The 144179-nt window shown below is 37.2% G+C and overlaps 5 protein-coding genes across 26 annotated transcripts; 2 read left to right on the top strand and 3 right to left on the bottom strand.

Annotated features, from left to right (window-relative positions):
• Positions 1-48634: 48634 nt before the first annotated feature.
• madd (MAP-kinase activating death domain) lies at positions 48635-96691 on the bottom strand. 19 transcript variants are annotated; one of them, XM_041039405.1, is made up of 36 exons: positions 96262-96691; positions 89541-89763; positions 87545-88186; positions 84647-84950; positions 83311-83442; positions 83049-83162; positions 82774-82854; positions 80698-80754; positions 79757-79929; positions 79403-79638; positions 79132-79288; positions 78884-78987; positions 78592-78797; positions 78081-78334; positions 77691-77830; positions 76896-76997; positions 71037-71145; positions 70674-70860; positions 70306-70456; positions 69716-69919; positions 68219-68269; positions 66493-66596; positions 66310-66393; positions 64652-64810; positions 63927-64047; positions 62885-62947; positions 61654-61774; positions 61393-61498; positions 61163-61273; positions 60542-60649; positions 59485-59649; positions 59329-59401; positions 58613-58719; positions 55362-55431; positions 53009-53055; positions 48635-51484 (listed from the first exon to the last, which is right to left on the bottom strand). In XM_041039405.1, exons 2-36 carry the CDS (start codon positions 89597-89599, stop codon positions 51371-51373), a joined length of 5016 nt encoding a protein of 1671 aa, XP_040895339.1. In that variant the 5' UTR covers positions 89600-89763; positions 96262-96691; the 3' UTR covers positions 48635-51370. The 19 variants fall into 19 exon arrangements, with proteins under 19 accessions (XP_040895339.1, XP_040895342.1, XP_040895353.1 ...); XM_041039408.1 differs by having other exon boundaries at positions 66313-66393; XM_041039419.1 differs by having other exon boundaries at positions 78198-78334.
• A 3620-nt stretch (positions 96692-100311) lies between these two features.
• On the bottom strand, positions 100312-112553 carry nr1h3 (nuclear receptor subfamily 1, group H, member 3). 3 transcript variants are annotated; one of them, XM_041034966.1, is made up of 12 exons: positions 112360-112553; positions 109460-109672; positions 107201-107266; positions 106242-106324; positions 105708-105950; positions 104713-104979; positions 104357-104559; positions 103673-103852; positions 103318-103417; positions 103045-103158; positions 102729-102823; positions 100312-102446 (listed from the first exon to the last, which is right to left on the bottom strand). In XM_041034966.1, exons 4-12 carry the CDS (start codon positions 106282-106284, stop codon positions 102300-102302), a joined length of 1392 nt encoding a protein of 463 aa, XP_040890900.1. In that variant the 5' UTR covers positions 106285-106324; positions 107201-107266; positions 109460-109672; positions 112360-112553; the 3' UTR covers positions 100312-102299. The 3 variants fall into 3 exon arrangements, with proteins under 3 accessions (XP_040890900.1, XP_040890891.1, XP_040890882.1); XM_041034957.1 differs by lacking the exon at positions 107201-107266 and having other exon boundaries at positions 109455-109672; XM_041034948.1 differs by lacking the exon at positions 107201-107266 and having other exon boundaries at positions 112360-112552.
• Positions 112554-113303: 750 nt separating this feature from the next.
• On the top strand, positions 113304-117023 carry LOC121181332 (ADP-ribosylation factor-like 14 effector protein). Of its 2 annotated transcripts, XR_005894005.1 has the most exons (6): positions 113304-113477; positions 114254-114449; positions 114539-114667; positions 114988-115028; positions 115521-115823; positions 115911-117023. XR_005894005.1 is itself a non-coding variant. In XM_041037252.1 (5 exons), the coding sequence occupies exons 1-5, from the start codon at positions 113407-113409 to the stop codon at positions 115747-115749; spliced, it is 666 nt and encodes a 221-aa protein (XP_040893186.1). In that variant the 5' UTR covers positions 113304-113406; the 3' UTR covers positions 115750-117023. The 2 variants fall into 2 exon arrangements, 1 of the variants encoding a protein (XP_040893186.1); XM_041037252.1 differs by having other exon boundaries at positions 115521-117023.
• Positions 117024-120568: 3545 nt separating this feature from the next.
• On the bottom strand, positions 120569-121414 carry fshb (follicle stimulating hormone subunit beta). The gene is made up of 2 exons (XM_041042998.1): positions 121238-121414; positions 120569-120775 (listed from the first exon to the last, which is right to left on the bottom strand). The coding sequence occupies exons 1-2, from the start codon at positions 121397-121399 to the stop codon at positions 120569-120571; spliced, it is 369 nt and encodes a 122-aa protein (XP_040898932.1). The 5' UTR covers positions 121400-121414.
• A 10178-nt stretch (positions 121415-131592) lies between these two features.
• On the top strand, positions 131593-133647 carry kcna4 (potassium voltage-gated channel, shaker-related subfamily, member 4). Its single transcript, XM_041033935.1, has one exon. The coding sequence runs from the start codon at positions 131593-131595 to the stop codon at positions 133645-133647; it is 2055 nt and encodes a 684-aa protein (XP_040889869.1).
• Positions 133648-144179: the final 10532 nt, after the last annotated feature.

The raw sequence follows: 144179 nt of genomic DNA, 5'->3' as shown, positions 1-144179 counted from the left end.
TTTGACTTTTTTTCACCGATTTTGACGCCTTACTATACTATGACGTTTTTTATGACATTTTGAGGTCGAAAAAAATTTTGACTTTTTTTGGCCGAAAAAAACGCCTTACTATACTAAGACGTTTTTTATGACATTTTGAGGTCGAAAAAATTTTTGACTTTTTTTGGCCAAAAAAAACGCCTTACTATACTATGACGTTTTTTATGACATTTTGAGGTCAAAAAAAACTTTGACTTTTTTTTCACCGATTTTGACACCTTACTATACTATGACGTTTTTTATGACATTTTGAGGTTGAAAAAAATTTTGACTTTTTTTGTCCGAAAAAAATGTCATACTATACTATGACGTTTTTTATGACATTTTTAGGTCGAAAAAAATTTTGACTTTTTTTCACCGATTTTGACGCCTTACTATACTATGTCGTTTTTTATGACATTTTGAGGTCGAAAAAATTTTTGACTTTTTTTGGTCGAAAAAAACACCTTACTATACTATGACGTTTTTTATGACATTTTGAGGTCGAAAAAAATTTTGACTTTTTTTGGCCGAAAAAAACGCCTTACTATACTATGACGTTTTTTATGACATTTTGAGGTCGAAAAAATTTTTGACTTTTTTTGGCTGAAAAAAACGCCTTACTATACTATGACGTTTTTTATGACATTTTGAGGTCGAAAAAATTTTTGACTTTTTTTGGCTGAAAAAAAACGCCTTACTATACTATGACGTTTTTTATGACATTTTGAGGTCGAAAAAATTTTTTGACTTTTTTTCACCGATTTTGATGCCTTACTATACTATGACGTTTTTTATGACATTTTGAGGTCAAAAAAATTTTTGACTTTTTTTGGCCGATTTTGACGCCTTACTATACTATGACGTTTTTTATGACATTTTGAGGTCGAAAAAATTTTTGACTTTTTTTCACCGATTTTGACGCCTTACTATACTACGACGTTTTTTATGACATTTTGAGGTCGAAAAAAATTTTGACTTTTTTTCACCGATTTTGACGCCTTACTATACTATGTCGTTTTTTATGACATTTTGAGGTCGAAAAAATTTTGACTTTTTTTGGCCGAAAAAAACGCCTTACTATACTATGACGTTTTTTATGACATTTTGAGGTCGAAAAAAATTTTGACTTTTTTTGGCCGAAAAAAACGCCTTACTATACTAAGACGTTTTTTATGACATTTTGAGGTCGAAAAAATTTTTGACTTTTTTTGGCCAAAAAAAACGCCTTACTATACTATGACGTTTTTTATGACATTTTGAGGTCAAAAAAAACTTTGACTTTTTTTTCACCGATTTTGACGCCTTACTATACTATGACGTTTTTTATGACATTTTGAGGTCGAAAAAAATGTTGACTTTTTTTCACCGATTTTGACGCCTTACTATACTATGTCGTTTTTTATGACATTTTGAGGTCGAAAAAAATTTTGACTTTTTTTGGCCGAAAAAAACGCCTTACTATACTATGACGTTTTTTATGACATTTTGAGGTCGAAAAAAATTTTGACTTTTTTTGGCCGAAAAAAACGCCTTACTATACTATGACGTTTTTTATGACATTTTGAGGTCTAAAAAATTTTTGACTTTTTTTGGCTGAAAAAAACGCCTTACTATACTATGACGTTTTTTATGACATTTTGAGGTCGAAAAAATTTTTTGACTTTTTTTCACCGATTTTGAAGCCTTACTATACTATGACGTTTTTTATGACATTTTGAGGTCGAAAAAAATTTTGACTTTTTTTGGTCGAAAAAAACACCTTACTATACAATGACGTTTTTTATGACATTTTGAGGTCGAAAAATTTTTTGACTTTTTTTGGTCGAAAAAAACACCTTACTATACTATGACGTTTTTTATGACATTTTGAGGTCGAAAAAATTTTTGACTTTTTTTGCCCGAAAAAAACGCCTTACTATACTATGACGTTTTTTATGACATTTTGAGGTCGATAAAAATTTTGACTTTTTTTTCACCGATTTTGACGCCTTACTATACTATGACGTTTTTTATGACATTTTGAGGTCGAAAAAAATTTTGACTTTTTTTGTCCGAAAAAAATGTCATACTATACTACGACGTTTTTTATGACATTTTGAGGTCGAAAAAAATTTTGACTTTTTTTGGCCGAAAAAAACGCCTTACTATACTATGACATTTTTTATGACATTTTTAGGTCGAAAAAAATTTTGACTTTTTTTCACCGATTTTGACGCCTTACTATACTATGTCGTTTTTTATGACATTTTGAGGTCGAAAAAAATTTTGACTTTTTTTGGCCGAAAAAAACGCCTTACTATACTATGACGTTTTTTATGACATTTTGAGGTCGAAAAAAATTTTGACTTTTTTTCACCGATTTTGACGCCTTACTATACTATGACGTTTTTTATGACATTTTGAGGTCGAAAAAAATTTTGACTTTTTTTGGCCGAAAAAAACGCCTTACTATACTATGACGTTTTTTATGACATTTTGAGGTCGAAAAAAATTTTGACTTTTTTTGGCCGAAAAAAACGCCTTACTATACTATGACGTTTTTTATGACATTTTGAGGTCGAAAAAAATTTTGACTTTTTTTGGCCGAAAAAAACGCCTTACTATACTATGACGTTTTTTATGACATTTTGAGGTCGAAAAAAATTTTGACTTTTTTTGGTCGAAAAAAACGCCTTACTATACTATGACGTTTTTTATGACATTTTGAGGTCGAAAAAATTTTTTGACTTTTTTTCGCCGATTTTGATGCCTTACTATACTATGACGTTTTTTATGACATTTTGAGGTCGAAAAAAATTTTGACTTTTTTTGGCCGAAAAAAACGCCTTACTATACTATGACGTTTTTTATGACATTTTGAGGTCGAAAAAAATTTTGACTTTTTTTGGCCGAAAAAAACGCCTTACTATACTATGACGTTTTTTATGACATTTTGAGGTCGAAAAAAATTTCGACTTTTTTTGGCCGAAAAAAACGCCTTACTATACTATGACGTTTTTTATGACATTTTGAGGTCGAAAAAAATTTTGACTTTTTTTGGCCGAAAAAAACGCCTTACTATACTATGATGTTTTTATGACATTTTGAGGTCGAAAAAAATTTTGACTTTTTTTCACCGATTTTGACGCCTTACTATACTATGACGTTTTTTATGACATTTTGAGGTCGAAAAAATTTTTGACTTTTTTTGGCCGAAAAAAACGCCTTACTATACTATGACGTTTTTTATGACATTTTGAGGTCAAATAAAATTTTGACTTTTTTTCACCGATTTTGACGCCTTACTATACTATGACGTTTTTTATGACATTTTGAGGTCGAAAAAAATTTTGACTTTTTTTGGCCGAAAAAAACGCCTTACTATACTATGACGTTTTTTATGACATTTTGAGGTCGAAAAAAATTTTGACTTTTTTTGGCCGAAAAAAACGCCTTACTATACTATGACGTTTTTTATGACATTTTGAGGTCGAAAAAAATTTTGACTTTTTTTGGCCGAAAAAAACGCCTTACTATACTATGACGTTTTTTATGACATTTTGAGGTCGAAAAAAATTTTGACTTTTTTTGGTCGAAAAAAACGCCTTACTATACTATGACGTTTTTTATGACATTTTGAGGTCGAAAAAATTTTTTGACTTTTTTTCGCCGATTTTGACGCCTTACTATACTATGACGTTTTTTATGACATTTTGAGGTCGAAAAAAATTTTGACTTTTTTTGGCCGAAAAAAACGCCTTACTATACTATGACGTTTTTTATGACATTTTGAGGTCGAAAAAAATTTTGACTTTTTTTGGCCGAAAAAAACGCCTTACTATACAATGACGTTTTTTATGACATTTTGAGGTCGAAAAAATTTTTGACTTTTTTTCACCGATTTTGACGCCTTACTATACTATGACGTTTTTTATGACATTTTGAGGTCGAAAAAAATTTTGACTTTTTTTGGCCGAAAAAAACGCCTTACTATACTATGACGTTTTTTATGACATTTTGAGGTCGAAAAAAATTTTGACTTTTTTTGGCCGAAAAAAACGCCTTACTATACAATGACGTTTTTTATGACATTTTGAGGTCGAAAAAATTTTTGACTTTTTTTGGCTGAAAAAAACGCCTTACTATACTATGACGTTTTTTATGACATTTTGAGGTCGAAAAAATTTTTGACTTTTTTTGGCTGAAAAAAAACGCCTTACTATACTATGACGTTTTTTATGACATTTTGAGGTCGAAAAAATTTTTTGACTTTTTTTCACCGATTTTGATGCCTTACTATACTATGACGTTTTTTATGACATTTTGAGGTCGAAAAAATTTTTGACTTTTTTTGGCCGATTTTGACGCCTTACTATACTATGACGTTTTTTATGACATTTTGAGGTCGAAAAAATTTTTGACTTTTTTTCACCGATTTTGACGCCTTACTATACTACGACGTTTTTTATGACATTTTGAGGTCGAAAAAATTTTTGACTTTTTTTGGCTGAAAAAAACGCCTTACTATACTATGACGTTTTTTATGACATTTTGAGGTCGAAAAAATTTTTGACTTTTTTTGGCTGAAAAAAAACGCCTTACTATACTATGACGTTTTTTATGACATTTTGAGGTCGAAAAAATTTTTTGACTTTTTTTCACCGATTTTGATGCCTTACTATACTATGACGTTTTTTATGACATTTTGAGGTCAAAAAAATTTTTGACTTTTTTTGGCCGATTTTGACGCCTTACTATACTATGACGTTTTTTATGACATTTTGAGGTCGAAAAAATTTTTGACTTTTTTTCACCGATTTTGACGCCTTACTATACTACGACGTTTTTTATGACATTTTGAGGTCGAAAAAAATTTTGACTTTTTTTCACCGATTTTGACGCCTTACTATACTATGTCGTTTTTTATGACATTTTGAGGTCGAAAAAATTTTGACTTTTTTTGGCCGAAAAAAACGCCTTACTATACTATGACGTTTTTTATGACATTTTGAGGTCGAAAAAAATTTTGACTTTTTTTGGCCGAAAAAAACGCCTTACTATACTATGACGTTTTTTATGACATTTTGAGGTCGATAAAAATTTTGACTTTTTTTGGTCGAAAAAAACACCTTACTATACTATGACGTTTTTTATGACATTTTGAGGTCGAAAAAATTTTTGACTTTTTTTGGTCGAAAAAAACACCTTACTATACTATGACGTTTTTTATGACATTTTGAGGTCGAAAAAAATTTTGACTTTTTTTGGCCGAAAAAAACGCCTTACTATACTATGACGTTTTTTATGACATTTTGAGGTCGATAAAAATTTTGACTTTTTTTCACCGATTTTGACGCCTTACTATACTATGACGTTTTTTATGACATTTTGAGGTCGAAAAAAATTTTGACTTTTTTTCACCGATTTTGACGCCTTACTATACTATGACGTTTTTTATGACATTTTGAGGTCGAAAAAAATTTTGACTTTTTTTGGCCGAAAAAAACGCCTTACTATACTAAGACGTTTTTTATGACATTTTGAGGTCGAAAAAATTTTTGACTTTTTTTGGCCAAAAAAAACGCCTTACTATACTATGACGTTTTTTATGACATTTTGAGGTCAAAAAAAACTTTGACTTTTTTTTCACCGATTTTGACACCTTACTATACTATGACGTTTTTTATGACATTTTGAGGTTGAAAAAAATTTTGACTTTTTTTGTCCGAAAAAAATGTCATACTATACTATGACGTTTTTTATGACATTTTTAGGTCGAAAAAAATTTTGACTTTTTTTCACCGATTTTGACGCCTTACTATACTATGTCGTTTTTTATGACATTTTGAGGTCGAAAAAATTTTTGACTTTTTTTGGTCGAAAAAAACACCTTACTATACTATGACGTTTTTTATGACATTTTGAGGTCGAAAAAAATTTTGACTTTTTTTGGCCGAAAAAAACGCCTTACTATACTATGACGTTTTTTATGACATTTTGAGGTCGAAAAAATTTTTGACTTTTTTTGGCTGAAAAAAACGCCTTACTATACTATGACGTTTTTTATGACATTTTGAGGTCGAAAAAATTTTTGACTTTTTTTGGCTGAAAAAAAACGCCTTACTATACTATGACGTTTTTTATGACATTTTGAGGTCGAAAAAATTTTTTGACTTTTTTTCACCGATTTTGATGCCTTACTATACTATGACGTTTTTTATGACATTTTGAGGTCAAAAAAATTTTTGACTTTTTTTGGCCGATTTTGACGCCTTACTATACTATGACGTTTTTTATGACATTTTGAGGTCGAAAAAATTTTTGACTTTTTTTCACCGATTTTGACGCCTTACTATACTACGACGTTTTTTATGACATTTTGAGGTCGAAAAAAATTTTGACTTTTTTTCACCGATTTTGACGCCTTACTATACTATGTCGTTTTTTATGACATTTTGAGGTCGAAAAAATTTTGACTTTTTTTGGCCGAAAAAAACGCCTTACTATACTATGACGTTTTTTATGACATTTTGAGGTCGAAAAAAATTTTGACTTTTTTTGGCCGAAAAAAACGCCTTACTATACTAAGACGTTTTTTATGACATTTTGAGGTCGAAAAAATTTTTGACTTTTTTTGGCCAAAAAAAACGCCTTACTATACTATGACGTTTTTTATGACATTTTGAGGTCAAAAAAAACTTTGACTTTTTTTTCACCGATTTTGACGCCTTACTATACTATGACGTTTTTTATGACATTTTGAGGTCGAAAAAAATGTTGACTTTTTTTCACCGATTTTGACGCCTTACTATACTATGTCGTTTTTTATGACATTTTGAGGTCGAAAAAAATTTTGACTTTTTTTGGCCGAAAAAAACGCCTTACTATACTATGACGTTTTTTATGACATTTTGAGGTCGAAAAAAATTTTGACTTTTTTTGGCCGAAAAAAACGCCTTACTATACTATGACGTTTTTTATGACATTTTGAGGTCTAAAAAATTTTTGACTTTTTTTGGCTGAAAAAAACGCCTTACTATACTATGACGTTTTTTATGACATTTTGAGGTCGAAAAAATTTTTTGACTTTTTTTCACCGATTTTGAAGCCTTACTATACTATGACGTTTTTTATGACATTTTGAGGTCGAAAAAAATTTTGACTTTTTTTGGTCGAAAAAAACACCTTACTATACAATGACGTTTTTTATGACATTTTGAGGTCGAAAAATTTTTTGACTTTTTTTGGTCGAAAAAAACACCTTACTATACTATGACGTTTTTTATGACATTTTGAGGTCGAAAAAATTTTTGACTTTTTTTGCCCGAAAAAAACGCCTTACTATACTATGACGTTTTTTATGACATTTTGAGGTCGATAAAAATTTTGACTTTTTTTTCACCGATTTTGACGCCTTACTATACTATGACGTTTTTTATGACATTTTGAGGTCGAAAAAAATTTTGACTTTTTTTGTCCGAAAAAAATGTCATACTATACTACGACGTTTTTTATGACATTTTGAGGTCGAAAAAAATTTTGACTTTTTTTGGCCGAAAAAAACGCCTTACTATACTATGACATTTTTTATGACATTTTTAGGTCGAAAAAAATTTTGACTTTTTTTCACCGATTTTGACGCCTTACTATACTATGTCGTTTTTTATGACATTTTGAGGTCGAAAAAAATTTTGACTTTTTTTGGCCGAAAAAAACGCCTTACTATACTATGACGTTTTTTATGACATTTTGAGGTCGAAAAAAATTTTGACTTTTTTTCACCGATTTTGACGCCTTACTATACTATGACGTTTTTTATGACATTTTGAGGTCGAAAAAAATTTTGACTTTTTTTGGCCGAAAAAAACGCCTTACTATACTATGACGTTTTTTATGACATTTTGAGGTCGAAAAAAATTTTGACTTTTTTTGGCCGAAAAAAACGCCTTACTATACTATGACGTTTTTTATGACATTTTGAGGTCGAAAAAAATTTTGACTTTTTTTGGCCGAAAAAAACGCCTTACTATACTATGACGTTTTTTATGACATTTTGAGGTCGAAAAAAATTTTGACTTTTTTTGGTCGAAAAAAACGCCTTACTATACTATGACGTTTTTTATGACATTTTGAGGTCGAAAAAATTTTTTGACTTTTTTTCGCCGATTTTGATGCCTTACTATACTATGACGTTTTTTATGACATTTTGAGGTCGAAAAAAATTTTGACTTTTTTTGGCCGAAAAAAACGCCTTACTATACTATGACGTTTTTTATGACATTTTGAGGTCGAAAAAAATTTTGACTTTTTTTGGCCGAAAAAAACGCCTTACTATACAATGACGTTTTTTATGACATTTTGAGGTCGAAAAAATTTTTGACTTTTTTTCACCGATTTTGACGCCTTACTATACTATGACGTTTTTTATGACATTTTGAGGTCGAAAAAAATTTTGACTTTTTTTGGCCGAAAAAAACGCCTTACTATACTATGACGTTTTTTATGACATTTTGAGGTCGAAAAAAATTTTGACTTTTTTTGGCCGAAAAAAACGCCTTACTATACAATGACGTTTTTTATGACATTTTGAGGTCGAAAAAATTTTTGACTTTTTTTGGCTGAAAAAAACGCCTTACTATACTATGACGTTTTTTATGACATTTTGAGGTCGAAAAAATTTTTGACTTTTTTTGGCTGAAAAAAAACGCCTTACTATACTATGACGTTTTTTATGACATTTTGAGGTCGAAAAAATTTTTTGACTTTTTTTCACCGATTTTGACGCCTTACTATACTATGACGTTTTTTATGACATTTTGAGGTCAAAAAAATTTTTGACTTTTTTTGGCCGATTTTGACGCCTTACTATACTATGACGTTTTTTATGACATTTTGAGGTCGAAAAAATTTTTGACTTTTTTTCACCGATTTTGACGCCTTACTATACTACGACGTTTTTTATGACATTTTGAGGTCGAAAAAAATTTTGACTTTTTTTCACCGATTTTGACGCCTTACTATACTATGACGTTTTTTATGACATTTTGAGGTCGAAAAAATTTTGACTTTTTTTGGCCGAAAAAAACGCCTTACTATACTATGACGTTTTTTATGACATTTTGAGGTCGAAAAAAATTTTGACTTTTTTTGGCCGAAAAAAACGCCTTACTATACTAAGACGTTTTTTATGACATTTTGAGGTCGAAAAAATTTTTGACTTTTTTTGGCCAAAAAAAACGCCTTACTATACTATGACGTTTTTTATGACATTTTGAGGTCAAAAAAAACTTTGACTTTTTTTTCACCGATTTTGACGCCTTACTATACTATGACGTTTTTTATGACATTTTGAGGTCGAAAAAAATTTTGACTTTTTTTCACCGATTTTGACGCCTTACTATACTATGTCGTTTTTTATGACATTTTGAGGTCGAAAAAAATTTTGACTTTTTTTGGCCGAAAAAAACGCCTTACTATACTATGACGTTTTTTATGACATTTTGAGGTCGAAAAAAATTTTGACTTTTTTTGGCCGAAAAAAACGCCTTACTATACTATGACGTTTTTTATGACATTTTGAGGTCTAAAAAATTTTTGACTTTTTTTGGCTGAAAAAAACGCCTTACTATACTATGACGTTTTTTATGACATTTTGAGGTCGAAAAAATTTTTTGACTTTTTTTCACCGATTTTGAAGCCTTACTATACTATGACGTTTTTTATGACATTTTGAGGTCGAAAAAAATTTTGACTTTTTTTGGCCGAAAAAAACGCCTTACTATACTATGACGTTTTTTATGACATTTTGAGGTCGAAAAAAATTTCGACTTTTTTTGGCCGAAAAAAACGCCTTACTATACTATGACGTTTTTTATGACATTTTGAGGTCGAAAAAAATTTTGACTTTTTTTGGCCGAAAAAAACGCCTTACTATACTATGATGTTTTTATGACATTTTGAGGTCGAAAAAAATTTTGACTTTTTTTCACCGATTTTGACGCCTTACTATACTATGACGTTTTTTATGACATTTTGAGGTCGAAAAAATTTTTGACTTTTTTTGGCCGAAAAAAACGCCTTACTATACTATGACGTTTTTTATGACATTTTGAGGTCAAATAAAATTTTGACTTTTTTTCACCGATTTTGACGCCTTACTATACTATGACGTTTTTTATGACATTTTGAGGTCGAAAAAAATTTTGACTTTTTTTGGCCGAAAAAAACGCCTTACTATACTATGACGTTTTTTATGACATTTTGAGGTCGAAAAAAATTTTGACTTTTTTTGGCCGAAAAAAACGCCTTACTATACTATGACGTTTTTTATGACATTTTGAGGTCGAAAAAAATTTTGACTTTTTTTGGCCGAAAAAAACGCCTTACTATACTATGACGTTTTTTATGACATTTTGAGGTCGAAAAAAATTTTGACTTTTTTTGGTCGAAAAAAACGCCTTACTATACTATGACGTTTTTTATGACATTTTGAGGTCGAAAAAATTTTTTGACTTTTTTTCGCCGATTTTGATGCCTTACTATACTATGACGTTTTTTATGACATTTTGAGGTCGAAAAAAATTTTGACTTTTTTTGGCCGAAAAAAACGCCTTACTATACTATGACGTTTTTTATGACATTTTGAGGTCAAAAAAAACTTTGACTTTTTTTTCACCGATTTTGACACCTTACTATACTATGACGTTTTTTATGACATTTTGAGGTTGAAAAAAATTTTGACTTTTTTTGTCCGAAAAAAATGTCATACTATACTATGACGTTTTTTATGACATTTTTAGGTCGAAAAAAATTTTGACTTTTTTTCACCGATTTTGACGCCTTACTATACTATGTCGTTTTTTATGACATTTTGAGGTCGAAAAAATTTTTGACTTTTTTTGGTCGAAAAAAACACCTTACTATACTATGACGTTTTTTATGACATTTTGAGGTCGAAAAAAATTTTGACTTTTTTTGGCCGAAAAAAACGCCTTACTATACTATGACGTTTTTTATGACATTTTGAGGTCGAAAAAATTTTTGACTTTTTTTGGCTGAAAAAAACGCCTTACTATACTATGACGTTTTTTATGACATTTTGAGGTCGAAAAAATTTTTGACTTTTTTTGGCTGAAAAAAAACGCCTTACTATACTATGACGTTTTTTATGACATTTTGAGGTCGAAAAAATTTTTTGACTTTTTTTCACCGATTTTGATGCCTTACTATACTATGACGTTTTTTATGACATTTTGAGGTCAAAAAAATTTTTGACTTTTTTTGGCCGATTTTGACGCCTTACTATACTATGACGTTTTTTATGACATTTTGAGGTCGAAAAAATTTTTGACTTTTTTTCACCGATTTTGACGCCTTACTATACTACGACGTTTTTTATGACATTTTGAGGTCGAAAAAATTTTTGACTTTTTTTCACCGATTTTGACGCCTTACTATACTACGACGTTTTTTATGACATTTTGAGGTCGAAAAAATTTTTGACTTTTTTTGGCTGAAAAAAACGCCTTACTATACTATGACGTTTTTTATGACATTTTGAGGTCGAAAAAATTTTTGACTTTTTTTGGCTGAAAAAAAACGCCTTACTATACTATGACGTTTTTTATGACATTTTGAGGTCGAAAAAATTTTTTGACTTTTTTTCACCGATTTTGATGCCTTACTATACTATGACGTTTTTTATGACATTTTGAGGTCAAAAAAATTTTTGACTTTTTTTGGCCGATTTTGACGCCTTACTATACTATGACGTTTTTTATGACATTTTGAGGTCGAAAAAATTTTTGACTTTTTTTCACCGATTTTGACGCCTTACTATACTACGACGTTTTTTATGACATTTTGAGGTCGAAAAAAATTTTGACTTTTTTTCACCGATTTTGACGCCTTACTATACTATGTCGTTTTTTATGACATTTTGAGGTCGAAAAAATTTTGACTTTTTTTGGCCGAAAAAAACGCCTTACTATACTATGACGTTTTTTATGACATTTTGAGGTCGAAAAAAATTTTGACTTTTTTTGGCCGAAAAAAACGCCTTACTATACTATGACGTTTTTTATGACATTTTGAGGTCGATAAAAATTTTGACTTTTTTTGGTCGAAAAAAACACCTTACTATACTATGACGTTTTTTATGACATTTTGAGGTCGAAAAAATTTTTGACTTTTTTTGGTCGAAAAAAACACCTTACTATACTATGACGTTTTTTATGACATTTTGAGGTCGAAAAAAATTTTGACTTTTTTTGGCCGAAAAAAACGCCTTACTATACTATGACGTTTTTTATGACATTTTGAGGTCGATAAAAATTTTGACTTTTTTTCACCGATTTTGACGCCTTACTATACTATGACGTTTTTTATGACATTTTGAGGTCGAAAAAAATTTTGACTTTTTTTCACCGATTTTGACGCCTTACTATACTATGACGTTTTTTATGACATTTTGAGGTCGAAAAAAATTTTGACTTTTTTTGGCCGAAAAAAACGCCTTACTATACTAAGACGTTTTTTATGACATTTTGAGGTCGAAAAAATTTTTGACTTTTTTTGGCCAAAAAAAACGCCTTACTATACTATGACGTTTTTTATGACATTTTGAGGTCAAAAAAAACTTTGACTTTTTTTTCACCGATTTTGACACCTTACTATACTATGACGTTTTTTATGACATTTTGAGGTTGAAAAAAATTTTGACTTTTTTTGTCCGAAAAAAATGTCATACTATACTATGACGTTTTTTATGACATTTTTAGGTCGAAAAAAATTTTGACTTTTTTTCACCGATTTTGACGCCTTACTATACTATGTCGTTTTTTATGACATTTTGAGGTCGAAAAAATTTTTGACTTTTTTTGGTCGAAAAAAACACCTTACTATACTATGACGTTTTTTATGACATTTTGAGGTCGAAAAAAATTTTGACTTTTTTTGGCCGAAAAAAACGCCTTACTATACTATGACGTTTTTTATGACATTTTGAGGTCGAAAAAATTTTTGACTTTTTTTGGCTGAAAAAAACGCCTTACTATACTATGACGTTTTTTATGACATTTTGAGGTCGAAAAAATTTTTGACTTTTTTTGGCTGAAAAAAAACGCCTTACTATACTATGACGTTTTTTATGACATTTTGAGGTCGAAAAAATTTTTTGACTTTTTTTCACCGATTTTGATGCCTTACTATACTATGACGTTTTTTATGACATTTTGAGGTCAAAAAAATTTTTGACTTTTTTTGGCCGATTTTGACGCCTTACTATACTATGACGTTTTTTATGACATTTTGAGGTCGAAAAAATTTTTGACTTTTTTTCACCGATTTTGACGCCTTACTATACTACGACGTTTTTTATGACATTTTGAGGTCGAAAAAAATTTTGACTTTTTTTCACCGATTTTGACGCCTTACTATACTATGTCGTTTTTTATGACATTTTGAGGTCGAAAAAATTTTGACTTTTTTTGGCCGAAAAAAACGCCTTACTATACTATGACGTTTTTTATGACATTTTGAGGTCGAAAAAAATTTTGACTTTTTTTGGCCGAAAAAAACGCCTTACTATACTAAGACGTTTTTTATGACATTTTGAGGTCGAAAAAATTTTTGACTTTTTTTGGCCAAAAAAAACGCCTTACTATACTATGACGTTTTTTATGACATTTTGAGGTCAAAAAAAACTTTGACTTTTTTTTCACCGATTTTGACGCCTTACTATACTATGACGTTTTTTATGACATTTTGAGGTCGAAAAAAATGTTGACTTTTTTTCACCGATTTTGACGCCTTACTATACTATGTCGTTTTTTATGACATTTTGAGGTCGAAAAAAATTTTGACTTTTTTTGGCCGAAAAAAACGCCTTACTATACTATGACGTTTTTTATGACATTTTGAGGTCGAAAAAAATTTTGACTTTTTTTGGCCGAAAAAAACGCCTTACTATACTATGACGTTTTTTATGACATTTTGAGGTCTAAAAAATTTTTGACTTTTTTTGGCTGAAAAAAACGCCTTACTATACTATGACGTTTTTTATGACATTTTGAGGTCGAAAAAATTTTTTGACTTTTTTTCACCGATTTTGAAGCCTTACTATACTATGACGTTTTTTATGACATTTTGAGGTCGAAAAAAATTTTGACTTTTTTTGGTCGAAAAAAACACCTTACTATACAATGACGTTTTTTATGACATTTTGAGGTCGAAAAATTTTTTGACTTTTTTTGGTCGAAAAAAACACCTTACTATACTATGACGTTTTTTATGACATTTTGAGGTCGAAAAAATTTTTGACTTTTTTTGCCCGAAAAAAACGCCTTACTATACTATGACGTTTTTTATGACATTTTGAGGTCGATAAAAATTTTGACTTTTTTTTCACCGATTTTGACGCCTTACTATACTATGACGTTTTTTATGACATTTTGAGGTCGAAAAAAATTTTGACTTTTTTTGTCCGAAAAAAATGTCATACTATACTACGACGTTTTTTATGACATTTTGAGGTCGAAAAAAATTTTGACTTTTTTTGGCCGAAAAAAACGCCTTACTATACTATGACATTTTTTATGACATTTTTAGGTCGAAAAAAATTTTGACTTTTTTTCACCGATTTTGACGCCTTACTATACTATGTCGTTTTTTATGACATTTTGAGGTCGAAAAAAATTTTGACTTTTTTTGGCCGAAAAAAACGCCTTACTATACTATGACGTTTTTTATGACATTTTGAGGTCGAAAAAAATTTTGACTTTTTTTCACCGATTTTGACGCCTTACTATACTATGACGTTTTTTATGACATTTTGAGGTCGAAAAAAATTTTGACTTTTTTTGGCCGAAAAAAACGCCTTACTATACTATGACGTTTTTTATGACATTTTGAGGTCGAAAAAAATTTTGACTTTTTTTGGCCGAAAAAAACGCCTTACTATACTATGACGTTTTTTATGACATTTTGAGGTCGAAAAAAATTTTGACTTTTTTTGGCCGAAAAAAACGCCTTACTATACTATGACGTTTTTTATGACATTTTGAGGTCGAAAAAATTTTTTGACTTTTTTTCACCGATTTTGATGCCTTACTATACTATGACGTTTTTTATGACATTTTGAGGTCAAAAAAATTTTTGACTTTTTTTGGCCGATTTTGACGCCTTACTATACTATGACGTTTTTTATGACATTTTGAGGTCGAAAAAATTTTTGACTTTTTTTCACCGATTTTGACGCCTTACTATACTACGACGTTTTTTATGACATTTTGAGGTCGAAAAAAATTTTGACTTTTTTTCACCGATTTTGACGCCTTACTATACTATGTCGTTTTTTATGACATTTTGAGGTCGAAAAAATTTTGACTTTTTTTGGCCGAAAAAAACGCCTTACTATACTATGACGTTTTTTATGACATTTTGAGGTCGAAAAAAATTTTGACTTTTTTTGGCCGAAAAAAACGCCTTACTATACTATGACGTTTTTTATGACATTTTGAGGTCGATAAAAATTTTGACTTTTTTTGGTCGAAAAAAACACCTTACTATACTATGACGTTTTTTATGACATTTTGAGGTCGAAAAAATTTTTGACTTTTTTTGGTCGAAAAAAACACCTTACTATACTATGACGTTTTTTATGACATTTTGAGGTCGAAAAAAATTTTGACTTTTTTTGGCCGAAAAAAACGCCTTACTATACTATGACGTTTTTTATGACATTTTGAGGTCGATAAAAATTTTGACTTTTTTTCACCGATTTTGACGCCTTACTATACTATGACGTTTTTTATGACATTTTGAGGTCGAAAAAAATTTTGACTTTTTTTCACCGATTTTGACGCCTTACTATACTATGACGTTTTTTATGACATTTTGAGGTCGAAAAAAATTTTGACTTTTTTTGGCCGAAAAAAACGCCTTACTATACTAAGACGTTTTTTATGACATTTTGAGGTCGAAAAAATTTTTGACTTTTTTTGGCCAAAAAAAACGCCTTACTATACTATGACGTTTTTTATGACATTTTGAGGTCAAAAAAAACTTTGACTTTTTTTTCACCGATTTTGACACCTTACTATACTATGACGTTTTTTATGACATTTTGAGGTTGAAAAAAATTTTGACTTTTTTTGTCCGAAAAAAATGTCATACTATACTATGACGTTTTTTATGACATTTTTAGGTCGAAAAAAATTTTGACTTTTTTTCACCGATTTTGACGCCTTACTATACTATGTCGTTTTTTATGACATTTTGAGGTCGAAAAAATTTTTGACTTTTTTTGGTCGAAAAAAACACCTTACTATACTATGACGTTTTTTATGACATTTTGAGGTCGAAAAAAATTTTGACTTTTTTTGGCCGAAAAAAACGCCTTACTATACTATGACGTTTTTTATGACATTTTGAGGTCGAAAAAATTTTTGACTTTTTTTGGCTGAAAAAAACGCCTTACTATACTATGACGTTTTTTATGACATTTTGAGGTCGAAAAAATTTTTGACTTTTTTTGGCTGAAAAAAAAACGCCTTACTATACTATGACGTTTTTTATGACATTTTGAGGTCGAAAAAATTTTTTGACTTTTTTTCACCGATTTTGATGCCTTACTATACTATGACGTTTTTTATGACATTTTGAGGTCAAAAAATTTTTTGACTTTTTTTGGCCGATTTTGACGCCTTACTATACTATGACGTTTTTTATGACATTTTGAGGTCGAAAAAATTTTTGACTTTTTTTCACCGATTTTGACGCCTTACTATACTACGACGTTTTTTATGACATTTTGAGGTCGAAAAAAATTTTGACTTTTTTTCACCGATTTTGACGCCTTACTATACTATGTCGTTTTTTATGACATTTTGAGGTCGAAAAAATTTTGACTTTTTTTGGCCGAAAAAAACGCCTTACTATACTATGACGTTTTTTATGACATTTTGAGGTCGAAAAAAATTTTGACTTTTTTTGGCCGAAAAAAACGCCTTACTATACTAAGACGTTTTTTATGACATTTTGAGGTCGAAAAAATTTTTGACTTTTTTTGGCCAAAAAAAACGCCTTACTATACTATGACGTTTTTTATGACATTTTGAGGTCAAAAAAAACTTTGACTTTTTTTTCACCGATTTTGACGCCTTACTATACTATGACGTTTTTTATGACATTTTGAGGTCGAAAAAAATGTTGACTTTTTTTCACCGATTTTGACGCCTTACTATACTATGTCGTTTTTTATGACATTTTGAGGTCGAAAAAAATTTTGACTTTTTTTCACCGATTTTGACGCCTTACTATACTATGTCGTTTTTTATGACATTTTGAGGTCGAAAAAATTTTGACTTTTTTTGGCCGAAAAAAACGCCTTACTATACTATGACGTTTTTTATGACATTTTGAGGTCGAAAAAAATTTTGACTTTTTTTGGCCGAAAAAAACGCCTTACTATACTATGACGTTTTTTATGACATTTTGAGGTCGAAAAAAATTTTGACTTTTTTTCACCGATTTTGACGCCTTACTATACTATGACGTTTTTTATGACATTTTGAGGTCGAAAAAATTTTTGACTTTTTTTGGTCGAAAAAAACACCTTACTATACTATGACGTTTTTTATGACATTTTGAGGTCGAAAAAAATTTTGACTTTTTTTGGCCGAAAAAAACGCCTTACTATACTATGACGTTTTTTATGACATTTTGAGGTCGAAAAAATTTTTGACTTTTTTTGGCTGAAAAAAACGCCTTACTATACTATGACGTTTTTTATGACATTTTGAGGTCGAAAAAATTTTTGACTTTTTTTGGCTGAAAAAAAACGCCTTACTATACTATGACGTTTTTTATGACATTTTGAGGTCGAAAAAATATTTTGACTTTTTTTCACCGATTTTGACGCCTTACTATACTATGACGTTTTTTATGACATTTTGAGGTCAAAAAAATTTTTGACTTTTTTTGGCCGATTTTGACGCCTTACTATACTATGACGTTTTTTATGACATTTTGAGGTCGAAAAAATTTTTGACTTTTTTTCACCGATTTTGACGCCTTACTATACTACGACGTTTTTTATGACATTTTGAGGTCGAAAAAAATTTTGACTTTTTTTCACCGATTTTGACGCCTTACTATACTATGTCGTTTTTTATGACATTTTGAGGTCGAAAAAATTTTGACTTTTTTTGGCCGAAAAAAACGCCTTACTATACTATGACGTTTTTTATGACATTTTGAGGTCGAAAAAAATTTTGACTTTTTTTGGCCGAAAAAAACGCCTTACTATACTAAGACGTTTTTTATGACATTTTGAGGTCGAAAAAATTTTTGACTTTTTTTGGCCAAAAAAAACGCCTTACTATACTATGACGTTTTTTATGACATTTTGAGGTCAAAAAAAACTTTGACTTTTTTTTCACCGATTTTGACGCCTTACTATACTATGACGTTTTTTATGACATTTTGAGGTCGAAAAAAATTTTGACTTTTTTTCACCGATTTTGACGCCTTACTATACTATGTCGTTTTTTATGACATTTTGAGGTCGAAAAAAATTTTGACTTTTTTTGGCTGAAAAAAAACGCCTTACTATACTATGACGTTTTTTATGACATTTTGAGGTCGAAAAAATTTTTTGACTTTTTTTCACCGATTTTGATGCCTTACTATACTATGACGTTTTTTATGACATTTTGAGGTCAAAAAAATTTTTGACTTTTTTTGGCCGATTTTGACGCCTTACTATACTATGACGTTTTTTATGACATTTTGAGGTCGAAAAAATTTTTGACTTTTTTTCACCGATTTTGACGCCTTACTATACTACGACGTTTTTTATGACATTTTGAGGTCGAAAAAAATTTTGACTTTTTTTCACCGATTTTGACGCCTTACTATACTATGTCGTTTTTTATGACATTTTGAGGTCGAAAAAATTTTGACTTTTTTTGGCCGAAAAAAACGCCTTACTATACTATGACGTTTTTTATGACATTTTGAGGTCGAAAAAAATTTTGACTTTTTTTGGCCGAAAAAAACGCCTTACTATACTAAGACGTTTTTTATGACATTTTGAGGTCGAAAAAATTTTTGACTTTTTTTGGCCAAAAAAAACGCCTTACTATACTATGACGTTTTTTATGACATTTTGAGGTCAAAAAAAACTTTGACTTTTTTTTCACCGATTTTGACGCCTTACTATACTATGACGTTTTTTATGACATTTTGAGGTCGAAAAAAATGTTGACTTTTTTTCACCGATTTTGACGCCTTACTATACTATGTCGTTTTTTATGACATTTTGAGGTCGAAAAAAATTTTGACTTTTTTTGGCCGAAAAAAACGCCTTACTATACTATGACGTTTTTTATGACATTTTGAGGTCGAAAAAAATTTTGACTTTTTTTGGCCGAAAAAAACGCCTTACTATACTATGACGTTTTTTATGACATTTTGAGGTCTAAAAAATTTTTGACTTTTTTTGGCTGAAAAAAACGCCTTACTATACTATGACGTTTTTTATGACATTTTGAGGTCGAAAAAATTTTTTGACTTTTTTTCACCGATTTTGAAGCCTTACTATACTATGACGTTTTTTATGACATTTTGAGGTCGAAAAAAATTTTGACTTTTTTTGGTCGAAAAAAACACCTTACTATACAATGACGTTTTTTATGACATTTTGAGGTCGAAAAATTTTTTGACTTTTTTTGGTCGAAAAAAACACCTTACTATACTATGACGTTTTTTATGACATTTTGAGGTCGAAAAAATTTTTGACTTTTTTTGCCCGAAAAAAACGCCTTACTATACTATGACGTTTTTTATGACATTTTGAGGTCGATAAAAATTTTGACTTTTTTTTCACCGATTTTGACGCCTTACTATACTATGACGTTTTTTATGACATTTTGAGGTCGAAAAAAATTTTGACTTTTTTTGTCCGAAAAAAATGTCATACTATACTACGACGTTTTTTATGACATTTTGAGGTCGAAAAAAATTTTGACTTTTTTTGGCCGAAAAAAACGCCTTACTATACTATGACATTTTTTATGACATTTTTAGGTCGAAAAAAATTTTGACTTTTTTTCACCGATTTTGACGCCTTACTATACTATGTCGTTTTTTATGACATTTTGAGGTCGAAAAAAATTTTGACTTTTTTTGGCCGAAAAAAACGCCTTACTATACTATGACGTTTTTTATGACATTTTGAGGTCGAAAAAAATTTTGACTTTTTTTCACCGATTTTGACGCCTTACTATACTATGACGTTTTTTATGACATTTTGAGGTCGAAAAAAATTTTGACTTTTTTTGGCCGAAAAAAACGCCTTACTATACTATGACGTTTTTTATGACATTTTGAGGTCGAAAAAAATTTTGACTTTTTTTGGCCGAAAAAAACGCCTTACTATACTATGACGTTTTTTATGACATTTTGAGGTCGAAAAAAATTTTGACTTTTTTTGGCCGAAAAAAACGCCTTACTATACTATGACGTTTTTTATGACATTTTGAGGTCGAAAAAAATTTTGACTTTTTTTGGTCGAAAAAAACGCCTTACTATACTATGACGTTTTTTATGACATTTTGAGGTCGAAAAAATTTTTTGACTTTTTTTCGCCGATTTTGATGCCTTACTATACTATGACGTTTTTTATGACATTTTGAGGTCGAAAAAAATTTTGACTTTTTTTGGCCGAAAAAAACGCCTTACTATACTATGACGTTTTTTATGACATTTTGAGGTCGAAAAAAATTTTGACTTTTTTTGGCCGAAAAAAACGCCTTACTATACTATGACGTTTTTTATGACATTTTGAGGTCGAAAAAAATTTTGACTTTTTTTGGTCGAAAAAAACGCCTTACTATACTATGACGTTTTTTATGACATTTTGAGGTCGAAAAAATTTTTTGACTTTTTTTCGCCGATTTTGATGCCTTACTATACTATGACGTTTTTTATGACATTTTGAGGTCGAAAAAAATTTTGACTTTTTTTGGCCGAAAAAAACGCCTTACTATACTATGACGTTTTTTATGACATTTTGAGGTCGAAAAAAATTTTGACTTTTTTTGGTCGAAAAAAACGCCTTACTATACTATGACGTTTTTTATGACATTTTGAGGTCGAAAAAATTTTTTGACTTTTTTTCGCCGATTTTGATGCCTTACTATACTATGACGTTTTTTATGACATTTTGAGGTCGAAAAAAATTTTGACTTTTTTTGGCCGAAAAAAACGCCTTACTATACTATGACGTTTTTTATGACATTTTGAGGTCGAAAAAAATTTTGACTTTTTTTGGCCGAAAAAAACGCCTTACTATACAATGACGTTTTTTATGACATTTTGAGGTCGAAAAAATTTTTGACTTTTTTTCACCGATTTTGACGCCTTACTATACTATGACGTTTTTTATGACATTTTGAGGTCGAAAAAAATTTTGACTTTTTTTGGCCGAAAAAAACGCCTTACTATACTATGACGTTTTTTATGACATTTTGAGGTCGAAAAAAATTTTGACTTTTTTTGGCCGAAAAAAACGCCTTACTATACAATGACGTTTTTTATGACATTTTGAGGTCGAAAAAATTTTTGACTTTTTTTGGCTGAAAAAAACGCCTTACTATACTATGACGTTTTTTATGACATTTTGAGGTCGAAAAAATTTTTGACTTTTTTTGGCTGAAAAAAAACGCCTTACTATACTATGACGTTTTTTATGACATTTTGAGGTCGAAAAAATTTTTTGACTTTTTTTCACCGATTTTGACGCCTTACTATACTATGACGTTTTTTATGACATTTTGAGGTCAAAAAAATTTTTGACTTTTTTTGGCCGATTTTGACGCCTTACTATACTATGACGTTTTTTATGACATTTTGAGGTCGAAAAAATTTTTGACTTTTTTTCACCGATTTTGACGCCTTACTATACTACGACGTTTTTTATGACATTTTGAGGTCGAAAAAAATTTTGACTTTTTTTCACCGATTTTGACGCCTTACTATACTATGACGTTTTTTATGACATTTTGAGGTCGAAAAAATTTTGACTTTTTTTGGCCGAAAAAAACGCCTTACTATACTATGACGTTTTTTATGACATTTTGAGGTCGAAAAAAATTTTGACTTTTTTTGGCCGAAAAAAACGCCTTACTATACTAAGACGTTTTTTATGACATTTTGAGGTCGAAAAAATTTTTGACTTTTTTTGGCCAAAAAAAACGCCTTACTATACTATGACGTTTTTTATGACATTTTGAGGTCAAAAAAAACTTTGACTTTTTTTTCACCGATTTTGACGCCTTACTATACTATGACGTTTTTTATGACATTTTGAGGTCGAAAAAAATTTTGACTTTTTTTCACCGATTTTGACGCCTTACTATACTATGTCGTTTTTTATGACATTTTGAGGTCGAAAAAAATTTTGACTTTTTTTGGCCGAAAAAAACGCCTTACTATACTATGACGTTTTTTATGACATTTTGAGGTCGAAAAAAATTTTGACTTTTTTTGGCCGAAAAAAACGCCTTACTATACTATGACGTTTTTTATGACATTTTGAGGTCTAAAAAATTTTTGACTTTTTTTGGCTGAAAAAAACGCCTTACTATACTATGACGTTTTTTATGACATTTTGAGGTCGAAAAAATTTTTTGACTTTTTTTCACCGATTTTGAAGCCTTACTATACTATGACGTTTTTTATGACATTTTGAGGTCGAAAAAAATTTTGACTTTTTTTGGCCGAAAAAAACGCCTTACTATACTATGACGTTTTTTATGACATTTTGAGGTCGAAAAAAATTTCGACTTTTTTTGGCCGAAAAAAACGCCTTACTATACTATGACGTTTTTTATGACATTTTGAGGTCGAAAAAAATTTTGACTTTTTTTGGCCGAAAAAAACGCCTTACTATACTATGATGTTTTTATGACATTTTGAGGTCGAAAAAAATTTTGACTTTTTTTCACCGATTTTGACGCCTTACTATACTATGACGTTTTTTATGACATTTTGAGGTCGAAAAAATTTTTGACTTTTTTTGGCCGAAAAAAACGCCTTACTATACTATGACGTTTTTTATGACATTTTGAGGTCAAATAAAATTTTGACTTTTTTTCACCGATTTTGACGCCTTACTATACTATGACGTTTTTTATGACATTTTGAGGTCGAAAAAAATTTTGACTTTTTTTGGCCGAAAAAAACGCCTTACTATACTATGACGTTTTTTATGACATTTTGAGGTCGAAAAAAATTTTGACTTTTTTTGGCCGAAAAAAACGCCTTACTATACTATGACGTTTTTTATGACATTTTGAGGTCGAAAAAAATTTTGACTTTTTTTGGCCGAAAAAAACGCCTTACTATACTATGACGTTTTTTATGACATTTTGAGGTCGAAAAAAATTTTGACTTTTTTTGGTCGAAAAAAACGCCTTACTATACTATGACGTTTTTTATGACATTTTGAGGTCGAAAAAATTTTTTGACTTTTTTTCGCCGATTTTGATGCCTTACTATACTATGACGTTTTTTATGACATTTTGAGGTCGAAAAAAATTTTGACTTTTTTTGGCCGAAAAAAACGCCTTACTATACTATGACGTTTTTTATGACATTTTGAGGTCGAAAAAAATTTTGACTTTTTTTGGCCGAAAAAAACGCCTTACTATACAATGACGTTTTTTATGACATTTTGAGGTCGAAAAAATTTTTGACTTTTTTTCACCGATTTTGACGCCTTACTATACTATGACGTTTTTTATGACATTTTGAGGTCGAAAAAAATTTTGACTTTTTTTGGCCGAAAAAAACGCCTTACTATACTATGACGTTTTTTATGACATTTTGAGGTCGAAAAAAATTTTGACTTTTTTTGGCCGAAAAAAACGCCTTACTATACAATGACGTTTTTTATGACATTTTGAGGTCGAAAAAATTTTTGACTTTTTTTGGCTGAAAAAAACGCCTTACTATACTATGACGTTTTTTATGACATTTTGAGGTCGAAAAAATTTTTGACTTTTTTTGGCTGAAAAAAAACGCCTTACTATACTATGACGTTTTTTATGACATTTTGAGGTCGAAAAAATTTTTTGACTTTTTTTCACCGATTTTGATGCCTTACTATACTATGACGTTTTTTATGACATTTTGAGGTCGAAAAAATTTTTGACTTTTTTTGGCCGATTTTGACGCCTTACTATACTATGACGTTTTTTATGACATTTTGAGGTCGAAAAAATTTTTGACTTTTTTTCACCGATTTTGACGCCTTACTATACTACGACGTTTTTTATGACATTTTGAGGTCGAAAAAATTTTTGACTTTTTTTGGCTGAAAAAAACGCCTTACTATACTATGACGTTTTTTATGACATTTTGAGGTCGAAAAAATTTTTGACTTTTTTTGGCTGAAAAAAAACGCCTTACTATACTATGACGTTTTTTATGACATTTTGAGGTCGAAAAAATTTTTTGACTTTTTTTCACCGATTTTGATGCCTTACTATACTATGACGTTTTTTATGACATTTTGAGGTCAAAAAAATTTTTGACTTTTTTTGGCCGATTTTGACGCCTTACTATACTATGACGTTTTTTATGACATTTTGAGGTCGAAAAAATTTTTGACTTTTTTTCACCGATTTTGACGCCTTACTATACTACGACGTTTTTTATGACATTTTGAGGTCGAAAAAAATTTTGACTTTTTTTCACCGATTTTGACGCCTTACTATACTATGTCGTTTTTTATGACATTTTGAGGTCGAAAAAATTTTGACTTTTTTTGGCCGAAAAAAACGCCTTACTATACTATGACGTTTTTTATGACATTTTGAGGTCGAAAAAAATTTTGACTTTTTTTGGCCGAAAAAAACGCCTTACTATACTATGACGTTTTTTATGACATTTTGAGGTCGATAAAAATTTTGACTTTTTTTGGTCGAAAAAAACACCTTACTATACTATGACGTTTTTTATGACATTTTGAGGTCGAAAAAATTTTTGACTTTTTTTGGTCGAAAAAAACACCTTACTATACTATGACGTTTTTTATGACATTTTGAGGTCGAAAAAAATTTTGACTTTTTTTGGCCGAAAAAAACGCCTTACTATACTATGACGTTTTTTATGACATTTTGAGGTCGATAAAAATTTTGACTTTTTTTCACCGATTTTGACGCCTTACTATACTATGACGTTTTTTATGACATTTTGAGGTCGAAAAAAATTTTGACTTTTTTTCACCGATTTTGACGCCTTACTATACTATGACGTTTTTTATGACATTTTGAGGTCGAAAAAAATTTTGACTTTTTTTGGCCGAAAAAAACGCCTTACTATACTAAGACGTTTTTTATGACATTTTGAGGTCGAAAAAATTTTTGACTTTTTTTGGCCAAAAAAAACGCCTTACTATACTATGACGTTTTTTATGACATTTTGAGGTCAAAAAAAACTTTGACTTTTTTTTCACCGATTTTGACACCTTACTATACTATGACGTTTTTTATGACATTTTGAGGTTGAAAAAAATTTTGACTTTTTTTGTCCGAAAAAAATGTCATACTATACTATGACGTTTTTTATGACATTTTTAGGTCGAAAAAAATTTTGACTTTTTTTCACCGATTTTGACGCCTTACTATACTATGTCGTTTTTTATGACATTTTGAGGTCGAAAAAATTTTTGACTTTTTTTGGTCGAAAAAAACACCTTACTATACTATGACGTTTTTTATGACATTTTGAGGTCGAAAAAAATTTTGACTTTTTTTGGCCGAAAAAAACGCCTTACTATACTATGACGTTTTTTATGACATTTTGAGGTCGAAAAAATTTTTGACTTTTTTTGGCTGAAAAAAACGCCTTACTATACTATGACGTTTTTTATGACATTTTGAGGTCGAAAAAATTTTTGACTTTTTTTGGCTGAAAAAAAACGCCTTACTATACTATGACGTTTTTTATGACATTTTGAGGTCGAAAAAATTTTTTGACTTTTTTTCACCGATTTTGATGCCTTACTATACTATGACGTTTTTTATGACATTTTGAGGTCAAAAAAATTTTTGACTTTTTTTGGCCGATTTTGACGCCTTACTATACTATGACGTTTTTTATGACATTTTGAGGTCGAAAAAATTTTTGACTTTTTTTCACCGATTTTGACGCCTTACTATACTACGACGTTTTTTATGACATTTTGAGGTCGAAAAAAATTTTGACTTTTTTTCACCGATTTTGACGCCTTACTATACTATGTCGTTTTTTATGACATTTTGAGGTCGAAAAAATTTTGACTTTTTTTGGCCGAAAAAAACGCCTTACTATACTATGACGTTTTTTATGACATTTTGAGGTCGAAAAAAATTTTGACTTTTTTTGGCCGAAAAAAACGCCTTACTATACTAAGACGTTTTTTATGACATTTTGAGGTCGAAAAAATTTTTGACTTTTTTTGGCCAAAAAAAACGCCTTACTATACTATGACGTTTTTTATGACATTTTGAGGTCAAAAAAAACTTTGACTTTTTTTTCACCGATTTTGACGCCTTACTATACTATGACGTTTTTTATGACATTTTGAGGTCGAAAAAAATGTTGACTTTTTTTCACCGATTTTGACGCCTTACTATACTATGTCGTTTTTTATGACATTTTGAGGTCGAAAAAAATTTTGACTTTTTTTGGCCGAAAAAAACGCCTTACTATACTATGACGTTTTTTATGACATTTTGAGGTCGAAAAAAATTTTGACTTTTTTTGGCCGAAAAAAACGCCTTACTATACTATGACGTTTTTTATGACATTTTGAGGTCTAAAAAATTTTTGACTTTTTTTGGCTGAAAAAAACGCCTTACTATACTATGACGTTTTTTATGACATTTTGAGGTCGAAAAAATTTTTTGACTTTTTTTCACCGATTTTGAAGCCTTACTATACTATGACGTTTTTTATGACATTTTGAGGTCGAAAAAAATTTTGACTTTTTTTGGTCGAAAAAAACACCTTACTATACAATGACGTTTTTTATGACATTTTGAGGTCGAAAAATTTTTTGACTTTTTTTGGTCGAAAAAAACACCTTACTATACTATGACGTTTTTTATGACATTTTGAGGTCGAAAAAATTTTTGACTTTTTTTGCCCGAAAAAAACGCCTTACTATACTATGACGTTTTTTATGACATTTTGAGGTCGATAAAAATTTTGACTTTTTTTTCACCGATTTTGACGCCTTACTATACTATGACGTTTTTTATGACATTTTGAGGTCGAAAAAAATTTTGACTTTTTTTGTCCGAAAAAAATGTCATACTATACTACGACGTTTTTTATGACATTTTGAGGTCGAAAAAAATTTTGACTTTTTTTGGCCGAAAAAAACGCCTTACTATACTATGACATTTTTTATGACATTTTTAGGTCGAAAAAAATTTTGACTTTTTTTCACCGATTTTGACGCCTTACTATACTATGTCGTTTTTTATGACATTTTGAGGTCGAAAAAAATTTTGACTTTTTTTGGCCGAAAAAAACGCCTTACTATACTATGACGTTTTTTATGACATTTTGAGGTCGAAAAAAATTTTGACTTTTTTTGGTCGAAAAAAACGCCTTACTATACTATGACGTTTTTTATGACATTTTGAGGTCGAAAAAATTTTTTGACTTTTTTTCGCCGATTTTGATGCCTTACTATACTATGACGTTTTTTATGACATTTTGAGGTCGAAAAAAATTTTGACTTTTTTTGGCCGAAAAAAACGCCTTACTATACTATGACGTTTTTTATGACATTTTGAGGTCGAAAAAAATTTTGACTTTTTTTGGCCGAAAAAAACGCCTTACTATACAATGACGTTTTTTATGACATTTTGAGGTCGAAAAAATTTTTGACTTTTTTTCACCGATTTTGACGCCTTACTATACTATGACGTTTTTTATGACATTTTGAGGTCGAAAAAAATTTTGACTTTTTTTGGCCGAAAAAAACGCCTTACTATACTATGACGTTTTTTATGACATTTTGAGGTCGAAAAAAATTTTGACTTTTTTTGGCCGAAAAAAACGCCTTACTATACAATGACGTTTTTTATGACATTTTGAGGTCGAAAAAATTTTTGACTTTTTTTGGCTGAAAAAAACGCCTTACTATACTATGACGTTTTTTATGACATTTTGAGGTCGAAAAAATTTTTGACTTTTTTTGGCTGAAAAAAAACGCCTTACTATACTATGACGTTTTTTATGACATTTTGAGGTCGAAAAAATTTTTTGACTTTTTTTCACCGATTTTGACGCCTTACTATACTATGACGTTTTTTATGACATTTTGAGGTCAAAAAAATTTTTGACTTTTTTTGGCCGATTTTGACGCCTTACTATACTATGACGTTTTTTATGACATTTTGAGGTCGAAAAAATTTTTGACTTTTTTTCACCGATTTTGACGCCTTACTATACTACGACGTTTTTTATGACATTTTGAGGTCGAAAAAAATTTTGACTTTTTTTCACCGATTTTGACGCCTTACTATACTATGACGTTTTTTATGACATTTTGAGGTCGAAAAAATTTTGACTTTTTTTGGCCGAAAAAAACGCCTTACTATACTATGACGTTTTTTATGACATTTTGAGGTCGAAAAAAATTTTGACTTTTTTTGGCCGAAAAAAACGCCTTACTATACTAAGACGTTTTTTATGACATTTTGAGGTCGAAAAAATTTTTGACTTTTTTTGGCCAAAAAAAACGCCTTACTATACTATGACGTTTTTTATGACATTTTGAGGTCAAAAAAAACTTTGACTTTTTTTTCACCGATTTTGACGCCTTACTATACTATGACGTTTTTTATGACATTTTGAGGTCGAAAAAAATTTTGACTTTTTTTCACCGATTTTGACGCCTTACTATACTATGTCGTTTTTTATGACATTTTGAGGTCGAAAAAAATTTTGACTTTTTTTGGCCGAAAAAAACGCCTTACTATACTATGACGTTTTTTATGACATTTTGAGGTCGAAAAAAATTTTGACTTTTTTTGGCCGAAAAAAACGCCTTACTATACTATGACGTTTTTTATGACATTTTGAGGTCTAAAAAATTTTTGACTTTTTTTGGCTGAAAAAAACGCCTTACTATACTATGACGTTTTTTATGACATTTTGAGGTCGAAAAAATTTTTTGACTTTTTTTCACCGATTTTGAAGCCTTACTATACTATGACGTTTTTTATGACATTTTGAGGTCGAAAAAAATTTTGACTTTTTTTGGCCGAAAAAAACGCCTTACTATACTATGACGTTTTTTATGACATTTTGAGGTCGAAAAAAATTTCGACTTTTTTTGGCCGAAAAAAACGCCTTACTATACTATGACGTTTTTTATGACATTTTGAGGTCGAAAAAAATTTTGACTTTTTTTGGCCGAAAAAAACGCCTTACTATACTATGATGTTTTTATGACATTTTGAGGTCGAAAAAAATTTTGACTTTTTTTCACCGATTTTGACGCCTTACTATACTATGACGTTTTTTATGACATTTTGAGGTCGAAAAAATTTTTGACTTTTTTTGGCCGAAAAAAACGCCTTACTATACTATGACGTTTTTTATGACATTTTGAGGTCAAATAAAATTTTGACTTTTTTTCACCGATTTTGACGCCTTACTATACTATGACGTTTTTTATGACATTTTGAGGTCGAAAAAAATTTTGACTTTTTTTGGCCGAAAAAAACGCCTTACTATACTATGACGTTTTTTATGACATTTTGAGGTCGAAAAAAATTTTGACTTTTTTTGGCCGAAAAAAACGCCTTACTATACTATGACGTTTTTTATGACATTTTGAGGTCGAAAAAAATTTTGACTTTTTTTGGCCGAAAAAAACGCCTTACTATACTATGACGTTTTTTATGACATTTTGAGGTCGAAAAAAATTTTGACTTTTTTTGGTCGAAAAAAAACGCCTTACTATACTATGACGTTTTTTATGACATTTTGAGGTCGAAAAAATTTTTTGACTTTTTTTCGCCGATTTTGATGCCTTACTATACTATGACGTTTTTTATGACATTTTGAGGTCGAAAAAAATTTTGACTTTTTTTGGCCGATTTTGACGCCTTACTATACTATGACGTTTTTTATGACATTTTGAGGTCGAAAAAATTTTTGACTTTTTTTCACCGATTTTGACGCCTTACTATACTACGACGTTTTTTATGACATTTTGAGGTCGAAAAAATTTTTGACTTTTTTTGGCTGAAAAAAACGCCTTACTATACTATGACGTTTTTTATGACATTTTGAGGTCGAAAAAATTTTTGACTTTTTTTGGCTGAAAAAAAACGCCTTACTATACTATGACGTTTTTTATGACATTTTGAGGTCGAAAAAATTTTTTGACTTTTTTTCACCGATTTTGATGCCTTACTATACTATGACGTTTTTTATGACATTTTGAGGTCAAAAAAATTTTTGACTTTTTTTGGCCGATTTTGACGCCTTACTATACTATGACGTTTTTTATGACATTTTGAGGTCGAAAAAATTTTTGACTTTTTTTCACCGATTTTGACGCCTTACTATACTACGACGTTTTTTATGACATTTTGAGGTCGAAAAAAATTTTGACTTTTTTTCACCGATTTTGACGCCTTACTATACTATGTCGTTTTTTATGACATTTTGAGGTCGAAAAAATTTTGACTTTTTTTGGCCGAAAAAAACGCCTTACTATACTATGACGTTTTTTATGACATTTTGAGGTCGAAAAAAATTTTGACTTTTTTTGGCCGAAAAAAACGCCTTACTATACTATGACGTTTTTTATGACATTTTGAGGTCGATAAAAATTTTGACTTTTTTTGGTCGAAAAAAACACCTTACTATACTATGACGTTTTTTATGACATTTTGAGGTCGAAAAAATTTTTGACTTTTTTTGGTCGAAAAAAACACCTTACTATACTATGACGTTTTTTATGACATTTTGAGGTCGAAAAAAATTTTGACTTTTTTTGGCCGAAAAAAACGCCTTACTATACTATGACGTTTTTTATGACATTTTGAGGTCGATAAAAATTTTGACTTTTTTTCACCGATTTTGACGCCTTACTATACTATGACGTTTTTTATGACATTTTGAGGTCGAAAAAAATTTTGACTTTTTTTCACCGATTTTGACGCCTTACTATACTATGACGTTTTTTATGACATTTTGAGGTCGAAAAAAATTTTGACTTTTTTTGGCCGAAAAAAACGCCTTACTATACTAAGACGTTTTTTATGACATTTTGAGGTCGAAAAAATTTTTGACTTTTTTTGGCCAAAAAAAACGCCTTACTATACTATGACGTTTTTTATGACATTTTGAGGTCAAAAAAAACTTTGACTTTTTTTTCACCGATTTTGACACCTTACTATACTATGACGTTTTTTATGACATTTTGAGGTTGAAAAAAATTTTGACTTTTTTTGTCCGAAAAAAACGTCATACTATACTATGACGTTTTTTATGACATTTTTAGGTCGAAAAAAATTTTGACTTTTTTTCACCGATTTTGACGCCTTACTATACTATGTCGTTTTTTATGACATTTTGAGGTCGAAAAAATTTTTGACTTTTTTTGGTCGAAAAAAACACCTTACTATACTATGACGTTTTTTATGACATTTTGAGGTCGAAAAAAATTTTGACTTTTTTTGGCCGAAAAAAACGCCTTACTATACTATGACGTTTTTTATGACATTTTGAGGTCGAAAAAATTTTTGACTTTTTTTGGCTGAAAAAAACGCCTTACTATACTATGACGTTTTTTATGACATTTTGAGGTCGAAAAAATTTTTGACTTTTTTTGGCTGAAAAAAAACGCCTTACTATACTATGACGTTTTTTATGACATTTTGAGGTCGAAAAAATTTTTTGACTTTTTTTCACCGATTTTGATGCCTTACTATACTATGACGTTTTTTATGACATTTTGAGGTCAAAAAAATTTTTGACTTTTTTTGGCCGATTTTGACGCCTTACTATACTATGACGTTTTTTATGACATTTTGAGGTCGAAAAAATTTTTGACTTTTTTTCACCGATTTTGACGCCTTACTATACTACGACGTTTTTTATGACATTTTGAGGTCGAAAAAAATTTTGACTTTTTTTCACCGATTTTGACGCCTTACTATACTATGTCGTTTTTTATGACATTTTGAGGTCGAAAAAATTTTGACTTTTTTTGGCCGAAAAAAACGCCTTACTATACTATGACGTTTTTTATGACATTTTGAGGTCGAAAAAAATTTTGACTTTTTTTGGCCGAAAAAAACGCCTTACTATACTAAGACGTTTTTTATGACATTTTGAGGTCGAAAAAATTTTTGACTTTTTTTGGCCAAAAAAAACGCCTTACTATACTATGACGTTTTTTATGACATTTTGAGGTCAAAAAAAACTTTGACTTTTTTTTCACCGATTTTGACGCCTTACTATACTATGACGTTTTTTATGACATTTTGAGGTCGAAAAAAATGTTGACTTTTTTTCACCGATTTTGACGCCTTACTATACTATGTCGTTTTTTATGACATTTTGAGGTCGAAAAAAATTTTGACTTTTTTTGGCCGAAAAAAACGCCTTACTATACTATGACGTTTTTTATGACATTTTGAGGTCGAAAAAAATTTTGACTTTTTTTGGCCGAAAAAAACGCCTTACTATACTATGACGTTTTTTATGACATTTTGAGGTCTAAAAAATTTTTGACTTTTTTTGGCTGAAAAAAACGCCTTACTATACTATGACGTTTTTTATGACATTTTGAGGTCGAAAAAATTTTTTGACTTTTTTTCACCGATTTTGAAGCCTTACTATACTATGACGTTTTTTATGACATTTTGAGGTCGAAAAAAATTTTGACTTTTTTTGGTCGAAAAAAACACCTTACTATACAATGACGTTTTTTATGACATTTTGAGGTCGAAAAAAATTTTGACTTTTTTTGGCCGAAAAAAACGCCTTACTATACTAAGACGTTTTTTATGACATTTTGAGGTCGAAAAAATTTTTGACTTTTTTTGGCCAAAAAAAACGCCTTACTATACTATGACGTTTTTTATGACATTTTGAGGTCAAAAAAAACTTTGACTTTTTTTTCACCGATTTTGACGCCTTACTATACTATGACGTTTTTTATGACATTTTGAGGTCGAAAAAAATGTTGACTTTTTTTCACCGATTTTGACGCCTTACTATACTATGTCGTTTTTTATGACATTTTGAGGTCGAAAAAAATTTTGACTTTTTTTGGCCGAAAAAAACGCCTTACTATACTATGACGTTTTTTATGACATTTTGAGGTCGAAAAAAATTTTGACTTTTTTTGGCCGAAAAAAACGCCTTACTATACTATGACGTTTTTTATGACATTTTGAGGTCTAAAAAATTTTTGACTTTTTTTGGCTGAAAAAAACGCCTTACTATACTATGACGTTTTTTATGACATTTTGAGGTCGAAAAAATTTTTTGACTTTTTTTCACCGATTTTGAAGCCTTACTATACTATGACGTTTTTTATGACATTTTGAGGTCGAAAAAAATTTTGACTTTTTTTGGTCGAAAAAAACACCTTACTATACAATGACGTTTTTTATGACATTTTGAGGTCGAAAAATTTTTTGACTTTTTTTGGTCGAAAAAAACACCTTACTATACTATGACGTTTTTTATGACATTTTGAGGTCGAAAAAAATTTTGACTTTTTTTGGCCGAAAAAAACGCCTTACTATACTATGACGTTTTTTATGACATTTTGAGGTCGAAAAAATTTTTGACTTTTTTTGGCTGAAAAAAACGCCTTACTATACTATGACGTTTTTTATGACATTTTGAGGTCGAAAAAATTTTTGACTTTTTTTGGCTGAAAAAAAACGCCTTACTATACTATGACGTTTTTTATGACATTTTGAGGTCGAAAAAATATTTTGACTTTTTTTCACCGATTTTGACGCCTTACTATACTATGACGTTTTTTATGACATTTTGAGGTCAAAAAAATTTTTGACTTTTTTTGGCCGATTTTGACGCCTTACTATACTATGACGTTTTTTATGACATTTTGAGGTCGAAAAAATTTTTGACTTTTTTTCACCGATTTTGACGCCTTACTATACTACGACGTTTTTTATGACATTTTGAGGTCGAAAAAAATTTTGACTTTTTTTCACCGATTTTGACGCCTTACTATACTATGTCGTTTTTTATGACATTTTGAGGTCGAAAAAATTTTGACTTTTTTTGGCCGAAAAAAACGCCTTACTATACTATGACGTTTTTTATGACATTTTGAGGTCGAAAAAAATTTTGACTTTTTTTGGCCGAAAAAAACGCCTTACTATACTAAGACGTTTTTTATGACATTTTGAGGTCGAAAAAATTTTTGACTTTTTTTGGCCAAAAAAAACGCCTTACTATACTATGACGTTTTTTATGACATTTTGAGGTCAAAAAAAACTTTGACTTTTTTTTCACCGATTTTGACGCCTTACTATACTATGACGTTTTTTATGACATTTTGAGGTCGAAAAAAATTTTGACTTTTTTTCACCGATTTTGACGCCTTACTATACTATGTCGTTTTTTATGACATTTTGAGGTCGAAAAAAATTTTGACTTTTTTTGGCCGAAAAAAACGCCTTACTATACTATGACGTTTTTTATGACATTTTGAGGTCGAAAAAAATTTTGACTTTTTTTGGCCGAAAAAAACGCCTTACTATACTATGACGTTTTTTATGACATTTTGAGGTCTAAAAAATTTTTGACTTTTTTTGGCTGAAAAAAACGCCTTACTATACTATGACGTTTTTTATGACATTTTGAGGTCGAAAAAATTTTTTGACTTTTTTTCACCGATTTTGAAGCCTTACTATACTATGACGTTTTTTATGACATTTTGAGGTCGAAAAAAATTTTGACTTTTTTTGGCCGAAAAAAACGCCTTACTATACTATGACGTTTTTTATGACATTTTGAGGTCGAAAAAAATTTCGACTTTTTTTGGCCGAAAAAAACGCCTTACTATACTATGACGTTTTTTATGACATTTTGAGGTCGAAAAAAATTTTGACTTTTTTTGGCCGAAAAAAACGCCTTACTATACTATGATGTTTTTATGACATTTTGAGGTCGAAAAAAATTTTGACTTTTTTTCACCGATTTTGACGCCTTACTATACTATGACGTTTTTTATGACATTTTGAGGTCGAAAAAATTTTTGACTTTTTTTGGCCGAAAAAAACGCCTTACTATACTATGACGTTTTTTATGACATTTTGAGGTCAAATAAAATTTTGACTTTTTTTCACCGATTTTGACGCCTTACTATACTATGACGTTTTTTATGACATTTTGAGGTCGAAAAAAATTTTGACTTTTTTTGGCCGAAAAAAACGCCTTACTATACTATGACGTTTTTTATGACATTTTGAGGTCGAAAAAAATTTTGACTTTTTTTGGTCGAAAAAAACACCTTACTATACAATGACGTTTTTTATGACATTTTGAGGTCGAAAAAATTTTTGACTTTTTTTGGTCGAAAAAAACACCTTACTATACTATGACGTTTTTTATGACATTTTGAGGTCGAAAAAATTTTTGACTTTTTTTGCCCGAAAAAAACGCCTTACTATACTATGACGTTTTTTATGACATTTTGAGGTCGATAAAAATTTTGACTTTTTTTTCACCGATTTTGACGCCTTACTATACTATGACGTTTTTTATGACATTTTGAGGTCGAAAAAAATTTTGACTTTTTTTGTCCGAAAAAAATGTCATACTATACTACGACGTTTTTTATGACATTTTGAGGTCGAAAAAAATTTTGACTTTTTTTGGCCGAAAAAAACGCCTTACTATACTATGACATTTTTTATGACATTTTTAGGTCGAAAAAAATTTTGACTTTTTTTCACCGATTTTGACGCCTTACTATACTATGTCGTTTTTTATGACATTTTGAGGTCGAAAAAAATTTTGACTTTTTTTGGCCGAAAAAAACGCCTTACTATACTATGACGTTTTTTATGACATTTTGAGGTCGAAAAAAATTTTGACTTTTTTTGGCCGAAAAAAACGCCTTACTATACTATGACGTTTTTTATGACATTTTGAGGTCGATAAAAATTTTGACTTTTTTTGGTCGAAAAAAACACCTTACTATACTATGACGTTTTTTATGACATTTTGAGGTCGAAAAAATTTTTGACTTTTTTTGGTCGAAAAAAACACCTTACTATACTATGACGTTTTTTATGACATTTTGAGGTCGAAAAAAATTTTGACTTTTTTTGGCCGAAAAAAACGCCTTACTATACTATGACGTTTTTTATGACATTTTGAGGTCGAAAAAATTTTTGACTTTTTTTGGCTGAAAAAAACGCCTTACTATACTATGACGTTTTTTATGACATTTTGAGGTCGAAAAAATTTTTGACTTTTTTTGGCCGAAAAAAACGCCTTACTATACTATGACGTTTTTTATGACATTTTGAGGTCGAAAAAAATTTTGACTTTTTTTGGCCGAAAAAAACGCCTTACTATACTATGACGTTTTTTATGACATTTTGAGGTCTAAAAAATTTTTGACTTTTTTTGGCTGAAAAAAACGCCTTACTATACTATGACGTTTTTTATGACATTTTGAGGTCGAAAAAATTTTTTGACTTTTTTTCACCGATTTTGAAGCCTTACTATACTATGACGTTTTTTATGACATTTTGAGGTCGAAAAAAATTTTGACTTTTTTTGGCCGAAAAAAACGCCTTACTATACTATGACGTTTTTTATGACATTTTGAGGTCGAAAAAAATTTCGACTTTTTTTGGCCGAAAAAAACGCCTTACTATACTATGACGTTTTTTATGACATTTTGAGGTCGAAAAAAATTTTGACTTTTTTTGGCCGAAAAAAACGCCTTACTATACTATGATGTTTTTATGACATTTTGAGGTCGAAAAAAATTTTGACTTTTTTTCACCGATTTTGACGCCTTACTATACTATGACGTTTTTTATGACATTTTGAGGTCGAAAAAATTTTTGACTTTTTTTGGCCGAAAAAAACGCCTTACTATACTATGATGTTTTTTATGACATTTTGAGGTCGAAAAAAATTTTGACTTTTTTTCACCGATTTTGACGCCTTACTATACTATGTCGTTTTTTATGACATTTTGAGGTCGAAAAAATTTTGACTTTTTTTGGCCGAAAAAAACGCCTTACTATACTATGACGTTTTTTATGACATTTTGAGGTCGAAAAAAATTTTGACTTTTTTTGGCCGAAAAAAACGCCTTACTATACTATGACGTTTTTTATGACATTTTGAGGTCGATAAAAATTTTGACTTTTTTTGGTCGAAAAAAACACCTTACTATACTATGACGTTTTTTATGACATTTTGAGGTCGAAAAAATTTTTGACTTTTTTTGGTCGAAAAAAACACCTTACTATACTATGACGTTTTTTATGACATTTTGAGGTCGAAAAAAATTTTGACTTTTTTTGGCCGAAAAAAACGCCTTACTATACTATGACGTTTTTTATGACATTTTGAGGTCGAAAAAATTTTTGACTTTTTTTGGCTGAAAAAAACGCCTTACTATACTATGACGTTTTTTATGACATTTTGAGGTCGAAAAAATTTTTGACTTTTTTTGGCTGAAAAAAAACGCCTTACTATACTATGACGTTTTTTATGACATTTTGAGGTCGAAAAAATTTTTTGACTTTTTTTCACCGATTTTGATGCCTTACTATACTATGACGTTTTTTATGACATTTTGAGGTCAAAAAAATTTTTGACTTTTTTTGGCCGATTTTGACGCCTTACTATACTATGACGTTTTTTATGACATTTTGAGGTCGAAAAAATTTTTGACTTTTTTTCACCGATTTTGACGCCTTACTATACTACGACGTTTTTTATGACATTTTGAGGTCGAAAAAAATTTTGACTTTTTTTCACCGATTTTGACGCCTTACTATACTATGTCGTTTTTTATGACATTTTGAGGTCGAAAAAATTTTGACTTTTTTTGGCCGAAAAAAACGCCTTACTATACTATGACGTTTTTTATGACATTTTGAGGTCGAAAAAAATTTTGACTTTTTTTGGCCGAAAAAAACGCCTTACTATACTAAGACGTTTTTTATGACATTTTGAGGTCGAAAAAATTTTTGACTTTTTTTGGCCAAAAAAAACGCCTTACTATACTATGACGTTTTTTATGACATTTTGAGGTCAAAAAAAACTTTGACTTTTTTTTCACCGATTTTGACGCCTTACTATACTATGACGTTTTTTATGACATTTTGAGGTCGAAAAAAATGTTGACTTTTTTTCACCGATTTTGACGCCTTACTATACTATGTCGTTTTTTATGACATTTTGAGGTCGAAAAAAATTTTGACTTTTTTTGGCCGAAAAAAACGCCTTACTATACTATGACGTTTTTTATGACATTTTGAGGTCGAAAAAAATTTTGACTTTTTTTGGCCGAAAAAAACGCCTTACTATACTATGACGTTTTTTATGACATTTTGAGGTCTAAAAAATTTTTGACTTTTTTTGGCTGAAAAAAACGCCTTACTATACTATGACGTTTTTTATGACATTTTGAGGTCGAAAAAATTTTTTGACTTTTTTTCACCGATTTTGAAGCCTTACTATACTATGACGTTTTTTATGACATTTTGAGGTCGAAAAAAATTTTGACTTTTTTTGGCCGAAAAAAACGCCTTACTATACTATGACGTTTTTTATGACATTTTGAGGTCGAAAAAAATTTCGACTTTTTTTGGCCGAAAAAAACGCCTTACTATACTATGACGTTTTTTATGACATTTTGAGGTCGAAAAAAATTTTGACTTTTTTTGGCCGAAAAAAACGCCTTACTATACTATGATGTTTTTATGACATTTTGAGGTCGAAAAAAATTTTGACTTTTTTTCACCGATTTTGACGCCTTACTATACTATGACGTTTTTTATGACATTTTGAGGTCGAAAAAATTTTTGACTTTTTTTGGCCGAAAAAAACGCCTTACTATACTATGACGTTTTTTATGACATTTTGAGGTCAAATAAAATTTTGACTTTTTTTCACCGATTTTGACGCCTTACTATACTATGACGTTTTTTATGACATTTTGAGGTCGAAAAAAATTTTGACTTTTTTTGGCCGAAAAAAACGCCTTACTATACTATGACGTTTTTTATGACATTTTGAGGTCGAAAAAAATTTTGACTTTTTTTGGTCGAAAAAAACACCTTACTATACAATGACGTTTTTTATGACATTTTGAGGTCGAAAAAATTTTTGACTTTTTTTGGTCGAAAAAAACACCTTACTATACTATGACGTTTTTTATGACATTTTGAGGTCGAAAAAATTTTTGACTTTTTTTGCCCGAAAAAAACGCCTTACTATACTATGACGTTTTTTATGACATTTTGAGGTCGATAAAAATTTTGACTTTTTTTTCACCGATTTTGACGCCTTACTATACTATGACGTTTTTTATGACATTTTGAGGTCGAAAAAAATTTTGACTTTTTTTGTCCGAAAAAAATGTCATACTATACTACGACGTTTTTTATGACATTTTGAGGTCGAAAAAAATTTTGACTTTTTTTGGCCGAAAAAAACGCCTTACTATACTATGACATTTTTTATGACATTTTTAGGTCGAAAAAAATTTTGACTTTTTTTCACCGATTTTGACGCCTTACTATACTATGTCGTTTTTTATGACATTTTGAGGTCGAAAAAAATTTTGACTTTTTTTGGCCGAAAAAAACGCCTTACTATACTATGATGTTTTTTATGACATTTTGAGGTCGAAAAAAATTTTGACTTTTTTTCACCGATTTTGACGCCTTACTATACTATGACGTTTTTTATGACATTTTGAGGTCGAAAAAAATTTTGACTTTTTTTGGCCGAAAAAAACGCCTTACTATACTATGACGTTTTTTATGACATTTTGAGGTCGAAAAAAATTTTGACTTTTTTTGGCCGAAAAAAACGCCTTACTATACTATGACGTTTTTTATGACATTTTGAGGTCGAAAAAAATTTTGACTTTTTTTGGCCGAAAAAAACGCCTTACTATACTATGACGTTTTTTATGACATTTTGAGGTCGAAAAAAATTTTGACTTTTTTTGGTCGAAAAAAACGCCTTACTATACTATGACGTTTTTTATGACATTTTGAGGTCGAAAAAATTTTTTGACTTTTTTTCGCCGATTTTGATGCCTTACTATACTATGACGTTTTTTATGACATTTTGAGGTCGAAAAAAATTTTGACTTTTTTTGGCCGAAAAAAACGCCTTACTATACTATGACGTTTTTTATGACATTTTGAGGTCGAAAAAAATTTTGACTTTTTTTGGCCGAAAAAAACGCCTTACTATACAATGACGTTTTTTATGACATTTTGAGGTCGAAAAAATTTTTGACTTTTTTTCACCGATTTTGACGCCTTACTATACTATGACGTTTTTTATGACATTTTGAGGTCGAAAAAAATTTTGACTTTTTTTGGCCGAAAAAAACGCCTTACTATACTATGACGTTTTTTATGACATTTTGAGGTCGAAAAAAATTTTGACTTTTTTTGGCCGAAAAAAACGCCTTACTATACTATGACGTTTTTTATGACATTTTGAGGTCGAAAAAAATTTTGACTTTTTTTGGCCGAAAAAAACGCCTTACTATACTATGACGTTTTTTATGACATTTTGAGGTCGATAAAAATTTTGACTTTTTTTCACCGATTTTGACGCCTTACTATACTATGACGTTTTTTATGACATTTTGAGGTCGAAAAAAATTTTGACTTTTTTTCACCGATTTTGACGCCTTACTATACTATGACGTTTTTTATGACATTTTGAGGTCGAAAAAAATTTTGACTTTTTTTGGCCGAAAAAAACGCCTTACTATACTATGACGTTTTTTATGACATTTTGAGGTCAAAAAAAACTTTGACTTTTTTTTCACCGATTTTGACGCCTTACTATACTATGACGTTTTTTATGACATTTTGAGGTTGAAAAAAATTTTGACTTTTTTTGTCCGAAAAAAATGTCATACTATACTATGACGTTTTTTATGACATTTTTAGGTCGAAAAAAATTTTGACTTTTTTTCACCGATTTTGACGCCTTACTATACTATGTCGTTTTTTATGACATTTTGAGGTCGAAAAAATTTTTGACTTTTTTTGGTCGAAAAAAACACCTTACTATACTATGACGTTTTTTATGACATTTTGAGGTCGAAAAAAATTTTGACTTTTTTTGGCCGAAAAAAACGCCTTACTATACTATGACGTTTTTTATGACATTTTGAGGTCGAAAAAATTTTTGACTTTTTTTGGCTGAAAAAAACGCCTTACTATACTATGACGTTTTTTATGACATTTTGAGGTCGAAAAAATTTTTGACTTTTTTTGGCTGAAAAAAAACGCCTTACTATACTATGACGTTTTTTATGACATTTTGAGGTCGAAAAAATTTTTTGACTTTTTTTCACCGATTTTGATGCCTTACTATACTATGACGTTTTTTATGACATTTTGAGGTCAAAAAAATTTTTGACTTTTTTTGGCCGATTTTGACGCCTTACTATACTATGACGTTTTTTATGACATTTTGAGGTCGAAAAAATTTTTGACTTTTTTTCACCGATTTTGACGCCTTACTATACTACGACGTTTTTTATGACATTTTGAGGTCGAAAAAAATTTTGACTTTTTTTCACCGATTTTGACGCCTTACTATACTATGTCGTTTTTTATGACATTTTGAGGTCGAAAAAATTTTGACTTTTTTTGGCCGAAAAAAACGCCTTACTATACTATGACGTTTTTTATGACATTTTGAGGTCGAAAAAAATTTTGACTTTTTTTGGCCGAAAAAAACGCCTTACTATACTAAGACGTTTTTTATGACATTTTGAGGTCGAAAAAATTTTTGACTTTTTTTGGCCAAAAAAAACGCCTTACTATACTATGACGTTTTTTATGACATTTTGAGGTCAAAAAAAACTTTGACTTTTTTTTCACCGATTTTGACGCCTTACTATACTATGACGTTTTTTATGACATTTTGAGGTCGAAAAAAATTTTGACTTTTTTTGGCCGAAAAAAACGCCTTACTATACTATGACGTTTTTTATGACATTTTGAGGTCTAAAAAATTTTTGACTTTTTTTGGCTGAAAAAAACGCCTTACTATACTATGACGTTTTTTATGACATTTTGAGGTCGAAAAAATTTTTTGACTTTTTTTCACCGATTTTGAAGCCTTACTATACTATGACGTTTTTTATGACATTTTGAGGTCGAAAAAAATTTTGACTTTTTTTGGCCGAAAAAAACGCCTTACTATACTATGACGTTTTTTATGACATTTTGAGGTCGAAAAAAATTTCGACTTTTTTTGGCCGAAAAAAACGCCTTACTATACTATGACGTTTTTTATGACATTTTGAGGTCGAAAAAAATTTTGACTTTTTTTGGCCGAAAAAAACGCCTTACTATACTATGATGTTTTTATGACATTTTGAGGTCGAAAAAAATTTTGACTTTTTTTCACCGATTTTGACGCCTTACTATACTATGACGTTTTTTATGACATTTTGAGGTCGAAAAAATTTTTGACTTTTTTTGGCCGAAAAAAACGCCTTACTATACTATGACGTTTTTTATGACATTTTGAGGTCAAATAAAATTTTGACTTTTTTTCACCGATTTTGACGCCTTACTATACTATGACGTTTTTTATGACATTTTGAGGTCGAAAAAAATTTTGACTTTTTTTGGCCGAAAAAAACGCCTTACTATACTATGACGTTTTTTATGACATTTTGAGGTCGAAAAAAATTTTGACTTTTTTTGGTCGAAAAAAACACCTTACTATACAATGACGTTTTTTATGACATTTTGAGGTCGAAAAAATTTTTGACTTTTTTTGGCCGAAAAAAACACCTTACTATACTATGACGTTTTTTATGACATTTTGAGGTCGAAAAAATTTTTTGACTTTTTTTCACCGATTTTGACGCCTTACTATACTATGACGTTTTTTATGACATTTTGAGGTCGAAAAAATTTTTGACTTTTTTTGGCCGATTTTGACGCCTTACTATACTATGACGTTTTTTATGACATTTTGAGGTCGAAAAAATTTTTGACTTTTTTTCACCGATTTTGACGCCTTACTATACTACGACGTTTTTTATGACATTTTGAGGTCGAAAAAATTTTTGACTTTTTTTGGCTGAAAAAAACGCCTTACTATACTATGTCGTTTTTTATGACATTTTGAGGTCGAAAAAATTTTTGACTTTTTTTGGCTGAAAAAAAACGCCTTACTATACTATGACGTTTTTTATGACATTTTGAGGTCGAAAAAATTTTTTGACTTTTTTTCACCGATTTTGATGCCTTACTATACTATGACGTTTTTTATGACATTTTGAGGTCAAAAAAATTTTTGACTTTTTTTGGCCGATTTTGACGCCTTACTATACTATGACGTTTTTTATGACATTTTGAGGTCGAAAAAATTTTTGACTTTTTTTCACCGATTTTGACGCCTTACTATACTACGACGTTTTTTATGACATTTTGAGGTCGAAAAAAATTTTGACTTTTTTTCACCGATTTTGACGCCTTACTATACTATGTCGTTTTTTATGACATTTTGAGGTCGAAAAAATTTTGACTTTTTTTGGCCGAAAAAAACGCCTTACTATACTATGACGTTTTTTATGACATTTTGAGGTCGAAAAAAATTTTGACTTTTTTTGGCCGAAAAAAACGCCTTACTATACTATGACGTTTTTTATGACATTTTGAGGTCGATAAAAATTTTGACTTTTTTTGGTCGAAAAAAACACCTTACTATACTATGACGTTTTTTATGACATTTTGAGGTCGAAAAAATTTTTGACTTTTTTTGGTCGAAAAAAACACCTTACTATACTATGACGTTTTTTATGACATTTTGAGGTCGAAAAAAATTTTGACTTTTTTTGGCCGAAAAAAACGCCTTACTATACTATGACGTTTTTTATGACATTTTGAGGTCGATAAAAATTTTGACTTTTTTTCACCGATTTTGACGCCTTACTATACTATGACGTTTTTTATGACATTTTGAGGTCGAAAAAAATTTTGACTTTTTTTCACCGATTTTGACGCCTTACTATACTATGACGTTTTTTATGACATTTTGAGGTCGAAAAAAATTTTGACTTTTTTTGGCCGAAAAAAACGCCTTACTATACTAAGACGTTTTTTATGACATTTTGAGGTCGAAAAAATTTTTGACTTTTTTTGGCCAAAAAAAACGCCTTACTATACTATGACGTTTTTTATGACATTTTGAGGTCAAAAAAAACTTTGACTTTTTTTTCACCGATTTTGACGCCTTACTATACTATGACGTTTTTTATGACATTTTGAGGTTGAAAAAAATTTTGACTTTTTTTGTCCGAAAAAAATGTCATACTATACTATGACGTTTTTTATGACATTTTTAGGTCGAAAAAAATTTTGACTTTTTTTCACCGATTTTGACGCCTTACTATACTATGTCGTTTTTTATGACATTTTGAGGTCGAAAAAAATTTTGACTTTTTTTGGCCGAAAAAAACGCCTTACTATACTATGACGTTTTTTATGACATTTTGAGGTCGAAAAAAATTTTGACTTTTTTTGGCCGAAAAAAACGCCTTACTATACTATGACGTTTTTTATGACATTTTGAGGTCGAAAAAATTTTTTACTTTTTTTGGCTGAAAAAAACGCCTTACTATACTATGACGTTTTTTATGACATTTTGAGGTCGAAAAAATTTTTTGACTTTTTTTCACCGATTTTGAAGCCTTACTATACTATGACGTTTTTTATGACATTTTGAGGTCAAAAAATTTTTTGACTTTTTTTGGCCGATTTTGACGCCTTACTATACTATGACGTTTTTTATGACATTTTGAGGTCGAAAAAATTTTTGACTTTTTTTCACCGATTTTGACGCCTTACTATACTATGACGTTTTTTATGACATTTTGAGGTCAAAAAAAATTTTGACTTTTTTTCACCGATTTTGACGCCTTACTATACTATGACGTTTTTTATGACATTTTGAGGTCGAAAAATTTTTTGACTTTTTCTGGCCGATTTTTACGCCATACTATACTATGACGTTTTTTATGACATTTTGAGGTCGAAAAAAATGTTGACTTTTTTTCACCGATTTTGACGCCTTACTATACTATGACGTTTTTTATGACATTTTGAGGTCGAAAAAAAATTTGACTTTTTTTGGCCGAAAAAAACGCCTTACTATACTAAGACGTTTTTTATGACATTTTGAGGTCGAAAAAATTTTTGACTTTTTTTGGCCGAAAAAAACGCCTTACTATACTATGACGTTTTTTATGACATTTTGAGGTCGAAAAAAATTTTGACTTTTTTTTCACCGATTTTGACGCCTTACTATACTATGACGTTTTTTATGACATTTTGAGGTCGAAAAAAATTTTGACTTTTTTTGGCCGAAAAAAACGCCTTACTATACTATGACGTTTTTTATGACATTTTTAGGTCGAAAAAAATTTTGACTTTTTTTTCACCGATTTTGACGCCTTACTATACTATCACGTTTTTTATGACATTTTGAGGTCGAAAAAAAATTTGACTTTTTTTGGCCGAAAAAAACGCCTTACTATACTATGACGTTTTTTATGACATTTTGAGGTCAAAAAATTTTTTGACTTTTTTTGGCCGATTTTGACGCCTTACTATACTATGACGTTTTTAATGACATTTTGAGGTCGAAAAAATTTTTGACTTTTTTTCACCGATTTTGACGCCTTACTATACTATGACGTTTTTTATGACATTTTGAGGTCAAAAAAAATTTTGACTTTTTTTCACCGATTTTGACGCCTTACTATACTATGACGTTTTTTATGACATTTTGAGGTCGAAAAAAATTTTGACTTTTTTTGCCCGAAAAAAACGCCTTACTATACTATGACGTTTTTTATGACATTTTGAGGTCGATAAAAATTTTGACTTTTTTTTCACCGATTTTGACGCCTTACTATACTATGACGTTTTTTATGACATTTTGAGGTCAAAAAAAATTTTGACTTTTTTTCACCGATTTTGACGCCTTACTATACTATGACGTTTTTTATGACATTTTGAGGTCGAAAAAAATTTTGACTTTTTTTGGCCGAAAAAAACGCCTTACTATACTATGACGTTTTTTATGACATTTTGAGGTCGAAAAAAATTTTGACTTTTTTTGGCCGAAAAAAACGCCTTACTATACTATGACGTTTTTTATGACATTTTGAGGTTGAAAAAAATTTTGACTTTTTTTGGCCGAAAAAAACGCCTTACTATACTATGACGTTTTTTATGACATTTTGAGGTCGAAAAAATTTTTGACTTTTTTTGGCTGAAAAAAACGCCTTACTATACTATGACTTTTTTATGACATTTTGAGGTCGAAAAATTTTTTTGACTTTTTTTCACCGATTTTGATGCCTTACTATACTATGACGTTTTTTATGACATTTTGAGGTCGAAAAAAATTTGACTTTTTTTGGCCGAAAAAAACGCCTTACTATACTATGACGTTTTTTATGACATTTTGAGGTCGAAAAAAATTTTGACTTTTTTTGGCTGAAAAAAACGCCTTACTATACTATGACATTTTTTATGACATTTTGAGGTCAAAAAAAATTTTGACTTTTTTTCACCGATTTTGACGCCTTACTATACTATGACGTTTTTTATGACATTTTGAGGTCGAAAAAAATTTTGACTTTTTTTGGCCGAAAAAAACGCCTTACCATACTATGACGTTTTTTATGACATTTTGAGGTCGGAAAAAAATTTGACTTTTTTTCACCGATTTTGACGCCTTACTATACTACGACGTTTTTTATGACATTTTGAGGTCGAAAAAATTTTTGACTTTTTTTGGCCGAAAAAAACGCCATACTATACTATGACGTTTTTTATGACATTTTGAAGTCGAAAAAAATTTTGACTTGTTTTCACCGATTTTGACGCCTTACTATACTATGACGTTTTTTATGACATTTTGAGGTCGAAAAAAATTTTGACTTTTTTTGGCCGAAAAAAACGCCATACTATACTATGACGTTTTTTATGACATTTTGAAGTCGAAAAAAAATTTTGACTTTTTTTCACCGATTTTGACGCCTTACTATACTATGACGTTTTTTATGACATTTTGAGGTCGAAAAAAATTTTGACTTTTTTTGGCCGAAAAAAACGCCTTACTATACTATGACGTTTTGAGGTCGAAAAAAATTTTGACTTTTTTTGGCCGATTTTGACGCCTTACTATACTATGACGTTTTTTATGACATTCTGAGGTCGAAAAAATTTTTGACTTTTTTTCACCGATTTTGACGCCTTACTATACTATGACGTTTTTTATGACATTTTGAGGTCAAAATTTTTTTTTGACTTTTTCTGGCCGATTTTGACGCCTTACTATACTATGACCATTTTTATGACATTTTGAGGCCAAAAAAAATTTTTTGACTTTTTTTGGCCGATTTTGACGCCTAACGGCTGTATGACATTTTTTATGACATTTTGAGGTCTTACTAAAATAAACAGCCCGCCCCTTATCAATAGATCCCCAAAACACAAAAATGTAACAGCATGTAAATTAAACGTTTTTTTTTTTGCTTGTAATGTTGGCTATTTTAACATGGGGTTAAATGGATAATTGCTCACTTTTGGAGCCAGCCCCCAGCGGCAGCCGAGAAACGCGAACGTGGAAGTGATCCTCACTGCTGAAACCTATAACTCTTGCCTTGGTTACATTCCACTCTGTGCCACCTGCGGCTGCGAGGACACGCTGCTGCGGTACACTGATACTGCATTTTATAGGGTAAAAAAATAAAAAAACGTTCCGACCACCGAAACCTCCCGATGGCCAGCCTGCCCCTGCAGTTACAATGAAAATCAGTCTGTATACAGTAGGATGACCGGAAGTTTTGACCGGAAGTACTCTGCCCACACACTCAAGTTCTAACATCAGCGGTTGCCATATTGTGCAAGGAGTGAATTTCCCTGTAGCCAAAGAGCCCAGATAATCTTTTTCCGTGTAGCCATGCAACTTTATTTAATGCATTTTACATAACCCTAGAAAAATGTCAAAGACAACATGGATGTACTGTCGATGGCAAAAACAACCAGGTAAAGTCTGATCGGGCGTTCACAGTCATGCTCACCAGTGGTGGGTTCGACTGATGGTTCATCCTTTGTGGCACCTTGAACCTTTGCTTTGGTCAGCTTTGTTTTTTGCACTTGTACTAATGTGTCATTGCTCCTTCATCCAGTCTTAATACTCTTAATGTTTCTGTTAACTGTAGACACATTTGATGTTTGACACACCTGATAAATGAACTACACTGAGCTTCATTTGGGACAACTTTATTATATTGCCAAAGCTGTACATATTCTATAAATACTTTTTCAAAGACTGGAATACTTACACCTGGCATCTCATTTCTTTTTTTTTTATTACCTTCTTGTTACAGCAGCTGGCTAGAACAATGACAAGAGATGAGTTGTAATAATCCAGTTTAAGAAAAAAAAAAGTTTTTATAACTGAAGCAGAAAGAGCTGTGTCCCACTTCCCAAACTGATTTTGGAGATGCTTCAGATGGAGTTCTGTGTTATCCATGAATGGAAAAGCATCTTCTCAACAGCCTACTGATTATTTTCCTTTGCGCAGTTAAGTTACTAAAAAATTCGAGCATGTCAGAATCAAAATAAAACATCTTCCAGTGATATCGCTGTACCGATATATTGCTGCTCTGGAGAAACTTCACCACATGAACGCACGCTGCACACACACACACACACTCTTGCCGTGAAAGTTAATGGGGCCAGCGATGGGAGCAGATTCTACAGTTCTGTACTATCACGGAACAGAAACAACATTAAGACTCTGTGTTCTCCTCGAGGAGCAGATGACCACAGCTGTAGGCTTCAACACGTCTGAACCGTAAATCAACATCAATCACAGGATGGAAAACAGCTGCGGTGAGTTAAGAGATTTCTTTAAAATCCTAATCAGTGATGTAAAAGCAGGTGTTTCTCCTTGGCTGCTTGGTCACAGAATAAGGTGTTAATCATTGAACTACTTTTTATAGGAAAAATGCACAAAATGTTTCTAAAATGTGAGCATATTCTGTTTTTTTCCTATGCTGGTAGACTGAGTTTTTGAATTGCAGGTTGGACAAAACCAATTTGAACAAGTCAGCTTTGACTCTGTGAAACTACAATGGGCATCTCAAACCATTCACACCTCTGTCACACTTTGTATAAGTGGTCTTGTTATTCAGTCTAAAATGATTAAGAGAAAGTCCAAGTGGTTTTTGTTAACAAGCATTACCGGATTCAGTTTTTAGCTACTTTTGAACTCAGTGAATTGACTTTGTTAGTATTGATTTTAACTGCCACCAGTGGAGGGTGTGGAGCCATTTTACCACAGGTTTGTTGACACTTGTCGTTCTTTTCGATCACCATAGCTGTGGACAATATCTCTGACTCAGCTGCTTCTAATTATGGGATAAACAATATTACATAAATGCGGCAAAAGTCCATGAACCGGGACATTTGTTGACCTGATTTACAGGTCAACAAATGTACAGCTGACACCAAGTCACTGTTCAACATAAAATGACCTGCTAAAGACTGAATAACATAAATAACAACAACCTCTTGTAGAAAATGTGACAGCACCTCCTGCAGTTACACATCGCACACTGTGATGTGACACTGGTTTGAGCCCTGTGAGTTTGGTTTTCACAGGAAAAAAAAAAGAAGTGCGTGAACAGCATCAGAAACAGTTCAGATGCATGACACATGGCTTGTAGTGGCTGAATTAAAATGGAAAGGGCACTGTACTCTTACTCACTGTACAGCATCTCCACCACCTGCTGTTGTTCAGAAACACCTGCCGTGACATCACTGACTGGGGGTGTGGCCTGAGCGCAAAATGCTCCAAACTTTGCACCCACCGCAGCTGGGAGTTTTTTTTTTTTTTTTTTCCCCATCCCTGATCTGGAGTTGATTTACCTTGAAAAGACAAACTTTAAACAGTCATGTCACATGGAATCATCATATTCACATCAATCAATATGTACTTGTAAAAAAAAGTTCGTTCTTACATTCTTCACCCTGTGAAAGCCAGTGAACTCAAGAAAACCTGGCTCTGGCAATGGCTAACTACTTCGTAAGTATTGCACATCTAGCAAATGAACAATTTGTAACATTTTTTTCTTTTTCAGAGAAATGTACAGTCAATATGTATATATTAAATAAATACTATATATAGAAATATATATAATATTTATTTTTCATCATAGTAACATGCAATTAATAACAGCAGACCACAGACGAGAAATTTTACAGTAGAACTAGAACAGTAATTCGGCCTTGCAGGCTGAGCTAGGGCAAGAGAACACATCTGAGAACACTCACATTATTTTAGGGTTCAAACACCTTTAAGAAGCGTTTACATGCGGTGCTCTGGTGCAGTATACAGTAGCATTTTCAGTATGGGACGTCCTGCACTACAAGAGGGTCTCTTGGTTGTTTGTTTTTTTTTTTTTGTTTTTTTTCCACCAGTTTAAACTTCAGACAGACTGGAACTTTACAGTAACCACATATCACAGAACAACTCACATAGTCGTACGGAGACGGGCGCGAGAGGGGAGGGGACGCTACTCTGTAGTGAATGTCAAGGCTGTGCACGGGACCTGCATGCACTCTGTGCCTCGGGGCTATCCCTCACATCTCCTGTGGGTAAAACAGTGGGGCCTTGGCAGCGGGAACAATAGAAGACTTTCACACAGAGGAGAAGAGCTTGAGTCTACTTCTCCCAAGTTAAGAAGCAGGCAAACATTTAGCTAGTTGTTATGATCATCGGGACGACAGTGTTGAGGGGCTGGAAGTATTTACACGACATCACAGACCAAACACGTCTAACACAATAAGATCTGAACGGGGTCTCAGGCTCATATATACAGGGGGGAGCAGGAATTGTGTGCTTAGAGTAAAGTTTAGGGATTGTCAGAAGTCTGTGGTTTTAGAGCTGAGATGCAGTTTCAAGTAGAGAGGCACACCAAGTACTAGGGAGGGGTGGTGGGGGGTGCACGGAGTGTAGACTAGCTAGGAAGGGGTCTCGGCGACAGAATCTTGGGTTTTCCTTCCGCCTCCTTCCCCTTCACTGCCGCCACGTAGGAGAAAAGGCAGAGGACCGAATAACAGATCTGATGTGCCTGCAGAGGGGGAAAAAAAAATAGCTGTGAGGACGATAATATCCCAGGTGTGAGGCCACATCTGTGCAGTGTTAAAAAAATAACATGAGGAACAAAGCTGGACAAAGAGGTTCCTCTCAGCCTAAACACTGTAGGAGTATGGAGTGCTGCATACTTCAGAGTTTAACAGCTCAGTACCCTGCGAAGTTTCTGACCACACTCCGGACGGGCGGCTGCGTTTTGTCTGTATCGTGCCCTCTGGTATCACGACACACTCTGACGCCACCACTTTCATGATGCTCTGCTCATTGACAGCTTGTGGCAGTAAAACTCTAAGATGTGGAGCAATGAGCCAACACAGGCAGCTCTCAGGTAAACACCGGTGTAAAGAAACCACATTTTAAATTCTTCAGCTCTGCAGCTGCTTTATGAGCAAGGATGCACACAGTGTTTCTGTGAGTAACACTGTAAACAACTTTTGTTTACAAGAAAACTCAACAGGGCTCCTTAAATTTCTGGGCTCTACATACTGTATTTTTAAGAAATCTGAAGTTTCACATTTGCCTGAACTCAACTTTGAAAACCTACTGATCGATCAGTGAATTGGAATTTCTGCTTTATTTAAGCTTTATTTACAGGTTGGTAAATTCCGGTTTGTTTTCCGAATAATCTCATGGGAAGTTTCCTGGAAAGAACCATGTAATTTCGTGCTGATTTCAGGTTGAACAGAGTGATCAGTTCGTACACCTTCAATTATTTGTGAATGCTAATCTAGAACAACATTGAGACTTTTATTCAGATGACAAAAGGTGAGCTGAGCATGTGAAATGTATGTTTTGCCTACATTTGCTGCATAAATGAAGACTAATGCTTCCAATAATAAAAGAATGAGTAATACATAATCAGTAGGGTTTCAATGGAGCAATTTCTTTTACAGAAATTCATCTGGTAATCAATAATAATGCAACACAACTAATTGATCAAAATAAAATCATAGCCCCAGAACTTTGTCTCGATTTTTCCTGTAATTAGTACAAAACCACACAGTTCTTTCCAGGAAACTTTAAAGGAATTAAAAGGAAATGACAGACCTGTAAAATAAAGTGCCACCTATTAACACCAGTTGGTGGAACACTGCCCAGAGTCAGGATGCGACAAGACTTTGTGAAATTCCCCTTTAACCTGTTGAGATGGGTCTAATAAAATCCTGGTCTCAATCTGGTTCAAACTGTACGACATCAGTTTGAAGGGTGTCTGTATTTCAGTACTCTAACACACTGTAAGATGAAGTGGAGACATCCACTCATTACACTGAGGAAAGTGACTAAAGCTGCTATAATCCTTTTAATGAGCAGAGGGAGTCAAACTGCTTCACTCTAAGAGATGAAGTGTAAAGTGCTTCAGTTTTCAGACGTGAGTTCATGTTAGTTATCGTGTAGTTCGTCATGTTTACAGATGAGTATTTCTGCCGTGCACACCTTGTGACGATTAGTCTGCATGCACAGGTGAAAAGCACTGACTCTGACGGAGGAAGAGTGGACTCACCATGGGGGTCTTGTACTTGTGGATCACCACTTCTTTAGTTTCAGGAACTATGCCGGTGCAAGAGACAAAACAAAGAATTCAAAGGCAGCAGGAACCTCAGTGAGTTCATGTTTGAGAGCTTTGGGGGTTTACAGGGGTTAACTTTCAACAAGGTGTAAAATGAGATGTGGGCCAAGAAGAGTCCACCACAACAGTCAGGAGCACTTTGGACGTTTGAGACCAGAGGATTTGGAATTTCTGAGAAGGCAAAAGGCCAGTCTGCTTTAGGGTGAGGCGAAATGCAGTGGTTAAATCCTGGTTATGATGAAATATATTAAAACTCTGACCAATTAAATGATCCAATTTCATCTTTAAAATGATTAAAAATCCACCAAAGGCCCACGTGAATGACTAATGTAATTATTAAACTGTTTATTTTGGAAAGCAAAGTATTAAATCTGAGGCTGGGACTGCTGGTGAGACATTCATGGCCCACAAGATGGACAAATAAAAACACAAATGTCTTATAACAAGAGATTGTAAAGGTTGTTAAATTTCAAATAAAAAAAAGAACACAAGGGGGAAAAAAAAAGAAAAAGAACAACCTCCCCTCCCCGACCCTTTCCAACCCAGTGAACTGAAAAGTTAAAAGACATCACAGAGAAACAGCTACAAGAGGCCAAAATCCTTTGACCCAGGACCACGTCACTGTCCACAGGACAGATTGACTTTTCATTAGTAACTGTGAACCCATAGCAGAGATGAGGAGGCTGAGATCTGGAAAGATGAAGGGGCTGGGAAATGTTAAGTCCCTCCGCTCAACCCTCCTCCCCCCTCCCCGAAACAACAGTCCCCCACCACAGATCTCCACTTGCTGAGATCCAGAGGCAGACTGTCAGAGAATGATGACCACATGAAGAGATGGGGTCTGGGGTGATCTCCGAAAAATGAAAAGCGAGTGATGAAGGAAGCAGAGGAGAACTCAGAAAAATAAATAAATAAATAAATAAATAAATAAGTCAACGAAAGGATCGAGTGAGGAAATATTCTGCACAGAATTAGTTTGAATAAGAAAGGAGAAAGGTGACAACACTTTACCTGCTGGAGAATGAAGGTTTTCATAGTGGCAAAGATGAGGGCAACATTACAAAAGCAGCACAGAGACACGACAGTAACCCAGCCTGGCACTCAACTTCAGCCTCTGACGATCATACGCTGCACTGTCACACCGCAAGTCATCGTTTTTGAATCCTTTTCTGTTAAAGTAAAGCTGCACTCACTGCTCACTCCAGTGTAAACCACAGAGGCAGCCTGAACTACAAAACAAACTCTCTTTGCTCTATTTCTGTTTGCATCTGTTCACAATCAGTTCTCTATTTAAAAAAACAAAAAAAAACAACGCACTTTAAAAAACACAGGCCCTAGATACAGTTTGGTTTCGATCTTTTCATACATGGCTACTCTTTTGCTTTTGCTAAATAAATTATGTGACTGAAAATGTTTCTCAAGCCCTTTGTCAAAGTAGTAACACCTGGCAAATGTGTATATTATAGTTGCAGAGGGATTTTTTCCACTGTCTGATTCTATCAGAGTTCTATCATAAAACTACTGCTTATTCTCTGCTCAAGTTCAATTAATGATTTTCATTTTCCAGGTAACTTGATAGAAAAATCATTATACAGCTTGAAGAAATATTTCCAAGAGTGTTGCTGATGTTCATGGCGCCTGCTGCTGATTTCAGGTTAAATCTTAAACAGAAGATTTATTATCCATATATTCACTGTTGTGGTGTTTTAAACAACATGAAGACTATATAATTTCCAACACATACTGCTAACAGTAGAAGCATAACAATCTCTACTTTGTTTTCTTCTAAAATGATAATTTGAACATGATCAAATCCCGTTATACGGTTTGAATTATACAATTTAAAGGGTTTCTATGTTCATTATACATTAAGTCATGTATATGAATCTATGACATGAACTGACTTCTTATGATGGAACAGTCGGATTTTGATTTGTACTCGCGCCTGTTTATTGTCAGATAGAAAAACGTTGTCTAAAGGCAGCTGTGCTGTTCTGTCCTCACACTCTTCGTTCCTCTCACCAACTCTGCGCCTCTTTATTGGCTAAATGAAATGTTGCCTGCTCTAAACCTCAACACGACCATGAGGTGGAGGGAAAACCACATCCTCTGAAGAATCACTCATCACTCACTTAAACACCTGCAGACACCAGTGTCTCCGTGCTCCTCGAGGAGAACGAGTATCCAATTTAGTGAACACTTATAAGCTCTGGTCAATACATTTGCCATGAAGCTGAGTTACTGCCGTGCCGAGTACAGGCCTAGAATCAATAGATGGTGTAATTACCAAATTCCTCCAGGACAAAGACTCCCTTCACTGTATTGCACTTTTTAATGTGACTCAGCTCTATGAAAACCTAAAAACAAACAAAAAACAAACAAAACAAGACAGAACATTATTAACTCAACAACACTGGATGAAGAGTAAACACTTTATATTTAAAAATTAACCATGTTAAACTTGTTTTATTCAGTATGAAAGGTAAAAATAAAACAACTACACATGGATGCAAGCTTTTAACAGCTAATGAAAGAAAAGAAAAGCACACTATGAGAAGTTTCCATGATCAAACGCATACATGGGCGACGGCTAAATGAGGAGAAATGCATTTAGTCTGCTCAAAGCTCGAAACTAATTCAGCATGACTTGCTTCGTCAATGAAGTGTTTCAGAACTGAAAAATTTATAGTTATATTTGAATGTAAACAGCAAAGGTAGTTTAAAAAAAAAACACATTTCTTGCAATATGGCCCATATGATGCATACATGGAATTTCCGTATAAAAATGTAGACAAGGACACAAAATTAGAGTTGCCATACAGCTACAACAGTAAAAAGAAAAGATAGAGGAAACAAAAAAAGGAACCCAATAAGATGTAACTGCTAATAAGCAAACACAGCAGAGGTTGTGTACCTTCCGCTCCTTGCAGGGGGAGAGAGCATGGGAGAGAAATGGTTTGGATTATTATCGGACAGAAGAGCACAAACACTCGACGACACTCCGAGAGGGCGCTATCCACAGGAGCCTCGTACGGATTCAGATCGAGAATCTAGCTAAGAAGTTACCAGAGCCAATAAGTAAAAAAAAACCCGTCACAAGACGAATCAGCCCCAAAAACTAGGAAATAGGAGAAAAAGAAAAAAAGAGGACTAGAGGTTTGACTAGGGTATTGAGAGCTGGATTCACCTTTGTTTTCCTGGACTTTAAACATCTCAGTCCCCCAGAGCCCTCCATGCCTCCTCCTCCAGCAACAAGGGCTGGCACCAACACCACTTGCTCACACAGCAGAACAGATAAATGAGGGCAGTCACTGATGGAAAGTAAATCCTGCTACGAGGTAGGATATCACCTCCGACACCATCTCAGAGCCCAGGACCCGACCCGGTGCTCACTCACTATCACACTGAATTTAGTCATTTGATTTAAAAAGAAAAAAAAAAAAGAAAAAGAAAGAAAGAAAAAGAAAAAAAAAAGGTAAAGCTCCTGCTGAGGGTTTGGTGAAACTGTTCGACTCAAAAACCACAAAGCTCTCCATGAGGATGTTTCATGAGCTGCAAATACTCACAATCTAGCAACCGCTTATGAAAACTGTTGACTCTAGAAATGTGCTCCACTCTGAGCCTCTGTAGGAAGCTCAGTCCGATGAGAATGAAAAAAAAAACTTTCTACGTGTGGCACTCAACCCCTTGCAATTTGAAGCGCAAAAATTCAACTTGAGCCAAAAGAGGCTGAGGTAGAAAAAAAAAAGCAGAAGCAGCAGGGAAAAGCAGGCAGTAATAACAGTGAGGCAACATCCAAAGTAAAGGGTCAGTTCACCCAAATTATAAAAATATGTCGTTATTCGGACAGGAAGGTTTTACAAGATGAACGAAATTTAATTTGTAATGCTCACAGTAATAAAAAAATAAAATATATATATTTATAATCTTAAACAGCTGTGATAGAAGCCCCTTTTAATTTGATAATTTGTCTAATATTCACTCTTCTTTTGGCTGCTTTTACTCTTGACCAACTGCTGAGGGAAATATCTGGCTCTTTAGCTGATAAATGCTCCACTGTGTTCACCGAATTGAGCAACTGACTAATCATTCAACTGACAAAAAGTTAAATGTGCATCATTCACACACAAAAAGCACAAAAAAGTTCAGCTTGTCAAACATGAATTATTTGCAGGTTTTCTCTGTCTTCTGTGATACTAAACTAGACACATCTTTATGATGTCGATTGCTGGTTGAACAAAAATAATTTGAATGTGCAAACTTGGGCCTGTGATGGGCTTTTTTAAAAATATTTTGTGACATTTAATGGACTCAAATGAGAGCACAGTGTAGTATAAATCATTTACAGAGTAGATATATGTGCTGGAGCTAAAGAAAAAAAAAATATATGCAATTTAATTTCAGTCTGAATTGTTTGTTTGGAACAAAGAAGCTCAGATGAAAACTCTCCATAGTGTAATCTAAGGATTTTTCAGAGGAACCAGGACACTGTAGCTGCTGACGACTTGAAATGAAATTTTGTGAGCACCACAAATGAAATTCCTTTCACTCTGAGACAAATATCTCAAAACCCAGGATGAATTAAACCAAAACTGTCTGAATGGCTAAAAACCACTAAAAGTAAAGAGATAAGTCTTTTTCTTATAATTTGGGCAAACTGACTCTTAAAATTACTTTTGCTGTTGAGAAATCAGTTTAAAGATGCAGGATGTCTGATGAGGAGTACTGCTGTTCAGTCTTTTTTGCTCTTTGATAACGCCTCACGCTTCTGTGTATGCAGCGTGTTAGCTGTGCGGGTCACTGATCTTTCAACACGGTCAACACTTCGCACACTTTTCAACTGCAGTACGTCATTCAATCACAGCTTCACCCTCTAATGAACCTGAGGAAATAATATACGAACCCCCGACTGCCACTACCTGCGCAGACGTGAAGACAACACATGACGATGTTCAAGGGTCCAAACTTAAACGTGAAAGTTGCTATTAAATAGCCAATTATTAATGAAAAGTCTTTGCTCAAGGTCATCCGTCTTACCACTGACGCACAACACACACACATTAACACTTCATCTCCTCCCACACAGTAAATGAACATGAGGTTTGAGCACCACAGATGTCAAAAGAAACTTGTGTGGAAGGATGTGTTAATATCGTCAGGGGAAATGCATGCGTACGAGGACACGCACACACGCACAAACACTATCTCAAAATGAAAAAAAGCAAATACAAAAAAAGCAAAAGCACAAACAGGAATTCTTCCTCTAAGGGACAACATCAGGTATCAGGTATGAGTAAATGCCAATCAAACAGGTTGTAATCAGTCACCTCTGCCATTTTGACTCAGATTCATTTTTTTAATGACAATAGAGGAAGATGTCACGAGATGAAAGGAAATGATACAGAGGCAAACAGGAGAGACGAGCAGAAAGGTGGACAGAAGGACGGGATGAACTCTGAAACATCATGAGTGACTTTTATTTTCATGCCCTTGTGTGAGATGAGAAGCAGTTTCTCTGCCGTGGCGCTGGCCTCTTACCTGGCTGTGCATGAACTTGAGGTTGATTCCTTCCAGCGTGACCTGCAGCAGTCCACCTTCGCCGGTTTTCATGTCCTGGACGGGAAACTCTCCGCCCAGCTCCGGCCCTGAAGGAAACCACAGCTCGGTTTAGAGCCAGTAAAACCCTCAAACTAATTAGTGTGTGTTATGGTTAATATGCAACATATTTTTTGATGTGTTAAAGGCACAGTTTGTGCTTCAGATATGCTCAAGTTATGATTTATAGATGTGACACTCAAAGAGCAGGATCGTTTTCATATTTGGTTTGATACTGAGTAACAGGAGGTGAATTATATTTGTTCTTTCACTCTCATCATGTTATTGCTCTTGCTTGTTTACAGTGTCTTGTAAACCCATGCATGTCACCTTTGGGTGTATGACACTGAAATACAGTTACCTTACCTTACCTATTACTATGTGCATCAGTTTCTTTTGTAAAAATAAATTTTGCATTACTGACCTAACAGACCATTCAATAATTCCCTTTTTTAAAATAAATGACTAATTATAATCTCCCAGCTTTTCCATATATTTAACTGTGAAACTAAGGTATGTGTACCTTTACATCTCTACATTTTTTGACAAAGTCAGAAAGACAATAAAAAAGAAATGCAAAGAGAAAAAAATGTAGAAAACAGAAAGAAGAAAGTGCAAAAAGGACAAAGTTAAGAGCAGCGGACCCACTCACTCCATACCTGGTTTAATGCTTTGCTGTCTTGCTGCAGCTCTTTCCATACTGTCTTTAACACAGTAGTAGAGTTCACGACACTGGAAAGCAAAGAGGAAAGTTATTTGAATTATTGATCAATGTTCTCCTAAAGTGAACTAAAGTACAGGATGCAGACTCTGACCTTTTTGGTATAGAACTTGTTGAGCTGTGTCTCTTGGCCGTTGCGTCTCCAGAGACACAGCACCTTGGTCTTGGGGCAGTAAGTCATGTTGATGAGCTTCTCGTACCACCAGCGTTCATAAACTGTGCCGATGTTGCTGCGCAGGACTATACAGTCATCACAAACCTGAAACGATTAGGTGTAATATTAAGTGTGTGATCTAATTAAGTGTAATCTTAGTTAATCTTAGTAAAGATGGTATTCAAATACATAAAATCATCTTGGATTTTAGTGGGAGTGTACTTTCCATATTTGGTGGAGAGGCGGTTACTCTACGGGTCAGCCGGCCGAGAACCCGCCCACTTAGCTCGGAGCAACATTTAATATTTACCGGCTTTCAACGCTGCCTCCATCAACTATCCACTTACAGTTACATCAGTCGCTTACTGACGGGGCTGCTCTGTCCATGCAATGTCTGACTTTTTAAACAGAAAAACGAGACGAAATAAAATTGTAGCCTAGTATTCTCTCAATAAATGGACTCTGAGAGCACGGAACACACCGCAGCAGCGTTCCCAACATTAGCTGCTCCGGTCCTCTATCTGTATCAGCAGCGACCATAAATCGACAATTAAGTCATAAGCCAGCGGCAATATATGCTAATACACGCTAATTAGTGCGAACATCCAGGTAGAATAGTGAGAAATTTACTCAACGAAAAAACTGCAACACAGATTCCTTCGACGGTCGGTTAGTACAGTCTACACTACAACAAGCCATATTGTCACAAAAACCTATCCGAACATTGGCAAACAAACACGGACACTGCAGCCCCTGTCAACCGCTGGAGGTAGCCGGAGGCCTCTGGATGTAGCCGCCTAGCCCGGCCGATGCTTTCGCAAAGAGCTACCTGCCAGTGCCTGTCTATAAAGGTTGGTCCAAAAACAAAAGGTCTGGTCTTTTATGCAGTTAAAGAAAGTCAAAGATATATTTTTGGATGGCCTAATATTTAACAAAGGAGTAAACGACTTCCACATGCTCCATTCATAATTTGTAATATGGTCAAGGCGTTGCATACCTCCATGAAAAAGATGTCTCCTGTGGTATCAGTGCCAGCATGAACGACAAATGTTTGCTTCTTGATGTGACGGCTTCCACTCGGTCTGATGGACAGCTCACGGCCATTCTAAAAAATATAGCACAGTAGAAAAGAATTACAAAGCAGACATAACAGTTGAATAGCAACGCTTTATGTCCTAATCATTTCTTAAAATCTTCTGACATTGTTACTTAAGTCAATTCATTTGGTTTGGCTGAGTTTATAATCGATGACCAGAGGAACTTCCATGAAAGAAAAGGTTGATTTAAACCACAGTACTTATTCATCATTCATTCATTAAAATTTCATTCTTCATTTAGGCCTAAATCGAAAGTTTGTTTGTAGACAGATTTCTGATTTTCCATGTTCAGCTCACCAGCAATCCTACCCAAAAGTCTCCACGTTGTGCTAGCTTAATATTTGGAAATCAACCGATCCCTCTCTGTTCCACCCATAATTAGAACCACATGTTTTTGTTTGGTTTGTTTTTTACAGGGAACTTCCCAGGAAATTACTTGGAAATTAATGTGAATTTACAGCCCAATGAAATTAAGCATTAGCAGGTGAAATAAACTAAATAAACAAAGGACAGACACTCACCATGTGAGCCAGTTTGTCCAGTATCTCATTGATCTCTTGGCTGTATGTGAGGCCAATGTGGGACTTCCCCATCAAACGCCTCACCTTCTTCCTGATGTCATTTTTGTTCACCTAAACAAACATTCAAGAAAACAGGAAAGTGAGCTTTATGGGAGTAAAAATGGCAAAAAAAGGCCTGAAGTCAGTGATTTGACTGTTCCAAGGTATAAATGACAAATACGGCTCCCTACTTTCATCATTAGCATGTATGCAATCATATTGTGCAGCAGTGTGGCCAGAAGTCTGTCCTCATCATCCTCCAGACGCTTTCGGTCATGTTCTCCTAGTGACAGGTATCTGTGTTGACAAATAAAACACAGAAGGGCAAGTATTAACAGCCCAGAGGAGGTTTATAAATCAGAATAACAAAGTTATGGAGTAACTGTGTGATGTTGCATAGTAATAAAAAAAAAAAATTCATCTGTCTGAATAAAACATCAGCCATGTTGAACCTTTCGATCATCTCCTGAGGCCCCTGGTCCATCCCCATGCCCTCTCGCTCCAACATCACAGCATCTAAGAAGGCGTCCTCCCAGAACTGTAGCTGGTCCCACAGTGTGGAGCGCTCCTTACCTGAACACACGAGGACAGCACACATGTAGCTCCCAAAGCTTGAAAATTTCATCAACAACACGGCTGATCCAGTCAAACACAACCACATACCATATACCATGTGCAGCCAATAAATACATTTCTATAAAAATGACATTAGCATCCACACTCTCTCTGACACACTCTCTATGACCACTTCGTCTTCTGTAGGTTTTTTTAAAAAGATAAAATTTTATGAACAGAGTCAGCAATAAAAAACAGTATCACACTATTTGCATTTTTTATGTTGCTTTCTAAAGCTTGGTTGTTAGTTAGAATAAGGTTTACTGTAGGTAATGAAGTAATGATACTCTAACATTTGACTCTCCATTTCAGCAATGTCTGCTTTCAGAAACTGAAAAGGCAATTTATCATGCATGAAAACAACAGTTAGAGTCAATTAGACCAATTACAGTTACACATGATAGAGCTTATTAGCACAACACTACACAGTTACGAGGTTTGCAATGAGGCTCACAACTAACAGGTCTAATAAAGCCTTTACTTGAATTGTTTTGATAGCAGGTGTCCTCCCCCCAAGTGCCACAGGATGTGAAATGGGGATTAAATATTTCACTTTAATTATCAGTGTTCTGTCTCTGTTTTATTTTTCCCAGGCTTTTCACCATCATGAGCAACTAACAGGAAATCTTGACATTTCCCAATCTTATTTAACAGATGGTGGCTCGTTTGATTTCGCTTAATTCATAATTGCATTTCTGAAAGCACTTGAAGGCAACGCGCACCCATCCAATATGCAAACCCATGAAATGCTAAGCTTTTAATTCAACATGAAAGTTGGTCAGAACACTGGGTGAAAACGTAGGTGAGCAGGCCTGAAAACAAAGTGAGTGGAAATTGCACACATTTAGCTGTCTTTGATCTGCCTGTGAGGGAAAATGAAGGCCACATTTTGCAGGAGTGATCGGATTTTCCACCTCTATCTCATGTTAAGAAACACTCCAGCTCACCAACGGACAGGAAAAACCCACATCACATCAAAGATTAAACACAGAGCCTGTCCGGGCGAACAATGGATACACCCCACACGCATGCACAGGAAAAAGGGTAAAGGCAAGAGATTAGCCCTACTTAGAGAAAAGGTTTCCATGGCAGCATCCTCTAGTTGATCCCAAACGGAGCTCTTATCGCGGCCTGGAAAAATTTCCCAGGAGGAGCAGCAGGAGGGAAGAGAAGCAGCGAGAGCAGGAGGGGGTTAGGCGAAAAGGTGAGTAGGTTTAATGGCAAAAACAAGAGCAGAGCGAGCAGAGAACGACACCAGAGGAACAAAAACTGGGACAAACAAGGACATACCACACTCATTTACTCACTAATTTATAGTCTGTGGCTTGCAATTATACTCAGAATATAATTTTTCAAAAGATATATGATTAGCACAGTCAAGGAGATGAACAATGATCTTTAAGTCCTTATTGTTTACATATCTAAAGACTGTAGTTTAACAAACTAATTAAATTTTGTTTCATTGAACATACAATTACAATTAAATTAAGTTCTTTTCCATTCCTTTAATGTCAATTCTGTTGTCTCGCCTTAAAAACATATTTTTAAAATTCACATAGCCAAACCTCTGACAAGCTTTCTCAGTGAATCCTACCTCCTACTTCTACTCAATGTCAATTCATCATTATGTAAAAGTGGACAGTCACATTTTGTAACATTACATCAGAACGTGTTTCAACTATTTCATAATAAGCCACTTCTCAGTTATCACATGTCTGACTTCTGCTTTTTGTCTCTTAAAAATAACTTTCCGCTATTAGCAAGAGTTCACTGTGATTACATCCACTGGCAAACCGAAGAAAGAACTCTCACAAGCTGTATTAAGTAAAGGCAATGGAAATTAAAACATGAAAAAACACGTCTAGCAACTTTCTTTACTTTAGAGGAAGTACCTTTTAATATTTAAGGTTAGTGGGTTCAAAATATTTTTTTTCGATGACGAATAACAAAGAAAATGTTAGTAAAGCAATGCAGAATAATCTACTGTGACAGAAGAAGTAGGGGAATCATCACAATCAAACTAAGTGTTTTTAAGAACACAGGAAGGAAGTATTACCTGTTAGCTGTTCGACAGAACTATGAGAGAAAGTATCTGGACAGCAGAACATACCCAGCAGGCCTTCACAGAGGTAAATCCTCATACTGAGGTCCTCCATCGGCTGCGCAGGAGGCCCCTTTGCCATAGCAGGTGCATGATCTTTTGCGCCTGGTTTCAGAGTGTGGGTCTTTCCCTGAGGACACAGGACAAGCAAAAATATGTGTATAAACATTTGTGTAATTAAACACCACGTGAAAAGGGACAATAACCACCGTTGTACAGTTTCATATAATATTATTATTATGAGTATCAATGCATATGTTTTTTGGCCCATTTTGATCTCAGTGTCGTGTGTACAGTTTTCCACAGCCGAGGTGCAATCAGAGTGCGACTGAAATGTAAACACGCGCTGCTCATTTAAAGCGCTCTAACCTGCTGACCATCGTTTGAGATTTAACACACCACAAACCTTCAGCTGTCGACAGCTGCAGGATTGAGTTCATTGAGAGTTCAAGAGAAAAGTACCGAAACAATTTTCTAGGACATTACTTTTTTTTTCTTTCATTTTAAGGAGTTTTCAACAGTTTTCTTGTACGCACAGGAACCATGAGATCCCATCAACTGCAGGTACCTTCTGTGGAGCTTTTTTCACTAATTCATGGCTTCATAAGTTCAAATGGAGCAAGTTCACAATTTAATTCATTAATAATTAAAGTTAAATTATTATAAAATTAAAATTATATCAATGAAGATGTGAATCATCTACAGATTTCACTTAGAGCGAGTCTTCTACTTACAAACACTGAGCTGGTGGCTGGATTGGTTTCAATCTCACTGTCAGACAGCGTCCCTCTGGACTGAGTTAAATGAGGAGCAGTCCTCCCACCGAGGCCGTCTCCTGCTGTGCTGCTCAGGTCACTGTCAGCGCCGAGAGTCTCTCCAGAGCTATTGCTTATCTAAAAAAAAAAAAAAATAAATAAAATCCAGGTGTAAGAACAAAATATGAGTGCAGAGGATTTTGTATAAAAGCAGCTTTCAGCCTTCGTATTCATAGCTAATAATTCTTTATAGTTCACACAGTTTGAAATCATACACCACATACGTGTGTGTAGAGTATTGTCAGCTTGATTTAGGCCTGGTCCTTGTGATTTTTACACTACATGGTATACAGTATTCTAAATCAAGACTCCATGTTTTTAATGGTTAAATTAGTCCATCATGTCTTATGCATCATTTTAGCACAGCTTCGTTGGTTTACAGGAATATTTGCCTGATGAAGGTCTGAGAATCAAAACACGTGATGTTTAAGTACATATACACCTACAGCATGATTAGTGCATAATCTGACAAAAATAACACCATTGTCACAGACCTCAAACAGAGGATACTATCAATTAATTAAACCACAACCTTCTAACAACAAAACATGACAACATGTTTCACGTTTTAATCACAGATTACAAGGAAAAGTCGAGAGAAAAGGTCTGAACCGAAAATATTAGGGGTGTAACGATACACAAAAATCACGGTTCGATACGTACTTCAGTTTTGAGGTCACGGTTCGGTTCATTTTCGGTACAGTATGGGAACAAAATGCAAAACCTAAATTTGCTGTTTGTAAACCAACAATTTATTGTAACATACAAACAGGAAAATAAAATAACTGCAAAGTGCTGCCTGGTAACAAATTAAATAAAATACTCTCAAATAAACAACAAATGTATGAAATATTATAAAAAATGAATTCCTTTTAAGTTTACCCAAGTAAAGCGCAGCACTGACAGTTCCAGCATGAAGCCCTGTTCAGTTTTACTCAACCTTCATATTTTTTGCCAGAAAAATTAACTTGTCCACATTGTCAGCAGTAAGTGCAGACCTATTGGCAGTTACAATATCCCCAGCGGTTGAAAATACCCTCTCGCTAGCTGCTTGAATGCTGATGCCAGCTGCGTTTGCAGTAAGGTGTTCCTTTTTCTTGTAGCGGTGATATTTACACTCGGGTGGTGTCGTTTCAGGTGAGTTAGCATGTTTGTCGTGTTGCCGGAAACGTACCCGATTTCAGCTGAACAGTGTCGGCACACCGCTCTCGTCTTATCCACCTGCCTTTCTCCATTGCAGTATTTAACTAGGAAGCAGAAGTGTTCCCAAGCAGGCGACTTTAGCGACAGGGAAGGTTCTTCAAGCTCAGGTTTAGCAGTAGCCATTATGCACACGGCCTGCAAGTGTACCTACACGTGTAGCGGCAGAATGTAACCAAAACACACACAACGTGAACTCACCCGTGCACAGCCCTGTACCGAATTGAACGTCCCGTACCGAAACGGTTCAATACAAATACATGTATTGTTACACCCCTAGAAAATATCATCCTGGAATCTAGTTTATATTGTGACATACTCTGTATCTGGAATATACAGAAACACAGTGCACAGTGTCTGAGTTGGCCGTGCCCTACCACTGTGCTGGCCTCTGAGTCCTGGCTGGTGCTTCTTGTCAGGATCGGTGGCTCTGAGCTTGTTACAGACTCTGTGTCGCTCTTCTGTAAACCCCAGGAAAAAAAAAAAGAGTGTGAAAATAGAAGTGTGTGTGCAGATTGCACCTCAGGGTATCTGCCCTCAACAAAACTCCATGAACAAACCTGAGATCCAGATGTGACACTGAGGCCACTATCAGCACTGATCTGGGATTTCTTCTCCTCTGCATCAGTCACTTGGGGGCGCTGTTGCTTTGCTCCTTCAGACCCTGCAGAACACACATGATTATCAGCACGTTTTCATGAATATGACCACATTACCACCTTACCTTACTGAGTCGTCTCACTCAAAGCCACCACAGCACAGCAACACTGATGCTAAGTCCAATCTAAAGTGCCAAAGCCTCTATTTCAACACTGCATTATACTTGTGACACAGCAAAGCATACAGTGTAACACTACCTGATTCATGTTTGTGAAATTAATTTGATATCGAAGACTCAAAGCCTTAAACTGCCTCAAACTAAAAGACAAACAGGGTGACTATTATAAATTTTACACTTTTTTTTCCCACAGCTTTCTCTTTCCAATACCGGTGATTAACACATGAGGTTTTTTAAGACCAGACAGAGAAGTGACAAAGGGGCAAGCAGCGAGTGCGGTAAAACTGGGAGAAAGTGTCAAATGAAAAAAAAAAACAAAAACAAAACTGCAATAGTGCGACATTAATTCTCAGTCAATGCTGCAAATGTGGCCCAGGTTACACCAAAAACAACAGACACAGGCAGTTAGGCATGCAGACAAACTGATGGACGGTAAAGGAGGTATTTTCTGTTTCAAGTGTGATTTGTACTTCATTTTTTAATCAGTGCAGATGTGGTGACAAGAAGATCCTGACACTTCCTTGTTTTTCAGTTTGTTTTTTTGTGACACTGAAGTTTTGCAACCCATTTAAATAAACCCTACAATGTGCCAACAACTGTGGAATATTAGCTGTAAATACACAATTTACAGCAAGCCACTTGAAACTGGAAAAAATAGTTAACAGTTAAAACAGCAGGACAGGGCAGCAGGTATTCATTTCTGTTCATCTTGATGCACGGAAAAAAAAAACACACCGGAAAACAAAACTACATATCGATTGAGCTTAAACCAGCAACAGCAACATCTAATTCCTGTTTTTTCTAGGACTCTATTTAAAATGTTGTATAAAATAAAATAATTTACCTGCCTAAACTGTAGACAGTGAGAAAACAATGTCAGCTTTTGTACAGTACTACATTCCCACATGTTGGTCTCTACAGTGTGTTCTGCATCCAACATTGTGAGTTACAGCTATAAGGTTAACAAAGCTGATTTCATTACATACTGTATTATAGCAAATCTAGCACATACTGTAGCAATGCCTGCTGAAAGAACTGCCAATGCGCAAAGGACAAAACATACCACAACTGGTCGTCATCTCAAGTCGCGATTAAACACATTATATATTTCTTGGAACTAAAACAATGGTGTAATTTCTCACAGCTAGAGCATATATACACTACCGCATATAACAAACCCAGTGTCATGTGCACAATGCACTAAACTAGAACATCAGATTATCAGAACATATTCTCAGTCTCATGTGAAATTACCCCAATCCACATCTCATTTGTGTACACAGTTAATCTAATGTAAAAATCTTGACCTTATAATCTCACACGAACACTCCTAGATCTATATTTTTCTCAGTTATCCATTATGATAAGCTTTTTGGGAGAACTCATTTACCTTTCTTCATGTATAAAGACACCGGTGAGTTTGAAAAGGTGGAAAGAAGGGGTTGGAAAAAGGACAACAGCTGAGCACTCCCTTTTTTTTTATTTTTGGTGTGTGAAAAGTGTCTTACTCTGTGGTTTTTCCATAGCTTTTTGCTTATCCTGGTGCTTGCTCCACAATTCTACCCAAGATGCATTGCAAGCAAGGAGAGAAAGACAGAGAGAGAGTCAGAGAGCTGGTTGAAAAGGCATGTATGGTGGATGAGCATTAAACTCAAAACAAAAACAAAATAAGCATTGGGGATTTGTCATTACTGAATGAAGGTGTTTTGTAATGTTTGCATGTAGCTGCTCTTTAATCTGGACACCATGAAAAAGAAGTATTTTGCTGTTAAGTTGGATCCACTGCGTGTAACAGCTACTAAGGTAACATTACAACACACCCAGCGCTCCTGGCCCAAAGTCCTGGAGAGCCACACAGTGACGTCAGAATGAGCTCTGAGCTCTGACCACAGGCCACTGGTTTCATCGACTGCATTTGTCTGGCTCTCCAGAGCAAAGGTGAGAGAGAGAGCGATGGCTGATCCGGAAAAGAGCATGGGATGGGGTTGAGATGCCGACTAGCCAGCAGATGAAATGGAGCTGTCGCAGAAGCCGGGATGCAAGTCTCACAGCATTCTGTAGAATTGAAGGTGCAACTTCAAACAGGAAGAAAAGGGGTGCGGGTAGGAGAGGTGTCAGGGTGGTTGACTGAAAGTGTCCCCCGTATACAGACCCAGAGTAACTCTCAGAAAATTAAGCGGTAAAAAGATCAATAAGGATTTTCGAAGTCAATTGGCTCCTTCGCGACCAATAGAAAAAACTTTCTGCGGTGAAATTTGTCTCTTTACTGGGACTGTTTACTGGGGAGTGATGCTTCCACCCTCCATGCTGAGAGCAAAGGAGCTGCCATTTTCTACAGCACGCCTCGCGGAAACCTGCAGTAAAGGCACAGACAAGCACCGATTTGACTATCGATGCACATACCTCTGGTTTCCCTCGTCCACTACTGCAGATTTAGGTATTGGAAGACCAAAACAAAAACATGCATTTAAGGTGCTAAGAGGCTGACAACAGAACTCCAGAGAGGAGGCAAACAGGGGCACAGATGTTTGAGGAAGGGGAGACAAACACACGCAGTCCAGGCTGAAAGACAGGGAAATATTCCAGACACTTTCCAAGGCTGCTTCATGTCTACAATGGGAATATTTCAACCAAGGTCAGATTCTGAATTTAGATTTTCATTTTAAGTCAATTTTTATTTTTGAAAATCATTACTAGACACAGAAATGCCACTAAAGCATCTTGTATAAGATGAGAGTGAAATTTGAATGGCAGTAAATTTTCACACCGTTAATGCTGTGTTGTTACTCCGGTGATCATCGTCAGTATTTCAGGTCAAAAGTGTGTGGAATATTTTAACACCTGAAAGAATCTATCAGGGACAAGTGAAGGGATCTTTCTTTGAGACGGTTGGAGGAGAGGGGTGAGGGGACTGGTATTAAGGTTGATGAGCTTGTAGGGGGGGGGGGCGGGGTAGGGGGGATCTCACAGTGCACATGCAACCGGGGCTGGAGTGGTGTACACACCAATCGAGGCAATAAAGTTCTCCTCGTTCAGACTCCGGGTATCAAAATGGCGGGCTCCTTTGCCCGTTGTGTGGTGCGGCAGCTGCAGGTGGGGAATATTCAGAAGGGCCTGAGGTCTGGCAGTCTCCATACGACCAGAAGGACTCTCTTTACTCCCTGGGCTGCCAGCACTGTCTGTGGGGCTTCGCTTGCGTTTTTCTGGGTCTACCAAGTTACCAAAATTAAGGGGCCAAAGACAGAGTTCATCAAAATTACAGTCAAAAAGAAAATATGTGGAGGTTTAAACTGGGAGAGGGTTAACAGTATTAGGCAACGAAGGAAAAACAGTGATGAAATCTAAACTTTACGATTACAGTTAATGAGTTCAGTCAAAGGTGCATGCAGCTTAAAGCTTAATATAAACACAATGCAAAGACATGGACAAGTGTTAGTAGCACAGGCCCACTGCCGTTATGCCTCTCAGCACAAAGTCTTTAAAAAAAAAAAAAAATAAATAATGAGGTGACACAATTTTATAAATCAACTTCCAATAAAATAATACAATCCAGCATTAAATGTATGCATTCCTGTGCAAAACATACGCAACATACCTTTGGTTTGATAATGTGTGCGTGCTATTTCCAATAAGCTGAAGACACTGGCCATTCCCCCGAGGCCTGCGTTCGTGTACGAGTGCTCCAGACTGGAAACTGTGCACTTCAAGATGTCCAGCATGCCTTTGTACACCTTCCTGTTCACCTCCTGGAGACAAGACAGGGTTTTAACAGGGTTTTTAATGATTTCAACAACATAGACAAATACGAGCAAGACAACAATTCCCATGGCCTAATGATAGAAGGTGTCATTCTCAAAGCTCTCGCAGTGAGTTAACATTACTGTGACCAGGAAAGTGTTGCTAATGTTGTGTGTTTCTTGGCACACTGGTTTAGAGTGAGGGGGGCAAAAACAAGCATCTCACCACATCACGTATGATCTCCTGTCTGGCATCTTCCTCCGACTGGATGGCTCTGTTCAGCTTACTCAGCACAAAGACACGAAGCTGCTCGTTCTCCAACAGACGCCGCACTTTTTTCATGTTGAGCCAGCCGACTCCCTGCCCATCCAGAACACTCTGGACCACTTCCTTCAAGAACTGCTGGTTCTCACTGAGTAAAAACAACGGTTTCAACTACATTCAGCATGTTTACACAACACTCGATATGGACCATAATTATAAAACCCAACAAATATAGCATAGTATAAATAAAATAAATGATATGAAAACATGTTCTAATCTTTCAAATCGCAAAACAGAAGTCGAACACTTGAAATAATTCATTACCTTGTGTTGTTGACTCGACCCTGAGGAGAGGGAGATTCTCTCTTCACTGTTGGACTGTGCTTGATTACTGAAGACTTCTGGTCCACGAGTGCTCGCGGTGCACGTGCGCCTGGAAGACGAACCAAAACAATGAGGTTTCCGAACACCACAGAGCCAGATGACCACAACATCAAGACAATAACTGCCAGCTACTAGCTCACTAGACAGAGGAGCACTCAGTATAAGTGGACACACACAAAGGCACTTGCTCATCAGGATCTGTAAACCAGGACGGGAAACAACTTTCAAAAGTGGTCTCTTTTTTTTTAAAGCTACTACATAAAATAGAAAAGGAAGCAGTTTACATCAATTTGTGAAGAGGACAGACACACCTGGAATCTACTGAAGGTTATCTACTGCTGAACAGACAAATTACTGGAGCTGCTAGAGTCTATTATTACAACAGGAGAGGTGAAGGACAAATCAAACAGGGACATGATGCAAACACACACACACACACCCACAAACGGCACACACACACACACAAACAGGAGTCCAAATGGTGCTCTTGGTGGTGGCATCACACATTAGCAGCATAGAGATGTGAGGTCAGACAGAGGATAGTCTGTACAGCAACTACGCTGGTGAGATCATGCATGAAAGAAAATAAAGAGATGAGCGGATGGTAAGGAAGATGAGCTGCAACTGAAGGTCGCAAGTTGATTCATTTTAATAAACTGCTGCAACGCTGCTTGGGCATCTGCGAGCAAACCGCCTGCCAGGGTTGGGTCAATCGTTTTATGATTATATCATTTTATTTAATTTAATCATTAAAGAGGCTCAAAACATTCATGCAAGTCTATTTATTTACTCATTCAATTAAATATGCATCCATATATATCCATTAGCTATAAGGCCTTCCCACATCCCTTAAGGGTCACAGGGTGGGAAGCCAACCCCAGCTGACAGCTCCCAGGTTCACCCATTACTCGGTCATTACTTTGACTTTTCACACTGCTATTAATAATCCCAAAGCTGTTCCACATTCCAGCATCGCCGAACAAAATAAATTCTCCTGATGTGAATTTTTTCCATTCCATCTAAGCCATTCATCAGACTGCAGGTCAAACAACAACCAAGGAATTTAGCAGATCAATTCTGAGTTAAATTCGTCCTTAATCTGTACCGTGCCTGCCCGAGTGATGAAATAAAAATCCAACCTGAAACCTCAAAGTCAGACAAAATAGTCTGTCCTAGCTGCAACTCCTATGGTCAGGCCTAAAGCATGTGTGCCATTATCACAATATTCATTTTGCAACCAAACATACAAATGCAGCACGTTTGAAAAGATTCAGCAATTCTATGAACACAAGTCAAGTAGTAAACTTTGTCATTAGTTGAATAATCCAGGTGATCCAAGTGCAGCAATCCCCTGCTTTATAGACCTACACTGATTAGTACACAGTAGATGATTAGTGAGCAAGTCCTGAGCTAGACAAAGACCACAGATATAAAGACAAATGCAAAGCTAAGATGAGCTCACAATTCCTCCATTTTGTTAGTAGCTGATTTTATTTCTAAGGCTTGAAAAGATGGGGGAGGAATGTCCTCCTACAAGGAGACAGAAAGCTTTTCTGATCTGACATCTGTCATTACAGGCTGGTTTATTGTCAATTTTATGTGACAGCAGGGATCTATTGTTTATTACTGATGCTGGAGCATCACTGGGGACAAGAAATACCAATACTTACACAAGCAGAATTTTCCAGCATGTTTTAGTTGGAAAACTAATATAGCATAGCTATTATAATTTAGTATAAAAGTATCTGAGGCTAAACGAAAATGTTTGACGGTAACAAATAGTAGTAGCTCCGGTATATTCTATGGCTGGGATGGCCTGCAGGTCTTGGCCAGATCCTATCTTTTAACTGTCGCTTTCTACATACGCTAGAGGAGCCCCAAAGTTTATTAACAGAGGATACTTTGAGGCGGCAACTTTATGAAATGGCCTGAAACTTGGAGGTCAAATGATTGGTTGACCTGCGCAACAAGGGAGAGAAGGTGGTGAAGTCCATCTCAATCTGTCGGAGCCAGCGAACGCTTACACACAACAGCACAAACAGGTCAGCCTCCAAACAAAGTTAGAAAACTTAGCTAACCTACAACAAGAAGCTCATCAGATCACAGGCATACAAAGAATCTTTGTGGTATCAACACCAGTCAGATTTGGCCCCTTATATGATCTGACCAAGCTGAAAATCATAATGAAAAAATTCAGCTGACAGAAAGTCAAGTGGCTGACTCAAATTAGGCAGAATCATTCACAGTCACAGTCCTGAGGATGACTAATGATAAAATATATTGGAAAAAAAAACATCACAAATGCAATTTTATGATGTAGTTTATAGTGGAGGGACCTGTTTCTATACATTACTGGGATTTGAACATTGCATGTGCTATTCAGTAACGCTTGATACCATTTCAAGTGCATGTATGACATTTCTCCATCTTACGCCACTATTCCCTGTGGCATCAAATACTTCATCATACAGAGAGGAGTTTCTAATGTTTACCCTAGCCTCACTGAGTTTTAGCTAGGTGTACCTAATAAACTGAGTGTATGCAACATCATGCCTTATCTATAAAGTCTGGAGTGTGTCATGTAAATAAATAGCTAATGCTGGGACACTGCAGAATCACAATTTATCTGTCACGCCGACATAAGACAACCCTCTAGGCAACCAGTATCTTGCCTGGTAAAAGTCTGATAATTAAAAAAGATTTTCACCAGTTCGGTTCAAATTTGCATAATTTTGCTGTAGTCACTGCTCATTGTGCACGGAACAATTAAAGCTTGATTAGGCCCAACCCCATTTGTACTCTGTGGGAGCGTAAAGGACAAGAAAACAAAGACAAACAATGGATGTGGGTAGACTGGCTCAGTCTGTTCTACTCCTTATTATTCTGTAACTCCAACATCCTCTCCTGTGTCTTGTGCGTCATTTGCTTCCCTGTGGTTATTTGTTGCTCTTTGTATTGTTTCACTTTTACCTGTGATTACTGATCTTGGATCTAGGTTTACTTTCTTCCCCACAAGTCCTTTGAAACTTGCCTGTGATAAGACTAGTTAAATAAATAAAACTAAACATACTGTGGAGTGAAAAAACAGTTAGTCTGAGGAAGGGAAACAGTCACTATGAATGGCAGCGTGGTAAGACAACAGACTCAATGCTCCACAGGATCTTTGATGACACACACAGTGACTGGAATGAGGATAGACAGAGGGGGATGCTGGGAGATGTAGTTGACTGGCTTGGAGAAGCATGCAGCTCACTCAGTAAAAGGGCAGAACCCACCTTCTCCGCTCCCCGGGCCGGCCTCAGTAATAATCTCCATTAGAGAATTTAGCCCAAATACTGCACACAAAACCCAGAATTAGTGCCGCGAAAAAGGTGGACAGAGAGAGGGACACCGGCCCAGACACAACCAGTCTGAACATCAACCCATAACAGACATGCACACTCAACATGGCGCCAAAACAGAGAAAAAAAAATAAAACAAAAACGTAAAGAAGAAAAGGGTAGACAGAAAAGAGAAAAATACAACATGTTCTGATGATGGTGTAAACCCTGACAGTGTTTGAAAAGATGAGTAATGCCATGTGTTTGGCAACACATTCAACATTTACAGTATCAAGTAGGAGCTGTGTATAGCTCATACTGTGTTATATACATACAGTGGCCATGTGAATAATGCTGAACAGTCCAGTTAAACAATGAAAATGGAAATCTAGAGCAATGACTGGAGTTGTTTAGAATATCAACATTATTACTATCACTAGGCAGAAATCTTGTCTTGAGCACACAAACAGAAAAGAATCACAAACAGCGAAACTCTTCATTAGAAAATCGGTGATCTTCAAAGTTTCATCACCGTTTCAGTTAAAACAGTCGGCGACCTCAAAGAAGGGAAGGAAGCACTCAACAATGGAAGCCACCAAACAAGCAAGCGAGGCAAAACACATGAGAGTCGGGAGGCAGGTGGGAAATAAATTCCATTCACTGAGGACAGATCTTTCTGTGCCATTCAAATACATAACTATATTAAAACAGTAATTATGTAAATGCAGTTAAAAGGGACTGAACATCCTTCTGTAGTAGTAAGGATGTGCAGATGCCACACCAATAACAGTCTGTAGTCACAGATGAAATCTTTTGACAATAAATGTGTGCATCATGACGCATCAAAAAGACTCCCACCAATCACACAGAGAGGAATGGCAAAGGGAACAGAGGGGAAGGCATGGATATACACGAATGACATTAAAGATGTCTTCTATCTTAGTCCTATGCTGAGAAACAGGGTGTAAGATAGGAACAGGTAACTTCAAGGATAAAGAAATGCCTAGTCAGGGAGCTAAAACAAACTATCACACCAGACGTAACATACCCGGGCTGTCAGGGGCATCTGAACAACAAAGACAAAGCACATCATAATCAAAGGAACAGAACATTTTCCATGGCAGCTATTCCACATGGAGTGGAGCTATTGAGTTAGATTACCATGCTCCACCTGTTTTTTCTCTCAGTTAAAAGTGAAAATCCAGCCTAAACAGAATTCATATTAGCATCTTAAACTTTAAAAAGAAAAATCGTAAATATTAGCCATTTTGATAACTCTTTTCCCAAGTGCAATTTTAGTCCCTGCAACTTAAGCAAAGCATAACGCTGCTGAAAGCTTGTGACTCATTTGACTGTGTTGTGCATAATTTACCTTCTCTTGTGTTCATAAGAGTTAAGACTTAAATAAACAGCTGAATATGAGCATCAGCTGCGACTGCGGTTGAATTCATTTTGTCATGTTTACGTTTCCATTCATGTGTAACTGTTGTTAATGTGATATCTGATATCTGAGTCATGATACCCATAAAACCACATATCCTGCCCCTGGTTTGGATTGCTTACTCTTCGACTCGTAAATGACTTAGACCTGCACACATGTACCTGCTTTAAAACGATACCTGGACACACATTCGTACAGATCCTGAATATATTCTACATTTCTATTCTATTCTTCTAAAAAACAAAAAAGCAAAATAAAAACACCAAAAAAATGCACGTGAGAAAGAGTAGCTCATCTTTGCAAACCTGAAGTCTGTTTTTGAGTGGATTTTCCTGTTAAAACTCTTGAGAGAAAAACTTTTTTTGATATATCCTCAATACTCTCCTTATAAAATAGTGCCATATCCGTTTGGCAATCCAGAGGGAAGAAAGTCAGGCTTTAAAAACAGCTCTACAAACCTGCTTGCTCCATTTCCTCCTCAATATCAAAATCAAAATATTCTTTTACCCCAAAAGATAATACAGAAAAAGAAATTAAAACAAAAAGGCAGAGAAGGACAGACAGTAAATGAATGAAATAAGAATATTAAAGTTAATGAATTATTACTGAATAAATATACTGTGTAATTCTATTTAGACAAGTGTGCATTAGTTACATTTTTTTTAATGCATAAGCAATGCTGGCCATAAATGTACATATGACTGGTTAGGCTTTGTTAATGATTAGGATTTTATGGAGGTATATTAAATGAGAGGATTCAAATCCTATCTTAATAGACAGATACATAACTGCAAACATGAAGTCAGTGATGAAAAATAATATTACATAAATGGGTCAGAAAAATAAAAAATGTTGACGATAACGGCACCTGCCCCTACTGTACCTGTACGTTCTAAACAGATGATTTTACAATAATGTTTTTTATTACTCTTGAAACCACACTGACCAACTGGAACAGACACTAAGGTGACAGAAACACCAACTTCATGAAGACCTTGAACAGATGTGAAAGTGGTCAGTTTCGCTGTGTTGTCCTACCTTTCAGGCTGGGGAAAGGTGTTGATTTCTCCCTCGCTGCCTTGTTGGGAAGGGCAAGATTGGACAGACTGAAACTGGTGCCATGGTTCTTGTAAAGATTGCCTGTAATGGAAGCGAAGACCATATAATCAGACAACAGGAATAAAACTGAAATGATCAAGCAAAACCAAAAGTATTATAATTAACATTATTCACCCTAAATTTTGGATTGGTGCATGTTTAGTAACATCAAAACAGTGGTGAAGCAGAATTTGGTAACAAGAAGCAACTGACCCAGAAGACCAAAACAATGACGTAAAAGATGCTAAAACCCTGCAGAGTTTTAGAAATGTCGAGCGACCTTTCTCTGTGGGTTCGTCACCAAGAGAGACCGCTTTTAGATTACAGTCATTAATACATTGTAAAAATACAGATTATGGACACTTTAAAGAGTAAATTAACACTAAATTTACTTTTTTATGTTTGCTAATTATATGAGCAGCCACTTTATTATATTATCCCTTTATTCTAATCTCACTCTATAGTGTTCATTGCAATGGCAGTTCTTCAGTTCAGAGAAAATCAAGTAATTCTGTCCTCTAGGCTACAAAGACAATCAGAAAAAAATTCTACACTCTGGATTTGTCTGCACTTTTGAATATGTGAGGGGGCGTGTTCAAGCTTAAACGGGTCTGAGAAGCGCCTTTGGTTTTTGGTGCTCTGATTCATTATCATCCACTTAAATCAGCCCACTTTCTATCTTTTACCACTTGGACTTAGCTGAAAAGAAACCAAATGAAATCCAAATATTCTTACTGGCAAAGGACATGAGTCCTCCAAATCCATCATTGCTGCTGTTGGAAATGGTGGAGTTTGGCGAGCTGTTGCGGGAGTCTCCCTCCCCGTCAGACTCTCCTGGCAGCCTCAGGCTACTGGGACGTAAAGGACGCTGGGCCCTAAAGAAATGACCAAAAGACATTACTGTGCGTCACAGACACGGGAACGTACAGTGTGTATACAGCATGGGAAACGCTACAGCATTCACACCATATCACGACATCACACCACCACAGATTCAAGACCACCATGACTGGAGAAAGTAATTTGACATGCTGGGTTTTGATAGAGAACACTGCATGGTCGGTCAGAGAGCCCATTTGAATGATGATAATACATTCATTCAAGTGATGAACAAGTTTAACACACTTGTTGCCATTGAGGTTCTGGTTGAATCGAGGGGTGTATGACTCCACTTGCTCTTCTGCATCAGGGTCATCCTCTGAGGGGAAGCCATACTGAGGCTCAAAGTATGGGTTGTCATACTCTTGCTTTTTGTTGGCTGGGTCCACCAGGCCAGCATCAGCTGCAGGCCTGAGGAACGGCTGACTGGCCAATCCGGGGACGGGGTTCTGTAAAGCAGCACTTGCTGATGCTTCAATTTCAGGTGCTTCCCCCTGCTCCTGAAAAAATGAGCACACAGATTAATGGGAATGGTGTGAACGCCTCCTCAACTGATAATTAAATATTGTCCTTCCTTCCCTCATTTTAGTATGTATTAGATAAATTCTGCATCACTCACAAACAAAAAAAATATTTTAAACAAATAAATAAAGCATGCCTCATCCAAGCTAGTCATCAAGGTATGAGATATTTAGTTTCTACAAAACAGTTTCCAAAAGTGAATCAAGGCTGAAAACTATTTGGAAAGACAACACACGTTGTTAACACCCTGGATGATTGTGCTGGGACTTGAGCTTGCGGTTGTGCTGGAGCTTGAGCGAAGGGGTTGTCCATCAGAGGGTTCGGCAGGTCCCTCCCCACTTGGGGGACCCTCCGAGCTATGACCGTCCCTGAAGTCATGGAAGTCTTGAAACTCAACCTCACTAGCATCTCCCAGTGCAGCATGGGTAGGAGGGTCCAAGCCTAAGACAATCAGAGTAAAATATTATCAAGAAGTAAATGGCATGCAATATGGTCAATGCGTATCTTTTGATTAAACTGCAACTTACTTGGCGTGTCTCCCTGGATGTCACCTTGGATCATCTCACTCACAAGGTCTCCAAGTGAGGAATAGGATGAGCTGGAGTCATCATATGCCTCACTGTCACTACCACTGCAACAAATACAATTTATTTGCACAACTGATGCAACCTAAAGTGAATTATAAAATAAACCAAGAACTCAACTATGCAGATTAAATTGGATTGTTAGGCTGAAAAGGATCTTTTCTCTGTGTTTCTTTTTTTTTTTTTTTAACCTGTCTGTGGGGTCAGATTCGTTGCCCTCATCCTCCAAGGGACCAGCCATAGCTTCAACCAGCTGGGAGCTTCCATCATACACTCGGTAGACCACTGGCTGTAACTGGTGAGCATACCACTTGGGCTTGTCTCCAATTAAGGAGGGGTCAAACACATCTGCAACAGAAGTGAGCAGAGAACAATGTTTATGACACTCAACCTCTTTCAACACATTTCCTTTAAAATACATGGAACGAGATACAGAATACGATCATCTTTAATGAGTCTTACTGTTATGTATCCTCTGAAAGGCGAGGTTGGTGGGATTGAGAGCCCACTCCCCATAGAACTCCACTGCCTGGGTGTGAGAGAGTTTATCCGCAAAGCTAGAGCGTCGCGGACGGGATGCAAGAAAAGATGACCACTGAAATGCCACCACTGGCCGGGGGAAGAGGCGCAAGGTGCGGGTGTGCATCTGGAACCCCTGAAGAACATTTGGGGAGTTGAAGAACCGTACCATGGCCACCCTGCAAGACAAAGAACTTATTTCAGAGCTTTAATATGAATTCAGGGTTCCAAGCACCCTACACAGATAGTGACCAAAACCTGACAGACAGTCAACGGAAAGAGACATTCAAAGCTTGCCTGGTGGCTACATCCACAGAATCAACATCATTGCCGTAAATTAGAGGGTTGAACTCCGTGGAGGATGGTGAAGCTTTATCTCGTCCAGGTGGGAGCAGGGGCATCTCCTGACCTTCCTGGAACTTCTCCAGGTTCAGAATGGGCTGGGTGTTCAAACTCATACTGGCCAAGGCCTACAACAAGTGACAGTGACACTAGTTAGAAACATAGCAGTATATCTAAAGACAAAAACACAGCGCTGTGATGGACCACTCCCACAACTGGCATCAACATTTTGTTAATAAAATGAATTTCTACATGTAATGGGACATTAGATAATTGTTTGTCCTCCTTATAGAGGATAAACAATTGGGACTTAAATGTGGAAAATCAGTAATATGCTAAAGTGAAGTAGCAGATTATAAACTTTTGTGCCCTAACACGGGTTATCTCCATTTTTACTGGTTTCACAATTGTACTTTGCTGTTATTACATACAGCAGCTGAAGGATCAGTGTTGTGCATGTTGATGCCTGTAGTGGGTGTGTCACTTTGGAGAGGAAGAGCACAAGGGAAGTAAGTCACTATGCATGGTTTGCTTTGAGGGAACTGCTGCAGACTCGAGTGTCAATGTTTAGCTTAGCACAATGGAACATTTAGTTGCCGGGTCTGGATGAATGTTAACTTTGTCAAAGTGATTAGCTTCATCATATCTTGTTTTGGTTACGAGGAACACTCACTGATGCCAAGATAGATGCACGCACATTCAGTCATGCGCAAGCCAGAGCTAAGCAGTGTATCAAACGACTGGTCCGCAACATTCTGTCACACTGTTATGCGTTTTGTTCAAGTCTTGAGAGGAGGAGACAAGTAGTAGTGACAAGCAAAAAAAAATAATGTGAGAGAGAAGGTATCCGTGCAGGCAGGGGCATTACACATTCCACAGGAGGAGAGATGAGTAACCTTATTTTCAGAGGAGAAGATCTGCTTTTGGGTGATCACGGTCAACCTAACCAGACACTAGGAAGGGGATAAGAGAGATGCGAGGAGAATCACATGAAGGCTTGGAATGACAACTTCGTGACTGACACTGGAACGGCACATGACGGAAGGGTCACAACCACAACCCTTTCCCTTTCTTTTCTTTCTCTCCTTTTAACAGTACTTCCCTAATCATATTTTGCTGACAGCGAATAAGTATATTCTGGTGGCACCCAAATGTTAATCAAAAAGATCTAACTTCGTGGAAAAAAATATATTTTTGGATTGTTGCTGTTTCATCGCTTCTGTTTTCAGTTTACTGAAAAAAGGAGATAAGAAAAGATAAATTTGTATTTGTTTTGAAAAGGTGATGGGCGGCCAGTGAAGCAAGAGAATTCACGGGTCTGAGTGAGAGTGAAGAGACATGAAAGATTTGAGAAAGTGAGACCAAGAGAGAAAAACAGAATGAAGAAAGAGGAAATGCTTTTTATGCTTAACATCAATGACGGTGAGAAACAGAGACAAAACAATAACATGACCAAAAACCAGACTTCACCCAGAGAATCCAGCCTTTAGAAGACACATGAAGGCCATCCATGGTGACCAACTGGGACAAACCAGTGGTTACGATGGAGTGGTGATGACAGGTACAAAACAGCAGATCTTTTCAGACATTTAGAAAAAATACTTGCAAAATAAAATACCTGCAGCAAAATAAAAGCCTTAATTCCTACTCCTAAGTCAAAAAACAATGACCAGTGAGCTGAAATAATACAACCAACCAAAAGTAAATAAATCAGTCACTTCTTAGGACCAATTTATTTTAGTTATCCAGTGTTGAGTGCAAGTATTTTCACTGGCTCTCACATCAGCAGCATTCTGCTTTGGCATCACAATCTTCTGATAATCAGTTAAACCATCTTCAGTGGCATTTTCTCCATTCACAGATATCAATATTGTGCGCTTCTTTCCAAATATACAACTGCTAAACCGAGGCTTTGCACACTCCTACACACCAGCCTCTCAGTCACACATCCGCACACAGGGAGAGAGCTGCTAATCACGTACGGCTAATGAACCGGCTCTGATTCAAGGCACTGTGAACAAAATAACATTTGAACAGGAAGAGGTCTGTGTTGCTCATCTTAAATGAGGCAATAAAATAAAAGTTATACTTCAATGATAAAACAGATTCTTTATGTATTGACTACAAAGCTTGTGAAGCTTTGAGCTTTGCGTCCTTAGTGCTCATCTGCAAAACAACTAAATTATTAATTATTGAAAGTAATGTTGCACTCGTTCAAATAAAAGTTTGAGTTAACTGGCAAAACCTAAAATTACCATAATTAATTTTTTAGCCGATTTGCAGAAGTTTCAGATTAACTGTGGAAAAACAACGCATACTGAATGCAAATGTCTGACTAACAGCCAGAGCTAACTTTTCTTGGCCAATAAGCAAAGTGAATGATCATATGGTTTCCATATCTGCTAAGATGTGAAAGGATTTTGATGTTATTGGTGTTGCTCACGGTGTGGAAGTTGGGAAAAAGTTGTGTTTCCATGAATCAGAACCAGATTCAGATGTTATGTTAAATAACTGGGTTGGGGGTCGGGGTGGGGCGCAAGTTAGTTTCTACCAGTATTACTAAAGGTTTTGCTTGGGGAGCAGGATCCTAGGATTTTACCTCCAAGAGCTAGAGCATGCAAAGAAAACAGGAAAAAAGAAAAGAAAAAAAACATTTGTTTATGTTAGTGCACTACAAACCTCCATTTCAAACGCTCCCACACTCAAGCACAATACATACAACTGTGTTGAAGAAGGAAATCCCTACTCTTCATAATGCTGAAAGAAAAGTTTTATATTCATGTAAGAGTACAATCAGTCACAGGAGCAAACATCAAAGGTTGGCTCCACAGGAGTACCTGGGTTCCTGAAATTTCTCTGTAAAATGCTAATATGTGCCAGTAGTCCCACTGGTTTTGGGCTGGCAGCCATAGTGTAGGAGAACCAGAAAACATGACACTGATCAAATCCAAGAGGAATCAGACATGCAGTACCTGTTTCAGATGTTTCTTGAGCTCGCCTGCTTCAGGCTCTGGAAGAGGTGGGAGCAACTCTGCATTGGTGGGTGCTATAACCTGCAGGCAAATAACAATGCTCTAAATGTATTTAAAAAATTTTTTGAGAATAGAAAACAAAATACTAAATATTTAAGCCCAGACATGTCCCAACAACAGTAAGTTAATTAGATCTGTCAGCTTTACCGGGACATAATGAAAACAGACAAAGCAAGATCAGAAGGGGGAGACGAACACCATGTTGATGTACTGACCTTGCTGCTGTCAAGGTCCACAAGCCACACGTCGTCTGGCATTTTGAAATCAGATTTGTAGAGAAAGAAACTGGCTGGTACACCTATAATGTAGGGAGTGGGGGCAAGAAGGAGCTGTGGAGAGGAGTAAACATACCAGTCAGTCACAACAAAAATGTAAATGTTACCACAACAGACAGAATTTGTGATTAAAAAAAATGTGAGCACACAAAGAAACCATTTACTTACTTGAAATATATTTATAATAAATCAAAAGTTTTACCTGTTCAGCCGAGGCCATGCATGTTGGCAGCAAAGGGATGACAGGGAACATGTACTCTAGAGGGTAGATCATGGCCACAAAGGCCATGACGCTCATAGATAAAGCGTTGTAGTCTCTGGACTGAAGAATGACCTGAAAAAATACAAAAAAAACAAAAACAAAAAACGTGTCTTTTATAAGGCAAGCATTACAAACTTTTATTTTCCTGTGTATTTCAATACAAAATTGATTGGTGTTGTTCATGACACCCTATCACAATTATTTGTTTGATCTACCCATATTTCCTCTTTCTGCCCATGTGAAAACCCACTTTGCCTCGGATTCACAACAGCAATATTAAAAACTGAGCTTTTATGAAAAATTCATTTGGCAGCACAAAGTGCTTGAAAGGAAGTCATTCTGAAAGCTTTCGGGCAGCACTCAGATCAGCCTGACTGAGTTTAATGATGTACTGAATTCAGCGTTGAATTCAAACAAAATGGACGAATACAAGGTGGAAGCATTTCATACAAGTTGGGGATTTATTTGTGGGTTAGGGATCAAATCCTCCTCCTCAGGATTTGATCCTGAGGAGGACAGACTTCTCCTTTCTGACAGACAATACGTCACAGATGACTGAATGAAAAAGCTTTGGGCGGGGGAACACTCCTGCTGGTAGGTGGGGCAAATACATTTTATACTGGAGAAACACTAAGTACCAGAGAGGAAGAAAAAAAGCCCAGCATTTCTCCAGCATTATCAGTCTTTCAGCAGTGCGACTGGAGCTGTGAAGCTTGGGTTTGATTTAGGACTGTTGTAAATGGACCTCTGTATCAGCGTCACTGTAAACCAAGAGCAACAACAGAACACTACACCAGCAGAAGCCAGACATGGATTCCTATTACATCCCTACTAATGCTTCTCGTGTTAAGAAAGGGAGAAACAGAGTCAGAGCCGTTCCCTTCAGTCATACAGTGTCCTCAGTCTTCTCTTTACTCATCATCCTTGCGGTGAAAAGGCTTCAGTGAGTCTACATCTAACAAAAAAACGTCTGATGAAGGTCACACAGGGCACTTCAAAGGAGGTCTTTGTCCACACACAGACGCACAGCTGCAACCCAGAGGACACCACTGGCTTATTACAACATACTAAATATAGCTTTGCTTGTCTTTTCCCCTTGAGACAAACAGTCTGGTCTTTACTAAAATCCCAAAGGTGATTTGGTTGCAGTTTGAAGCCAACCACACCTCTAATGTTCCTACTCTCTAAATATCACTACACAAAACAAAGAGAGATCCAAGCAACAGTTAATAAGAGACTGATTTCATCCTGAACTCACTGCTGTGCACGTCCTCACCTTGTGCTCGAGCAGTACACAGCTGAGAACCTGAAGACAGGCGTCCACACCCAGAAGCTCTAGGGGCAGGTGCAGGGGGAAGTCGACCATGGAGAAGCGGGAGTTGTCAGGCAGGGCAAAGGTGAGCGCCCGTTTGAGTTCATGGGGCAACACTTCCACATCCACGCGTCTCTGACCAGCCACTGGCACTGGTGAACGCAGCAACCGGTACACCCAGGATTCAATCTCCCGCAGGTCGGCCAGGAGCTGGCTGCCTTTCTCTTCCACTGCCAGTGCACCAGTAAACACCCGCCACATGGTGTCCCTGGGAAGGAAAAAACCAAATGTTTATTCAGGATTCAGCTTAGGCATCAGTGTTTCCCTTACATTCTTTCAGCTGAAGTTAAAGGTGTTTCTTAACCCCAATGTGATGTCTCCACATTGCTTGTTTTGTCCAACCAATAATCCCCCTAACAAAAGAGGCTAAAGTTTCACAATGATAAAAAACTGAAAAGTAATAAATCTTCAAATCTGAGAGGCTGTATTCAGTGAACATCTGGCATTTCGAATTGATAAAAATAAAGATCTCGATTAATCACTTGGCCTTAGCAAACCGATTTACTTTCCAACCTCAAAAAACACAAAACAAAAAAACATTTCTCGATTACATTCTGACTGATGATTTCAGTGACTCCTATGATCACTGATATCATACGAACTGACATGTAAAACATGCAACACTTAACTAAAACATATACCGATTCCATTCAACAGTGATTTTAGGGTAAAAAACTGAATAAATTATATAATTTGCTCATTTTATTGCTGCAAACAGCTACCAAGAGGCCTGAACAAACACCCAGTGAAATCGCTAATACGATGAGCAAATGAGACTGAAACACAGGGGAGGCTCTTAACCAATTGTGAAATATTGATGTGAAACCCCTCCACTCCACGCACACATGGTGCCATTAAACGCTTTCTAGAGTGTATACTCTCGTCTATGTGTGGCAAGATGGGAGATAAATCATTAGTCCTTTGGAGCCCTCCCACCAACTGCAGCTGCTACCCAAAGGCAGCCAGAGACCTCAATCTGTCAGAGCCAGCATAGCACAAAGCGCTCGCAGCCATTATGCAATAGCTCGCCTCCTTCTCTGTCATTGACACACCACATTTCAGCCAACCATGTCAGGGAAAAAAGATTCCCAGGTCCGTTCAGCCTTTGGCTTGAACGGCCTTTTTCCGAGGCTGTCAGAGAAACCACAGCTCTATATCGATGATGTGTGGGTCCACTGCAGCATTTTACCATAGAAAAAAATATCAAGGTATGAGCTTAGCTGTGCATTAGACAGTCCTACAATTCCTTGTAGTGGTGAGGGGCAAAGCTGCGCTGGTTCTACAGCTATAAATAGATGACTCGAGGAGAAAACACGTGACCTTGGGTGAAAACCAACAATCATACTGAGCCTAAGCCAGTGTTAAGTGACAGCCTAATTAACACTGTCACTTCAAAATTGCAATCCATTGTGTCACCCATGGCAACAAATAACCCAAAGAGGACTGAGAATACTGCCACACACGATGCGACAACAAAGTGCCACAGTGGTACAGCTGTGGGCAATTCCTGCTGTTTAAATAAAATATGAAAATATGAAACCTCTGATGGTTAATTAAGAAAAATCTAAAATACAGTACTAAGTGCCATTTCTTCATATTGTAGCTTATATTCATTATGTGGATACACCATGCAGCTCCTACACAACTGTAGTGATAACAAAACTTCCCCTACACAATTATATAATATTTAATTATCTTTAAAAACAGTCTCCATACTTCAGCTGAACCTGCAACACCCAAAATAATATATTTAACATAAATAATTCAAAGCAAAAACTTGTGAAGTACACCGTGAATATTCTGGTTGACATTATTTATCATCAAGGTGAAGTGTTACAGCATAAAGCGTACTGTGAAAAACATGACATGAGCTGCAGATGGCCTGCAAAGCTGCATGGTGCCACAGACAAAGGCTCTTGTATCAGTTCTGAAACACAAACATGCAAATAACAGATGGACAGTGAGAGAGGCAGATAGGGGAAGAACGAGAGCAGTAATCATTGCCTCAGCAGCAGCAGAAAGTACTGTAAAAGCAACACATTTTCACGGTTCCTGTAAAACTTCTCCAGCCTTGAAAATTTCAGTTTACATTGAACAAGGATTTTAAGCAACTGTATCAAACCTGCGTTTGTGCGGTCAATTACTGGCATGAATGCACAGATGCTATTTAACAGCTTACAGATGACGAGGGCAGGTTATGAAGCATGAGCTGTGTTTACCTAATTTTCTTGTGTTTTTACGCAGAGAAGAATTCACAGGTGTGCGTGTACAGATGTCTTATTGTTTATTAATGACCGTCTGCTTTTAACAAGACTCACCCACAGTCTCATAGAGCCTGTAAACTCCACAGGAGAAAACTGTCGAAGGAATGAACATAGCACTGACCAAACCGAGGACTAAACATTGATGGTGTGAAAGTAAATGCCACGGGTTCATAAAACAAAGGCTCCTTGGTAGTGAGACTGCACACAGTAAATTTCATGGCAATCAGCCTCTTAAATTATGAGATCTTGTGATCAGAGTTGTCAGTTGACACAACAAAAAAAGGTCACAGAGCGTCAAAAACAATGAGCGTTCATCATCTGACGAGCATGAACGTGCCCAAGACCTTCAAAGCAATTAACCACTAGCTTTTTGAAGTTTGTAGAGTACGAAGTTTGACTGTGGCACAAGAAACTTTTATATATTATCCAATTTTATCCAGGTGCTGGAAGCCTAGCTTGTTTGACTTGTTTAACTGTGAACCTTGAGAAAAAAACCACAACCATAACAAATAATAGGCAGTCAAAGCTTAACCCTCACCTCTGGGTGGCACGAGGGAGCCCAGCACGCTGTGTTAGCCTCTGACTGCAGCAGTCCACCAGCCTCTTGAGAATATATAAACATTCCCTGAAGGTGGAGAAAAAGGGGTAGTGGCTGAGTATGCACAGCGAGGTCAGTGTGCTGTTGCGGTTCCTGGCTGCCATCTTAGCAGCGCTTCGTCTGTGCTGTGGGGATTTGCCGGCATTTAGCTCGGCTCCTGGTTTTCCGCTCTCTTCTCCGGAGGCGGGCGGAGGCGCCGACTCAGCATTGTTAGGTGGAGGTAACGTGGAGGCTGGGCCTCCACCGCTACCATCAGACCCTTCACTGGCGGTCTCCGCTGCCTGAGCTGCTGTCTCCGTGTGACTGCTCTTGTCCCCACGAGTGCGGTGGTGTCCGCGCTGAAAAGAGCGGTAGAAGTTGACGCAGATTCCGTAGCGGGTGATTCCTGAGTCCTTGTCGGTCAGCGTGAAAACGAATGAGGAGTCGTCGCGAAGGCTAACCCTTCGCTGGCGTATGCTCAGGCAGCCCTCTGGCTGACAGAAAAACACCACATCTGGTGGGAGTGGGAAGTCGTGGTGGTCCTCCAGCGGGTAGCGTCGGAGGAGCTGAGGTGTCTGGGCCACACTGTCACTACTTGGTTGCCTGGAGGGGAGATGGAGAGATGGACAAACATTTATTTTTTTTTAAAGCAGCACCATATGCTTTAGTGTTGCACCCATCATTAGCCCCATGTGGTTTAATAACTCTGTGTACTCTGTTTTATAACTCATTTCTGATGTAATCTATTTACCCTCATGTCTAAACACAGTTTTGAATTTAATTTGAAATGGTCAAAGCCTTTCATGGCTTCACAGTGCAAAGCAGTGGCTAACAAAGCCCTGACAGTAGTCTGGTGGTTACAGAGGCAAATGTGTAACTATATTTAGCTTTTAAAATCTAAGAACTGGTTTGGAAAATCTGGTCAGGGGAAGAACACAAATAGCACCCATCCCGTCCTACAACAACTCTGAAAGTGCCCTTCAGCATAACATGCAAGCATCTAAATGTTCCAGTGGAGATACTCAGTGGCTAACTCTAAAAACAGAGGCATCCTGGACATTTCTCTAATTTCACTGTTCATGTGAATCATCCTTTTCCCCTGTGGCTACTCTGCTTGAAACAATGTGCTACTATGCTTCATTATGCACGCTACATCAATCCCAAAGCAAAAACCTGAGAGTGCTAATAAGTGATGAAAGTGTGAACAAAGATAATGAACTCTTGAAACCATCAAATGTCGAGACTGATGAGTTCCAAAAACTTTCAGTCACAGCAAGCAATTATAGTGCAGTCAGACCAACAAAAAGAAGTGACACAAAAACATGCAAGAGGCGTTGAGGGTAAAGTGTTAATGGGCTGCTGCAGGGTACAGGTAGAAGATGGTATAAATACCAAGAAGTCCAGTTATATACCCCAGGACACCACAAGACAGTTTACTCATCCTTTGAGTCTGGATTCTACGACTTTGGGAGTTTAATCGTGGCAACTGTGATCTTTTCCTCTCCTCTGTCTCGAAAGGTGCAAGGTAAACAGTTAATTAGAACAATGCTAAGGTTCATGCTAAAGGATGTGCTATATGTGCTTACACACACACAGCATTTGATGGTGTGATTGTGAGTGATGGATTTGCCTGGTGCTGTGGCAAAAACTATAAAAAATAATTGTTGGTCTGATGGGGCCTTTATGGTTTCCGTAGCTGTTACACACTATGTTAGAGGGAAGATGTCAAAATAACTTGCCAGGAAAATGAACTGTTGTTAAGCAGTAGACATATCACTCCAAGACTTGACAGATATTTCCTCAACAGGCATCAACTTTGATTTTCAAAGCATTATTTACAGCCTCTTTAGATAGATAGATAAGACTTTATTGATCCCCGGAGGGAAATTAAGTTCTCTTTAACGGCTAAGTTGAATATTCCTTTAAAATACCACCTAAAGTCAGAATAAGCTCTTACCTTGCTCCAACCACGACCAAGTAGTCGAGAAGGCGAGGGCACATTTTCTTTTTCTCCATCTTGGATTAACCACGTCCTGTATGTCACGGCATCCAGGATATATGTTCCCTCTTGAGTCAGTGGTGCTGTCTTTCCATCACAACTGGGAAAGTTGAAGCGTGAAGTTGAAACACAGTGCCTTGGTTATCATTTTGATGGTTCAAAAGAAAAGACCACGTCAGACCTGTAACACACAAAGAAGGGAAAAAAAATGTTTATTCTGCTCCAGGTTGTGTTTCTATGGCCACAGTAAAATAAACACTGGAGTAAAAACCAGTGAGAAATAATGCAGATGCATTGTGAAGGCACCTGGTCCACTACCACAGCATAACACCAACCAGCCACATGATTTTTCACAGCTGCAAAATCGGGTTTATTTTGGTATCATGATCTATGGTCTTTGACTTGTTTTTTTTTTTGAAAGAGTAGAGTTGTAAAATGTGGTACTACCCTGTCCCTAGCTGTTCAAACAAGTAACCCATCAAGGACAAAGTCTTATTTGACAAACTACTAATCACAGATAAACAAAGAAGTCAAATGTAGCTGCACTGAATTAGATTTTATCATTTGTGAAAAATGTGAATCTTGGAAAAAAAAAAACATTTTTGTGTGTTGCTATCATGTTTCCTTTCTTTCACTGCAATGTCACATCACCATTTCCTTTGCAGGGCATGAAAAATATTAACAATGCTGTCATGTCAACGTTCAAAAATTCCCATTTCACAGCGTGTTCCTCTCCACCAGACAGAGTACATGGCAGACAATAAGACAAAGCAGGAGGAGCACAAAAGATGTAAGACATGACAATCTTACATCTCCAGTGTCTCCAGTATACAACAACGCTGCCTGCATTTTTAACCCAAATATTCAAAGGTAATAGAAGCACACCTCTAAACCAGGTGGACTCAAAAATGCATGGTGCATTCCTATAAAACAGCGTTCTGTTATGACTATTGTGTCAGCTGGTTGTTTTTGTCGGAGGATTTTTCAGGAGAGGCTTGCTAATATAGTAAGCAGCTTAGAGACCATGGTGGAACAAGCACCCTTCTTTGCTTGAACTCTGGCCTTTACTAGGCCTGTGACTGACAGGTGACTACAGCACACTCATCCAACACCTCTGCCGACAGCTACTCAGCACCGTGGAGCAACTTTCAGCTCCAGTCCAGCGTCTTCTGACTGTCAAGATGCCACAAGATACTGGACTCATCAAATTATAAACAGGATAAAAATATCTTATAAAGCAACAAAAAGTACAAGAGTACAACTGCTGAGAGTGAGTGCAACAGCACCTCCCTGACATCATAACAACAAAATATAATAAACTATATTTCAGTCAGTGACAGGACATTGCAAGTGAGCAGACTGTGCTGAAGTCAAACAAAGCTAACCCAGCTAAAACCTTTTTCCTAAAACTATTTGCAGAGACACTACACTGTCTCATCTACAGTCATACAAGCAGCATCGAAAGAAAACAACAACGGGCATTTTCATTTCAAAGAACATCCTGTGGTTGAGGTGATGTCTGGCTTATTAAGACCATCATCTGTGGAGAACTTGGTTTCTCTGTTAGTTCCACAGCAGATTTCTCTCAGCATGATTGTTAAATGTTGTTACAAAATGGCGGCTCTACAAAGAAGCCCTTGCTCTTTGATTCTGAGGGACGAATACCAAAACCTGGCTGCTAACTCCCGATTCTTTAGACTGCTGAAAGCCAAAGGCTTACATCTAATAAAGTGTATCTAATATATATACATTAAATTATCAATCACAGTGAAGCAAGGATAGTGACAGAAAAAAAACAACATATCTGACAGGACAAGCTCACATTAGCAACTGTAATACACCTTTGGTGAAAAAGAAACTCCACAGTGACAGGATCTACTTCTACCAGTGTCATGCCACGGCAAACAGCCTTCACTCTAACACCAACAAATGCCTCATGAGGCCATGCTTCAGAAACTCCACCCTGAAACACAAACACTGTGAAACCAGAGCAGTTTTTCACTGTCTATTAAGGGCTGTTATCCCTGCATTGATAAGCTAATGGCAATCTATAACTCGGGCAGGAGTTCATACTACTTCTCATGTGTTCCAACTGAAAAAGCTAACCTGGGGCAAAGGAACCAGATCATTTCATACCAGAAAATGAGTCACACGATTAAAATGAACACCTCTGTCGCTTGCCAGCAAGATCCAGGCCATTAAATCAAACAAATGTAATAAACAACTATTTACACTGGAATTCATGTTAACAACCTGAACAGATTTTCCTGCCTCAGTGCTGTTACAGGGACTGTTTGAATGAAGGTCTATCAGGCATGGTTCTGTCATTGTCCAGCTGCACCACAACTGTGTCATGTTTCCCCAATGGTGTCAATGTCCACTGAACACATTTCAGAGGCAGTATGGCTTAAAGCAGCCTCACAGATCTTGTGGTGTCTTGTTCATTTTCCATTTTTCAATTACACGTTAATAAATATTTTTCTTTCAATAGCGTCAGCCGTAAACATCACATTAGAAGAGATAATTTACCCCGAATAAGAGGTAAAAAAAAAACCTGCTCCTTAACAACCACTGGTTTCATAATGTTAGAAATTATATCAGTGAAAATAAATATTGCATTTCCTGTCTGTATTGCTAAAAATAAAAATAGTTTGGCTATTTGACTGTTAAAACCATAACAACCTCTGAAGTGATAAATGTGTGAAATGCATGATTAAATAGGAATTTATGTCAATTCTCAATAAACGCTGACATGTAAATTTCATGCTTCAGACATGTGAGCTCATCTGGTGGAAACACACCATACACACACAAAGACAAATGGACTGCATTTAAGTCATGAGTGGGACACAACAGTCACACGTCCTGACACAGGCTGTCATTAACCCCAGCAGCCACGGCACAGCCAGCATGTGACGCAGCTGCATCCGGTGGACATTAGGACATTAGGGGTGACTTTATCACAGAAGGCTTCAGATGCATTATGGGTGTAATTATGTCTAATAGCTCTACTTTCGAGTAGAGGAGTCATTCACAAATGGAAGTAGGACAAATTTCAGCTGGACTGGTCTTGATGGAGCATGGCGGTAAAATGCTCAAAATTTTACTTAATTACCTAATACATCGAAAATAAAGAATGCCTACTGACTCATTCGAATTAAAACACAGTAGTGACAGTCAGTACACAGTCGCTGTAATACAGAATACTTTCTTATCGTGTCTTTCTTGTTTGGGAAGAAAAAAAAAAAGCTGGACCATATTTGACAGGGTTAGCATAAGGAATGACTAAACAGGCTTACAGTATTTGTTTGTGCGCGTGTGTGTGTGTGCGGTGCCATAGGTAGACACGGTTCACACTGCACAACGCAGTGGGCTGAAACATGTCTCTTTGAGTCAGCTTAATGCCAGCACTCATCACATTTGGTAAAATTATTCAAAATACACTCCAAGCCTGACAGTTTCCCACTGCTTTTTTTCATGTCGATGAACAAGAAGATCAAAGTAAACCGTCACTTAACATTAGTAAGTATATCTGCACCAAGAGGCTGGTAAGAATACATACCCCACATGTGGAGACACTCCATTTTTAAAGCTAGTTCTTCACACAATTCAAGCTATTTCTACATACATGGCACAACTCTGAGCATGCTGGAAGGTGGTAAAAACTTCAGTCTTCTTCACTGCAATGCATAATGATAAGGAGGAATAGAGGAACAAGGTAATATATCCCAACAGTGAGGGCCAGGCCTATGCAGAGTACAGGTCTAAACGGTGTTTATCTCTCAAAACCATCGGGACAATGAATCAACATGCAGGTCTGGCAACATAAACGCTTCCTGGTGCAAAACCAAAATGGCTATTTTACGAAGCAGCAGAGCTGAAAGCAGAGCTGAAGGCAGACTCATTCAGCACAATGAACCAGGACCACAGCATTATTTTTAGATGAGGATGGAAGGACTGCACCACTTCACTGATTTAATGAGTGAGCTTGGTATTGGGCCTTGCTTCACTCTCTCTCTAAATAAAAAAAAAAGAAAACATTAGATAAAAGAACCACCACAAAAGTGTGTATAATCTTCAAAGGCAAGGTAATGATGTAGGTTAACACAACAGATGAATCTGGTCAGAGTGGTCTGCAGGCGGCACTCAGCGGTTATGTAAGCACAGAGGGAAGATAGATATGATTCACAGGCCTACAACATGGACAGCATTTCTTGCCAGTCACAGTGAACAGAAGTAACTAGCGATGGAGAAGGTTCAGTTGAATTAGTTTTGCCTGAGCGGGGACACACACACAAAAGAGAGAGGGATGAAGTGTAGATTAAGAAAGTATTGACCACTGCATTCTCACTTTCAGATTACAGTCTTTTCATACTGAACCAGTGGTATAATATTCCACGCCTGAACAGATGTAGGAACTATTTTAGTCCCCCTGTCAATAAAATTGGTTAGCGCAAAATGATATCCTGGGCCTCCTCCATACCGTACCATATTCTTCTCTCTGTTTATGTATTCATTTCTAAGACCTCGTCCAGTCTGTGGCCCCCATTTTTGGTTGGTGTTATGCTGCACGAAAATAAACGTTTGTGTTAAAATTTGATTTACATCCTACAGGTTCACTTTTCACTTGTGTTGTGACAGTGGTAGTTTGGTGCAGCAGCGTGGTGACAGGTTGCATTTGGGTCATGTGCCATTCATGCAAGCTGTCACGTCAAATTGAGGATGGCAAGCTTTTACTTTTCCTCGAATAGCAGGGAGGGAGCTCGGCTCAGTGTGCATTACACAACGATGATGACATGCAAACCTTGTTTTTATTTAAGAACAAATCATATAAAAATACTTTGTTTTATATCCTACGCATTTATCTGCATTGTTTATTCACACAGGAGATCATGACCCACAGCCAAGATACTCCGACGAGAAACAGTAGATGATGAATTTGTCCCATTTGTCATCGTTTCCTTGTTTTTTAATGTTTACTGTTATTTTTACATATTCTGTGCTGACGCTTTGACATCCATGTAAAATTTCTCTTCAGGAACAATGAGGTTGGCATTATCTTTTCTGACGTCATAAATATGTCACCGGTCTATATCATTTATCATTGTTTAAATTCACCTATTTGAGCATTTTCATTAATTCAAAACTGGATTCTATATTCTTCATCTTGTTGACATTGATGACGACCTCTGCGTTTAACCCAACTTCATGGTCATTCAGCCCATTTATGTTTACATTAAATGCTCATCTCATGACTGTTAAAGTCTGTTAAAATATCCATAACTAATAGTTTTGTTGGAAGCTGGTCTGCAGTGCTGGAAGAAGTACTCTGATCCTTTACTTGAGTAAAAAAGTACCAGTGGACCAATGTAAAGATACTTCATCTCAAGTAAAAGTCCCGCATTTAAAATCCTTCTCAAGTTAAAGTGCAGATCAGCAAAATATACTCTGTGTATTAAAGTTAATTAATGTTAATACTGATGCATCGGTTCAGCATTCGCCCTTTTATTGCTGTAGTTGCTTGAGGCAGAGCTACTTTTAACTACATTATACAGAATTAGCCTGTGAAATTCAGTGGTTCCCAACATAGATGTCAGGCACCTCCAAAGAGCCACCAGCTAAATCTGACAGGGCATGAGATGATAAATGGAAGAAGAAAGAGGGAAAAACAAAGCTCAGATACACACATCTGTAGAGAAAAATATGCCCAATTTTACCAACTTGGGCCTCAAACACATATTGAAATGAAACTATCGGATATGTTTAATAGAGAAATTGCTCTTTCGTAGGTGCTAACAACTTCTAGACACCTCAAAGTGTCACAAGCCAAAATGGTTGGTATGGTGTTTTGTTTTTGTTTTTTTTATTTTACGTGACATCTCAATCTGAAATGCAACTAGTAAACAGATCTGCCAGATAAATGTAATGGGGTAAGAAGTACAATATTTTCCTTTTAAATGCATTACATGTAAGTGGCATAAAAAAAGAAATATTCAAGCAAAGTGTAAGAACCTCAAAACTGTACTTCAGTAAAGTATTTGAGTAAATGTGCTTAGTGACTTTCCACCACCGATGGTTTGACATTGAGTAACACAATACAACAGCAAAACGATGCTTTAGGCGTGATGGGTGATGAGGCCACAATGACACACGACCTCAGCAGTATGGTTGTCAGTTACAGAACATAAATCCCATTTGAGCTAAGCTTGGTTACGAGGTGTAGTGGGAATTTTACTACCTAACAAGCTTGGTTAAAAGTGGAGATTAGAGTAACGACATACGGTGAGGCGAGGATAACAACGCTACAAATGAGATAAGGCAATGCCAACGCCTCCCGATAGCTCCGAGAGAGCTGGCCGTGTAGCTTGTGGCTGTTTTATCCCTTTTTTATATTTATGACAAGCTGCCAGGCCCGGGCTCGTCCACGGTGTTTACCCCCATCGATGCATCCTCTCACCTCCACACTCCTAGCTTTACGGTTTCCTACGCCACGGATGGATTAGCTAGCTAGCTAGCTAGCCGCCTAGCTGCTAACAGCAGCTTGGCTGGTTTGCCTCATAAATAGTAGCCTGACACATCTAACAAACGGTGGCGACATCGGAAAACGGCTCAGAGCTCACGCCACGAAAGCGGCGGTTAGGTTGGAAATAGCTCAGACGTTGATTTGGGACATCCTTACCTGCTTACATTAGCCGGTTAGCCGCTAACGCTCGCTGCGAAGCCAGCTGCTGATGACGGCCTGGGTGGTGGGTGCCCTCCTCGGTCACAGAGGGAGAGGGGCAGCGGTGTGTGTCCGAATTCAGCCTCGTTTCGTTTAGACTAAGGTGTATCATTGGAAACGTCGCACAGGGACGGCGACCGAACAACTAGCTGCTCCGTCCAAGTGGTCGGCAGCACTGGAAACGATGCGAGGTGTGCGTCCGCCTCTTCTGCTCGGTGAACGGGAGGCTCGGTCAGTTACAACCTGCCTTCACAACATCCCCTTCATCATCATCCGTCTGCAGGGAGTTCCGCATACTCACAGCCCGACCTAACGGAAGCGACAAACAAGCCCGACGAAAGACACTTATTGGTCCCTGCGAGGATTAACAAGCAGTTTGCCTGTGGTGGTCGTAGTAGTTCACCCAATAATCACTCTGACCAGTCTGCAGTATTTCACGGTGTTTTATCGCCTAACAGGGGCGGACAAACCCTTTTTAGGGCCCTATGAGGATAATCTGACACCCACCCCACCACCCCCATACTGTTATTTGTTGTTTTATTTATTTATTTATTTATTTTTTAAATATTTGTTTGATTTAGACTAATTTTATTTTGTCTTTTCCCTTGTTATTTTTCAAATTTTCTGTGAATTTCTAGTTGTTGGAGGCAGCACCAGAGGCAACTCAGGTTTTATATAGGTAGGCAGTTATAGGGCCAGCATGCACCTACTAACACCAGTGTCCCCGACTGACTGACTGACTGAGTGATGTTGGTGTTACACCATTGGTCGGCCTGTCAAGAGCTGGAGTTTCCAAATTGGCTTTTGCTCTTTCAAAATGAACTGGTACAACTATTTTCTATTACGTCACCAAGGCATTTTCAGGCACTGATGCAAACTTAAGGCATTTGTTGGTAGATTTGCCAACTTTTCAGACCTCATTAGTGACTTAATAAAGAAAAAAAAAAATACCCAGACTTTGTGGGCAAACCTGAGCTACCAGTGTTGCCCCTCAAGGGCAAGGCTGGGCTTGCCCTCCGCAGGCTCTCATTTGGTTGACCGCACAGCAGCTGACATAGGCATGAATGAGCTTCTATCTTTCTCTCTGAGAGTTCATTTTATAAGCAAATATAGAGAAATTACAGCACAGCCGTTGTCTTTAACTTAAGCGTATGGTGATTTTGTCAGACAACATCGAGGTTATCAAATGAGGATTTTAGCAGAGCAGGGACTTGAAAATGGCTTGGAGTGACTACTGGTTAACATGTAGTCTTACTGGGCCATGTTTCACTCTCTATTTCATACTTGTTTTGTTGTCTGACAACAGACAGAAAAACATTTAAATGAGAGCAGCAAAATGAAATGACTGCATATGTGAGTTGAAGAGAAGCAAAAAGATAAAGGGCTGAAGCCGGTGGACACTAGGCAGAATGCAAATACAACATGATAACGTCATGGATATGCTAATTAGTATATAACGCCATCGAACGACATGTAACGGCTTTTCAAGCAGGCTTTATCTACTTTCCATTGAAAGTAGCTGTTTACAGTGGTTCCACAACAGTTTTCAACTATATCCTCAGTTTTGCAGATGTGGCCTGATGTGGTCAGCCAGGTACAAGGTTTTGACCTAGTCCTGGGAACCTTGGAGGTTGAGAGGCCCTATGTAGCCACTTCTTTTGGTTTTGCCTGGGCCTTGTTCTTTTTTATATTATTTATAAAATTCCCATGTTAAAGCTATATATATTATAGCATATAGACAATGGAGTATTCTGGCCCTTTATTTTTAGTATATATCTTATACAGTCTCTCTCTTTCTCTCTCTCTCTCTCTATATATATAGTAAATGTACAATTTATAGGTCTCTACTTTGAACAGGGTTGTAATGTTTTTGTGATTTATCTATCATGATTATGACTGTTTCATATTGATGCAATGCTGAATGTTTTGTATATGGTTGTGCAGTGGCTACATATCATGAGGCTTATTAAAAAAAAACAGACGTCTGTCCAATTTGAGTCCCTGAGATTCAGTACGTCTGAAATCTGACCAGCAAACGAGTGATTCTGATTCCAAACATATTAGCACTACAGCATAGCTTTAATTTATACTGTACATACAAAACAGAAGGTCTTCAGGAGTTACAAGTATTAAAATAGGTTTGCATTTCTATATATCAATAATGTTTACAGTGTCACCCTTTGAGGACAGGAATTAAATGAGATCAGAGATGTCAATTACAGTATATACAGTACAGTTAACTGTGATACCTACAGCATTAACATAACATGTACACTAAGAAACAAATATTTAAGAGCCAACAACTGATGCGCTTTGCTCATTTGATCAGAGTACAGCACACCAAGAAAATTTCAGTTTCATCAGGTTCTATCGATTTCATCGGGGAACGGATAGAATTTGATGAAACTGAAATTTTCAGTTTCAGTTTCATCAAATTCTATCTCTGAGTTGATCTGGAGTTCATCGGGGAACGGTGGAAAATTCACCCCAAACATTACAGAGGCTACGCTTAAATTTAATGGTTTAAAGTGTTTGGCTGGAGATACTCTGCAAACAGCAAACCATAAACCAAAAGCAAACCTCACATTTCATTGAAACGGGCCCAAAATAAGGTTTTTGCTTAGGCAACTGAAACAAATCACTGATGGTTTCACAATGCCGCACACTGTTAATCTGCTTCTTTGAAAATCTGTCAGAAAGAAAACCAAAACATTGCTAATGAGTTAGAGGGGTGTAAGCAAATCAATAACAAAAACATGTTACCATTTTTAGAGTATCAGTAAAAAGTAAATTAAATTTTGAGAGGGAAGGCAAAAAGGCTTAATACAATACGTGGTCAGAAAATATTATACCATTGGCTTCTGTCTTTGTGTGTTTGTGCTGAATGAGAAAGGGTGCCTCGGGGAAATTCTTCAGTGTAATGAAGTTTACTGATATCAAGTTTGAGATTTAATTCAGGCCACTTCCAAATAAGCAGTGCAACATACTGTAATACAGCTAAAGGTGGGAATGAAACTCCTCATGTTGTCCTGTGTAACTGGAGTGCACTTGTTTCCAGTAGCAGAAAAAAGGTGTTACTCCAAGAAAGCGTTGGGGAAGAGGGAGAAAAACTCTCCGGTTACTACTGTTTCTGTGACGATTCTGCAGGTTGAAGAACATCCCACTGTTAACACAATAAAAAAAAAACATGTTTGTATTCATTCAAACAACGAGCAGGTTGAGCTCACTGCACATTTGCCCATTTACAATCTTTATGGTGTAAGAGGTAAATGTTTAAAATCAGAGTCAACCAGTGTTCACCAAGCTAGCTAGGTCAAAGATGACGCACCAGGCAGAAGCAGTGAATTATGGTCTGCTGTTCAATTGGCCATATAAATCATATAAATATATGAATCAATCCTGGATGGACTGGATGGCAAATAAGTCCTAGGAAGTTAACCTTTTACCATTATTAGAGCTGTATTAGTAAGTACTGTAACATTCCCTTGATCTATTAAGACTGGGTTTCAAAGACTCACACTCCCGCCCTGTGCAATGGACGGGGATATTAAACTAAAACAACAGAGCTTTTTCACAATAAGACATTTTACCATGTCACAGTAGGAAAAGAATAGATGGAAGTAAGAAAAATAATGATGCCATTGTTAAAGTTATTAGTAGCATCTGTGCTTTTTCTACTGTAACATGTCAAAATGTCTGCTGTGAAAAAGGCCGACTTAAAAAAAAAAAAAAGAAAAAAAAGAACATGATTTGACCATCTGGGAGATCCATAACAGGGCATTCATTTAAACAAACATTATGCAATACAGGGGAAAAAAGGACAACCCAAGTCCAAACAAAGAGTTTAGTCTGGAGTCTAAAACTGAAATTCAAATTTTCAAAACATATTAAATCCACCACCAAGTGCTTCTGGTCAAGATTATCCAATTCAGATCAAATGCTGTTGCACACCTGTGTATTTTTACTTCTGTGATTATATGAAGAATCCATGTCCCGTTTCAGCCGTTATGTGTGAGATGGTACATGCAATTTTATTAATCAAAAGCCATAAGAAACTGTAGTCGAAAATGGTAAAAAGATTCACAATAAGGTATAACTTCTGATTTTAACTGGTACCCCATAAAAAGGTGAAATGGTTGAAAACATTTGTGAGCAAGAGCAAGCAGCATTTTACATCTGTGGTTATGCAAGTCTAATGGTCATACCCGGAAATGGCTACACAGGCAGCTAATGAAATTACTGTCATTTTCAAAAAAGGGCTGCAATGACATTATTTTGTCCAGTTTTCAGCCTTGTAGACACAAAGTAAGTATGAAGCCAGAATAAACTTCACAACTGTGAATTTACATTGACATTCCTTTATCAGCTATTACGCAGCATATCAAGTTTACACTGCACAGGAGAGTGCACGAAAAAACAGCCTGAATACAAACATCTAGATCTCTCTAGTTATAATGTTCATTATAACTTAAAATTTTAATGTTTCTACTCATTTCCTGTTGTTCTCTGCTCCCTGTTAATATAGAATTTGGTATATTTCTTCTTTGTAAGGCTTTCCAAAATCTGACCAGTTAAAGCTGTGTGTGCTGAATAACCACTCAAGGAAGATTTTCAGGCTATGGTACGCCTTCAGGTTAGTTTTCCACTGTATATTCAGTTTTACATTTTGTTTTTCCTCAGTATCAATCATACAGTATATTATCAAAAATAAAAGGGTGAGAAATTCTCTGTATCCTATTCAAGCTTGTACATTTATCATACTGCACGGGATAAAAATCACAAATAAAAATGTGAAAATAACTGCGCTGTCTTGTAATGAAATGAATAAACGGACATCTCACATACACATAATGAGGAATAAGGTGTTAATAGATGTGATCCTTTCTATTTTGATTTGTGAGTAAGGGTTTTTATTCATCCGGAATGGGGGGGTCACAGAGACGGTAGACTGACTTCCTTTTTTAACCAACAGTTCATCTTTACATAGAATTTGAAGACACTTTAGGACCACCTATTTCAAGGTACCAGTGCTGTGTAAAAAAAAAAAAAAAAAAAAAACCACCATCACCATTTCCTGTAAATGAGGGCACAGTCTGCCGTTCACCTGCAGTTTTACTTTCTTGTGCGTTAGTATGTGATTGTACAATCCTGTGGATACGTCTTGTGTGTGCACTCTATACATTTTTCCTGTGAAAATAAATATACAATTTACATGAAAGTTTATGGGCATCTATAAATGACCAAAAGGGTCCCTTATGCACTTTGAAGAAAACTTAAGTAACCTAATAGAAATTTAAAATGCCTCCAATTCCCAGAGGTCTACTTCACATTACTTTACCTGAGCGACTACACCAACCTTTTGATTTCTGAACTTACTCTAAAAAGGAACACAAAGTACTTGTTGCCATATCACAACGCACAATGCCAACCAGATGGCCTATCATTTCACCTCAACATCAATGAAGTGAACAGCAGATATGGATCTGCTCATGCCCAACTCTGTATCCATTTCCACCTATTGCACAGCTGCAAAAAAAAAAAAAAAAATCATCACCATTTAAACTGAATGTTCAGCTGTCCGACGGCCACAGCTAAGACCTGCTCAGATCAGAACGCTCTGATAATTGTTAGAGGATGAGTATAGAACTGCACTAGAGATTGACTTAACTTTCAACAAATATTAAATCAGAAATAACTGGCAAAAGAGCCCGATGCTGGTATTTAATATCGCCACAATCATTTCAGCATCTACACAAAAGGAAGAACAACAAAAGGCTCAAAGAAAACTAGGTGTTCATGTTTGTCCTCATGAACACAAAACACAAAACCATAGAGCAGTCTGTCTGAGAGCAAAGGGCAATGATGCCCTTCTCCCTCCAGAATATAAAATCTCAATCTTTAACCAATCCTTGACCAGAAAGGAGTCAGTGTTCCTGCTGGATGCCATCTCTGCCTCAGACTTCGTAAAGCCACGGAGTGTGACATCGAGTCTGCAGTCACTCATTGACATCCCAGATTTCAGAGAGCAGCGGGGGAAGCTTCTTGTCCTGGAGGCGAAGTGCAAAGACCTGCTCCGAGTGGACGCTACTTAGTGTACGAAGGCTCACCAGCTTCATCAGCATACGGGGAAACATCAAGTGATCCTGAGGGCGAAATGCAAACAAAATGTTTTTAAAAAGTAGTCAAGTATGATTTAAAAAAGTAACAAAGGATTTAGGTGGTTTACGTGCAGTAGTTGAATTACAGTAAAAACAGTTTCTCCATATGGTCTTTCTCCTCTAACCAAAATACCCCCCCACCAGTCTGAACAAGAAAATATAACCTCAGCCCTGACCCAATGTGCTTGTTGTGATGATGACAACCAGGTTATGCTGACATACTGCTGGTCACATGAGAAGAGGTTGCATAAACCACCGTGCACTTACATTTGGTCTCTTTATCATGATGTAAGAGCGCAGTGCGTCCACATAGGGTTGCTGCAGCCTCTCCACCAGATCGTGATCCTGCACATTTGGCCGATCTAAACAAAGTTTACCAAATAAAACAAAAAGATGCCTGTTAATCTCTTTTATTAGATTATCCAAAATGTTTGGGTAAAATAGGGTTTGTTCTTTCTGAAAAATTAGTTATAAACAGCCCATGTGTCCTGTAACATCAGTAGCATTAGCTCTAAGCCCATTTTCTATTTGTGCCCTGCATACAGAGAATTCACTGCAGATTATGTAATTCATGAATCCTGACCTGCAGAGAAGATGTTGATGGCAATGAGCAGAGCATATTCTGCCTCGTCCAGATGCAGGTCATTCATTCCTTTTGAAAACTCAAAGATGGGGTTAATGAACTCAATCTGAAGCCCTGAGGAGGTGAGAGTTTAGAGAGAGAGAGACAAGGAAACAAAAAGGCACCTTAAAGAAGGAAATGTTGTGGAATAATACACTGTGGGCTGTCCTTAGCAGAAGGAATGTAATCTGTTTCTTCCACAGACACTTAATAGGCAGAAATGAGCAAATGCACCTGCTTTGGCGAAATCATCCTTATTATAGCTGAAATCCTTCAGAAATGTGATGCTATCAATAGCAGGGTTGTACCGCCGAGATGTCTCGAGCAGCATGATCTGAGGAAGACAAATGTTTCTTGGTGAGTGGAATATTAATATATGGCCAAGGAAGTTGAAAAATGATGCTGGTAGCAACTAAGTTTTCTCTGCATTGTTGCTGAGAAGTAGAATATCTATCGGTGCTATCAACTTTTTAAAATTTATTACTTGAAATCAGTGACGACCAGTTCCAAATGCCTCGCATTAAAGGCAAAACAAACATTTCAAAATGAAAGCTACAGAAACTAGATTTCCTGATAAATCATGACAAACCTCAATGGTTGACGTCTTCAGCAGAGCAATCTGGTCTTCCCTTGTGAGCTCCAGGAAACCAGGAAGCTGCTTAGCAAAATCCACAATCTCCTGGACTGACATGATGGCTAACTCAGTGAAGTGGGCGAACCGCTGCTGACGCACTTCTCGGTTCTGCAAATCCTGACTCTGTGGCCACGGCTGTTGGAAGCAAACACAAAACCCATTAACACGTACAAGCAAATTCATGAATTAGTTAATGTGGAATAAACATTTCCCTGATGTGTTTTCAAAACAGCAAAGCAGCATGACACAGCATATCATTCACCAGAAACTGACTACAGATGTCCGACTCTCAATGTGCCTACACACATCAGCAGTTGCACAGTAACTCTACTTGGTCTCTATGGCAGCGATATTTTCTCCAAGCGCTGCCATGTTGTGGCAGAACACCACCCACACTGGACACCTATGCAAATGCAGCTTCTGTTACTTGTTCTTTAAGTGAAACTAATATTATTGTCATAATGAATTGTTGCGATCGCAAACCACACAGCTGACAGTATTCATTCTTTGATTTCTTTGGCTGTATCTTTTAGCAAGTCTACTGGATTCAGCATTTAGTGGGTGAGGGCTGGCAGAGGTTGCATTGTAATGTTTTAGTTTTTAAGTACATTAAAAAAACAATCCCAAATCTATGCTTACTGTCACTTTTGGTCGGTCAAGGAAAGATCTCTTGTTGCATTGCTTCTGCATGGCCACCAGCTTCTCAATCATCTCCTGCTGCTGCGGATCCAGTGTGGCTGCTTCCTGTGGAGGTGTGGGGGTGACCACTGTGGACGTGCGGGCCGTTTCCTCCTCCTGCTTCTTCATCTTCTTTAGTCTAATCTGTTCCTCCGAGAGCACACCTATAGGACAAGTGGGATGCACATCATGATTAAAGCTCAGTCCCTGAGTTAAAGGGATCCATTTTATTCGCCGTGGCTGCAAACCCACACGGCAATATGCAGTGGGATCTACATTTTCTGTCTCTCTGATTCATTTGGCATAAAGACACTCACACTGCTCCAGCATGCCTGCCTCCCGACACTTGCGCAGGCGGCACTGCTGGCACTTGCGGCGCATGTACATGTCCATTTCACAGCGGCCATTGTTCTTGCAGGAGTACTGGGCACTTTTAATGACGCTGCGTCGAAAGAAGCCCTTGCAGCCCTCGCAGCTCAACACGTTGTAGTGGAAACCAGAGGCCTTGTCACCACATACACTGCACACCTCATTGCCCAGCATCTTTGGAGCAGGCCCCTTCTTTCTCTTCACTGGCTGACCATCTACACACAGTAAAAAAAAAAAAAAAAAGAGGTGATAAACGATATTAAGTACTTTGAACAATTTCAGTTAAAGAAATTACTCAGACTGCACTTATTTTTCAGACTGTTGTTAAAAATAAACTGCATTTAAGTTTCTATTTTTTTTGCTCACCACCGTTTGTTTAATGCAAACTTTCAACCTAAGATGAACAAGGTCAAACTACGGGCAAGACATGTCTGAGATTAGAAGGAGAAAAAAAAATACTGGCTAGCCTGCGGAAGTTGTTGCACAAGTCGAGTTACACACAGAGACATACACGCCACTATATGAGAATCTAGATTTACTGGTATGTCAGGTGGTGGCAGTGAATGTGCTTGAAAATGCACTGTATCTTGACCAAAATGAAGTAAAAATGGACATTGTGAAAGTCTTCTGGACTCATTTTAGCCATTCCTGCTCTAACGCTGTCATTTTCAGGAAGGCCATGGACTCAGTGATGTTCTGTTTTACTTCAAAAGACGACTCATGGTAGTGACAAAAGCAGCAACATTAACAGAAACTACACCCTGTTTTTCCAAATTCATAACAAGACACTCCGTCTAAAATTTTAATCTATTTAATATATGTGCCAATTAATTCAGCTTTTTAAAATATAACTGAAGTATTTAAAACCTTGAATACAACAAGGATTCTAATTTAATGTCAGCTCTGGAGACAAACAATAAAGCTGTAAGTACTTTACTCTCACCTATGCTGGCAGATGTGTCACCTGCAGCTGGATCCAGCTTGATGTCGTTTGGCTCTACCGGCAGAGGGCTGCTCATCTCAGTCAGTGAAGGGCCATTACGAGGGGGGGCGTGGAAGTCATCTGGCTGGGAGAGGTCAGCTAGCGACAGCAGGCCGTCATGTTTCACTGCGGTGCTTCCGCTGCTCTCCTCAACCATGCAGTCCAGCTGCAGCTCAGAGGCCCCGTCAAACACCTTACTCTCATCTGACACAGGAGACGCAAATACATTCACATTCAAAACCACCACCAACCGCCAACCAACCGTTGTTCAAAAGGTGGTGCACAGCAGAAATCAAAGCAGTCATGTGCCACATATGAAAAGAAAAATTATTCAGCAGACATCCATCTATGGACAATAAAAAATACAACACAAACACCAGGCTAGATGCTCACTCCTAGAGAATACAACAAGAATATTATGCAAATTTTGCCATGAGTGTTACTGACAGAATTAGACCCTGAGGATTAAGATGAGAAAGAGGTTGCTCCTCTTACCATGACCAACATCTGGGATATCAGTCACAGACAGCGTGGACATCTTCTGCACAGCAGCTTGTCATTACGAAATCAACATGTACCTGTAAAATACAAATTGCAGTGATATTTGATTATTAAGGAAATTTTTATCCAGTATAACCAAATAACCCCCCCCCCACGCCCCCACAAACTCTATTTTTGTGCACTCCAACAGTCTGTTTGTACTGCATCGTATCTACTCAGTCATCTAGACAGTATATAATGGCAAACTCCTGTGGCATATTTAAAGGTGTAAGATATTAGGCAAAGATAATCCAAGTGAACACAAAATGCAGTTTTTTAAGTTTTTATTTTCTTTATTATGACAGAAAAAAACCTACCTAGCCCTATGGGAAAAGTATCTGCAAACATGGAACAGTGGTGAACCTTCCCCAGGAGTGGCCGGCCTACCAAAATTACCCCAAGAGCGCAGCGACGGCTCATCCAAGAGGTCACAAAAGTACCCACAACAACAGCAACTTAAGAACCGCGTCAGCCTCAGTTAAGGTCGGTGTTCGCGACTCAAGCATGAGAAAGAGACTGGGCAAAAATGGCATCCGTGGCAGAGTTCCAAGGCGAAAACCACTGCTGACCGACAACAACATAAAGGCTCGTCTCACGTTGACACATACGGAGCTCCACAGAGCCATATTTATAGAGTTAACCTCCGCGCACGCTGAAGAGCTACGGGACTGCGGTCAGCCCCGGAGGCCTACACCATCATTGACCCCCACTCCTGCGTCTCGCGAACAGTGGAGGCGCCACAAGCGGCGTGAGAGAAAGCAGAAGAGGGGAAAGCGCGGAGGTATCCGGGCTATGCTAGCGGCTAATCTGGCGTAAAAACACAGCATTTCAGAAAAGGAACATCATACCAACAGTCAAATATGGTGGTGGTGGTAGTAGTGTGATGGTCTGGGGCTGCTTTGCCTGCTCCCTACCTAAAAATCCTGAAGGACAATGTCCAGCCATCAGTTCGTGACCTCAAGATGAAGCACACTTGGGTTCTGCAGCAGGACAGTGATACAAAACACAGTTTTGGAGTGGCTTAGTCAAAGTCCGGACTTGAATCCGATTGAGATGCTGTAGCATGACATTAAAAAGGTGGTTCATGACCGAAAACCCTCCAATGAGGCTGAATTAAAACAAAACAAAACAAAACAAAAAATCAGGACGGGGCAAATACTTTTTCACAGCACTGTACATTAGTCTGTGTGATTTAAACCTGAGTTAATTTCACAAAAGGACACTTGTGTTACCAACAACTTCTGCAGCAGTGTTCACCCAATAACAGACATACAGACGGAAGCACAGTGACACAGTGTGATAAACAGGATAGGAATGCTGACACTGTGGGTAGATTGTTTTACTGTATATGAGTTTTGTACAAATTCAATACAGGGATGTGGCCAAATGACATCAAGGGCCGAGCAATTATTATTTTCTTACACAGCTTATTGCATTCTTAGAAAGACCTAAAATATGAAAAGCCTTGAAATAAACTCAGACCCTGCGTATGAAAGTGCGTGTACAGGAAAACCAACTGTCTGCAAAAGCAGAAATGAGAGTTTGTCATGTGCCACATATGGTTGCACTTCAGGAAACTGATTCAGCAGAAACCCATGCAAGGCTTGTGGCTATTCTTAACCACCCTGCAACAAGGAAAACCAGATTTTAAAATACGGAGCCCTTCCCCCTTTTGTTTTTTGTTTTACTACCATTATGTGATATGACATAGCCTTGTACATTTTTTAGTTCGCTTTTACTAAATGTAGGATGGATGATACGGGTAAAATATGTAGTATTGAATTGTGAGACTGATGTACACACTGTCAACCAGTCACGACAACCAGATATTTAAATCTCTAACAACCAACAAACACCTGTCATCTCAGGTATATATCGTCACATTGCTCAGCCCTAATTTTCCTATTTTTATCTATAATATATAGAACCCTCAAAAACAGATTCCTTTTGTCAGCTTTCATTAGAGTGCACACCCAAGCTAGAACTGAGCCGTTTTTTTTTTGCAGAGAATTCCTAAATTTGTTTTATATTTTACATTTAATTTAGACACTATTGGCAAAATACTGTTTTGCCTTTAGCATGGAAACAGCAGACAGGGGAGCCCAGTTAGATTATCAAAAATCAAAATGAGCTTCAAAACTGGCTATACTGTTCAGTACCTGATTACCAGCTTATGTTGATAATCCACTTAATAAGAACAGGGCCAGCACTCTTGCAAAACTGGCACAAGGGTGCCAATGTTGCAACTGCACACCGCTTGTGCCATCTACATGGTAGAAATAGCACATGTGAAGCGAATAATGTTCAAATTATTTAAAAAAAAATTATTAAATTGAAGTTGGACCACTTGGTAGTAGTGCTATTTATTTATATTTTCATGTGTTTGACAGAGTGGCAGAGAGAGAGAACAAAAAGCATGAGCTTGTGTGGTTATTTTTATATAACCGTTCCTGATTTCACTTTTTCCATCACTAAAATACAGGATATAATTAGCGATTATCACTCAGACAAGTCTGGTAACAATTTAAAATATGTCAGGCTCTGCAATGCAGTACACGAACACCATAATCAAAAGGTTACCTCTGAGATTACATAAGACGTTCCAACAAAAATCACAAAAGGTAGTTTTTACCGCACAGCCACCGTACTTGATTTCTGTGCATTTTATAGCTTCAGTTCATGTTTCAAATTAGCAACAGACAGTTGAAGAGAATGACAGATAAACTGTAATTACATATACGTAACTCTAGTCAGATTATGCTGATAAGAAATTAAAGAGAAAACCAACAATAAAACTTGACAAATGAAACAGCTGCTATAGCCGTGATGGTGAGCCAAGCGTTTATCTTAAACTGCAATAATAACGCTTCCAAACAGGAAGTTGTAATAAAGGCAACAGTCTGGTTGGCATAAAGATGCCTTGGTAGATTTAGGCTTTTTTCATAATAGCAGGTAAGACTGTGTTCACTTAATGTTGGCTAATATTACACTAAAATGAATCAAAGTATGACTGTGACTAAAACTATATTTGTTTTTAAAATACCCACGGCTGCATTTAGCACTAATATTGCAAAAACAAAACAAAAGACAACATTTTGATATGAAGCCCCATTTATCTCAAATGAATCTGCCTCAGTGACTCTGTGCCAGGCATAGTGTTGGACTGACCTTACCTCTGAAGTTGATGTCTTATTTATCGCCTGTCCATCTTGCCCATGTGAGTCCACAACCTCAAACAGTCGATATCCCTGTGCTGATGGAGGACTTGCTTGCCTGATGAGCCTTGAGGATGCCAAAACCACTGTGACTTATTAGGTGGAAGTTTAATGACTCAGTATCTTGAAGAGAGTGAGTAGAAAAGAAGACAAGTCCTCTTCTACAATGCCCTATGGGAGACAGGAGGGAAAACAGAGGGGGGAGGGAGGAGGAGAGAGGGTGAAAGAGGGAACATAAGAGGTTACTATTGGTCATTTGCATGGCTCTTAACTCCCCACAGTGCTGTGGTGCTCCAGCCCTTTCCTCTTTAGAGTATTTAAGCAGTCCGTTTTTTACTAAAAACAGCCTCGTACCACAAAGACTCCCAGGGATGACCACATCTTCTCTCCAGTTCTTTTAAAACATAACCAGTATTGTGGTCCACTGCCTGAGATGAAAGGCTGTCTCCACTCAAAGCCTTCCTCATACGAATGTCACACAACGCACGAAGAGAAAACTCACAAAAAAATATATTATATCAAGACTGGACGCCTCAATCATTTAACTGAAAAAGAAAGACCCTAACTTGTGGGTATCAAGATTCAGAACAGGTCTCATATTCACATATTGAGAAACCAAAAATCAATATGTCAAACATCATGTCAGCATTGGAGATCATAAGTGTACTGTTGTTTGATTTCTGATCATTCTAAATTAGTTAAAACGAGCTCCATGGTCCATTTTACAGACAATAGGTCTGCTAATCAAAGGTATCGAGTTTTATGGGCGAATTCACATTCTTTGGTCGTAAAAGGTTTCTACTCTTCCTGTGACCTTATGTCATCCGCACCCTGATCTCTCTGTTCGAGTCCAATGTCCTCTGCATCTTATCAGTCAGTCACCTTTGTCCATGTGCATGTTTTCATAGATACACTGGAAATGAAATGACAGCACCAAAAAAATCAATTAAGCACAGAATAAAACCAAAAGTTATAATTATATTTAACACCTTTTTTTTTTTTTCAAACTCATTTTATTACTCACATAATCATCACTGACATGTTCTGTTCAGTATGTTACCTACTTGTGCAGTATGTTAATAAAAAAGCCACAATACTCATAATGGACCTGGTTTAGTTATTATAAACTTCTACCATTGATTATAACCCACTGGTTAATGTTAAACTTCAGCATCTAACTTCAAAGACTGGACCAGTTCTTAAAATACACACGTCAACCAGTCAAACATCACTTTGCTCTATGAAAAACAATTTTATAATTCAACTAGATTTGTAATGTTAAGATAAAATCTTGCTGACACCCCAAATTAGATTGTTTAATTAGACAAGCAAGTGTTAACATGACTACTGACTTGAGATTATTTAGAAACTCGACTAATTAATTAGGCAACTGTCAGGAAATGAATCCCATACAATTTAAACAATCATTTACCGAATTCAGTCATTTTCAGTTTATATTATTTATTGATTTTCTTGGTCTTGTTTTAGTTAGTAACTGAATATCTTTGGGTTTTGGACTACTGGATGGAGAAAAGAAGCAATTTTAACATATAAAATTAGATGGTGAGAAATTATCTTGGCAGTTTTTCCCAGTGTTCTGAAAAACATTGCTGTGAGGACACTGACAAAGACAGAAAAAATTACAGCAATGTGACCAGTACTATCTCTGTCAGAGGACACGTTGGTGGGTTACAGAAAGATTGTGAAGAAGCATAAATACTGTCCAGTCAGTAATCCAAACATGGGTGTACATAATACAGTCAGCATGAATGAGTGGGAAATGTCCCTTTCTCAAAGTCTCAGAGGACCAACGGATGTGACTCCCTCCGGTGAAGCAAAAAAGGACTACCATACTCAGCAACAAGCTGGTGTGAAAGCAAAAGAGTAAGTGCTTTCAGGAGAGATGGCCCCACAAATGAACGTTCCCATTAAAAAGAAAACTGATGGAAGAAGAAGTACATTCAGTGCTTCCAGGCCCTGCAGACCCACCCAGTGTTTTCACTTCTTCTGGCTACTTCTGGCTAGAGACTTCCATTCAGGTTAACACTGGGTGGAGCAGCACTGGCAGTCAAGTGTCAAGTGAGGTCACCAAACTAATCAAAATTGAAAAAGATATAAGTCACCCAGCCCTGACAGCAGGTGCAGCAGATGCAACAGATGTCATGTGTGCTCACGCCCACATAAAGCACCAATCAGGCAAAGTAAGTGAAAGCACCTGTGTGGGTGGACCAAGGATATTTAGGGGATTTCAGCGATAATCTTGATTAGACACAGACACACACACTACAACCAGACATAAAACAAAAGCTATAAGACCAGACTGTCACAGCCTGACAAGCTTAATTAGCCCCGGTGTTTAGCTAGGTTACTACAACATATATTTACCGTAATTCGCAACCGCTTAAGCAATATAAACAACTAACAGAGCAAATAACTTGACGCATGTGACAAGTTAAAACACGTAAATAGTTTGAGATGGCTACACGTCGTGGTTGTTTTGACCTCAGGCTTACTGCTAACATTAGCCAAGTTAGTTAGTTAACCAGTCCTGCCAGTTATTTGGTGGACAAACAAGCAGCTAGCTACAAGTTCGGTGTGTAAACATAAGCCAGCGTTCACAGTATTTCAATGTGCCAATGATGGATGGTGAAAAAAAACATTACAACAGGGCGCTAAAGTAAGATTAAGTACGATTAGCTTCATGCTCAATCCAAACAAGGCCAATATCGTTTACGTTAGCCTAACACCCCCGCACTCGAAAGGAACTCCCTTTTAACAAGTTCAGGCTAGCTAAGATACCACAACCTGTGGTCCGCAAGCACGTATAGAAAAGACAAACACAAAACGGGTTGACTTACCAGAGACTTGACGAATTTTCAACTACTTATGGATAGGGGCAGGCTACTCCGACCGTTCGTGGCTGTTGACAGCGGTTTTGACAACCGAAGCTAGCATGTTAGCTCGCTAGCCTAGCCAGCGTACTTCTGTCATGTGATCCAGCGGCCCCGGGTCGCACAGGCTTCAGTTGCTGCAGCAGGAAACTGGTTTTCCAGAGGACTGGAAGGTTCACCGCCCTGGGTTTAGTCTTGCAGGCAGTCGGGTTGTGTCAAGACCCCTCCATCGCCCAGTGGAGTGGTAATGTTCGGAAACAGGTACAAGAAAAACGGCTGTACCTACAAATCACATTTATATCGGCTTAAAACTTGTGTTGTGGAATAACTTGTATTTATCTTCCATCACTTGTCAAATATAAATACAGACAGGCTGTAAATAGTGTATGTAACCCCTTACTGTATGAATGCAAAGCAACTCATTACATTACCTAGCACTCCATGCACTTCTCCCCACCTCGCACCACGTGTTTTTCTTGTTTACAATCCGTATGTCGGTGTTTATCTCCTGTTAGTGGTACTGTTTACTGTGTGAAAGTACATTAATTATCAGTGGTGGAGGAAGTACTGACGCTTAGTACTTAAGTAAAAGTACAAATATCCCGCAAGAATTTTACTTTAAGTAGCCTACTTTCTTTATTTACTTTAAAGTTTTTTTGTTGTTTTTTTAAGTAAAAGTACTCACGTACTGAGACAATGGGTTGTCTCAGTGGCGGGGTTGTGCCATTTAATAAAAAAAAAAACTTTATTTAATGGATGAGAGTCAAATCTATATAATATTGTTTGTAACTCTGGCATGGACTTTATAATTGTGAAATAAACAATTATCTGAGCCGCCGCTAGAGGGCAGACGCTGTCAAGATCAAACAGGAAGTTGAAGCGGAAATACATTTTATCTCCACCGAGGAAGAAGTGGAACGAAAACAATCACAGACCATAGGCGGGTTTATTTTCTCCTGCGTGTTTTCAGCACTATTTTCTGAATAATCGCATAGTTTCTACAAAAAGGACACCATGCCCGTTATTTGTGCGGCAATAGGGTGCAACAATAAGTTTGTAAAAGGATCGGAAATAAGATTTTACAGGTAAGTTTTCACCGGTTGATTTTCACGTTAGCTTTAACGTCAATTTGATTAGACTCACCAAAGAAATTTTGCTTTAAAAATACTTTCATAGACGATTTCTCCTTTTGGCCACTGCATGTTTTTACGTTAAGAACAGAGTCTACCTATCGACTGTAATAAGCAGCTTATCCTGCTGCATTAAAGCTGACTTTACCACAAGCTAGCTACACTTTAAATTACCATCCATTAAATCGCAATAAGACATCATACAAACATACATCATACTTCGTGTAGCATCTTTCCTGGTATTAGTTTGTGTCTGACGGTCTCCCACGCAGTGGATGCGACGAACTTGAAAGCTGAGCGTGCAATAAAAACCACAAGCATTGGCCTCTTTATGCGTCAGTTTATCATTTGTTTCTTATAAATCGGGCCTAAATACACAGCATATTGTTCATGCAAATACATACAAATGTCCTGCATTCTTTTAAGAAACTGAAAGTGAAAAGGTGTTTGCAAGCTGTGATATTTGCAAAAGGAGGCTTTACCAAGTATTGACTTAATAGGGTGCCTAAGTTTTTGCACATGCCAAAATTAATGTTACTAAATAAATGAAAACACAAAGTCGGAGTAAAAATACAACAGCACATCCTGAAGATCACTCTTTTCATTGATGCATATGAAAATGCTCTGAAACTAGCCTGATAATATGAACAGACTCGTGTCAGAAAGCCAGACAGTCAGCCAGGTGAACTGTATCAGGTTTGAAACCCTCTTCTCCCTCTCCTGTGTATCAGGTTCCCTCTCAGCAAGCCTCAGCTTGCAAGTAAATGGGTCCACAGCCTGGGGATGAAAAACTTCATCCCAACTGCCAACACATGCCTCTGCTCAGAGCATTTCAGGACCGACTGCTTCAGGGACTACAATGGCAAACAGTTTCTGCGGGAGGATGCGGTGCCCACCATATTCACCCAAGGGCAGGATTCATCAAAGGTACAACATCACACAGACTGTTTTTCTCTAACGACAATTTCTTTTCAAAAACAAGTCAGTTCTGTTTGGTAACTGCGAAAATTCCACAGATTGAACTGCGTAAAAGGGGGGTGATACCAAAGGAGACGAACGTCACAAGTCAAATAGGAACGCAAGCAGACAGAGACCGAGTGAGGGAAGCCGCCAATCTACGCAGAGACAAAAGGGGAGGACTGAGGGTGAGTTTTCTGTTACTACTGTCTGTACCGTGGGTAGATGAGGTGTTCACCTTTTGACGTATCATACCAGTGTTTTACTTTAAATTGCCTCTACATTACAGACCTTTTTTTTGGAGGACACCTGTTACAGTTTTAAGTAGTAAATGAGCCAAAACTTGCAAACATACCTTTAATCCTTAACTTAAAATATCAGACAAACATATAAATGCATAAATGATAAGATTCAAAATGATAAATTGATGATAAACTAAAGCAAGTACATGACCTACTGTGGGGATAATTTGCTTTAGTATAAAATGTGCTTATTTGTTTTGTCACAGGGTGGACGAGGCGGCCGTGGAGGAAAACAGCTGTCTGACAGGTGAGACACAGTCTGGGTGTTGGTCGTTTTTACAGTTTGTCCACTGAATTTGATGATAGAAGAATTCATTTACGGTTTTCACGTTTTATCCCTGCTACTCAGTGAAGTTACAGAAATGGTTGGAAATGCGCAGGGTTTTCCTTTAGGCTCTGGGTTGTTTAATTGGATTATTCAAATCTTAAACTAGATTTGAACGTTGTTTCATAATGAAGTGAAAGACAAAACTGTCCCCAGGTTTTTTATCCCTCCTCACTGAGAGCTTCATAATATTAACTGTCATTGCCAGACTGTGGTAGATGCCAGCAGCGTGGACGGTTTATATTCAGCTGTGATCATTTTACATTGTCGTAATGTCAGACATAATTAAAAGTGAGAAAGTAATTAAAGAAATCCACAGAGGAGAAAGTGCTTCAAGAAAACAAAATCAAACTGTTGCATCAGAGCGAGCAGATAATGTCACGCCGATCTCAGTTTTTCCTCTGCATCATTCAGGCAGACCATCGGAGCCAAAAGCAGACTGTACGACAGCAAAGGTCAGCTGCTCTCCAACGGCGATGACATGTGCGACTGTCTGGATGTGGACTGTATGGGCTGCTTCTACCCCTGCCCCGAGTGCCGCTCACGCAAGTGTGGGGTCGAGTGCCGCTGTGACAGGAAGTGGCTTTACGAGCAGGTGGAGGTGGAAGGTGGAGAGATCATCCGGAACAAGTATGCTGTTTAGTCAGCAGAGACTCTGAGGCTTTAAATGCTCACTAATGGAACCAGGGGGCTTGTGGGAATCAAACTCTCTCCCTCTCTGAACTCAGCTCGAAGTCAGGCTGATGGATCACACAAGGCTGTGATGCTGTTTTAAAGGAATATTCCACAATATTCACTGATAGGTTTTTCAAAGATACCACCCGTTGTAGAAAACTTGGCAGAGCGATGTAAATATTCTGCTGAGTGTTGGATGTGCATTTTGTTGCTGCTGTTTCCTTTAACCCTGTTTGTTCTGTAAATAAATGTATTTCTTGATATCTGGCATCTCCACTGTTGATTTGCTGTAACATCTGCAGCAGCAGGAGTAACTGTCCCATGTCCAGGTACCTCGAGTGAAAACACCAAATTCCACTTTGTCCCAGTGAGTTGCTGAATTTAATCTTTCATTTTTTTTCTATTTGAATTATTTACAAAAGTAATCATGTTACATCTTTGTAGTGTTCAAGCTTCAGAACACCTCCATATGTCCATGTCCTTTTATCGTTGTATCTACACTCAAACTTCTTCATCCTTCAGGTACTGTTCATCACAGTCAGAGATGGTAATCTGGAAAACTGAAAGATAACAGTTTATCCAGAAGAAGACATGTTGGTTTTAGCAGTTAACAAAAAGAAGAAAAGCCCAGCAAGATCTCTGGAAAGCATCATGATGTTTATAAAACTAGATGCAGGTTTTAAGTTGTAGCAGCTGTACTTCAGGAGCTTCTGTAAACCACAAGTTAAATAAACAGAATGAATCAGAAGATTCTCTCCTCAGTGAGAAAAAAACAAAAACAAATATCGTTTAAAGGTCAAACCATAAATCCCACTGTGTATCTGTCCAGTGTTCAGTTAAAGTAAAGGCAGTGGTGTAATGGAAGGTAATCCTGTATGTGTGTTATAGAAAAGAAAGGCATTTTAATAGATAATCCAACTAGTAAATGAATGCCCCAATAAAATGTCATTAATTTTCATTTTCCATCAGGTCATTTTGGCCTGATTATCATAGACTGGTCCAAACTAGAGGACCCATCATTTCACCGCCCCCCCGCCCCCCATGTACTGACAAAAGGCAGCGGGTAAGCAGCATGACACAGCAGTTCATCACGCCGGCTAAAGAAAGAGCTGCAGAACTGTTCAGACAGTAATGTCTCATTTATACACATCCTGCTGTCCTTGAGCTCCGCTGTGGGTCAAGTGTCATGCAGTCCAGGACTGCTTTGTCTCCATGTCCTCTGCTTATTTCCAGGGAACATTGAGGAATTATTACAGCAGTGTATATTCTTCTTTTTGTGTGTGAATTAAATGCTGTGGGAAATGTGCTCTGCTGTCATCTAACCATGTTGTTTTAATGAATGTAGGAATGCTGCTCTGTTATGTTTGCTACGTTTTCTTTGCCACTGTCTTCATAACATATTAATAGCTCATTTAAAAAAAAAGCTACATATAAAGGAAGCTTATTAATATTTATAAAAGCCAGTCAATGAGAGCAAGGAGCACGTCATTCATCACAGCAGCTGAAGTTTCGCTCCAAACTCAAATGTAAGTTCAAGTTAAAATATTTTCCCAGTGAGAATTCATGCAGATATCAGTCTCTCATACTGACTGCTGACAGGAATATTAATCACATGGTGTTATTGTTATGTTAGTGTTAAGAGTAATATCAGGACAACAGTTGTTTTTCACATATTTGTTGCTTAAAAGATATTTTTATAATGAGCTGTTTATGAGGAGCTGAATCCTTCATGTCGTGATGATTGTCAGGAGTTAAGAAAAGAGTACAGTGATAATGTGTATTTGGGATTGTTCTGTCTACAACCTTCTTAAAAAAAATCTACTGTCCTTAATATTTTTAAAATTCTACTCGCAGAAGAATTTGTAGAAATCGTACACTGACCCAAAGCCGTCCGCTCCATGGCCGTGTCCGTTTCCTGCCTCCAGCAGAGGAGGCAGAGCGACAGACTCGCCTGCAGACTTGATAGAATGTCAATCTAAATATCGGCTGCAACAGTCATTAGAGAGGAGAGAGCACCAACCTCCAGGGAGCAGCTGGATAAGAACAAGCTGCTATTAAAGGACACCAGTGACCTGAGCGCACTGGAATCTGACAGCAGATATCCAGCCCGCAGCGTTCACGTTGAGCTGGAGATGTGACTGAAGAGTCTGCGTGAGTGTGAGGAGCTGAGTGAAGTTAAAGGCTGAAACAAGACCTGCGAACATGAGCGTGAAAAGCTTGTGTTAGTGAATTCATTTGTGCTGATTCAATTAGTCACTCAATCGATTAAACATTTTTCATATTCAATGAATCATTTCAGCCAATTGTCAGACAACAGGACCATGTGCACCGTCTTAGTCTGATAGCATGCTAACGTTAGCTGATTAGCACTAAATACAAAGAATAACTGAAAAAACTAAAGGACAAAGGTCGGAATCAGCTTAGACACAAGATTCCAGTCGTCATTGTCTTTTCTTAGCCATAAGTATGAAACTTACAGAGATAAAAGAGACTGATTTCCAACCTTTGCATTAGGACTGATCAATTTAACTTGAGCTGTAACTGATAGAGGTGATGTCTTTGGGGAATTATTCAGCACTCGTAAAGATTTGTGCCTTTTATTTGCCAATGTTGCCAGAAAAAAAAAAAAACAACTCTGGAGAACTGCTTTATTTCTGTCCTCCGCAGATTCCTTCATGTCACATCCATCCTCTGCTGGCTGCACACCTCAGGCTACTTCTATCAGAATATAAAATCTTGGTGCTGTGATATAATAAAGGCCAAGAAAGCAGCGCCCTCACACAGTACCTTCAGGCCACAGTCCATCTCTACATGCCAGCTTGCACTCCTCTACTACAAGCAGCCTACAGCCGGTCAGCTTCGCCTGCAGCGTAGGTCATCGTGTCATCTAATCTTAACTTTTCCTCCCAGCCTGCAAACAACAAGTTGAAAACTTGTCTGTCCAAAAATACTTCAGCTCTTCCTCCTCCCTACAGTATTTTCCTCCTGAACTTGCTTCAGTATGCTGCAGTCTTTGTACTTTTCTCGTTTCTTTTCCAACCTCTTTTTTTTTTCATTGATCATTCTGTTTCATTACGTTCTATCATTAATCATTTCATTGATTGTTTCCTTGGCTTTCACCCTCGCACTGCCGGCTGGCTGAAACACTGATGTTAAACACAGGTTTTCTACAGTTACACACATTTAAAACAATTCCAGATTAAATGTAACGGCAAAAAAAAAAGTTAAAATGCTGATTTCTAGTTCCATCACTCTGATACAGCTGTTTTTAGCCACATCTGTCTGAGACAGTGTATGAGGCATTCAATTGATTTTAAGTTCAGGTTACTGTGAAAGCAGTTGAAGAATGTCTGGCTCTGGAGGGAGCTTTTCCAAAATTTGGAAGAAATAACCAGGATGCTGTTAAACTGCTTTATTGGAAACATAGGGTTCTACTGCTTTTGGAGCTCGATCCATACAAGCAACTAAAAATGAGAATATACAGCTTTGATTTTCATCCTTTGTTTAACCTGCCTCTTGTGAGTCTCCAAACTTTCCGAAAGCGCAATACTATATTTCTGGAGTTGCACATTTACGAGAAAAACCTTGTAAAAATAGGGAAAACATCCACGGCGGTGCAACAATTTCACAGTCCTTAAAAAGCTACTGTTAAACTGTCTCAACAAGCCTGTATTTGCCTGTGTGGTGTCACTGTTTAGCTTTAATATTCCATTTTACAAGCAATAAGAACAAACATTTACGAATATCTATCAGTTGGAGCTGCTCTTTCTTTTTAGTCCGTATTTTAAGCCAAAAATAGTTATAGAAAATAGTCGGTGTGCAAAAACGAAGAATGGGCTGTACACACTGCAGCTGTTTCCCCTGTTTCCAGCCTTTGTGCTAAGCTAAGCTAACAATCTCCTGAAGCTTTATATTTATGGACAGTCAAGAGGGATGTAGTTCTTCTCGTCTAACATAGTGAATAAGTGTATTTCTCAAAATGTCAAACTATTCCTTCAACAACGGTGCAGAAAAAGTCAAAAGTGGCAGCATCACCACACCTGAGACCCTGCTGCAATAATGGCTCAGGTGCAGAAACAAATATGACCACCATCATATATTTGTTGATACAATATTCATTACTCTTGTTGCATACCGTTATGTCCTTAATTCTATTTCCTGATATTATATCTGCCACACCTGAACAATGTATGGCTCTGTAAGCTATTTCTAAATTTAGCATACCCGACGGAAGAGAGCCACTGAACAGCATGCACTTCAGCAGAGCTTTTGCATTTACTGCAAACTCTATATTTTCATTTCCACCTGTCAAAAAAAGAGGCGAGGCCTGCGCTTTCTCTTCCAGGAGGACTTCCTGTTCTCAGCACGAACACTCGAATCTGAGGATTATTGAATTTCAGGGGTCAGTCACCTTGGTGGGACATTTAATCTCCAGTCTGCCTTTGTAACTTTAAAGTCGCTCCGCTATCTCACTGCGGCATCTACAGACAATTTCTCCTGCACTGGCTTATCACATTTCCTCTGTGCTGACAAACTTTTGGGGATTTTAATGATGGCAGAACAAAGCAGGTTGAAACGTACTGCTGCCAATACTACCTGACAGATGACTTGGATTAAAGACAGCCGTTCTTGTGGACGCTGTTACTAGATATGGAAGGACAAATTTAAAAGATAATGTAACTTGTGAAAAAAAAGAGAAACCCCAGAAACTTAAGCAATGCCTGTTTATTTTAGACCTAGGACAAGTGACACAAAGGTAATAGGTAAATGTAAGGATGGACGAAAGCTTATTTAAAAGACAGACAGCTGGGTATGTCTCCAGGAAAGCGCCCACAGTACGTGTTTCCTGCATTACATGCCATACACTCGCAGTTTCTGGCCAGAGGGTAGGTGACGCCGACAGGGCATCCTTTAATGTGTTTCACCTCATAGGACCAGTCCCCGTTACAGACCTTCTGTACAGCCCAGTCATCATGGCCGATGTAGACTGGATCCTGTCATCAGCACCAAAACACACAAACACATGTATGAGCAAAAAACAAACAGTGAAAGAATGATGCAGAAGGATCTGAAACTTTTTAAACAAAAAAAAATTACAATTATTTCAATGAAATGATTTAGAAAAGGAATCATTTTAAAAAATTAAAGTAAAATAGATTTTTAAAAAACCAAGGGTAAATAAAATTATTGAGAGGGAATGGAACATTTTAGAAAACAAGAGACAGGGAGAGACATTTAAAATACAGGACTGTAACCTGCTACAGTCTTCACTCGGCAGCTCTTTAAATCTAATAGATCATTTAGGATTTCTGTCACTGTCAAAGGTTTATTTAAAAGTTGTTTCAGGAAGCAGCTTTTAAAAAGTAAAACAAGCAACAGGTCTTTTTATGTTGTTCCGTGTTCAAAATTTGAGAGGGATCTGAGTTATCCAGATAACTAACTGAATCATCCGTTACCTCGTGGTAACACTGCCCCACGCATATGGTGGTGTAGACGAACTCGGTTCGGCCACAGCTCTCCACGGGGATGCTGATGTTGGTTGGATGGCAGCCGATGCTGCAGCCCTGCCCCGCCCCCGCCAGCGCTGCCAGCACTGCTGCCATGGCAACCAGCTGCATCCTCTGCTGGGTGCAGCACAGACTCCTGCCACAAGAGGGGATCAGGTCTCACATCACCATGTCAGGAGATCCAGTGAGTTAATGTGGAGTTAAGTGTGGAACACTGAGACTTTTTTCTACCATCAGGAGAAAACTGTTATTTAAGTACTAGCAGTGGTATGTATGTGCTGTATAGAATAGATTAGAATAGAATCTGTAATGAAATGTATGGTTAGAATATAAGTTTTGTTAGAAAATTGTGACAAACTGTTCTACATCTTCATATCTTTATTCAGTTTTTCTTTTTATCTAACAGTAGATGAATAATAATAGGTGAAAGATAATTAATCCTGAGGACCATTAACAAGCTTTTTTCTGTTAATGGTTCTGTTAGTGGTTTTCACCAAATCTCACAGTTAAGGTTTAGTTGCTGTTTCCAAGGTCAAGAATGAGCTTTCACACTCAAAAGAAACACGGTGTGTTCTGTGGATTACATTTCTGCTGAATGTTTCTAAAATACTTTTTTTTTTTCAGTGCTGTGAAGACAACAAATGGTGGGAGAAATCTCAGCGTTTCTTTTTTCTTTTTTGTAATTTGAATGTTATTAAAACATTTTCATCAAAGCTGCATGTTAGAAAATATCCTTCAACAACAAAGTGATCAGGGATTAAAGAGGGATAAGGAAACTGTCGATGACCATTTACATATTTTAAGAGATTTATTGGTTAGACTCCTCTACACAGACTTTCATTCTCACATCTACCAAACTTTAAATTACCTTTAGATACACAGCATATACATGAAGATATTATTTTAAAAAAAATACCTTGATGAGATAATCTAATTCTTCATACATAGTTCTGCAACACGTTTTTTTTTAAATCATCAATGCATTTTAAGCAGTTTGATGTAATCAGTCTTTAACAGGAGACGTACCTTTAGAACTCTTGTAAGTCTTGCTCCTTCTTCTTTTACCGTCTAAAACATCTGTAGCGGCTTTCAGCCTGTGACTGTCCTCTCTGCTACTTAAATAGCGCTGCTCATAAATCCCTTTAATCTATGCAACCTTGACTCGGTGCTATTTTTCCTACCTGTTTGGACTTGAACGCAAATCCTCGTCTCTTTCTCTGAACAGTTCAGGGATGGCCCGTGGCTCAAGGCCTTTCCTCCTACACACGAGGAGGAGGAGCGAGTCGGTATCTTCAGAAATCTTGTTTAGATTACATGAGTGAAAGGCTTAGATGGACCACAGAAATATAAACACGAACCTGCCCCCACAGCGACATGGAAAACATCGACACGAGCATCAGTAATTAATTTGCCACGCTCATCACTGCTTTGTGTCATTTTTTTCCTCTGTATTAAACGCAGTAACACACTTTCTTCTCTATATATTTATACAGTTGAGTGATTATATTATAAATGCATCGCATCTTTTCCTGAGGTAAAACTTTTTCTACAAGTCATCAAAATAAGCTTTGCGACTTTGCATATTTCTGTCACTTCCATGAAACACAATTTATCAGTGCATGATCAACTGAATTATGTCGACAGAGCGAGTTGTCAGAGACTGATGGGAGACTGACCAAAAAACAAAAAGTGACGTTTCAGAGTCACAGCTTTATCTATTTATGGCGTCTTTCAAATATTTCTGGCACAGGTTTCTGTTTTTGTTTGTTGAAAAATGAGACCATCCAAGTGAATACTGGTACAATCTATGTGTTGCTCTCAGCTCGTTCATCTTAGGCGTCAGATTCAAGACACTGTGGCTTCAAAAAAGACACTGCCAGACTGTCTTTTTTTGATCCAAACACGATGGGATGCCAAAGTCAGAAAAGTTTCCCACAGTGGCTTTAAGTATTTTTCTGTGCATGATCTGAAAACCGATACATCAATGTCCACAGCTGCAGGGAAGCTCATCAGCAGGAATAAATCAGAATAATCTATCTGCACCAATCACTCCAAACTTTCTCTGTAACCGTTTTTTTTAAATTAATTGAGCTGCAATTTAGTTTTCGCTTGGATCCGGTGGCTGAGGAAAAATTCAAATCATTTACAAATAAAACAAGCAATTCAACACTGAACAAATAAACAATTACAGGTCAAAGTCCTGCATTAAAATAAAGGTATCAGAAAAATGTACTTCAAAAATCAAAAGTAAGGGTATTATGCTAGTGTATAATGTATATTAATGGATCATTATCACTGCTCAAATGTTTTGTCTGTAAAATCTGACTGCAAAATAAAATACTGTAAGTAAACGTGGCTGTCAGGTAAATGTGCAGAGTAAAAAAGACAAATGAAAGGACAAGTACCTCAACGCTGTACTTAAGCCCAGTACTGGAGTAAATGTACAGTTTACTTATTGTTTCCCTTTTCTTGCACACAGTTGAAGCTGCCTCCAAACCTGCTCCTGCCTGTTACTGAGAAATTCTGTCATCTGCTGCATTCAGTAAAAAAGTTAGCACTGCGCCACGAGCTGGACAGTCTGCAGTGACAGTAGAATATAAGCACTTGGGCAGCAGCCACAGTTCATCCAACTGCTGCTCCGTCTGCCACTGAAGCCACCAGGGACTCAGGTTCACCAGCATCCTGCTGAACTGCCATACCTGCCTAACAAGCCTGCAAGGACTTTTACAGCGTGTCCCCCACACCCCCACCCCCGTCCTCTAAGGCGCTACTTCCTTCAGGAAACCTCAGCTGAAATACATCATTGTTAGCATGTGTTTTGTCCTTAATAAACACCAGTCATAGCTGATTAATCTTGCATTCAGAGTAGAAGACTTCATTAGTCATTTTCTGAGCAGTTTCTATAACAGCTGGTAATTCCTCTTAAAATGAGCGCGTCTCTGCCGCAAATTGATTTTTTAAGTATGAAGCTGAAAACATTACATTCACGCCTGCACTGCATGGATATGCTAATCGCATAAACACCTTATTTACACTCCACCTGGAATCTGGAAAGGGCACGTAAGACTTTAAAGTACATGTCAATGTTATGGTCCTAAAAATAGTTAATTTGGGCTTCAAGCTAGAAGAAAACAACACAAAAGAAGCATTAAAATAAGCACAAGACACCTTGGGGAGTGTCTTACTTCCCTCCTTCCCACAGCCATAAGAAGAGAGGGTCCACTGGGAATCAATTTGGAAATGATGGACGAGGTGATGGTTTCAGTGCCCACAATGATTTTCTGGTTCATAACTCTGGGAACTACTATAAAAAACATCTCCTTTGGGTGCAAAAGCTCAAACAAGCTTTATACGAAGCCTCATAGAAAACAGCTCAGAGCCGTACATCTTGCTGACGCCACGAATTTGAGTCATGGGTCATTGGTTTTGAGCTCTGGAACAGAATCCTCTCGCTTTTTTTTTTTTTTTTTATCAACACACCGTAAACACTGCTGTAACAGGACCGACAACATCCACAAACCCACTCAGTCACACCTTGCTCCCCTCGCTGCAGAGCCTCGCCTCCTCTGCCGCTCCATCTGCTGCCGTACGAGTTTGTGATGATCGCAGTCGCCGACAGAAACACGCTCCTTTAAAATCATTGTGTCGCATGCAAAAACACTCACCAAGGCCCCGAATGCACTGCATCACCCTACCCTCACGTTTCCCCCCTCCCTCCCTCCCTCCCTCCATCAGGTCTAAACAAACGCCTCCACAGCTCTGCCAAGGACAAGACTTCTGTTTGGTGACTGTGCTGGATGTTTCTGTGTGGAAGTAGGTGGTAGGTGTGTTTGTGTGTGTATCGACTGCTGATGATTCTTCTCTGCCTTCTGTTCTCTCTGCTCCTGTACCGTTTTTACATCCAATCTCATTCCATAGCTGTTGTTTTATTTCTTTTATTAGCATATCTCAGTTCTGCTGTTGTGTGTTAAACATCTCATTTTCTAGTAAAAAAAAGAAAAGAAAAAGAAAGTAAAACAACAGATATGGAATAAAAAAAAACCTGGCAACATTTTATTTATTCATTTAACTGGTAACACTTAATTATACATTCTCATATTCAGCATCTATAATATAGGTGTTTATTATTGTGAGTCCGCCTGTGGGCCATAGGTGAATATAGTAAATGATATGATAAAACAAAGGTACAATAAGTTATAGTGATTGACAGATATTGTACGTTAACAAAACCCCTGTACAACTACATTATTGTGTGTTATAAACTGCTTATTAAATACCTGTATACCGATTATAAATGTCAAATGGGGCACTAAAGTAAAGTGTAACTATTATATTTCCCGATATTGAATCTAAATGTCTCAGTGTAGCTTCTCTACAGACAAGTATGTTCAGTAATTCTTTATCCCTTTCATTTTAACTTTACACTGACAAATATCAGAAATCAGCCTTAAAAATCCAACATGTGGAATATGTGTTATAATAAAAAATAAAACCCTTTATATCTAACATAACTCCCCCAAAATTCATACAAATAAAATAACTGAAGACACGACCTTGGTGTCCTCAAAAAGAGCTACAGCCCTGGAGTCTCCTATTTCTTTTTGTGTTTTAGTCTTGAAACCTTCAAGAAGTCAATAGTATATTTTACCAAATTTCAGTGGTGCATCAGGTTGACACAATCATAATGTGATCTTAATACGAAAGTCTGTTGGCCAAACTAATTATTCTAAGGAAACCGGTGTCAAAAGTAACATAATAAGTTATTCAAAGTTCAGTTTTATACACTTGATGAGTCGAGCACAGTTAATCACTTTAAACTTTCGGAGTTACTAAAGGTTATTATTACAAACGTGTGCGAAGCGGCTACCTATAGTCAGAGGCGTCCTCAGGCGTATATCTCACTGAAGGCCCCTTTCCCGCATTAAATCCTGTGGGTTAAAAAAAAAAACAATGGAAATTTCCTCCTTTCTGCTGATGCAAAACTTGGTTTTCCATCATACTGACAAGGTTAAAATGTTTTCTTTGCATCATTGACTCTTAGACTTCAGTGTCAAAAGTCTCAAACTGTTTTGACTCTGTTCACTAGTTTCAAATTATGTTCTTTTACAAATTACACAGAGGAAACTTTACTTTTGAATGGAGGGTTGGTCATTTTCCTGTGTTAAAAGTCTTTGTTGTAGTGGTGAACAAATGGGTGATTTGTAAATAAATGCACATCCTACCACTCTGTCACATTCTTCAAATCTAAATGTTTGTTTTTTTTTCCTTTCCAATAAGTTGAACTGAGTGAGCTGGACTTGCGTCACTGAGGGCTGTTGCCAACAGATGCAGCAGTGTTGCAGCTCTGGCATCAGTTCAGAGTGCAACTAAACTTGTGTGAAACAAGGCACCTTCCTATCCTCACTCTATCACCTCTTATTATTACTGACCTCACAACTCCCCCTGGTGCTGACTGAGGTGGATACTCAATGAAGTGCAAGGGGTGAGTGTGCATGATGTGTGTGTGTGTGTGTGTGTGTGTGTGTGTGTGTGGTGGGTGGAAGACTGCCTACATGTTGTACAGACTAGAAAATACAAAGCTCCTCTAATGTCTTAGGTAAGTATCTGAAATACAGAGAGAGAGAGAGGAGTGTGAGGACGAGCGCTGTATAGAATCAGTGAGTGATATTTGCACAGTCAGCAGTACTGATTATTTCACAAGCATAAGCCTCTGCATTGGATTTTACATTTTGTTTGAGATTTCCTCTCACGAAAAAAGAAGCACGGTGAACGTATAATACGTTTTAGTAGGAGCCCGCACAAGCAACCAAAAATATCCCTACAGGAGTTTTACAACCAGAGGTTTTAAAAAAAACACCTCAGGGAACGATTAGGATTCCTTAGAGGAATATTGTATCCGTTTTCCGGTCTGGAATAACAGGCTGTTCTTGTCCTAATTAGAGTTTTTGAGTCGAACGGATAGTTTGAATCAAACGGACAGGACTGAGCGGCCTATAGCTGCTGATTACTGAGCACCACAGCACCAGGCCTGCAGTGTTACCTGCTGAAAAACCAATTATCTGCACAATCAAATTAAATCTGGGAGGTTTCAAAGGTGCAATGAATAAGACCTTTACTGTCCCACAGCACAAAATGATCCCAATAAATCTGTGGTGGCAATAGGGTGGGTGATCAATAACAGTGACTCAACAGTTACCTCGCCAGGTGCCGAAATGTCTGTTGTTGTTTTGTTTTTTTTTCAGTCAGTGCATCTGCTCTCCCAAAAGACGGGGCTACGTGCACTACTGACAAAGACCAACGGTAATTTTATAGAACAATGTACGATAATATAGTCCATTGACTGGTCACTAATCATCAAATTGCTTGTTGTGTACATGATACAACGCTCAAAAACAAGCTATCTGTTTGTTAAATAAGAGCTAATGTGGCCACATTGATGAAAAATCACCACGATATTCATTCCACTGACTTGTCTGGGGTTTTCGATACTCATTACTCAAAAAAGTAATGCATTCTTAATTGCTTTTTCGATAGTAACGCGCCGTCTGACTAATTAATACCTGAGCACAGTCATTTGTTAGACTGCTTGCTGTGTTACACGCTTCAAATTGGCAGCTGTACTCTCTCCTACTCTCAAAATAATCTGGTTATTTCAGTTCCCTCTGATGTGAAAGATAAAGAATATAGAGAGTAAAGTGTTGTGCTGTTTCTCTTATAAGCTAGTTTAAGGCGAGAAGATGACCTTTAATTATACACTGTATGAAATGGTGCACTACAGCTTTAAATTATATGATTGAAATTAGAAAAGGAGGTGTCTGAAACCGCTGTGGCTCATTATAATTGAGTCATTTTGTGCAACATTTTCTGAAGGCACAGACACATCGTCGTTTCAGATGTTGGGTTTTATCTGCTACCACCATCGGGTCGATGTTGGCAGTGCCCTGAGCAAAGGGTTCTGCAAGTGTTTGGCCACTTCAGGGCCGGTTGTCATCCTCATGTATAGATTTATGAATGTTGTATTTTATTTTCCACCACTTTTTTAAAAACAAGGTTTGGTTGAAATCTACAAACCTGCAAACATTTGAAACTTCACCAAACTATGATTCAACAAAGAAAAAACTGGGGGAAAAAATAGATCAATGTGAATCAATGTGTGGTGTTAAATTTGATGATGTGAACAGGCAGATGTTTGTCACACAACTCTGTCTCCTACAAGTTATGTTTGTTGTTGTCATAATGGTGGTGTGAGAGGATGAGAGGAAAACAAAAATAGGTTGAAGCTGAAGATCTTTGGCTTGTTTTCCATAGAAACATTAATCTGAATAATTAATAATCTACATTTTGTTACAAACGTGCCGCTTTTACTGCTGAATTCACACACATTAATGATGTAAAAAAAGAAGTAAAAGAAAAAGTGCAAAGTGTTAAACTGGCAGAAAGAATATTTACAAAAGTGCTTCATTCTCAAAGCAACCGGAAACTTCTAGGGTTGTAGTTTGCATATCTGGATGTGTACATGCAGATTTGATGTCACTCGTGTCTTATACGTGACGTTTCTACATGTTGTACTGAGATGTTCTATGCCGCTGGGGATTTGTCAAAAGCAAATCTCCACTGTGGTTATGCTCTAATGTTGTACTGTACTGTACTGTAACAGCCCATTACTCGTCTGAGCAGCTGCTGATTTTACATCTGCAGCGTCAACACAAATTCAGTGGTTTTCTCTCTGATTTCTATTGACCGGACTGTTCGGGGACACGCCGAAAGGATAATGGACAAATAAATGAAAATGGGTGGTATTCTCTATTAAGTGCTAGCTCTACTTAATCAAATACCAAAGTAAAGGCAGAAACAATGGAAATTAATGATGCTGAGTTTTCCTGTTTACTCACAGGGGAAATTGCAGATACATTAAGATTTCTGATGGTTAGTGAAGCAAAGAGCTAAACAGCTATTTGAGTCAAGGAAATACATAATAATTAGGGCTACAGCTAACAATCATTTTTGTGATTGATCAGCCTCAGTAATCACTCAGGATGTAAAATGTCTGAAAAGAGAAAAAAAAAATATCCACCCAAGTTTCTCCAAGGAGAAAGTGACAGCTTCAGGAGCTTTGATTTGTGTGGCTAACAGTCAAAAACCCACAGAACAGACAATCTTTATATTTTTGTGTCAAAAACGATTTAAATGATTAATCAATTATCAAAAATAGTTGCCAATTATTTTTTTTATGACACGACTAATCAATTAATTGACTCATTATTACAGCTCTAATGAATGAATGAATAGGCCTGGTGCTGAATCAGTATTTGGGTGTTGGACCCAGACCTGTGCAGGTTCAGGTGAAGTCTTTATGTGGACTTCAGGTCACGTGGGTGATATTCCATGAAGACAAAATACTGGAAATAAGTAAAGATTTCTGACACGTTTTCCCAGAATAAGTTCTAAATGTGAAACAGGACAAAAACAGTAGATGTTTAGGTGAGTCGGGAGGGAGATTTTAGTGAACGTAGAGTAACGCATTACTTTTTTTTTTTTTTTTTTTGTAAGGACACCGGTTGCCACCCAGCAGTGATGATGAAGGGCAGGGGAGGCTCGGGTGTGAGACTGCAGCACGGTGCGCAGTGACCGGCTGCATCCACTGGGGGAGGACCGAGCACCGCCTGCATGCGCTGCGGTACATGAACGACTTTCTCACCGAGGCTCTCCATCATCACACACACACAATGGGAGGGATACAGGAGTATAGGTAGGGCTACAGCGGCAGACAGACAGATGTGTGATGCTCAGACTCAACCATGGGGCCATTTCCCCTCGCCTGTGAGAAGGTAAACTTTTACCCACCCTCGCATCTTTTCGCCGTGACCGTGTGGAGCTGTCATTGATGCCAACTCGCTGCTTGCACACCTGCTTCTTCTTCTTTCTTTTTTTTTCTTCTTCCCAAATGATTATTGCTGCCAGTGTACCAGGAGCGATGCAGCACAAACGGGGGCTGAAGTGGCAATAGATCCTGTTGAATTCAGACAAGACGTCGAGACGCAGACAAAAAGTGTCCTCCTCAGAGTGCGTCAGACCACGGATGTATAGAGTGGATGTTATGGTTCGTGGTTGGATACGACGAGCGATTTGTGATATTACCCCCCCTCCTAAAATCAAGTAGGGAATTTGGGCAAAAGCGAAGAACTGCATCCTCACCTAGCCTAGCCTACCTCCTCCTCCTCCTCCTCTTCCTCCTCCAGCAGATTTGTTTGTAGGGGGGCTGAGGCTATTTCGTTTGGCCCCTTTTCACATGTAAGTATGAATGTCAGACTGAAGGGAGGCTATTTTAATGAGCTGAAATATTTCGTGCGTAACAGAAATGTCTTCCATGCATTAATTTCCGAAAGCCAATCTCCATCCTAACTCTATAATAATAACAATAATGATAATAATGATGATGACAATAATAATGATGATGATGATAATAATAATAATATTCCAATTAAGTTTTACCGCCTCATATTGTAAAAGATGCGTAATATCCTGGACTATGCAGTCGCCAGAACAACGAACATCAATGTGAATACATCATTTTTTAAAATTATTATTATTTGGAACCAACTGCTGTTATGTCTTGTCCTGTCTTTCTCTCGCAGCTCCAGAGAGCGTCAGACGGATAAAGTCATTCAGATTCACCGGAGCTCCATAACATAACAACCAGGATCCAGTTTTTTCTTTTTTTTCTTCCTCCCCCTTTTTTCTTTTTTTTATTTTTTCTTTTTCTTTTGACATCTCATCACATAAAATGGCAACCACGAGTGGCCACGGCGGATCTAAAGGCGAGTTTGGACGCAAGCCTTGGTCGCAGAGAAATTAACCACCTGATGGGCACCGGAGAAACCGAGGGGAGACTGTTTTGGTGTGGCTTGTTGACTTGGTGATTTATAATGCTCCACAAATAAAGGGCGCTGCAAGTTTGACACAGAGCGTCTGCGTAACAGGCTATGCCACCGGCCCTCACATTTTTTGGTTATGGTAATGATGTCATAAAACACTGAAGGCCTGTGCCTAAACGGGAACATAGGCTGATCAATATCTCCTATCATGTAAGTAGCCACATGGACTGCGCTCAGCATGGACCCGACTGAGGTGTGTTTGTTATTCTGACATTCTCATATTCACAACTGATTGGCCGAACCGGTTGATGTCTCATTTTCTCTCTCTCTGCGCGCTCCGAGCTGCAACTTTTATCCTCTGGCCTGCGTCCGCGTCGCCCTGAGGCGGTCACCGTAGCGCTCACGGACCGAACCGCTCATTGACTTAAGATGGAGTTTGCCATGGTGGGCGCGGACGGCGGGTGCAACAGTCACCTGCCTTACGGATATGCCCAAGCTCGCGCACGGGAGAGGGAGCGCGAGAGGGAGCGACAGGCTGCACAGTCTAGAGCGGCGGCTGCAGCGGCCGCTGCCGAAGGTGGATCCGGTGCGGAGGGAGGCGGCGGCGGTGGCGGCGGCGTGGGGGGGTCCACCTCCACCTCCTCCTCGAGCGCTCATCTCCTTAACAACCGCCAGCATCAGTCTCGCGCCGCCTCCTCCACGAACGCCAACATCAGCAGCGGTACCGCCTCGCGCCCCTCCTCCTCCTCCACCTCCTCCTCGCAGCCGCCACAGCACCAGCAGGAGCCCGAGCAGCAGCAGAGAGTTCTCAGAGAGCGGAAAAAGCAGCGCGGCGTCGGACGGTGGAGACGCAGCCGGACGACTCTCGGCGGAGATCTGCGCCACTCGGAGCTGGCGCTGCTCGGATCCGAGGAGGACATCATGATAGAGGAGGAAGAGGCCGAGGGAGCCGAGGAAGAGGAGGAGGAGGAGGGGGACCGGGGAAGCAAAAGGTCGAGCTTTCTGTGTAACATGGATGATGAGGAGGAGACCGTGTCGATCACTGACAGGCGCCCTCAGTCCGGATACGAAAATGTTTACAGCGAGTGCGGCTGCTGCGAGAGAGTTGTCATCAACGTGTCGGGTCTGAAGTTTGAAACTCAGCTAAAGACTCTCACTCAGTTCCCGGACACTCTCCTGGGAGACCCCGACAAGCGAATCAGGTACTTCGACCCGCTGAGGAACGAATACTTCTTCGACAGGAACAGACCAAGTTTTGACGCCATTCTTTACTATTACCAGTCAGGGGGCCGGTTGAAAAGACCAGTCAACGTCCCGTTTGACATCTTCTCCGAGGAGGTGAAGTTTTATGAACTCGGGGAGGAGGCGATACTCAAGTTTCGGGAGGATGAGGGCTTTGTCAAAGAGGAGGAAAAACCTCTGCCAGAGGACGAGTTCAAGCGCCAAATCTGGCTGCTTTTTGAGTATCCGGAGAGCTCGAGTCCTGCCAGGGGGATAGCAGTCGTGTCCGTCCTGGTCATAGTCATTTCTATTGTCATTTTCTGCCTGGAGACGCTGCCGGAGTTCAGGGATGATAAAGAGTATCTACAGCCACGACACAACTCCACTCAACCTGACCACGGATTTACTCCTTTCAACGACCCGTTTTTCATCGTGGAGACGGTTTGCATCATCTGGTTCTCCTTTGAGATTATAGTTCGCTTCTTTGCGAGTCCAAGCAAAACCGCTTTCTTTAAAAACATTATGAACTCAATAGACATTGTATCCATTTTGCCTTATTTCATAACTCTCGGCACGGACCTGGCGCAGCACCAAGGCAACGGGCAGCAAGCGATGAGCTTTGCCATCCTGAGAATAATCCGCCTTGTCAGGGTGTTTCGCATCTTCAAACTGTCCAGGCACTCCAAGGGGCTGCAGATCCTGGGTCACACTCTGCGCGCCAGCATGAGGGAGCTGGCCCTCCTCATTTTCTTCCTGGTCATTGGTGTCATCCTGTTCTCCAGCGCGGTGTACTTCGCCGAGGCCGACGAGCCCACCTCCCAGTTCACGAGCATCCCCGACGCTTTCTGGTGGGCCGTGGTGACCATGACCACGGTGGGCTACGGCGACATGAAGCCCATCACAGTCGGTGGGAAGATAGTGGGCTCCCTCTGCGCGATCGCGGGCGTGTTAACCATCGCGCTCCCGGTGCCGGTCATAGTGTCCAACTTCAACTACTTTTACCACAGGGAGACCGACAACGAAGACCAGCCGCCGGTCGTAGAGAGCATGCCCCCGGGCTGCCCTTACTTCCCGGACTTTCTAAGGAAATTCAAAGGCTCGCCCTCTGGATCCTCGCTGGGTGACAAAGCGGAGTATATGGAGATGGAGGAGGGGGTAACGGAGTCGCTTTGCGGCCTGGACAAGAGCCCCAGTAAAGGAAACGGCACAGACATAAGCAGAAAAAACAGTACTAACTCAAAATCCATTCAGACTGACGTGTGATTACAAGTAGAGTTTCGTTTTTTCTCTTTTTTTTCTGAAGAAGAATATTCCCTATAAAGATTCTGTATGCCCAACAGCAGGTGGTCTCCCCACAACAAGTTTTACGCACGCCTCAGAGCCCCCCCTCCCACACACACACACACGCGCACACACACACGCAAGTCACCAATTGGAATTTTTCATTCGCTCCATCACAGAAGAATAATTTCTCCCAAATCTTCTCCACACCCACGAACACTTTAGGAACAATTACGACCAATATTTGCCTAATGGGTTGATTAATTCATTCATCTAACCTGTGCGGGCTTCCAAGTCTGACATAAAATCTAAATTCTAGAGAAGACAGGCTATGCATTCGCACTTTATGAGTTTCATCAGTCAATAACAGAAAGGATAGGGACGATCATTTTTTTGCTGTTATGCAATAAAGTTCAAATTCGTTTGCACTAATGTAGAATTTGCGCTGGGTTTGGCAGATTTTTATTTTAGAGACAAAAACTGTAGGCCATGCAAATGGCAATAATTTAGTCATCCTCTGACCACTTAGCTGAAGAATGTTCGAGCAACTTTCACAAAGAGGGAAAACTAAGGATATTTATAAGCCCTTTCTTACGCTGACGCTATAAATTGGAGTCCAAATAAAGGAAAAGCCGAAGACAGATGCAGAGACTTGTTACTGTTCCAACACTTAATATTAGCAAAACGCTCATTGATATGACATAGCATTTAGCAGTCATCAAATAAAAGCAGGGCTAGAATTATTTTTATGACACCTACACAAAAACGCTTTTCCACAACAGGCCAAGTAAGCCTTGTGATGTTGACCCACCATGAGAGCTAAGCACATGAATCATCAGAGTTTAAAAAAAAAAAAAATGGCTGGAGAAATGACTTGCCCCGCCAGGTTTTGTATGGACAGGCATGGAGCCTTGGCGACAGCAGTTTCCCCAGTTTCATTTAAACCACCTCAAAATGACAATATCCCTTTACACGGACGCTGATGGAAAGCTATAGCAAAAATGACTCTGTTGTGGAAACTCCTCGGAGGGGGAGTTTGCGAGCAACTTCCTCTCCTGTCCGCTGGACTTCGTGCACAAATTTTTTTTTTTTTTTCTCAAGAGGACTATGATTATCTCCGAGCTCAGAGGATCTTCGGGATGTGGATGTCTTCCAAGGTACGTAGCCTGCAGTTTGTGTGTGACTGTGATTTTTTTTTTATACAGTGATGATGAAAACGAGGTGCACTGTCATGTTAATGAGCGAATGAGGCTCCTGAAATTTTAAGCAAATATGCGAATGATAAACACAAGCGTACTCATTACGTGCCATGTTCAGATGTGCAACACCTTTAACAGTATCTCACTTTAAACTTAATTGTCAAACCTTGTTTGTCCCTCTAGACCAACGAATGACGCATGATTACGTGTGCGTAATAGTGCGTAAAACGCTGTAGATGGCCGAATATGGCGCACATGCAGTCATCATGTGGTCAGTTAATGTTTCCCCCTGTACGAGGCTTAAGCTGCACATCCAACAATATCACAAACACCTCCTCATTCATAATAGCTGTAATGATCTCATCTACGGTGACATCAGGTCAGACAGCTGAGAACTTGTGCCAAAGGTTTTGGAAGATTTGCCACAGCGGGTCCTGTGGCTCATTAATAGACTGTCTGGAAAACGCATCTTGAGTCGGTATTTAATATGACTATAATGAATATAATGATGAAGTGCCACAGAGTTTACTCCCTACTTTGCTGGACAGCCCTCACTGTATTCACATCAGGAGATAAGTGATTTTAGTTCAGAGTTTCCTTGTTTGGCTCCTCCGTGCAGTCGTTTTATTGTGACACATGCACCACACTGCACAACACTACACTATATCAACTAGTCTCAACCATTACTTTTATGTGTGTTAAAACATTTTTGCTGTCTTAATCTACACATGTTGTTCTCCAGACATTAAATGGCCAAGCAAAACTTTTAATCCTCCATCGATTCAAAACGATGTTTTGCCTTCTGTTACTTCAGTTGTTTGAGCTTCACTGTGCAGAGTGATGTGTGTTCGGAGTTTGACACTGGAAGGCTGTTTTTACATTCATCTGCTGGGGAAAGTTTCTCTGTCTAAGATGTGGACACATGAGCAGGATTTAATGACACTGCAACAAAAAAAAAGACAATAGTGGTCCGATATACAACTTACACAAGTTTGATGTGGAAACTTGAAGCTTCCAGTGCATAAACAGTGAAGTGCAGTCAGAGGCATCCTGAGTTCAGCTGTTAAACTTTCAAAATGAGCAACATTTGAATATTATAATAATAATAATCATTTGTTCAGTGAGAAAGGATTAAATGTCATTTTAAAAAATTTAAACAGGTAACCGAACTTTTTTTATGTGTGTGGGAAATACCACATCAGACACACATTATTGTTCAGAGCAGATTATTTTTATATGTCTTAAAACGTGTGGAGGGGTATTTAAGCAGTGAAATGTAAGGTTCCACATAGGGTCATCTTATGTGCAGACAGGATCAGAGGTACAATAGGTTTATTTTCTAAATAAATAAATGCTACAGTAAGAAATAAAAAAATATCTGTTAAATGTGTCAGCACTTCTGTGTTATCCATGAAAGCTGCCTTTACTACTGGGGTCATGAGAGTTTGGGGCCGTAAAAACACAAATGTCACATGTTGGGAAAAAGTTGAGGAAACATTATAATTGTTGTTGGCAGAAAAGTTAAAAAATCCAAACTCTGACTTAACAGAGCTCTATTGAAAATGATCTTTTCCAGCTTTTGTCACGATTTTATGGACACTTGCGTTCAAACGGCACATCGATGCATGTTGTCACTCCCTTCAATATTGCTCCTCAGCGTTCCCCTCCACATAATCACTGCATCAGCATATCATAATTTATTGCACTGTGTGTTTATATCCTCAGAGGAACTATTCATACAAGATATTTTCAACACCTGCACCCACAACCAAACACACACACACACACACAACACCATCCTGGCACAAAGCCAGCTCCTCTTGATACCTCACACTTAGCACTTACATAATATGGTTTATGGCAAGAGGCGCAATCCAAAACATTTTTTTTCAAGCAAAGTGTGTGGGTCAGGCATATTCTTAGGCCTGTAGCTGCTGAGCTGACTGTGAAAACAGCCTGTATCATCCTGAGCCACGGAGCAGAGCTGAATGGTTTTGACTGTTCATAGCGACCCATTGTCACGTGCACGGGGAGTCTTTGTAGTGCAGATTTAGACCATATGGCCGGGCCATGTGACAAAGTGAGAGTTATTTATGGTTATTTCTCAAAAGGTATCCCATGCCTGTCAAAGGACGTAGAGGAGAGGTGGAAAGAAAGTGAGTGTGCGGTACACAAAGTCAAAGCGGGTTATGTAACAGCAGGAAGAACAGGAGCGCAAATGAGTCGAGCTGATCAACAGAAAATTTCTTGCCAGTTTTGCTCACCAGTGAAGAGTTGGAGTCACTTATCTGGTAAAGATACCAAACATTTGCTGGTTTCGAGCTTCTCCAGCATCAGAGTTTGCTGCTTGTCTCTATCACTTTAATTTAACTTTAATTTATGGGTATTTTGTCAATATTTATGTCTTATATGGACTAAAGGCTTAACTGATGAATCATTTGATTCGACAGATTTACTGATAATAAAAGTAATTATCTTATACAGGTACAACACTATACTCTTGTTTTTTCATTCATTGTTTTTTTTTTTTTTTTTTTACAATGCTCCATTCTAGTACATGGAACAACCGTAAGCTGCAGTGATTCAGATTTTCTTGTAGAATGAACTCGAGTCACGTTTTTATTAGAGCCAAACCTGGATCACCAGCCGGGCAACACAGGCAAATGCCCAGGGGCCCAGGGGCCCCGGAGGCCCCAGGTTTTCTGTGTGGCAATTACTTTGTTGTACTTAATTTAATTACAAGCGTGGTCGGTAATATGCAACTTTAAAGCTCAATTAAAAACTGAACATTTAAGTATCCTAAGGTGACTCCTGCATTTTTACCCGGTCTTTGTCTGGGCAGTGACAGAGAGCAGGTAACAGAGTCACATATAAAAAAAAAGAATAATTTAGCACATGTAGTACAATGTGTGTGTGTGTGTGTGTGTGTGTGTAAGGGGCTCAATAGGGGCCCTAACCTGACCTAGCATAGCATACAACCTACTGTTAGCTTTGTGGTGCTACTGTCCTACAATCACCTAGCCAGACGAGGAAACAAATACGAAAACACTCCATAAAACCAAAATATTAAAAACTGGAGCCAGTTAAATAAAACTGTTCCACTTTATTGTGTTGAATTTTGCAGAAGTGCACGTACCTGTGCACCATGTGACCTGTTGTATGGCCATAATGTTCATAAACTGATAAAAGAGTGAACTACTAAAAAGCAGAGCAGCATCAGAGCTGAAGTAACTTACAGTTGATTGGACAAAGTGTCTCAGTGGGATCCAACAGACCAGTATTCACGCCCCACAGTCCACACTCTGCATTTTATGAGACAGTTGAGTCTTCTAGATTGAAACAACCTGCTCTGCATAACAGAAGCCAAATAGTGCTGACAACCGCAGGTCAAAGTCACGGCTGACCCTGCTGACAAATGGCTCATTTAGTCGTTCGGAAAATGACTCCTAGCCGCAGCCAAGACATCCATCCATCTTTCACATCCGCTTATAACTGTTCAGGGTCACAAGGGGGGGGGGGGGGGCTGGGGGGGCTGGAGCCCATCCCAGCACACACTGGGTGAGAGGCTGGGAACACAGGTTGCCAGTTTATTCACAGAGCGAATATAAAGACAGACGAACACTGATTTTCACTCCTTGTGGGATTTTCAAGTTTACCTGACCTGCAAGTTTTTGGACTGTGGGCGGAAACTGAAGCACCCCAAGGTAACCCACACAAGGAGACCATGCACATGGTGCAGAGGAGTTAAGGACAACTGTACAGTATACAATTACAGCTATGACGTAACATCAACTGCTGTACACCTTAAAGTTAATGCAGTCAAATACAAAAACCCTGCGATGAATCCTGCCTTCATGAAGGTTATATGTTCAGCTTTTGTTTAAACTATTTAGCTTCCAAGATGAATCTGGAAAGATGAATCGACACCTCTTTAAAACAACTTCTACAACTTCTTTTTTAGCATATTCAAGGCTGAAAACAGCTTTCAGACAAACTAAACATCACAGTCCTTCAAACCACAAGCTTTCCTGATGTGTTTCTTACTGTAGGACATAAAACACATACAGCAGTAATTAGCACGAATCACGAATATGGTCTCAGAAGTGAAGAAAAGTTTTCTGAAAGGCCGTGGACACCAGCAGAAGTGTTTACAGTTGTTATGGCTGATTAGATCTCTGCTCAAGATGAAGGCGGTCGGAGCTATGCATGGAATTACCTGAAGACTCAGGCATACAGGAGGCATGCAGCGATGACACTAGGTGTGTTTGCTTTGCGTGTTTAGCACCAAAAAGCATTGTGTGTCTGCTTGAGCTCCAGCAGACAATGCTGATTGCATTTCCTTACTCATAAAACACTTGCTAAGCTGCATTGCGTGCATCCAGGTTTGCTGGCTTACAGTCTTGTCCTTCCCGGCCTTTCGCTGGTGCAGCGCTGCTTTTCTTGCCACATCACCACCACCTGCCGAGCAGCGGGATAGTGTGAAACCACTGGCACGACTGTGTATTATGTCACTGACATGCTCATGCTCTTGTGTGTGCGTGGCTGGTGCAAGCAAAACAAGGACCCAAACATCAAAACATTGCTACGGTGTGGTCAAAATCTCTGCTGGGTATCCACCAATCTGACCGCCACCATCAAGCCGCCTACCAAACCCACTACTGGTGCTATGAATGAGAATTGGTAAAACTGTTGAATAACCTGTTGAATCAGTTTGCAGGCAACTGAACAGGTCTTCACTATTTCTGGCCAGAAACAGTCCTGAGTCCAGGTCTAATCAGCTAAAACAAGCGAAATCAACGAGGGCACGAAGGAGATTTAATCACTGGATCGGCTCATTATTGCCCACAAGAAATAAATGGTTGAATGTTCTGCATTTGACTGGGAAAGTTCCTCTTGCTCTAACATTTTTTTTCCACTGACTCAGCTGGTCTTTTTTTTTTTTTTCATTTTATGGAAAAAAAAACATTAATGAAGCAAAATTACACAGACTGGAACAACATAACGACGCCTGCGTGTTTAAGAAAAAAATCGTAAATGTATTGTTTTAAGAAGTTATTAAAAAATAACAAATTCATAGATGAGCTGTATTGCCTCACTGATAAAATCTTCTCCTTGGAAGGAACCAAAGCAACATGAAAAGAAAACAAAAGAGAGGGAGAGAGAGAGAGAGTGAAATTTCATGAGACTGGAATGTCTCTTCATTTATCTGTCTCGCCAATACATTAATCAGGCCTGAAGGCTGCCAGCTAGCCGTGTTGCCAACATACACAGTAGATGATCCTTGTTGTTGTCATTGTGTGAATATTTACGATAATTCCTGTCCCCGTCTTGAGCTACCTTCTCATAAAATCATTAACAGTAGTTCAAACAGGCCGGGATCAAGTCGTCAATTTCAACTTGAGGAGGCAGTGGACACTGATTATTGCTGAACTGTTGTCCAAGCCTATTGGTCAGGGGAAGCTGAGATAAAGAGCAAGCCAAAAGCAGTGGAGGGGTGAGATAAAGACAACAGGCTTTTAACCAGGTGAGAAAAATACAGCGCCAGCATTTTTTTGTTTTTGGTGCTGGACCTGTCGCTAAACCCCTCCCCCATACAAAGCTGTCCAATCGTAGCTTGGAAACCATAACGAGGTGCAGGAGAGCTGTCAATTCTATCTGCAAATTAAATCCATCAAAACTCACTGTTTGTTCAGACACCAGACATAGTTATGATACAGGATACGTATAAAGTTAAATTTAAAATGCAGGTTTCCATAGCAAAACTTGTCTTCAACACTAGTTTCTACAATATATTTAAGATGCACTGACCCTATACAATTATTTTCTATGTATATTCTTTTGTCTGCATTGTTTTTACTGTATATATATGAAGGCCATAGAGCGCATCACAAACTAACTACATTACAGGTTACGTAAAAAAAAAAAAAAAAGGCCTTGCACAAAGCACACATTCACACTGTTGCATTCCTCCACTGTGTGGCTCCCAGTCCTACACACTATCAGAGTTTCAGCAAACATTAGCAGTTAGTTTGCTCTTTATTGGATTTGGAGACGTTTATACTCCGAGATAGAGCTACGTTCACCGAACACATCGATTAATTCTCATTTTAAAAGTCTTTACTCTTGTAACGTTAAAGGGAAACAAAACGTCTAACAAAACGAACAAGAACCAAACCGGTTGATGATGGAATGTAATAACAATCTGAGCTAATGCTAATCCTTAACATACAACGAGAGTCCAGCCCCAAATGGCCCCCAATGTGTCAAATAGTGTGTAAATGTGTGTGTGTTTTAGTAAAAGTGCTGTATGAATGTGTGAATGTTAATTGTAGTGTAAAATCGCTATATAAACGCATTTCATTTACCATTTTACCATTCATTTATAACACTAGGATTAACACAGCAATACATGTTTATTTTCTCAGTGTCCTGAGTGGAACATTTGCTGATGAGCAGCAGGCTTTTTGTCTGGGATCTGTTAGCCTTAGCAAAATATCCCGTATGCAGTTATCAAGTGCTTCAGACCCCTTTTACACGATTATCATTTTAAAACAACTTTGCTGGAAACATTAAAAATTCAGCTGACTCATGAAGCTAATATTAGCTTAATTAGCTCTCTAGCTACAGCTGATGAAAATCTGCCAGAGACTGTTGTCATTCCAGTCGGCAAAATCAATGGTCATGGGCTAAAAATAAGACGCCTGCTGATGTTAACCGCTGTTTGAGATCAAGTACGGATCGTTTTAAAAACTCAGAATTTTGACGGTAAAAATCTGCCGCCATTATTGTCGTAAACTGCACGTGAGCAGTGGAACGAACAGTTAATTGGACAACTCGCCCTTTCATTGGCCAATTAACTGGTCCACGTTGACATCTTAATTGCCCCAGGCCATCATGTACTTGACAAAGACTGTTTGTCACCTCCAATTTTCCATGTAAACACAGTGTTCACAGCCGCGTCTGACGAGAGCAGTTAATAAAGCACACTTGGGATTACAGCTCCGGTGTAAGTTTAAACCAGCTCATGGTTTCCACGTACCCGTTACATAATGTCCCCTGTATTGAAGGATAGCAACCTGAGTCTTTGCACCCTCCGCTGTTTCCCCTCTTTGTAATTGGCAGCATTAATCTGGCAGCGTCCCGGACTTTATTACGTTACTTCATTCTAGACGTGTAGATTGTATTGCTAATTACACATATGCCTCTGTGTTGGGCTTCTCCACCCACAGAAAAATCCGCTGCTTTTGTATGCTTATGTTATTGCCTCACAACAGCACATGTTTGAAAGAGAAAGGCTGATTGGGGTTTTTAATAAGATCCCAAAACGATGGCGAATGCACCATAAAACACAGATAACAGATCAATATTTACAACATGGTTTCCATGTTCCATACAACATGGTTATTTACAACAAGGTCTCCTGTTGTGTGCGTTTACCTTTGGTGTACACAGAGGTACGTGTGGTCAAAATGTTGATTAAGTTTGCCGTCACACACAATCTGGGGCAACAGGGGATTACAGATTTGTTATGCCATTGGGAAAGGTAAGCATTTCAAAGATTTGTCATATCAAGTTGAGGGGTTTTTTTTTTCTGCCCCACTCATTTTCCAGTGTGCTATCTAAAACCCCACAGCGCTGCAGCTTTTTATGAACAAGCTTGAGATTTGATTAAATGGGGCAGCTGCTCAACCATAAAAAAGTTTTTCTCTCCCACTCCCTGTGAGGATGAGCCGGTGAGCAGAGGACGGGCACCCTGCTGGTCCCGTAAACTTTTGAGGGGCCGCAGATGCTGATCATCAGCTGTGTGAATCATGAAACACACACACACACACACACATATCAGCATGTGTCTGCAAAACCACTGAAGGGTAAAGTCAGGTATGCAAGAGTCATCTATTGTGAAATGCTATGTAAACATCAAGCTCTCTGGACAGATAGCAGGCACACTATCAGTGCATCAGCTCCCATAAATTAGCACGAATTTTATAACTTAAGCAAGTCCTGAAAAAAAAAACAGTTTGAAAAAGGATTAGAAAAAATGGTAAAGCAATAAAACTCAATGCTGCAGCTTCCCAGACTCAGTCTGTTATGTGAAACACGTCAGGTGTTTGTTACAAACATCCTTATGATACAGGATACTTGGTTTAATTGGTGATACAGGTGAGCGCAGGTGAGCGCAGAGAAAAGCAGATGTTTGTGGAAAGCATCATGTCACCATGAAGTGTTAAAAGAAAAAAAAAGAAGAAGAGGAAAAAGTTTGTTGGTTAAACATAATTAAAATGTCCAAATGGTCCTAAAGATGTTTGTTTTTGTTTTGTTCAAAGTTATGAAAAATGACCTGCTTATCACTGGATGATCAGATACGAGAGAGCAAACAAACCCACAAACAAAACATTATTTTTGTTAAAGGAACTTCAGATGTGTCAAAACCTTAAATCACAGTGTCCAAGTCTCTGCTCAAACGCTGTTCTCACATTTTTAAACCAGCATCGTCGCCTTACTGTGCTACTCGTCAAGGTTTGTTTAATGTACATACATCACTGTTGTTTGGAAATGGTCCAAGCATGTTAGCTGCAATCACTGAAACATGCTACATGGAGGGTAAACAGTGGATTTTGGCATAAAATTGTACAAACACAAACTTAAGTGATGTTTACACAAGGAGCCCATTAGACTCATATCAGCCGGTCACATCAATGGTGCAATATGTTTGCACTGTAAAAAATAACAGCACATATGAAGCTCAACATCTTAATACAAAAAAAAAACAAGCAATTTAAGTACTTTAGCTTTTCTCAGACAATAACAGTCAGCACGGTGTGTTCGCCTGTCGCAATAATTGATTGATTGATTGATCAGATTTTCCTCTGTGTTCTCATCGTTCCTCTTTGGATCAGTGGCAGTCAGAACTGCAATTAAATGCCGACCGCGTGCCACTGAAACTGTTTGTCTAAAAATACCTCGAGCTAGTCATGATGAGATTAGACAACAGACAAATTCTCCTTCCTGAACACCAAGGACTCGTGTAGGACAAGCCAAATCTGATGACATGGGGATGGTGGGTTCAGGCAGTGCGTCACACTAATGTGCAGTCATTGTCTACATTATATGACATCGGGCTGGATGTGACATGACACTTGTGCAGTTACTAATTTTGCAAGGCACATTTAAATATCGGCCTCCTCTGCCCCATTTTAAAATAGAAGACGCAGTACGACTGCAGTCCACAGTCACTGTGCACAAACTGAACTTTTACAACAACTTCAGAGCTTTTTTCAATCAAAAAAAAAAAAAAAAAAAAATCTGCTCTCTGGA

The sequence above is a fragment of the Toxotes jaculatrix genome, chromosome 1 (assembly GCF_017976425.1).
Source record: "Toxotes jaculatrix isolate fToxJac2 chromosome 1, fToxJac2.pri, whole genome shotgun sequence".
NCBI lineage: Eukaryota > Metazoa > Chordata > Actinopteri > Toxotidae > Toxotes > Toxotes jaculatrix.
The sequence above is the reverse complement of the archived record's forward strand: the minus strand, read 5'-3'. Positions and strand labels throughout refer to the sequence as shown.

Bases quoted from the DNA above. Each gene is read 5' to 3' on its own strand.
- kcna4 (XM_041033935.1), top strand. From the start codon at position 131,593: ATGGAGTTTGCCATGGTGGGCGCGGACGGCGGGTGCAACAGTCACCTG.
- fshb (XM_041042998.1), bottom strand. From the start codon at position 121,399: ATGCAGCTGGTTGCCATGGCAGCAGTGCTGGCAGCGCTGGCGGGGGCG. The intron at 120,776-121,237 runs GTAACGGATGAT...TGCTGATGACAG, and splicing joins TGGGGCAGTGTTACCACGAG to GATCCAGTCTACATCGGCCA.
- LOC121181332 (XM_041037252.1), top strand. From the start codon at position 113,407: ATGCCCGTTATTTGTGCGGCAATAGGGTGCAACAATAAGTTTGTAAAA. The intron at 114,668-114,987 runs GTGAGTTTTCTG...GTTTTGTCACAG, and splicing joins ACAAAAGGGGAGGACTGAGG to GGTGGACGAGGCGGCCGTGG. The intron at 115,029-115,520 runs GTGAGACACAGT...TGCATCATTCAG, and splicing joins GGAAAACAGCTGTCTGACAG to GCAGACCATCGGAGCCAAAA.
- madd (XM_041039405.1), bottom strand. From the start codon at position 89,599: ATGGAGAAAAAGAAAATGTGCCCTCGCCTTCTCGACTACTTGGTCGTG. The intron at 79,639-79,756 runs GCAAGCTTTGAA...TTTGTCTTGCAG, and splicing joins TCTGTGGATGTAGCCACCAG to GGTGGCCATGGTACGGTTCT. The intron at 55,432-58,612 runs GTAAGAGGCCAG...GTTTGTTTTTAG, and splicing joins TCAAGTTCATGCACAGCCAG to GTTTTCATAGAGCTGAGTCA.
- nr1h3 (XM_041034957.1), bottom strand. From the start codon at position 106,284: ATGTCCACGCTGTCTGTGACTGATATCCCAGATGTTGGTCATG. The intron at 104,980-105,707 runs GTGAGAGTAAAG...TACTGTGTGTAG, and splicing joins TGACACATCTGCCAGCATAG to ATGGTCAGCCAGTGAAGAGA. The intron at 102,447-102,728 runs GTAAGTGCACGG...TTTCGCCCTCAG, and splicing joins TCATGATAAAGAGACCAAAT to GATCACTTGATGTTTCCCCG.